Source organism: Cryptomeria japonica, chromosome 11, assembly GCF_030272615.1.
Source record: "Cryptomeria japonica chromosome 11, Sugi_1.0, whole genome shotgun sequence".
Lineage (NCBI taxonomy): Eukaryota > Viridiplantae > Streptophyta > Pinopsida > Cupressales > Cupressaceae > Cryptomeria > Cryptomeria japonica.
The window spans coordinates 33,163,556-33,307,734 of NC_081415.1; the positions used below are offsets into that span (position 1 = coordinate 33,163,556).

Sequence of the window (144,179 nt, forward strand, 5' to 3'; positions counted from 1 at the left end):
GCAGAGCAACATTTCTCATGAAGTAATTGCAGAAAGATATTAAGTGCTTATTGAGAAAATTTCTGAGTTACTGACTATAGAGTGAAATAATTTGCAGAAATGGAGGGGTCAAGCTCAAAAGGGAAGCGAAAAGTTGCCGAAGTATCGAGTACCGCAACAAAGAAATCGGGTAGAAAGCTGAATCGGGACATGATAGACCAAATGGGATCTCCAGGAGCTAGGTCACGCAGAGCTAAGACAAATTTGCCTATCCGCGAGCAGTTAGAGGACAGATACAGAGGGATTGGGGATATATTCACCACAGTGCGAGGGCACGAGTTGTTCCTTTTCCATTACTTCCGCAGGGATAACCCCACACCAATTTCGAACCCATGGAAAATGGGTCTCGGTAAACTTTTAGTACCCAATGTGTTTGTGAACATTGATTTGTTGAAGCTTTTAGTAAGAAGTTATAATGCAAAAAAGCGATGCATTATGTTGCCTAATGGGACTGCTCTAGTGCATTTTGCAAAGGCTATGATTCAGGTAGTTTTTGCAGTAGATCTGGAGGCGGAATTGCCTTTATCTTTTGTAGATTTGGAAGAAGAGTATAGGAAGATGGACACTACATACCAGGGCTGGAACCTCGCTGTCCATAAAGCAGAGAAGGGGAGGCTAACAGATGAAGAAGGTCCTCCATATGACATGACTATTTTTAAGAAGTATCTGCAATATACATATATGGCTTGTGGTCAGGTGGGAGGAGTTGAAGCTCCTGATGTGGCAAACATTGGACCACTTGTTCTAGCAGCAGAAGTGCAGAGCCATGAGCCTAGGGCATTTGACTTCGCTTCTTACCTGGTAGACAAATTGCATGAAGGTTTCTTAAACCTGGAAGACAATCCAGACAAATATTTCAAGCACTACTCACTGTTAATGCACATCATTTTATTTTATGGGAGACTTAGAGGGTTATGGCTGGAAGAATTGAATGTGAATACAATTGGGAAAGATGGAAAGGAGCAACCAGTGCAATTATGGGTTTCCCTTTGGGATTATAGGTTTGATAGTTCTCATTACCTCAAATTTGAGGAGTTCTTTGTCAAACCACTTTTCTTGGTCTTTGGTGAGCCTCGGCAAGGATCATTTTTGGAGGAGGTTAAGAAGTTTCTTAGGCCTCACAAGCACCAAAATCCAAAGGCCAATCACAACTAGGGTGATTGGTACTCGTGCCAAAACTTCACTTTTGTTCGATGCTATGGATTTGAGGGTTATCCATATGTTCTCCCTAAGCATGCACCAGACAGGATTGCCTTCTTGGAAATTGTAAGGCAGTTAAGTGTGTCTAATGCCAAACATTTCGGAGGAGCACACAAGCAAGCTTTCCTCCTTAGCACACTTCACTTTCAGGATTTTAAAATTGTATCAACTAGGGCATACGAGGCCATTGACAGGAAGCTGGTGGATGAATACAATTTGTTTCGACACGTATCTAGAGCACACTATGATCCTGAGGGTTACATCCATTCAAGTAGGAAAATACAGGATTTGGGAGACTACCTCCACGAGGAGGATGAATTTGAAGACATGTGCAGGAATAAGGAGGTGGAAGAGCTTGTAGGAGTTATGGAGACCTTGGAGAAGAAGCTAGAGGAAAGAAGGCAGAGACTAGAAAACATGGAGGGAGAACCAGCCCAAAGTGATTTAGGGAAAAATGAAGTAGTCTCCAAGCTCCGTGCCCCTGAGAGGGAGAAGGATTCAGAGGCAGAAGATAGGCTTATTGTTGCTCTAAATGCAGAGACAGATGAAAGAATGGCAGAACATGCTTCTTTTGTATCTGATGATCACTTCATAAAGTCTAAGGAATTCAAATCATTCCTGTACCACTTCAAGGGTAAGAAATTGAGGGAAGCAGTGCCAAATGTGACCCCTAATAATGAAGCAGAAATGATGATGAGGTTGAAGGAAGACATTGACAGAGAAGTTGAGACTATGACCCCGCAAAGGGGCAGGCAATTTCTAGTAGATGCAGGAATAATTGTGTTTCCAGGATGGGACCTGAGTGCTTCATTTATTTTTGATTCTTTATTACATTCAGATAATAAGGATACGAAGTTAAACATCCAAGGAGTGCAAGATATTTTTATTGGATCAAGATATGATCCAAAGGAGGAGGAAATGTTATTGTGGACCTTATATCCTCCTAATAAGAGGCCAAAAATCATTGATGTAGATAAAGCTTTTGGTCACATGATGACCTTGAAGGTTGGAGAAGTAGATCCTATAGTCACAACTGACATGGGTATCAATATTTCAAAGTTTAATAAGGCCCAAATGAAACATGAGATAGCAGAGAAGAATAAGTATAAGGCTTTGTATGAAGAGACCCTTAAGAGGAGTGGGCACCCTATTCCCCAAATTACAGATTCAGGAGGCGAATGGAAGAAAAAATTTGAAAAGCTATCTTATAAACATAACAAGTTGAAAAAATAGATGAAGAGCATTAGGGCCGATACCGCTTGCGTGTTGCTAATTAGGAGGTATGACAATATGGAGAAAGCATGGAACGAATTCTGGGGTGAATATCAGAGGAACATGGACAATATGATTTCACACACTAGAATTTGAGATAGACTCGACATGATGTTACAGGATGCAACAACGAAAGAGAAAGAAAAAAAGAAGCTGCAGGGTCTGATTGTTACACATGACGAAGTTACAGAGACATTGAATTCTGAATTTGATGAATGCCAGCAGATTGTTGAGCATGGGGCTCCCAGTCTGGTAGATGATGCAGGTGTGATCAAAGACAAAACCATATGGATCACTGAGTGCAAGTCTATGCTTAATGCAGCCCAAGCCATCGCTAGAGCAGATGTCCTTGACATGAATGACATGGTCGATCAATTGGAAAAATTTTATGTGATTGAGAATGCAGCCAAGGATGCCATCTTCAACACTACAACATATAAGGATCCGGCCTACTTGGGGCATATTAAAAAATGTGGACGATGGCTGGATCAAAAGTCCTAGTGTGGTGTTTGACTTTATGTAATGTAATTGATATCTTGGTTAGGTGTTTTAATTTATGTTCACTTAGTTGTTAAGATAATGAAAGGGTGTGTCCTTTCATTCCTGCCTTTCAACATTTGTATTTGTATTGAGTCATCTTGCGTAACAAAGGGAGTTTTTTTGGGGGGGGGTTTGGAACATCATTGCTGTAAGGACTGAAAGTCATATGTATTATGAAATTTTATAGGAAGCAGAAGTGTCATTTTGTGTAAGCAAATTGCAATGAAGTATCTCCAAGTGGGTAGCTTCTGTGTACTATCATTTCTCAGACATTAATATACAAGATTCACTGTTTCTACTTCAAATGTACTGATTACTTTCTTTGTTGATGATACATGATTTGTCCTCTTCATAAATCTGTTTAAGAATATGTTGTAATGTGAATCACATTCTGTTACATTAAATGTGAGATTGGGTTCTTATTGTTTATGTGAGACATACTGAACCATTATAGTGATTATTCATATTGTCTCTTGAGTTGATAATGTTATCTGTCCACAAAGTATCATTATATTATGAGATAGAGGCATTGCTCTGTTGTTAATTCTTTGAGATCCTGATTTAATATGCATTAGCTCCTTGACAGATAAGTATTATTTTGAAACCTGGGTTTAGTGGAGTCTAAAGTGCAGAGGGAATTGGTCTTCGACCATCCCTGTTCGTTGCCCAAGGTCGATCACACTACTTCATGGTTAGGAAACTATTTACCATTTTATATGCATTTTCCATATTTTGAGCTGATGATCCATATTTTGGATTGGGTGTTTGAATAATGGAATAATCAAAGCTCCACATGTGTGTTTGATAGTCATTTCAAGGATGATTGTCCCCTAGGTTGCTACTTTTGTCAAATCTGGCCTATGAGCCCTTGTCAGCCCAAAAAAGCATAAATTTGCATTATGATAAAAAACGACTTCTAAAGCCTCATTAGGCATTTAGGCATATCGGTTTAATGTTAGGAAGTCATGCTAGGAGGTTCAGTATAAGTGAAAATGCATAAAAGGCAAAAATGCACATTTGACCAAAAGTTGTCATTGTTGCTTGACAACTTTTTGCAACTTTTTGAGAAACTTTGCATTTTTTTAGCAAATCGGTGGTTGGGAAACCGATGAAGTATTGGTTATGACCAAAATGGCATATAAAATGCTCTAAGAATGACCAAAATGACCAGAATAGAAACTCAATTGTCCTACAAGAATTTAATTGTATTTGTAGTCATATATATTGAAATGCTTGACTTTGATGTTATACAACAATTTCATGAACATACAATAAAAAACATTTGTTTTTCCACCATATATAATAAAATGTTAACAACAATTTCAAAACAGAGAAGATAAGAGTACCAGTTGGTGTCAACAAAGTTTTTATTTGTCCGATAAAGCTATATTTTATATTAATTCTAAAAATGTTTACATTCTGCAAGATAAACCTCGACGGCTAGCCGACTAGACCATTGAAGTCAGTGGACGATATACATAATAGTCCATACATAACACATTTAGAAACGTTTAAAAAAAAAACACAGTCCTTGCTTCAAAAAGGGTTGTATGTGCCATCTCGCTACACCACATGAACAGTGACCGTGCCCTCTTCCACGTCCAGCACTTCCATGTTCCTAACTTGGTTAATTTTTGTCTCCCTGCTGGAGCCTTCACCGAACTGCAGCACACGACCCTTCTTAGTTGTTCTTCCACAAGGTCGACCCCGTTGTTTTGTGCGTGCAGGAACTGTTCGTTACACAAGTGCTCTATATTCCGACCAAGGTCCCCATTTTGCCATCTCCACACGTGCTTCCCAGACATCGACTGTGTCAAGGTATTGCACAATACCATACATCCCAACCTGTGCTACACTTCTTCTGGCCTCTTTATCGAATATCGCACTCCAGAGCAAGAACGGTCGCAAGGGAGGACTGAATTCACTCACGTGAATCCACGCTCTGCCCACACTTTCAAAGTCGTCCATGTCTTGTGCCAATCCTAATAAGGCTTCCATTCCGCCTAGCCATTCCTTCTTCACACACCTGTTCATGATTTCTCTGACTTTCAGAACAGGTTGGAGCTCGAGACACCATGCCATAAACAAAGACACTATATCCACATTCGTCCTATACTCCCATCCACCTTCTACGTACTCAGGCCCAAGGATCAACTTCACCGCGGACATGAATGAGGTGTCTTCATAAATAAATAGGTTCATCAATCTCTCATCGCTTATTCGTCCCCAAAATGCGACCTGTGTTTTGGTTGTTTCTAAAGAAAAGTTGGCCTCCATGTTCAAAATCAAGATACCTGTTATTCCAAAACGGACATGCAAATATGTCAGACTAACAACAACGTCTATAAATTATTTCAATTTTTATCAACCTATGCCTTAATTTTTTAGTGCTTTCTAATAACTAAGTTCATCCACCACATGTTCCATGTTATTCTACAATCTAAATTTCTGCACAATAGTCTGTGGACGTTTTTTTAGACTTACACATTTCCATATGATGCACACAGCTAATCAAAAGTTTCTTCGATTAACGGGCAATGATTGACTAACACTACGGATTGACTAACAGTCATGTTAGTCGTGCGTGTTACACAGTTGATTTTGTAATAAACTATTTGCGATTGACTAACCTGTCGCTAACACATTGTCCAAAAGGTCTATTTTGGAGCCAAAATAGCTTCAGCCATCTTGCCTCTGGAAGGGACGGCTATTCTAGCTCCAAAACAGAATTGTCGTACAACGTGTTAGTTAGAGGTTAGACAATCACAACCGTTAACTGCAAAATCAACGGTGTAAAATGTGAGACTAACATGCATGTCAGTCAATCCATACTATCTGTCTGAAGGTTTAGGGTTTTTGAAATTTACCATATCGGGATAGTGCAAAAATAGTTATATCGATCCCCGATGACATGGAGAATGGGGAAGGCGAAACCATTGGTATTACCTGTACCGATAAAACAAACTCCAAAGCATTAAGCATAAAAGTGCATCAGAGACTGATAGGGACTTCGAGAGGAATGGAAAAATGCTATTCCAACCCCCGATGAAGATAAAAGCACATGCGGGGATATCGGTGTAAACTATACCGATAAAGTAAACATGCATTACGACTCATTGGGAGATCGAAAGAAGCAGTTTTATGCTATGCCGAGTCCCGATAGGACTATTAAGGCGTGTTAGTAGTGCGTTTTACACCATCCATAATGCGACCGACATTCTGCGATTGTCTAACCTGTCGGTAACACACGGTTGAGATTGACTAACTTGTTGCTAAGACATTGTATGACATGGAGAATGGGGAAGGCGGAACCATCGATATTACCTATTCCGATAAAACAAACTCAGAAGCATTAAGCATAAAAGTGCATCAGAGACTGATCGAGACTTCGGGAGGAATAGAAAAATGCTATTCCGACCCCCGATGAAGATAAAAGCTCCTGCGGGAATATCGGTGTAAACTATACCGATAAAGTAAACATGCATTAGGACTCATTGGGAGATCGGAAGAAGCACTTTTATGCTATGTCGAGTCTCGATAGGACTATTAAGGCGTGTTAGTAGTGCATTTTACACCGTCCATAATGCGACCAACATTCTGTGATTGTCTAACCTGTCGGTAACGCGCGGTTGAGATTGACTAACCTGTCGCTAAGACACTATATGACATTGAGAATGGGGAAGGCGGAACCATTGGTATTACCTATACCGATAAAACAAACTCGGAAGCATTAAGCATAAAAGTGCATCGGAGATTGATCGGGACTTCGGGAGGAATGGAAAAATGCTATTCCGACCCCCGATGAAGATAAAAGCACATGCGGGGATATCGGTGTAAACTATACCAATAAAGTAAACATGCATTACGACTCATCGGGACACCGGAAGAAGCAGTTTTATGCTATGCTGAGTCTCGATAGGACTATTAAGGTGTGTTAGAAGTGCGTTTTACACTGTCCATAATGCGACCAACATTTTGCGATTGTCTAACCTGTCGGAACGCGCAGTTGAGATTGACTAACTTGTCGCTAAGACACTGTATGACATGGAGAATGGGGAAGGTGAAACCATCAGTATTACCTATACAGATAAAACAAACTCGGAAGCATTAAGCATAAAAGTGCATCGGAGACTGATCGAGACTTCGGGAGGAATAGAAAATGCTATTCCAACCCCCGATGAAGATAAAAGCTCTTGCGGGGATATCGGTGTAAACTATACCGATAAAGTAAACATGCATTAGGACTCATCGGGAGATCGGAAGAACCACTTTTATGCTATGCCGAGTCTCGATAGGACTATTAAGGCGTATTAGTAGTGCGTTTTACACCGTCCATAATGCGACCAACATTCTGCGATTGTCTAACCTATCAGTAACGCGCGATTGAGATTGATTAACCTGTCGCTAAGACACTGTATGACATGGAGAATGGGGAAGGCAGAACCATTGGTATTACCTATACTGATAAAACAAACTCGGAAGCATTAAGCATAAAAGTGCATCGGAGACTGATCGGGACTTCGAGAGGAATGGAAAAATGCTATTTCGACCCCCGATGAAGATAAAAGCTCCTGCGGGGATATCAGTGTAAACTATACCGATAAAGTAAACATGCATTAGGACTCATCGGGAGATCGGAAGAAGCACTTTTATGCTATGCCGAGTCCTGATAGGACTATTAAAGCGTGTTAGTAGTGCGTTTTACACCATCCATAATGCGACAACATTCTGCGATTGTCTATCCTGTCGGTAACGCGCAGTTGAGATTGACTAACCTATCGCTAAGACACTGTATGACATGGAGAATGGGGAAGGCGGAACCATCGGTATTACCTATACCGATAAAACAAACTCGGAAGCATTAAGCATAAAAGTGCATCAGAGACTGATCGGGAGGAATAGAAAAATGCTATTCCGATCCCTGATGAAGATAAAAGCTCCTGCGGGGATATCGGTGTAAACTATACCGATAAAGTAAACATGCATTAGGACTCAGGGAGATCGGAAGAAGCAATTTTATGCTATGTCGAGTCCCGATAGGATTATTAAGGCGTGTTAGTAGTCCATTTTACACCATCCATATTGCGACCAACATTCTGCGATCGTCTAACCTATCGGTAACGCGCGGTTGAGATTGACTAACCTGTCGCTAAGACACTGTATGACATGGAGAATGGGGAAGGCGGAACCATCGGTATTACCTATCCCGATAAAACAAACTCAGAAGCATTAACCATAAAAGTGCATCGGAGACTGATCGAGACTTCGGGAGGAATAGAAAAAGGCTATTCCGACCCCCGATGAAGATAAAAGCACCTGCGGGGATATCAGTGTAAACTATATCGATAAAGTAAACATGCATTATGACTCATCGGGACATCGAAAGAAGCAATTTTGTGCTATGCCGAGTCCTAATAGGACTATGTAGGCCGATGGAGAGTTGCTAGGAGTTCTTCGGGGTGATTTATGCCGATAACGCGAGGGACTTGCTCACAATGCGGACTCATCGGGGCATTGGAGGGACATAAATTGAATTATGCCGATACCCGATGGGACATATCGGTCTATGTTTTGACTATCGGGAGTGGTCTCGGTCTGCTATATCGATACCCGGTCAGTAATGAGTAACATGCACGTTAGTCACGCGTTTTACACTGTCGATTCTGCAGTTAGTGGTTGCGATTGACTAACCTGTCGCGAAGCAGCGAAAGGGAAGTGGGCCCAGCGTGAGGATGACGTGGAAAGTAAAGAAGGTGCATATTGAAAAGGATTCGACGGTCTGCGTTATTTCGTTGGGCGAAATAGCGTGGAGTTTATCTTTCGCGAAGCAGCGAAAGGATGGTGGGCCCGACATATCAGACTAGTCCTGTTTTTTTTTTTAAAAAGGGCCATATCAGAGAAAAAGACCATATCAGGATAGTGCAAAAATAGTTATATCGATCCCTGATGACATGGAGAATGGGGAAGGCGGAACCATCGGTATTACCTATACCGATAAAACAAACTCCGAAGCATTAAGCATAAAAGTGCATTGGAGACATATCGGGACTTCAAGAGGAATAGAAAAAGGCTATTCCGACCCCCGATGAAGTTAAAAGCACCTGCAAGGATATCGGTGTAAATTATACCGATAAAGTAAACATGCATTAGGACTCATCGGGACATCGGAAGAAGCAATTTTATGCTATGCCGAGTCCCGATAGGACTATTAAGGCGGATGGAGAGTTGCTAGGAGTTCTTCGGGGTGATTTATGCCGATAACGCGAGGGACTTCGTCACAATGCGGACTCATCGGGGCATTGGAGGGACATAAATTGAACTATGCCGATACTCGATGGGACATATCGGTCTATGTTTTAGCTATCGAGAGGGAAACAAGGACCAAAAATAGCGTGTTAGCGATAGGTTACGCGTTCGGCCACAGCTCCAAAACAGACATTTTTTTTGTTATTTTAGACTATTTTATGCAATAAATAGTAAATCATATCAAAAAAGCAGACAAAAATCCCTGTGTAAAATTAACTACAAATTTATATGGCTATTTCTACATATTCATTTGAATCATTTGAAGATAATTTCAATATTACTGTTAATTGTTAATCGCCCAAGGAGTAACACGCCTAATCGTGTGTTACTTAGTGCATACGGTGGAGTCAGCAAGGCCACAGCTATTGCGCGACTAACAATGCATGGAAATCCATCAGAGAAGTGGCAAAACCGATAACAACGCATGGAAATCCGGATCCAAGGTCGGACCTATCAGCATTACTCTTGCCGATTAAATTAATAAGGCAACGACGGTTACATCGGAGAACCGACAAAAACATAATATTGTCTTGTCGATAACCGAAAAGCGCAACAGAAATGATAGACCAAAACGACAGTACAGAGATACTAACAGACACCAAACACCCAACAAAACGGCAGTACAGAGATAGTAACACGCGTTTTACAACGACTTTTTGGAGCCAGCAAACATGCGTCGAGCCCTATATCTAACCCTAACGCGAATAATTTCAAGCTACAGAAAAACAAGAATAACCAAAACAAAACAAAACAATATAATTTTCGCACAACGTATACAAATCTGAAAGAGCGGCTACTCAAAAAAACAATAAAACATGCAAATTTTCCAACTGTATACAACCAGAAAAAATGGCTACTCAACATACCTGTTAACCTTCAGAAATGAACGCAGGTTGCCCTTGAAAACTAAGTCCTCGCTGCCTCCTTCAAACCCTTCTTTGCCTTCAAAAACAACATAACATTTGATTGAACAAATGAGGGCTTTGGACTTTATCTAATCGCGCATTAGTCCGTCCCTTTATGCTTGTCCCCTTTTTTCCACAACACGCAGAAGAAAATGGCGGGAGGTCTGCTCGTACGCTCCACCTAACACGCGGAGCCCTAACATGCGTGTTTTTCCACATGAGGCAAAAATGGTGGGACACATCTATTCTTGCTCCAAAAAGACAGTACGGATTGACTAACACGCGTGTTTGTCTCGCGTTTTACACCATCGCTTTTGCAGTTAACGGTTGCGATTGACTAACTTGTTAGTAACACGTTGTACGAAAGGTCTGTTTTGGAGATATGGCGTCGGTTTTCACTGAACGGCTGCGATTGACGGATTGCACGTACGAGAGAACCTGGAGGGAGGGAGGCACCGTGGTTTGGAAGCGCACGCCCTCTTTTTCCCGCCGTTTTGGTGTCCGAACGCGGTCATCAACACTTGCCGCCGGATGTTTGTTTTCTATGGATTTTAATGTGTGTGTTAGGCACCACACATCGGTGCGAGCTGCGGCCCAGGATCCGCCGTCCTCCGACATGTCCATGTAGTTTCGTGTGGGCCCCGACATTTGAAACAACCGACTCCAGCACAACTCCATGTCATTTTCGCTGGGTCCAGCACCTGCGCCAAATTGGCATGGTATGCATGGGCTATGCATGTCTCGAACATGTCCGTGGATGCATGTCGTTGGTACGACAGGTCACTTTTGGAGCCAGAATAGACGCGTCCCAATTGAGCTCTATGAATCTAGATGATGTCACTTTGATGTGAGTTAACAATGAATAAGGGTTTGTCCTTTTAAACTTTATTTTAGAGTACAATTTGAAATATTTTGCCTACAAGTTAATAAATAATGAGAGGAAGGAACATGAATAAATTTTGTATTGTGATTTCAATCTAATAAAAGGAATGATTTTTTTGATTTTTTTAAAAAAATGTAATGAATTCAAATTAGTCAAAGTTCATATAGTTTGTCAACTTTACACACAGATATACCAATAACGTACTAATCATTATAGAAAAACTAGCCACATTAAAGAACTTTTGATCTATGAGTGAAGTTGAATGGTTCAAAGGAAGTACACTAGGATTAGATTTGTTGAGTGCAAGGTTGACACCATAAGAGATAAAATAAAGAGTGTGCACTCAATGACTTTGGTGAAATTAATATCTTTTAATTCTTAACTCTTAATTAAAGAATTTCAACCTAAAACTTATATTAAATAACAATTTTTTATTTTTTATTTTTTTTATGTGAGAGGTATCTCCGCAACCTATTCGAACATCTGCAAACCATGTGCATCAAACGAATTTAAGTCTTGATGTCCAATCTGAGACCAATAGACTCAAACCAACTCCACTACTCATGCAAACTAACAAAAACAATCTTGTAAATTTAATTTAAAACCCCTCCCTCCCTGAGAAAGAAAAAAAACAAAAAAACACAACCTTAAAGTATTTAAATTAAGTAAATTTCTCCATTCCATGGTATGATAAAGCTTCCGTATATATATTCGTTTCAAATTTAAATTTTTTTATATGGATCCAAATATACATATAGTTGTCATTATTTTTACAGATCGTTTTGGTTGTTTCATTGTTGAAATAAATAAGTACCTTCAAATTTGCTTTCAGATTACAGGATCGTCCATGCAAAAATCACAGGTGCTTTCTTTCATTCTCTTGGGCAATTAACTATCTATTACTCAATCGGAGTGCAAATCGAGCATACTTTACCGTTGCAACAATTGGTGGCTCAATCGCCTGCAAAATTTATTGAAAAAACACACGCCTATTGGCGTGAGTTCATGTTTTATACAAATCCCAGCGATTCTCTGTTTTTTGGTGCTCATTTTTTTCACAAATTCCTGAGGTCCATTTTGTTGCGAAGAAACATTTTAATTCCCAATTTTCATTAAGAACACACTTTTTTAATGTGTCCAATTGATTACCGTTTTGTTTATCTGGAACCTGTGCTTTTGGTTAGTTGCTTTTCTGCGACAAACATTTAGGGTAACTTTTTTGAAAGAATTCTCCCACTTAATTCCATATTGCATGCAATGAATAGATATATTGTAGGTGCCCAGTCGGTAATCATTTTGTTTATTTGAGGTATATCTTTAGGTGTTTTTCATCTTTGTAGTATTAAACAATTTAGCGATATTTGCTTTCAGTAAGTCATGTTTTTGAATTCCAGATTTGATCAAAATTACTCGTTTTTGTCTTATTAGTAGTATTTTGCTGATGTTTTTGGGTAGACATATTTTTTTTCGGACAAAAGATCTGAGGGCCATTTTATCGCAACTTTTAATCCCATATTGCACGAAAAACAAACTTCGTAAGTGAGCAATTGATTATCATCTTGTTTACTTGCAGTGTGGTGGTCTCTGTTTTAACTTTTGTTTGGACAAACAATTTAGAGCTATTTTGTCTCAGAAATATTGTTTTTAATCCGATCTTGCATAAAATATACATCTTCTAGATATCCAATATTTTACCATTTTGGGGCAATTGTGTGCCAAAAAGAACTGTTTATTGGAAGAGGAATTGGGCTTAATTATATAGGTACCTTTAGCCTTTTTGAAATAGTTCTTTTTGTGTAAGCATTTTCTGAATTGACATTAGGGTTCAAGGGCCAATTATAGATTGGTTAAGTGGAACATAATTTGGTTGTGTGTGGAAAATTGATTGCTTTCATTATTTGTGAATGGCATTCATTTGAAGAAAGGGGCAAATGGAAGAGCAGGGTTTTTTGGGTGTCTTGGAAAGTAGCCAGCCTGTGGATCTTGATAAGCATCCTTCTGGATTAGTTCCAATTTTGCAGTAAGTCATACTTGGTCCTGTTCTTTTTTTTTTTGCTTTAATGGATTATGATATTTTTTGTTATCTGTGTTCCATTTGACTAAATGCTATCAATTCTTATCCATTTATAACTGGTTCTGTTGACTGTGATCAATCTATATACATTTATAATCTGTTCTCTTGTGTCTGACCAGTTCTTATCCATTTATAGTTGATTCCATTGAATTGGATCAATTGCCGTCTCCATACTCACATCTACCGAGGATTACATTTTATATACTTTGACCGTTCCCTTATTTATTTACATCCATTGCCTGATTTACAATGGCCCTACTTGAACTCAGTTGTCTTGAGGTGACGATGGTGATCAATTTCATCCATCTGTATATGCCCTTTGATAGGTTCCACCAACCAATTTGGTCGAAAGAACTTCAAAATTCATCATCATCAGCAATTTGTTCCATTCTATGTGATCAGTTTTCATTTATTTATAAGTGTTTCCTTCCAATGCAATTAGGTTTTTCAACCTTTTTATCCATTTATAATCGGTTCCATTTAATGGGATTGGTTCTTAATATTTTATTAATTTTTAATTGAATCAATCCGATGTGATTGAGTAGCATTTATAATCTATATATTTGTGTTTGCAACAAGAATTTGGCTTATAGTATATCATATTTTGGGAATGAAAAGCAGAAAAATATACTATTTGGAATTCAAATTTGAAATAAATTCTGCCATGTCCTCAAATCAGACTCTTGAATGCTTAATTCCCAGCTTATTGATCAATTGTTCTGGCATGACTCATCTATATGCAATCTTGCAATGCAATTTTGCAAGTTTTTGTGTAGCAGTCTGTGGACTTTTCTCTGCATATCAAGGCATGCATGCTAAATACATACCTTTCTCAACACTTAAAGGGTCAAAGCAAGGTCTTTAATATCTTCGTTAAATAATTTTTTCCAACATGGTCATAAGTCCTGCCTTCAAGGCCTTTCGTTGTGCTAACCTACAATGTTTTAATACTTATTGCTAGAATCAAGAAACTTAGTTCGTTTTCCACATATCAGTATACACAGGCAAATAAATGACCTAAACGCTTGTTGAAAAGTCCCTGTATATGTGAAGTTTGAAGAGTCAAAAACTAGTTTTGTATATCCTCTGTGAATCAGTTGCTAAAATATTTCCCTTGACTAATAGTTATTCTGAAACCTAGTTACATGATTTTGATTCTGTGTATGCTATTATTACGTTATATACTGAAACATTGCTTTCTGGGGATGATTTTCTTTGTATACCATCCATCAAGTTTCATGTTTCCTGATACTTATCCTTAACTTCAACTCTAGAGCTGCAAAGAACCAGTTTTATTTTATTATCTTTTGCATTATGTACACATTCCTTTAATGTAATTTTGTGGTTACCCAGCAATTTTATGTTTAAAAGTTCAAGGTTTTCTTTAGTAATGTAATAAAGTTTTTGTTGTTTCTTCCGTTAAGAATGTAGCTACTCTGCACATATTCTCTGAGAACTATTTGTTAATACTTTGATACACGGTTCTTGTTTCTATTGGTATTCAACTTGCTTATGAAAATGTTGTTGCAGGAATCTGGTTTCAACAGTTAATATGGGCTGTAAGCTGGATTTGAAAGAAATAGCTCTTCATGCCCGAAATGCAGAATATAACCCAAAGGTTTGTGATTTTCCAACAACCAGATACTAAAAGAACCTAACGGAATTGTTTGTAACACTTACATGACTGATTTTCCAACAACCAGATAATAAAAGAAATTAATGGAATTGTTGGTTCAACTTGGTAACACTTACACGACTGTTTACATGCATGGTAAATGTAATGTCCCCACTATGAAATAGAATTTAATGGTAAATAATAATAATAAAATTAAAATCCAAAACAATAAAAATAAAATAAAATAAAAATAAAAATATAAAAGAATATAATTAAAATTTAATTAAGTTAATTAATGAATGGTCAAAAGACATAAAATGAAAAGTTGTGACTCCCTCAAACATGGGATATAAAAGGGAGAAGAGAACCTCATTTGAGGGGGGATGATTGTGGAATCAAAAGTGCAGGTCAGATTTAATAAAAAGTGCAGATCTGATTGTGAAAGGTTGTGTCCCTTTCAAAGGACAGAAATAATGAAGAGTTGCACTCTTTCAAAGGGTTTAATTGTGAAAGGGTGTGTCTCTTGCCAAAGGGCATACATGATGAAGTGGTGTGACCTCTCCCTCACATTGAGAGATATAAAGGAAAGGAATTAAAAGCCTCCATTGATATCACCATCGATCAAATCAGATTAGAACTGTTATGAAGTTACAGGCCGTCTCCATACTCAAACGAAGGCATATGTAAGGCCGATGCATAGGATGATCTAAAAACAACAAGCACTATACAAAATGGCACATTTAATTATTGCAGAGCAGCGATACCAACCCAGGCAGAGATCTTATTATATGTCAATGCAGCATTAGAATGTTAGCTAATGGATTAAGGAAACGATAAGAATTGTGTTTACATTAACAAGTATTATCAATAATCCTTGATTAGGTGCGATACTCAGCAGCAGATTAATTAGTTAAGGCACAAGACATGATATGAGGAGTCACCGCCTTTGCAAGGATAGTGACCGTTTTGGAAAGACATAACTTTCCATGCAAATCGAGGGTTTGTATACAGCATAACAACCACCCAAAGAAAAAGCATCAAACAATCCTGGAAGAGGTGAACATCATAAAGAGATCGAATCTGCAACTATTGTTAAGATAAGGCGATATTCTGGTATGAGATTTTGTGGATCTTTATGATAATATTTTCTGCATACTATTATTGATGGCAGATCGTTGTTATGATTATTCACTGCATGTTATCTCCAATCTGGTCTTTCTGACTCATACTGTGTGATATATTATCATTAATATGATGTTTCATATATATATATATATATATATATATACACGTATTATGTCTGATTATTGTAATCAGCCGTGGTTATGAAGATTTACAATATTAGGGAGAACAGTTTAGACACCCTCTCTAGTATGAGGGAGAACAGTTGATAAAGACACCCTCACAACTCACAAGTATGGTTTGATGGAGGGAGAACGGTTTAGACACCCTCACAAGTTGGGCTTGACTAAGGGAGAACGGTTGATAAGACACCCTATCAAGTGTGGCTTGGCTAAGGGAGAACAGTTGTTAAGACACCCTATCAAGTGACCCATCCTAGCTTGCTATTGTTGGTGTTGAAAATAAGCCACACCCGGACCGACGATGGACTGGTCCAAGAGGGGCCAGTAGCTCAGTGGTAGAGCACTCCAGCAGTGTATGGAAGGTCCCAGGTTCGAGTCTTAACTGGTCCATGTCTCAACATGCTATTAGAGACAGGTCCAGGCTAGGAGCCCCAAGCACATGAGAGGTGTGGCTTAAGGGGGGGTGTTGGTGTTGAAAATAAGCCACACTCAGACCGACGATGGACTGGTCCAAGAGGGGCCAGTAGCTCAGTGGTAGAGCACTCCAGCAGCGTATGGAAGGTCCTAGGTTCGAGTCCTAGCTGGTCCATGTCTCAACAGCTATGATTGGGATTCCTTTAGTTGTGACCTATGATTCTGACCACTACATTTATAGTTGTTTGTAATTGCAATTGCTTTAAGTTTCATCATAGTTAGTGCTTCTTTACTTTATGGATCATAATCAGTCTTTCTTTGTTTTATAGATAGTATGTTTGTAATTATCAGTCACTTGTATGTTATAGATTATAGATTAATTTCCTAACTTGTTTGTAAGGTTTTTCCATTAAAGAGATAAAGGAATTACCTCTCTAACCCACCCTTAATAGCTAAGAGTTATAATCTAGGGCAAACTAGGGCATTTTACAAAAAGAAACATTACAGTAAATTATTTTGTTGATTTTTCCAGGCATGTTTTTTGTATGCTTATATCAATCTAGATACCAAACAATTTGTAATAAGAGCAGTATGTGTAATTTCCCTTGACAAATATATTTATTAGATATGAAACCTTCAGAAACTCCTGTAATTAAACTTGGCCAGATAATTGAAAATAAGCAAAATAGTTTTAACAAATGAACATTGAACACGCAAGAAAATACAGATTCATATCAGGAAAATACATGATAATTACTGTCATAAATTGCTGCAACAGCAATATTACATCTATTACAATTGCATACAAAAACAGAGAGCCAAACTGAAGCCAAATTACATTGCTCTCTGAACTATTATTCAAGAAACTTCTACAAACACCGCATGTGAGTTTTATCTAACTAATAACAGAAAAATACATATAAAATGCAGAAAACCCATGGCCTCAAGGCTACCATAGAGTTCTGCAACAAATGGGAAAACTCCAGAAACAAACAAACTTCAAAACTGAAGAATTCCCTTAACTATTCAACACAATGATAATCTCTGAATGAGATTATACTCTAGTAATTCTTGACTCCTGTCCTTAGATCACCTGGTAATCCTCTAACTCCTGTCCTTAGATCACCTTGGAAACCATGAACATCCTCTTCAAAAGTCTCCTTCTCTGCTAGTTTATGAGCCATTGAAGAAACAAGTAAAAGCTTAGCAAAAATTGACAATAAGAACGATGAAACTTGGAGCCAAAACCATGCATATATGAAACCACATTCAAAATCAAATTGGCCACCCAAATCCCACTACTTGACATGGAGTAAACTTGCATGAAATGGAACTAATTATTTTATGGGAACTGCCATAAAAATCCATGCAAATCCACTAGATGCCACAGAAAAAACCCACTACTAGCCAACTTGCCAAAGCCAACGAGATACTTCTAAAAATCCACACCCAAAAGAAGATACTAATTTAACATTGTTTGTTGTGAAAAAAAATTGAATTTGCAACAACAAACAAATCTTAAATTAATATTATTTCCCAAACAATCCATTGATTCTGAATTATGATTTTGGGACAATCGGGCTTATTATTTTTAGTTAATTTTTGAAAATGGGGATTGGATGAGTCTCCTACCCTTTAGTAATTGTTGTCACATGAAATTGCACCCTGCTGAAATTGGGTTTCAGCATTCTAATGACACAATGGAACTGACCTCAACATGTGGGACTTTGCAAATGAGGTTAGATATTTGGAGAAGGTCGACTTCCTCTCTAGTCTAGATGCAGAGGTGCTTATCCAACTCAGCACTAAACAACCCTACGCTAATCCTATTTTATCACTAGTAGGACCCACACAATTTTTTGCTATACTAGTTTTTAGAGTTGAAAATGAGGATGTTGTGGTTTGACAACACCAATAGGGAAGATTAAATCCACAATTAGCTCTTCACATTGAGTTAACAAAACACACAAACATAAGAAATGGTAAGCAATTATTCATACATAAAGGTAAGAAGATTTTACATAGAGTGCATAAACTAAAAAGAGGTGAAATGGCATTTTTTATTGATATAGAGGAATGGGCGTATTTACATTTGCTAAAAATGCAAAAAGATACATTTATCAACAAGAGAAACCAGGAAGAACCCTTACAATGAGCACAAATTTGCCTTTTATTCACCAAAGAACCCAACAAAGCAATCATGTTGTAGAGAAGAGGTAGAAACATTAGCTGCCGCCACCACCAATCATATGCAAACATTTATACCCCAGATCTTGAGCTGAAGGCGTGAGAAAACATTCCTGACACCATAGCTAATGCCCTAACATTGATGAATTTATGGATGAAGTGCAGAAACCCCTATGAAATTTGCTGCAGAAAAAACATTATAAGAATGGTCCTCTGATAAAAGGAGTCTAAGATTTAATAAATGAGCATGGGCATCCTTCCTTTCCTATGAATCTGCTCTACTCCTTGAAGCTATATGATGGTATAGATTCTCCTAGACTGATGTATACAATTCGCAGTGCAGTATTAATGCTGAGAGATGATCTATCTAGATCAATCTGATTTCAATATCAATTTATATGTCTTGAAGATGAGAGCACGCTGCTGCACAAGGAGTCGATCTATAGAAGAAGAACACGAACTGCTGAAGGATGATATCGAACTGCTGAAGAATGATAATAGGATCTGTTGAAATTATCTATTATCCAAATTGCCTTGGAAGTGAGAAGTGAACCGAACTTTATACCCATATTAAGTGTGCATCCAAACAACACGATCATTCCAATAGTTGGCTTCTTATAAACCATCACGTCTCTTTATCTTTATTAGAAATCGGTTACAATACAATCTCCCAAGGTGGCAGAACATATATTAGTTATCTTTTAGTTAACAAGCCGGTTCATTCTAAATATGAAAGTCGACAATGTATAAAAGTCGAACAATTAAATGTGCAAGGCTGAAAGGCCCTTCACACATTTGATGGCAAAGTTAGGTCTTGTAGGATCCGACCGAAGCTATCCATCAACACTCTCTCTTAGCTAGGGAGGAATCCTTCTTGACATCTAAGTCACATAGTGACATCCACCATGGCTACTTCCAGAGAGTGAATAAGCACAAGTGCTAAGTCATGGAGTTGCTCACATGACATCCACCATACCTACTCGCAGAGGGTGGAACCGCAAAATTCTCACAAAGAAGAATGCGCAACAAGGGCTGATACCTCAAACTTCTCTCACAGAGAAGAATGCATAACAAGGGCTTGCACCTCAAACTTCTCTCACAGAGAAGAATGCATTATAATACATATCAAGTAATTACTGATGCTGAGACTCCCTCTCAGCAAGGGCTTCATTCTCTACAACTCCAAGCTTGTCTCGAAAATGCACAAACTTCACCTTCGCAAGAGGCTTGGTGAGAATGCCAGCTGTCTGTTCCTCAGTACAAATTTATCTCAACTGAACAACATTCCTCTATACCATATCTCTAATATAGTGGTACTGAATCTCAACATGCTTGGTTCTATCATGGAATACTGGATTGACTGAAAGCTTCACACAGCTTTGGTTATCACAATGAATGGTAGTAGGCTCCAATGATTGTCCAAACAATCCTACAAGGAGCTTACGAAGCCACACTACTTCGTGAGTAGCCACACATGCTGCAATGTAGTCTGCCTCTGCGGTGCTCAGAGCTACAGAAGACTATTTCCTACTACACCAGGAAATCATAGCAGATCCCAAGCTGAAGCAACAACTAGAGGTGCTCTTCCAATTAGTAACACTCCCTGCCCAATCAAAATCAGAATATCCTTCAAGTATCAGGTCCATATTGGAAGAGTATTTCAAGCCATATCCAACTGTGCCACACAAGTATCTCAATATATGCTTGGCTGCAACTAGATGTATCTGTCTAGGTTCACTCATGAACTGGCTAAGTGCACTCACAACATAGCAAATATCTGATCTAGTGTTAACTAGATACATCAAGGACCCAATCAACTGCCTGTACATAGTAGGGTCCACAAGATCTGAACTAGCTGCAACTTCCCTCAATTTATTCAAGTTAGTTTCCATTGGTGTAGACATAGATTTACAATCTGAAATTCCAAATCTCTTCAAGATATCAATGGTGTATTTTCCTTGACTTAGGATAATCTCATTGGGCCTCTGCCAAACTTCCAACCCTAGAAAGAAGTGCATGAGTCCTAAGTCCTTCATCTCGAATTCTGAAGTCAACTCCTTCTTGCACCTATCAATGAGATGATCTTCTTCTATGACAAATAGGGCATCAACATAAAGTACCAAGATCAACATATCACCATTGTATACCTTGAAGTAAGGGTTCGGATCGGCTTTCTTCAATTTACACACATGAGATTATTTCCCATTGAGAAAAGCAGTTTTCAGGTAGACCTCTTCTTCAATCACACCATTGAGAAAAGCAGTCTTCACATCCATCTGATGCAACTTCCATCCCTTAGCTGCTGCAATGGCAATGATGGATCTAATGGAAGTATAGCGAGCAACAGGAGCAAATGTTTCTTCATAGTCTATTCCCTCTTTTTGAGAGAAGCCACGAGCCACAAATCTAGCCTTGTACTTTTCAATGCTACCATCAGCTGCATGCTTAATCTTGTACAACCACTTGGAAGATACAATAGACTTCCCTTTTGGTCTAGGCACAATATCCCACACATCATTCTTGAGAATGGATTGATATTCCTCATCCATTGCATCTTTCCAAACCTGTTGTTTTGAGGCTTCCTCTACGTTGGAAGGTTTAGATTCAATAAGATTACACATCAATGCAACATAATTAGAGAATCTATGTGGTCTTTTACTTTCTCTGAACGTGCCTCTAGGAGTGGCAAATAGTTTTGCTTCCCGCAAAGTGTTTCTTTCCCAAAGAGGTCTCTTTCGAGACACAACAATATCTCTGGGCCCATCAGTGGGATCCAAAGGTTCAACTGGATCATCATTCATATCAGGTTTTGTAGACTCCCTTTGAATCTCAGGAGCATGATCACCATCCATGTCTTGAGGAGTCTCATCATCTATCTCCATGCATGAACCCTTTGATTTCTTGAATGCAACATCTTCCTCAAATGTGATATCCCTGCTTACTTCTATTTGCTTCTGATTAGGGATGTTAATACGGTAGGCTTTGGAGGTTTCACTGTAGCCCACAAATATCCCTCTCTTGCCAGAAGGTTCCAACTTGGTCCTCTTGTCCTTGGGAATATGAACATACATAGGACAACCAAAGATTCTCAGGTGACTGATATCAGGCTTGATCCCTGAAAAGGCTTCTTCAAGAGTCATATTTTGTAATATCCGATGAGGACATCTGTTATGAACATACACTGTTGTTCTAGAGGCTTCTGCCCATAGGAAAGTCTGAAGGTCCTGATCATGAATCATAGCTTTTGCAACTTCAACAATAGATCTGTTCTTCTTGTAAGTAACGCAAAACTCCCTCTTGATCCCTGCCTCAATACAAAAATTACGAAAGCTACCCGAGGTGTACTCACCTCCATTGTCAGACCTTAAAGTTTTAATTTTCTTCCCAGATAAATTTTCTACAAGAGCTTTAAACTCTTTAAACCTGCCTAGGACTTCATCAGACTCTTTAGACCTTAAGAAATAAATCCAAGTCTTCCTAGAGTTGTCATCTATGAAAGTTACATAATACAAACATCCACTTAGGGATGAAATTGACATTGGACTACATAAATCTAAATGTACAAGATCTAGTATTTCTTTAGACCTACTTTCACTGCTATGAAAAGGACTCTTAATATTTTTACCCATAGCACAACCTTTACAAGTACCATCATGTACATGATTAAGTTTAGGAATACCTTTTACCATCTTTTCCAATGATGGAAGAGCCCTGAAGTGAAGATGTCCAAGTCTTCTGTGCCAAAGTTCGCTAGAACTGGAAGAATCATGAAGAAGAGCTTGTACTGGAGGACTGGAGAGTTTATACAAACTCTCATGTCGATTTTCGATTACACGAGCAGTCTTGATGCTGAAGTTCTTAGGCCAAGCAAGAACTCTTCCTTCAGAAAATGCAATTTGATATCCTTTATCCTCCAAGGCTGAAATAGACACAAGGTTTCTCTTGATCCCCAACAAGATCAACACATCACTTAGGTGTAGAGAAACTCCAGATTCAAGGTTTAGAGATGAAGCACCAAATCCTCTTACTGAATAGCGTGCATCATCTCCAATGATAACTTGAAGATTTGACTCCTTCTCCACTAAATCAGAAAGATGCTCCCGATAACTGGTGATATGTCGAGAGGCTCCACTATCAATTAACCAGGTATCACTGTCCGTAGGAACATTGCTTCATAATGCTGATATGAAAAGAAAACCATTGGAGTTATCTTCAACCTCCTTTTGAGATGAGACTTCATTGATGTTTGCTCCTTGATGATTTGGTCTTGTCAAACAATCCTTTGCAAAGTGACCAAACTTGTCACACCTAAAACATTGGATGCAAGAGAGTCTTTCTTCTTTTGCCTAGAATCAGGTGCAAAATCTGATTTCAAATCTCTATTCCTTTTGAAGTTGCCCTTCTTCCAATTCTTACGTTTCTTGGTAGATTGAGTGGCAAGAACATGTGTATCTTCATCTTGATTCTTCTTGAACACAATCTGCACGGAGTCAATCAAACTTAGGTAATTTGGATCTTCCACTTATGCTTTGAATAAATGGCTCCCATGAATGAGGAAGGCCATTCAAGGCTAGCATGACAAGGTCTTTATCAATCACTTGATCTCCAATTGCGGTTAGTTGATCTCTCAATTCTGAAATTTTCATGAAGTAGGAGATGACTGAATCTCCCTTTGCCATCTTGACTTGGTGGAGTTGCTGCCTCAAGGCAAGAGCCCTACTCACGTTGTTAATCTCATATAAATCTTCCAAGGTCTTGAACATATCTCTCGCAGTCGTCATCTTGGAGATGAGAGGCACCAAGTGATCCCTCATGGAGTCGATTAATATCTTCTTTGCTTTGATGGCATTTTTCTTGAATGAAAGCTTCTCCTGATGATCTTCATGTTCGGATAAATCCTTTTCCTCCACGAATTGAAGAAGATGATTTTCTTCAAGTGCAATGAGCACTCTAAACTTTCATGAGGTGAAGTTAGATGCGCCTTCAAGCCTATCTTCGACTTTAAGACCATTCACCATTTTTGAGACTTAGAGATATTACTCGAAGGAGAGAGAGAGAGGAGAGAATACTTAGAAGTTGTAGAGAATTTGATCACGGTCTTCTTTTACCGTTGCTCTGATACCATGTTAAGTTTTAGTGATCAGATTAAGTAGAGATAATTTAAACACAAATGCACAAAATTTACCCTGGGAAAACTTTCCTCTTGAAGGTGAAAAACCCAGCAAAGAAGTTCCTTTATATATATATATTTATAGACAAGATGTCTTTACAATGAATCTGCTCCACTCCTTGAAGCTATATGATGGTATAGATTCTCCTAGACTGCTGTATACAATTCGTATTGTAGTATTAATGCTAAGAGATGATCTATCTAGATTAATCTGATTTCAATATCAATTTATATGTCTTGAAGATGAGAGCACGCTGCTGCACAAGGAGTCGATCTATAGAAGAAGAACACGAACTGCTGAAGGATGATATTGAACTGCTGAAGAATGATAATACAATCTGTTGAAATTATCTATTATCCAAATTGCCTTGGAAGTGAGAAGTGAACTGAACTTTATACCCATATTAAGTGTGCATCCAAACAACATGATCATTCCAATAGTCGGCTTCTTATAAACCATCACGTCTCTTTATCTTTATTAGAAATCGGTTACAATACAATCGATACATCTCCCAAGGTGGTGGAACATATATTAGTTATCTTTTAGTTAACAAACCGATTCATTCTAAATATGAAAGTCAGCTATGTATAAAAGTCGAACAATTAAATGTGTAAGGCCAAAAGGCCCTTCACACATTTGATGGCAAAGTCGGGTCTTGTAGGATCCGAACAAAGCTATCCATCAACAATAGATAGTGCTCTAGTGGACAAACTCCAAATAAACCAAGCTTTGCTTCGTCAAGATTAACTACAACTCCGCAAGAATTGGTGCAATCTTCTGAGGATGTTAAAGGATTTTCACATTGAGAAAGTACATTTGAATACCCAACACGACGCAATCCAAACGACTTTTCACAATCAAACTTGGCATAAATTTGGGGGTTCAGGCTAACTTTGCATTGCATCTTATAATCAACAAGATGCAAAAAGTATGAACCATGGAAATTCATCAAACACCATTACATTCTTCATTGAAATCAAAGCACTTCATCTAACAATTGAGAATAAAATTCTACTCTAAGTGAGGAAGGTGAAACCATGCAAGTTTTGAAAAATAACCTAAGTGGACACCATCAGAGAACAATGTTTCACTATTATTATCTCAAAAACTTATTGCAACAATTTCATACAAGTCTCCCTCTCTTACAAATGAGGGGGGTCATCCCTTTATATAGGCTTCATGCCTTGAGGACACATGCAAACCCTAATTATGGTTTTCCCAAAAAGATTCTCCACAGATGATGCAACAAGGTGGTCATCAGCAATTAATGACCCATCATGCCCATATACAATTAATTTTACGTGCCCAAAATGGCATCCATTGTGCATTAAATGTACCATTTCTTTCAAATTTGCCCAATGTGTAATAAATGTTCCATTATCTCCTGAATATGATAGTTGCATGCAAAAGATGCTCTACCATTGCATTTAGTATGACGGCTGCCATGCAATGAATTAGTCGCCACCATGGTCAAATATTCCAGCAATGAATGCTCCACTATGCCTTCATGCGACGGCTGCATCTAAGAAGAAATTTGTTGTAAAGTCATAAACCTGGCGTCTACATGCAAAAGATGCTCCATAAATTCAACATGTGCCAAGCTGACTACCACTTGGCAAGAGACCCCTTGAGAGATAAAACTTCGAGAGAGAAATATTTGATCCATGAAGAATTTTCTTGAAGTTTTTCAAACTTTCCTTGCTCTGGAGGAGATTTTTAATGATTTTCCACCATCTCCTATTTTTTAGGAACTTTCCAAAAATAGGGTTCCAGGTTCCAGGAGACATGAATCCAAATCTGAAAGAATTTTGAAAGTTGGAAGTGATTTGATGACCAAAAATGGATTTTTCAAATTTTTTCCCAAGGGGAAATTTCTTGTTCAGTTCATCCTTGATTCCTTCCTTGCCTTGGAAAATTTATCTTCAATTCATCCTTGGGTGTGATTTCTTCCTTGCTTGGAATTCCCTCCTGAAGGAAGGAATTTCCAACACTTAGCCAAATTTTCACCTTTTCCAAGAATTCTGTCGTGAAGGAAGAAATTTCCATCACTTAGCCAAATTTTCACCTTTCCTGGAATTCTGTTATGAAAAAAGGAATTTCCATCACTTAGCCATTTTTGGAAACTTTGTTCTGACAGGACCATTCAGGCAAGGTGATGAAGATCAAGCATTCGCGACTACTTCTAATTCTGGAAAAGTCAAAAAGTAGACAGAGAGAGTCAAAATCGGCTAAGTATTGGAAGCCCAATCCTCATCTGGAAGAAGCTCAAAAATTCATCTAAGTCCATGAGGAGTCTAGGACAAGTGAAATTCCTTAACCCATGCCAAATCACGCCCATGGAGAATCCAAGGCGCCAAACTCAGGTGGAGATGGAAGGAGGATAAAATGATGAATTCCTTCCTCAGTGAAGAATTCCGCCCTAGGACATGGAAGGGTGCCATTATGAGGGAGGCAAGGAAGGATAGACCAAATGCTAAATTCCTCCTCCATGGTGAAAATCCGCCCAAAGCCAGAGAGGGGCTAGAATGGCATGCTCTTGGAAGGAAGGAAATTTGATGAATTCCTTCCTCGGTGAAGAATTCCGCCCTAGGACATGGAAGGGCGCGGCGCTAGAATGAAGGAGGCAAGGAAGGATAGACCAAATCATAGAATCCTCCATGGTAAAATTCCGCCCAAAGCCAAGGATAGGCGCCAAAATGAAGCATGCATGGAGAGATAGAAAATTGCAAGAATCAATGCCCAGGGTGAAATGGTGCCATGAAATGGAATTGGGCGCTAAAGTTAGGTTGCCTTGGAATTCACAAAAACATCAATATTCCTCCTCTAAGGTAAATTTCCGCCCAAACACTCATTAAGGTGCCAAAATTGAGGTGTCATGGAGGAAGGATAAAAATAATGAATTCCTCATCTATAGTGAAAATCCGCCCAAGTACTCATGGCGCCAAAGTCAGCAAGTCATGGAAAATTCAAAATACAATGAAATTCCCTCTCCAGTGCAAAAATTCCGCCATAGGAAGTCAAAGGGCGCCAAAACTACTCTGTCATGGAATTCATAAAAGGGGTCAAAATTCCTTCCTCCTAGCAAAATGCCGCCCTACTCCCTATGAAGGCGCCAAAGTCAAGAGGTCATGGAGGAATGCAAAATCTTTGAATTCCTTGGCCAGTGCAAAAATCCGCCCCAAGCTAAGGGAGGGCGCTAAAGTTGATATGCCTTGGAGAATGCCCAAACTCATGAATTCCTCCTCCATGGAGAATTTGCACCCAAGGGTTCATTAAGGCGCCAAAACACACAAGGTGTGGAAGATGGAGAAAATTCAAGATTCCAAGGAATGGAGGGATAAACACCTTGGTTAATGAAAGGGATATCAGAATGGTTAAGGCATGGAAATGATGAATTCCACCATGCAAAATGAATTCCATGCTCAGGATTGAAAACTGAAGAAATTTGTCTAAGGCATGAAAGTCCAAGGGTCAAGGAGGAATGAAAAGTAAAAATCCCCTCGGGAAAATTCAAAATTTTTTGACACCGAATCTTATCAGAATCGGGAATTTTTTATAGATTCGGAATTGTGAGGAATTTCTCCATCCAATGGACCTGGCTCCTATTTTAGGAGGATCCCTAAAAAATAGGGGATGTTGAAGAAGCATGGAAAATTCCCTCTGAAGTAGAAAAGGACAAGTTAGAATGGAAAATCAAGTAAATCTTGAAGAATCTTTCAATTTCCCTCCGAAATTCGAAAGAATGGAAAGCTAATGAGTTGGCGAAGGGGATCTTCCAAGTATGACGCAATAACTTCTAAATTCGAACTCACTTACAAGGGAAGTTTCTTTCGCATGGCGTAGTAATTTGGAAAGTATGACGCATAATAAATTCGGTTGCCAAATTAATGCCTCCTAACTTAGCAGTATGATTTGAAGAATTCTATATAGGCATGGAGAGGCATTTCATTTCTCACATGCAGGATTTGAGAAAGAAGAATTGGAGGAGTGAAGAGAGGTCATACCTAGTCTTTTTTTTTCATTATTTCCAGGGCGTTTTTCATCATTTCCAGGGTGTTTGTCAGGATGTTGGAATCAAGCAAGATAGCTACCCTCACCAGGCAAGCATTGATCAAGGCGGAGATGAAAGGTTTCCTTCCTCGTTCCCAAATGAATTCCAGATGGAAGGAAATTTGCGATACAAAATTGGGCACATTCAATTTGGTTGCGTTCAAGATCAGAATGTTCGAGACAGCAGGGCATAGTCCGTCACCAACAGCTATCAAGTTTGTCAAGAGCGGAATTGTTGCGGCAACTGGTTTTCCTCCTGCTATTTAGTATCCAGATTTGATTCTGGAGTGTGCAAAGCATTATAATCCGGAGCGGAAGACAATTTCAACGTCAGATGGCAAGTTGCTGGTGACATTGACTCTGGAGTCAATTGGTGAAGCTTTCGGAATTCCTTCACACCATTCCATGACGTACAGGACTAGTAGCGGAGTTGAAGCAGTATATGAAGCAGGTCCTGCCAGGTGTGCTGGCTTGATCAATAAACAGTGGTTGCTGAAGCCTAGGCTACATGCCTCCAAAATGCCAAAGACTCACTATCTTTGAGTTCAAGCAAGAATATGTGGACCTGATAAAGATGCTGAGCAAAGTAATGGGATGTTCACATTCTATGAACTTTGAAACATGGATGTTCTTCTACATAGGCAAGATCATGAATGCAAATGGGCTAGTTGACTGAGCCAGATTGATTAGTCATTACTTGCACAAACAGCTGAAGAACTTAAAAGAAAGAAAATCTCAGTCCTTCTTCATGAGCTCCTACCTAATCTATATGCTTGCACGAAGGGGAGGATTTGATGGTTTGCCAGCAAGTGGAATCATGGGTTGCGGACCAACACAACTGAAAGTGCATGAGTGTTATCCCTAGCTGCATCTTCACAATCTTAGTTCTTACAGGCTGGCGAATGACACCTTCACTATGTACTTGACACGACTTATGAGGCAGTTAACAACTTATGATCAACAACAAAAGAAGAAGAAGAAGAAGCAGTCTATTGAATTCCCAGTTGTCTTAGGTGACTTCGTGGAAATGTGCTTAGGTTTGGAAGTAGCTGAGAGTGTAGCAGAGGAGTTGGCATTCTATCACCTGCCATTTTATACATCTAGGGCCCAGTATGATCCTTACCGCCAAATCAGGAAGGTTGCTGGCGTGAAATTCATACACAAATTTCACTTGGAAGATTATTGGGTAGGTGTTGAGGATGACCTTGAAGTCTGGAAGAAAATGTATTCCAGATTGCCCCTTGACACCATCAGGATAAGTGAAATTTACCAGGTGCCTGATCATGTGAAAGAGGATTCAGATTTAATGCAACCTGAATTGAGAAAGTGAAAAATTAGCCCATTCAGTTGCCAGACTGGTCGGAGCTTGAAATTGATGATTTGAATGTCCTGGCTAGACCAGTTTTGAAATTCACTAAGCATTGGGTTGATTGGCAGATAAGGAAATTGGCGGAAGGAAATGTTCATTTGACATATCATCTAATGGGAAGTCTAGATTCCCATAGTGAAGCAACCGAAGGATCTTCACAAGCACAGACAGAAAGGGAAGTCCGAATTGATAAAGGGAAAAGTGCCCCAAGGACGACAAAGGACGACAAAGAAGAAAGATATCCAGCAGGAAGTTCAACAAGAGGTGCAACAGGAAGAGCCTTCGCAAAAGAGAGCAAGGGTAGAAAGGGTGCAGTCTCCGACAAGTTTTTCCAGTGTACATGAGGTAGAGATGTCTGCACATCGAGCAGGTCCACCTCCAAAAAATACTCCAGCACCAGATATACTCAGCATTAACACTTCACATGGACCCAATCAGCCAAGAGGTCAAAGACAAGAAAGTTCTCCACACCAGGAAGAGACTCGTCAGGATAGCTTCGTGGAAGTCATCCTTGGCGAAATGGAAGAAGAATCACAAGAGCAGGAGCATGTGGAAGTGCATAGTCACTCCATTCCCGCTCCAGATTGGTTGTTAGGAAGGCTGAGGAAGGAACCAAAAAAAGAAATTGATTTAGCTCGAGAATTAGAAGAATTGTTGAAAAAGATGGATCAGCCAACAGAAAGGAAGGCTCCTCGGAAATTTTCTAAGGTTGTGAGAGATGAGTTTGGATCCCGGACCCTGCACATTGTTGAGCCTGCAATGGATAAAGACAGGAGCGAAATTAAGCGGGAGGATTATGTTATTAGACATGTTGATCTTGGTCCTGCTTCCACAGGACAAGTAATTGGAGACTTCGAAGAATCTTCCTTGGCCATGAAGGAAAAGATGCTGAAATCAAAGGCGAAGTGTAAGAGGTTGAGGGAAGAAAATAGAGCTCTATGCGAGTACATCAGAAGTTTTAAAAGGCCATTTTGGGAGGCAGGTCCTTCATTCATTCCTCCTTCCCTTCCTAAGGAAGTTGTTGATGATGCTGAAGTAATTAGAGCAATGGCATAGAATTCCAGGGAATGGATAGAAGATGTTTACACTGAAGCAGGAAAATTCATCGAAGACCTGGCTCAGCTTCATTCAAAGTTCGTAGCCCTCTTGAGCAGATTGGAGACAGCAGAAGGATTGTGGGAAGATGTGCATGTATACTAGGACTTAACCATTCTGCGGCTCAAGGATCTAACAAAGATTCTAAGGCAAATTCTAATGGATGGGAAAGTAATTCAGGAGAACGAGGTTTATAACTTTCCTTGGTGGTTCTGCACTGTTTGCTCAGGAAAGAACACCTTCGATAAATTCAGTGTGGAGTCCTTAACTTTGAAGGACTCGATCAGAGGGGTGCATGAGGAAATCATCAATGCAATTGAGGCACTGTTCGCAAGGAAACTCAATGATAGTGGAATAACAGTGAACTCCCTGAAATCTTAGTTGCACGAGTTCTTCGTAGGTTCATTCCCTAAGGAACATTTTGCAAATGTTTCTTCATTTTCCAGTATAATGAAGGCACAAGAAATCATGATGGAATGGGAAAGCCTCTTTTCCAAGAACGAGGAAGAAATTGCCTTGATGGAATTCGATATCGAAAATGTGCCAAGTGCCTCCATTGGAGAGCTAGAAGCCATCGTCAGCGAATTCGTTGCATATGCCATAGATGAACGTGATAATGGTCGTCCATTCTTGGACGAGAATCTTTTGGCTGAATAGCGGCGACATACTCACTGCTGGAATTTTTTTGACTTTGTGGTGGTCCAGTCAATGCATGTTGAATGCATGAGGAATCTTCTTGCATGCAGCCACCTTATTAATGATTCTATGACGGATTATCCGTGCATGTCACCGTCGCATGAGGAATGATTGGCATTTATTTCTTGCATGGGAATGTTTATTGTATTTTGGGCATGTTTGATGTAATGGGGTGCATTTAATGCACTAATGGGTGCCATTTTTGGGCTTTTTAGAATAATTGTATATGGGCTTTGTGGGGTATTTATTACTGATTCCCACCTTGTTGCATCTTGAGTGGGGAATCTTCTGGGGTGAAACCCTAATTATGGTTTTGCATGTAGTCAATGCCAGGAGCCTATATAAAGGGATGCCCCCCCTCATTCAAAGGGAGGAGAGATTATCATCTGAGATTGTTGCTAAGGATTGTTGAAGTAGCCAACTTAATACATTGTTCAATTTTGATGGTGTATTCTTGTTCTATTTTAGCAATCTGCATGGTCTTACTCTCTTCATAGATTAGATTTGCTTTCATGTTGTTAGAAGAACTGGATTTGATAGGATTACTTGTTGCAAAGTCCGAGCTCATACATTTGGTGTGCAGTTGATTGTTGCATACTATGCAAAGTTAGCCTGAGCCCTTTGTTATGTGTGTATGCTTGACTTCAATTATCAGTGGAGATTGTTTGATTTGATGGTCCACATTGGTGATCTGAAAAACCTCGACACACCCTTTGAAGATTGCACCACCTTCGTGTAGTTGTGCTCTGTTGGCGAAGCGAAGTGTGGTTTGATTTTGCATGAGTGATCCCGTCTCTTGTTCTTAGGATTAGATTAGACTCAACATAGTTCTCTCTACCCTATTCTCTTTTACTTTCAACATATTTCGAAAATCCAAAAATCCAAAAAATAGGGCTTTCATTGCAAATCATTCACATAGAAATCCTTGAACTTGCATGAGTTTGTTATCCTCTTCAAGTGAATACGTAAGGCCCCTTGGGTTAACAACAAACCCATCAATCAACTGAGTCACGTCCACGCACTGAAGGAACCTTGGAGTTAGCCGTTTGAACTTTTTGTGCAATCTTAGCATAGGGACTAATTTTGATCAAGAGAGAGTAAGGTGACTGTTGGTAACTTTATTCTGTGTTCGACGCTGTCATAAAAAACACGTCAACGGGATAGAAGATCTTCCTTCTCATACTTGCACTTCTTCGAGCAATTGTTAATTCTTGGGAGGGGAAGTTGCTTCATTATTATCTCCTTGTTTCTCATCATCACAAATCTGGATACGAAGGGCTGGATTTGATGATTCTTGTGGCATTTTTCCTTGATCTTGCCTATCATTCTTGTCATTTTGTATTGTAGACTCCATTGATTCATCTACTTCGTGGACCATGCCTTCATCTATCCTTTGATCTTTGCCTTGATTTTCCTTCTCATGTCTAGAAGAGGCACTAGGAGGCTGATCAAAATTTGTCTTTTGCTTCTTCTTGGAAGTCTCCTTTCCTTGTTCATTCTTTCTCTTTGAACCTTTGGAGTGAGAAGTGTTTTCACTGACACTTGCCCTTTCTTCTTCTTTTGTCCTTGTCTCTAAATTGAGTGTTATTGTCATGTCTTGCTCCAATTTTTGATGTTGAATATCTACCCATCTTCTTGTGCAAGTTAAAACTTGATTCATTAATTCCCTCAAATCTGTGACTTCCTTTTTGTTACAATCGATCTTTATTTCTTTATCTTCCTTCTCATAGGTAGATTGAATATATCGGCCACTATCATGTGCTTGATCGGCCACTCTATAGAATTTGCATTTCCTGATGAGATCAAGGGGCAGCCGGGAGTGCATCTTCTTCTTTATCTCGAAGTCATCTTGTGCATTCATCCAAGATTCTTCTGCTTGAAACACATGCCTATGCTTCCTTCCAGCCATTTCTTCTACATTACCATAGGGATCAAAGTTATCTCTAGAAGCAAATGGTGTAAGCAAATAGAGAGATAACTTTGGCTTGACACTTTCAGCTATTTGAAGGGAAGGGCAAACTTCAATTGAATTCCCAAGTGAAATGGAATTAGTGATGACAGCTCCATGTTTGTACCTCAAGGATTTGGTACATGCTAACAACTGTCTTGCCACTTCGAGGAGTACCATCCTGTCTGTGGGATAACATGGCAACATATAAGGAGGACATCCTTGAATCCTTATATATGTGAATTTGGGAAATTGAATAAACCATGCACCATATTGTTTGACAAGTTCTTGTGCTTCTGGAGACAATCTTTGATGTATCCAACCTTGTAGAGTCCTAGTGATGTGCATTGTAAAAGTATCATTGACCAATCTATAGTGTTGTTTAGGTGGGTGGTGTAATATTTCGTAAGAATCACACACCCTTATCTCTCTAGGTCTACTTCCAACTCGACCTCTATGTGGTAGCCCCGCATATTCATAGCTCCTTGCTAGAGAATATATGATATGTGAGCTCATGTGGAATGACTTGGTAGGAATCAATCTTCTCAATTGTACATCTAGGCAATTACTAATGATTCTTGCCCAATTAATCATCCCTTCGTCTTGAATAATTATTTGAATGAAAAAGAACATCCATTTGTCAAAACAAAAGGCTTGAGGAGCACCTACAACTCGGCCAAGCAAGGTGATTAAATCCCTAAACTCTTCTTGGAAGTCAATTCGATGTGGCCCATTAGGTATCTTGTTTAGGAAAGGTCTACTCTTTTGCAACCAATCCCTATTGATGATTGATAGGCATGCATCAGGATCATCTTCATAAATTGATTTGGCTCCTTCTAGGCTTCTATAGATCATGTCTCTCTGTTCTGGTAGATGGAAGGCTTCACTTATGGCTCTTTCTGATAGGTAGGCAAGAACGGTTCCATCCTTTGCCACAATTGTCCTTGAGTGTGAATCATAGTGCTTGGCGCACTCAATCATCAATTCATGACATCTAACTACAAGGGGGAAGCCGGCTGCCTTGATGATGCCGCTCTCTATTATCCTCTTGGCTATGGGTGATGGTTTGCCAATGTATGGTGCCTCATGAAACTTCTTCACATTGAAGTTCCCAAGGTTTGTATCTCCAATGTTGCTCCACCGGGACATAATCTTCGTCTCCAAGTCATCACTCTTGTGATCTTTGATGAGGGCCTGCCTTGAGGATGATCCACTTGTCTTAGGTGCTGCCATTGTTTACCTATGAGAGATGCTTAAGTTAGACTCGTGGTGAAAGGTAGGTGAAATTAAAATTCAAATCAATCTTTTAAATGAAAATGAGCTTAATGACTGAACAAGATTGATTTTGTGGTTAATGTAGATCCGATTTAATGAAATTCAATCAAAATTAACTATAATCAGACCTAAGATGACTTTTCTATCAAGCAAAATGCTATACTTCACCTCAGATTTTACTGATTTCACCTTGCGTGAAGACTAATGATGATAAAAATCTGCAAGAGCTGGGGAAGATGAACAAATTCGCCCTCCAAAAGATGAACTTGCTGATCTTTTGGGTGAGTTTGCTGTGGGTATTTTCTCTCTCAAATAAAATTCGCTGATTATTACACTTGAACCTGCAACTTGAATGGTTGAATTCGCTTTGATAATGATTGAATTCTCCTTCCTTGAATTTGAAACTCGCTGACTGCTGGAGAAGTTCGCTCAACCTGCTAGCAAAATTCGCCAAAGGAGAAAGATAATGTTTTGGTTTGATGTTAGAAATGATATTATGAGCTCCCTTATATATGCGACCTAGGGTAGAGATATGTCTCTTTGAATACAAGGCTGACTTGATCTAGTGAAAACAAAATATAAATCATCCTTCTTTGATGCTGGCTGACTTGGTAAATCATACTCTCCCTTCCATCAATTCGAATTTTTGAATTACTTTAGGCACCAAAATGTTTGCCTTGTAGATTTTGCTATATGTCTCATGCAAGGTACGTGTAATTCACTTGATGTAGTGACTTCGCTCTATGTCCTTGCTAGGGATAGGATCTATATCACAAATTCGCTCTCTGTCCTTTCTAAGGACAGCACCTATATCAAAATTTCACTCATCGTCCTTTGAGAGTACAAGTCCTATATCAAAATTTTGCACTTTGTCCTTTGTAAGGACAAGACATAAATGAAATTTTTCGCTCTCTGTCCTTCCCAAGGACAGGACCTGAAATGAAGTTAGCTCATCCTCCTTTGAGAGGACAAGTCCTATATGAAGTTTGCTCTTTGTCCTTGCTAGGGACAGGACCTATATCAAAATTTGCCTGCTGACCTTTGCAAGGTACGCTCTAATCAATTCATTTTGTGTCGTTTGGGCGGTCAAGGTCAAGACAAGTAGTTCGCTCCATGTCCTTTCCAAGGACAGGCCCTATAATGATCAAGTTTGCTCTGTGTCCTTGACAAGGACAAGACTTAAAGTGCAGTCTGCTCTGTGTCCTTGGCAGGGATAGGACTTATATTCAAGTTTCGCTCTCTAACCCTTCTAAGGACAAGCTTCAAATGATGAACTAGCTCTATGACCTTGGTAAGGACAAGGCATTATTGTAAACAAAGTTCGCTCAACCATCAGCAAGGAGAAGGCATGCAAATTGCTCTAGACCATCAGCAAGGACACGACAAATAGATGATTTCACTCAATATCCTTTGGAAGGACAGGACCTATAATGCATTTTTTGCTCTAAGACCTCCCTAAGGACAAGCTTCAAAAGATGAATTCACTCTATGACCTTGGTAAGGACGAGCTTCAAAACATAATTTGCTCTATGTCCTTGATGAGGACAAACTTCAAAACATAATTCGCTCTGTCCTTGATGAGGATTTTGCTCTAAAACAGATTGCTCCAAGACTTCCCTAAGGACAAGGTCTAAAAGATTTATTCGTTCCAAGTTGATGCAAGATTCATGATTAAGTGAAGAAGCTTGCTCAATGTCCTTGATGAAGATTTCGCTCTATGTCCTAAGTAAGGACAAGACTTAAAGTGCAGTTCGCTCACTGTCCTTTCCAAGGACAAGGTCAAGATAGGTAAAATTCGCTCATTGTCCTTTCAAAGGACAAGGTAAAGATAGGTAGAATTTTCTCTATGACCCTTCCAAGGATAGGACCTAAATGACAAGATTTGGCAGCTCGCCTAATGACTTTTACAAGGACATGAAACTCACCACTTCCTTTTACCTCATCTTAAGTTTTTCAACCCTTCATATGAAAGCATCATCAATTCAGCCCCCTAAGAATACCTATATAGGAAATTTGCTATGTGACCTTCGGAAGGACGGGACCTAAAACAAAATATCACTTTAGGACCATCAAGGTACGGGTCTAGGCACTTAAGCGAATGGCGGTTTTGATAAAAGCTTGGTTCTCAAATTGGGGCAATGTAGGCGGCCTCATGACTAACTCTTGACTGGACTCTTTCACCTAACTTTGCTTGACTTGCTCAATCTTTGAATCTTGATGCTTGATAATCTACTCTACTCCACTCACTAGAAAAGAGCATAGAGAGAGACTGCTCCTAGAGAAAGAAAGACCTAAAAACAAGAGTGGGTCCCCGTCTTGATGGGGCGATGTGTGATGTGGTCACAACAAGTTCCCTCGAGACCAAAGGAAGAAAGTGGGGAACGAGGAATAGGGAAGGAATTTGGACTTTTGCTCTTTGGCCAAATATTCCTATGGGACTTGAAGTTTTGGTAGGACCAAAAGGAAGAAAGTGGGGAACATGAAACAAGGAGGGAACTTGGACATTTAGACTTTGTCCAAATATCCTTGAGTGACCCAAAGTTCTGTTGATATCAAAAGGAAGGAAGTGGGGAACGAGGAATAGGGAAGGAACTTAGACGTTTGGAATTTGTCCAAATATCCTTGGAGGACTTGAATTTCCATCAAGACCGAAAGGAAGAAAGTGGGGAATGGCGAACAAAGAAGAAACTTGGAGTTTTGGATTTTATCTAAATGTCCTCGTGGGACTTGAAGTTCCTCCGGACCAAAAGGAAGAAATTTGCCCTAGTTTTGGCCGTTTCTGGGATTTTTTCAAATGGATTTGCTGAATTGTGGGAAAGAGAAACCGTAACAACCAAAAGCATTTTTGAGCGTAATACACCCATTAAGATTTCTCGATATGATTATAACAAATGGTAAACAAGGAGGCACAAAGTGGCAACAGTAGTCAAGAAAATTTACAAAAGTTAACATATAACACCAAATCCATGCAAAGTAGTTATGGATCCAAAATAGACATGCCTAGATATTATCACCCAGAAATATTTCTAAAACTGCCAAAATAACTACAAACTCACATAAACATATTCAACCATAGGACTTCTAGGTTCAATTTCAAACAAAATATCTAAAACCAATCAAGTATATGTTTGGAGAGAACCATGATCAGAAACAAGACAAATCCAAAACTATAGCATAGCAAAATACTTAGCAACTAGGCACGTCTTGATCCATTCCTACAACTTCTATCTGAAGCGTGAGATTCAAAAGCTCTTCTTGGAGCAAGGCCTCTTGAGTCTTGTTGAGTTCAGCTTCTTGAGTTGAATGATGCTCTTGTTTCCACTTTGGAAGGGCCTAGAGAACTTGAAAATGTTGCTACAACACAGAGCCAAGGACAAATTCTAAGTTGGCAAAAGATGAATTGCCTTTCTGGGTGAAATGAACACCATGAGATCCTGAGTAAACTTCATTTGCTCCCCTGCAGCAATTGTTCAACATTCCAGTGTGTGTTTCTATGCTTTCAATAGACAATTGGAGTTTATGTGCACTGCCAACCCTATTAGAATATTTAATTATATTTTAGTCACCTATATTTAGTTCCTTGTTTAATGGTCATTTAGCTTTTTAGTTAATTAGCTTTTAAGCTTTATTTAGCATTTAGCTTTTTCTTTTTAGTTAATTAGCTTTTAAGCTTAATTCAGCTTTTAGCTCTTTAATCTTTTACTTTAACGTTATGTTCTAATTATAGAACATCGTCTTGTAACCTCTATATATACGTTTGTATATCGTTCAATGTAATCAATTTATTTTTCATGGTATCAGAGCATGGAAATTAAAAATTTCGAAATTTTTTGTTATTAAAATTTTTGAAGTTTTTATTGAAGAGATTTTTTTAGAACTGTTTTTTTTAAAAAAAGAGCAGATTTTTTTTGCAGGTTGAAAATTTCCTAGGTTTCTGCAATTTTCGACTAGGGTTTTGATTATTCAGTTCAAGTCGAAATTTTATTTTGGTTGCAGATTCTTGGTGGGTTTTTTGAGACCTCAACTGGGACATCGTCAGATTTCTTGGGTGCATCATTTTCCGTGCCTCTTTTTTTGAGCCGTCAGATCTGCATTCTGTTTTCAGATTCTTGATGGGTTTTTTGAGAGCTTTTCTGGATTGGTCTCAGATTTTTTTGGGTGCCTCGTTTTCCGCACCTCGAATTTTGTGCCAACAAATTTGCCTTGGAATTTAAAAACAGTTCACAATTTCTGCTATTTCTGTGGATGTGATTTTTGCTATTTTTTTGGGCACCATTTATGCTGTTTTAAGTGTGTAGAAAATTTTAATTTTTGGGTTTCTTCCAAACTTCGAAATTCGTGCCAGAATTCTCCTATAGGGTTTCAGTTTTTTCAGCAGCTGCTTCTATTCTGATTTTTTTTAAAATCAGATTCTTCTGTCTCTTGCTTTCACTCAGTTAACCTTGATCAACCTTGATTTTCGTGATGGCATCATTAACCAACATCATGTTGGAACATGTTGACGTGTATTTTGTACACTATCAAACACAGAATAAAATACCTAAGGGTACCTTATCCTCTCTTGAATAAAGCCTCTGATTGTTGAAGATATCGCAAAAAAGGATCAATCAGGATGACTCCAAGGTTCTTCGTTGTAGGATCTCTACGTGTGGATAAGCTCTCTGTGGTATGATGTGATTTGTTGGAATCACAAGGGGACTTACACTTGATGACTGAACTTCTGATTTGCTTTGAATATTTGCTGGAACACAGGATTTTACAGCCTTAGATTTGAAAAAAAAAGAAAAAAAACGAGGGCGAGGAAAGGATCTAATCCTAACCTAAGAATGTGAGAGCAATGAATGATCTTTGATGGAATTCTAACTAAGTCTTGTTTTGACATCACAGGACCATCTCCACAAGGCTAGTGCGATCTTCGAAGAAAAGCTTTATGATGTTCAAATCATCACTGCAGGCATAGACACCATCAGGTTGATGCATATCAATGAAGAAGCGACAATTGAAGTTAAGCTTAAGCTGAATGATTCCAGTTGACTACACAAGGCAAGTCTGCAATCAACAAACTGCTAGTAGTATGGATATACGAATTTCACCATCAATCAAGCACATTTCTTCCACTCATCTAATAATATGAAATCAAATATGAGAAGTATAAAGACCATGCAAATTGTCGAATCGACCCATAAATTTCACCATTTCTTCAATGAAGTTACAAGTCTTTTACAACAACATCTTGGCAACAATCTTTGCCTTCTCTCTCTACTCTAATTGCTATTCTATCAACTAGCTAATCACCTTCTAACTACTCTCTATTCACTAACTCTATTCTATTCTCCTTTCTAACTCCCTTTACAAAATGAAGAGTCGGGGCTTATATAGTGCCCACAATACAATTCGATGGCTAAGATCAATTCGAGATCAACGGCCAAGATTTTACAATGAAAACCCTAATTAGGGTTTGTTACAACCATTACATAACATTTAATGCTTGACCAATGATAAAATTGTATTGCTTGGACACATGTCCTCTCTGGAAAATTCCACCAATGAATAGCCGGGGTAGGTACATTGAATCTGGACATGCTGAGGTGGATCAATCCGACAGGAGGAGTGATGACTGGGATGCCACCTTGTCTGACACTTGTAACTTGGTAGATATTCAACTTGATGTTGTTGAGAAGCTAGCTTTAATTAATTCATCTGGAACTATCTGCTTCTTCAACGAACCCTTTGCTCTGACTTCTTTTGTCTCTGATGTGCAGGATGATGATGTACCTCGCCTTGGAATGCTGGATTGGAAGAGGTCGAACTTGATGATGTTAGTCCGAAGAAGGCCGTCCTTGTCGATGCTAGATTGGAGGAGGTCGCCCTTGTCCTTGCTTGATCGTCCTTGGAGGAGACCGTCCTTGATCTGGCTTGATTTTCCAACTCCGGGATCTCCATTTGATGCCTACACAAAATATTAAAGTTAGTCTTTTGAGCATCAAACCTCAAAGCATGAAATTTAAGACCTTTCAAAGGTAAAACTTAAGATATTAATTTGAAAAAAAGTCATGATAAATCAAGAATTACACATTTTCAAATTAATAATGAATAGAAATTGGATTTTCAAGACTTAGATTTTACAGAATTGCAATGGGATCACAATAAGTCTTGAATGAGATCTTCAAAAAAAGTAATTCTTCATACCTCCTCCTTTGAGCGTTTAACTACAAAACCTTGAAAAAAAAGATGAGAGAAGACCGGATTTTGATGGACAAGCTTGGATGAAATTCGCCTCCAATCTAGCAAGAAATTCACCTCTCCAATAGCCTTCAAGATGAATTTCGCCCTCCTTAGTCTTCACACTTAGTAGAAATTCGCTCCACTCCAGCTAGATTTCGCACCTTCTTCTTGCTCTCCAAACTCGCACTTGAAAGGATGATTGAATGATTTGAATTGTGAAAAAACACCTCCAATATATAGAGCGCTCACCTTCCACTTACCCATGAGGCCGACTTAGCAAATAAAAGGTGAAATAATAAATAAAACCTCAAAAGGAGTAGGCCGACTTGTCAAATAAAGGCAAAATAATGCCTTGTGCGCTCAACTTTTAATTTTTAATTTCACAAAAATTAATTTTAAATGCCTTTATAATAGAAATTCGATTTTTTTGAGGCCCAAAATTAATTTATTAAATGCCAATTTAATTAATTTTTCAAATATTCCAAAGTTAGCAATTTGGCATCTAATGCGATTTGGAGGATATTAACGCCCAAATATGGTAAAAATAATGAATGCCATTAACTTCGCTCTGGTCCCTTGGAGAGGGACAGGAGCACTTTTTCATTTTTAGGCTAGGATTCTCAATTTTTTGAAGTCAAACCTTTGTTCACCATGCTTTAGAAGATCTTTCCCATCTCACACAACTTTGCCTTAGCATAATCTCGGAGGGAATTTGTTGTTTCATAAAAAGCGCCCTGGTCCTTCAGTGAGGGACAGGAGCACTTTTGAGTCCATTGCACAAATTCTTGATCACATCAACTTCAAATTACCCTCAAGGCATAGAACATCATTCCCCACTCCTTCTTGAGTCCTGGAAACAAAAATAGCATTTCAAAATGTAAGGTAAATGGGCATATTTGGAGATTTCGCCCTGGTCCCTTGGCGAGGGACAGGAGCACTTTTGCCAGTTGTCGTCAAAATTTGCAACTCTCGCATCTCAATTCCACTTCAAGGCATTTTAAACATTTTTTCAAACTTGCGCCATGGCCTCAATTTGTCCAAAATTGGTGAGAAAGGCTAGATAACATGTTAAGCGCTCTGGTCCTTCAGTGAGGGACAAGAGCACTTTTTCAACTTCAAGCTTATCCGTCCTTTGCTAGCTTCCCAAATTATCTTCAATGGGCTAATCATGTCCTCTTCTATTCATTTCAATCACAAACTTGCCTTGTCTTTGCAAGAAATTTACACTTTCTTGGAAAATCGCTCTGGACCCTTGGAGAGGGACGGGAGCACTTTTTGGAAAATCGCTCTGGTCCCTTGGTGAGGGACGGGAGCACTTTTTACATCTTGGCATACTTCTTTGTTCTTTAAACCTCTCAATTGCGTCTAAGGCATAAAACATCATTCGTCCTTCCCATCCAAGTCAAGTTTTGCCATAAAATATCAAACAAAGAGGAGAAACTTGAAAAAGTGCCATGGTCCTTCAGTGAGGGACAGGAGCACTTTTGTCACTTGGGTTGATTTACTCCTTTGTAGACCACTTAAATTATATTCAATGGACAAAACATGCTTCCCTTGACCTCTTCAAATCGTAAAATCACTTTGACCTTGCAAAGATAGTGCAAATTTGAAATTCAAGCTCTGGTCCTTCAGTGAAGGACAGGAGCACTTTTGACCCTCTAAGCCAAATTGTCTCACTTTTCATCTCGAAATTCCTTTGCTAAGGAAGATTTCATCTTACTTCACGCTATGAATAAAAGTTAATGCCCAAAAAAGGTCTAAAATTGTGCATATAAAGAAAAGCGCTCTGGTCCTTCAGTGAGGGACAGGAGCACTTTTGACCTTCTAGGCAAAAACTTCATCATTTCATCGTTTTTGATCAAGTCTAGATGCTTTATCATGTTCATTTCGTCCTTCACTATGCCTTTGATGTTTCAATTTGACCAAACAAGGCCAGGAATGGCTCAAATAAGTCTTTTCGCCCTGGTCCCTTGGAGAGGGAGAGGAGCGCTTCGCCTTGGTCCCTTGGAGAGGGACAGGAGCGAAATGCGCTCTGGATCCTCAGTGAAGGACAGGAGTGCTTTTTGACTTTTTGAACTCTCTATCAGGAGAATTTTTATGGAATATAACATTTAAGTATAAGAAATTCCTTCTATCTTTCTTCTTTCTTATACTTCAAGTTATATTCCATATATACTTTCAGGATGTTTGAGAGTGGTTTCAGACCTCCAGGAGTTATATTGCAAAATCTGGTTTTTGGAGGTTTTTCAGTTTCTAGACTTAGTCAAATTTCAGGATCAGGACTTTCAGACTTAGCCAAAATTTCAGGATCAGGACTTTCAGACATAGCCAAAATTTCAGGATCAGGACATCACTCAAGCAGGACCTGCTATCCTATTGATCTCCCCGACAGCACTCAAAAATGCAAAGGCCAACTGACAAAAACCCTAAAAGACCTAAAAACAAACCCTAAAAAGCAAAAAAAAAGGGGGTCCCCATTTGCAATGGGGCGATGTGTGAAAACGTCACAACAGAATACAGTTAGAAGTTCAACGGCCGCAACTACAACACCTGGAAACAACGTATGTTTACCATCTTTGAGTATTGTTGCCTTGATCAGCTTGTTTTGGGCAAGGAATCTCGTCCTACAACAGCAGGTGATGATCAAGACAAACATGATGTGAAGAATTGAGAGGCTGTCATGCTTATCAAACTCTCCGTCACAGATGATCAACTCCCACAGGTGCCTTCAGGTAAAACAACAAAAGAGATCTGGGATCTTTTGAAGGATCTTCATGAAACGTCAGACAAGAGTCGAGCTTTATTTCTGAAGAATATGTTGCTTTCTATCATGATGGATGAGAAGTCATCTATCCAGGCACATCTTATGAAAATCAAGGACATCCGTGATCAGTTAGAAGCTATAGGCCGAACCATGGTGGAAGAGGATATGGTAGTGATCATGCTGAAAAGCCTTCCTAGATCCTATGAGCATTTCATTGATATGCTCAATGTCTCCTCTACTAGTGTTGATTTGAAGTTTCCTGATCTTTGCAACAAGCTGCTACAACAGGATCGATGGAAGCAGCAGTTTGGAAGCAGCGCTAGTTCATCCACTGAACAGGCTTTCACAGCCTCAGCTTCACATAAGTACAAGGGTAAAGCTCCGTCCTTCCAGCAGAAAGGACAAGGTCAAGGTCAACCTCAGCAGTCTTCCAAAAAGAAGAGCTTACAGTGTTCCTACTGTCATATATATGGCCATTTGGTGAAAGATTGCCGGAAATTGATAGCATCCCAGCGATCCAAACAGGGAGGGTCCAAGCAGAAAGCCAATTCTGCCATGCATCCTGATCAGAAGGAATCTGCCTTCTATGCGTTCATGGCCCAAACCTCCTCTGATGATGTTCAATCATCAACCTGGTACATTGACTCTGGAGCCTCTCGACATTTCACACATCGTCGGGATTGGTTTACAAAGTACATGCCTTTCACTGATTCAGTGATCTTTGGTGGAGGCGAAGAGTATACTGTTGTCGGCAAGGGCAACGTTCAGATTTCATCTGGTGGGAGGGATTTAATATTCCTCAATGTATACTTTGTACCTAGTATGAAGCTCAATCTACTATCAGTCAGTCAGATTATGCAGCATTCACCATTGCTGGATGTCGTCTTCGGGTTGCACAAGTGCAACATTGTTGACAGGGAGACTCGTACTACAATTGCAGTTGGTATTGAGAATCATGGTCTTTATAGACTTGTTGATTCTATTGGTTCTCAGGAGCTCGCCATGGCAGCTAGGAGTACTTCCATCAGCACTCTTTGGCATCAATGATATGGGCATCTCAATGTCCACTATCTCTCTCAGTTGGTTCGAGAGGATCTAGTCGTAGGATTACATGAGATTCAAACTCAGAATCATGGAGTTTGCAGAGTGTGTCAAGCTGGAAAGCAACATAGGACTCCGTTTTCAGATGGAGACGCTTGGAGAGCATCCAAGGTCTTGCAACTCGTTCATGCAGACATCTGTGGTCCCATGAACACTCCATCAGTCACTGGATGCAGGTATTTTCTATTATTTGTTGATGATTTCAGTAGACGCATGTGGGTTTATTTTCTTAAGCAGAAATCAGAGGTGTTCACCATGTTTCAAACGTTTAAGGCCTTAGTGGAAAAAGAGTAGCTGTCAGATAGTCACTCTTCGGTGCGACAATGGAGGGGAATTTTGTTCTATAGAGTTCACCAACTTTTGTGCATCACATGGCATTAAGCATCAGCTTACCACACCTTACACCCCACAGTAGAACAATGTTGTTGAGCGCAAGAACCGTACAGTCATTGAGATGGCTCGGTCTATGTTGGAGCATAGAAATGTTCCAAAACACTTTTGGGCGGAAGCGGTCTTCACTGCAGTCTACCTTCTGAACCGGTCTCCCACAAAGGCCATTAAGAAGATGACTCCAGAGGAAGCTTGGTCTGGCAGGAAGCCCAAAATCAGTCATTTGAAAGTTTTTGGTTCTACAACTTATGTTTGGATTCCAGATGCCACGCATACCAAACTGGATCCAAAGAGTCAGAAATTGATGTTCATCGGCTACAGTGACAACCACAAGGCATATCGGCTGGTTGATATAGACACTAATCTCCTCATATTCAGTCGAGATGTAGTATTTGATGAAGAAAGAGGGCCTTTTCAGCCTTCCTCTCCCGATTTGAGCACTGAGGATCACCCTCCAAAGGCTGTAAGTATGGGTGTCATCTTCCCTTAGCTCCACCTGATGGGAGGGATTTAGTTGACTCTGAAGTTGTGGGGTCTCCCAGGCATGACATTGCACCCCCTGACTTTCCTCAGGATCCACATCCAAAGGAGCTTGCTCCAGATATTCCAGGCACTCTTCATCCTGCAGCAGATGTTGGTACTTCTACTCTCCGGCCTAAGTGGTGGGCCAAGACCATTGGTGATCTTCATGATGATGAGCTCATTGAGGGTAGATCAGTTAGAGGTAAGAGCAAGCAACACACAGTTAATTTTGCTCTTATGACCAACATTCACAGTATTTATGAGCCTCAAACATATATAGAGGCTAAAGGTGTACCTGAATGGGAAAAGGCTATGGCAGCAGAGCAACATAGTCTTTTGAAAAACAACACTTGGGTATTGTCCGATTTTCCTCCAGGAAAGAAGCCCATTGGCTGCAAATGGGTGTTTAAAGTCAAGTATAAAGCTGATGGGAGCCTTGATAAGTATAAGGTTGGTTGGTGGCAAAAGGGTTTTCATAGAAGGAGGGCATCGACTATGAGGAGACATTTGCTCCCACAACCAAGATGAGTACCATTAGGCTTGTCCTTGCTCTCTCAGCTCAATTTGGATGGAAAGTCCATCAAATGGACGTCAAGAGTGCCTTTCTCAATGGTGATTTGTAGGAAGAAGTCTACATGACGCAACCTCTAGGTTTCAAGGTTGCCGGTAAGGAACATCAGGTATGTAGACTAGTCAAAGCACTCTATGGCCTCAAACGGGCTCCTCGTGCATGGTACATCAAAATTGATAAGTACTTGATTGATCAAGGCTTTCAGAGGAGTCCTTCAGATCCCAATTTGTATGTCAAACATACTAGTGATGATATTCTATTTCTAGTAGTCTATGTTGATGATCTCATCATTATTGGCAATGTAGCACATTTGATCATGCAGGTCAAACAGAATTTGTGTCAGCATTTTGATATGACAAATTTGGGACTTCTCCATTATTGTTTCGGTGTAGAAGTTTGGCAGACTGATAGCCACATATTCATTTCTCAGTCAAAGTATGCCAAGAGCCTACTAGATATTTTTCGAATGTAAGATTGTAAACTTGCATCTACACCTATGGAGATAGGGCTCAAATTATCAGCCAAATCAGATTCACCTGTAGTGGATGAGTCTTCATTCAGGCAACTAGTGGGCAGCCTCATCTATCTCACCGCCACTAGACCTGACATCAGTTATGCTGTGAGCTATATTTCTTGCTTCATGTCAACCCCAAAAGTTGAACATTGGGTTGCAGCGAAGTGTGTGCTTAGATATGTGAAGGGCACTCTTGATTTTGGCATTTTGTACAACAGAAGCAAAGATCCTAGGCTGGTTGGTTTTGTAGACTCAGATTGGTGTTGACGTGTATTTTGTACACAATCATACACAGAATAAAATACCCAAGGGTACCTTATCCTCTCTTGAATAAAGTCTCTGATTGCTGAAGATGTCGCAAAAAAGGATCAATCAGGATGACTCCAATGTTCTTTTATGTAGGGTCTCTACGTGTAGATAAGCACCAGTGGTCGTTGTGATTGCTGTTTCATCAAGGGGACTTACGTATCCGAAATGCAGGAACAAGATTTCCTAATACTAATGAATTCCAAAAAAGATCAAAAGGGTAGGGTTTGCAAGAGATAAACTCTAATCTAATCCTAAGAACAACTCAATGTAGGCTAGACTTGGCAAGATTCTACCAACTTCAATATTGCCATGAAATAACAACTCAACTGAAATTGATGCGATCTTCTAAGGTAACAAATGATCTTTCAATTCACCAAGGATCATGGACACTACCACGAAGGCACATATCCAAAGCTCAATGACGATTGAAGGTTTAAGTAATTCAAGTCTCTCCAGTTGACCACACAAGGCGTTCCTACAATCAGCAAGAAGCTAGTGGTTTGGAATATGAATCTCACCAAAGATCAAGCCCAACACTTAGTCCTTCAAACTTAAATACTACTTTGACTGAGAATGATTCAAGAAAGTAAACAACCATGAAGATAACCACAAGAATTGCAATAAAACACCATAACTTCAATATTTTATTGATCTCAAAGCCATCATAAACAACAATTGTTTGATATTCCTTCCTCAAAGCTCAATCTTGCTACAAAATAACTTGCTTCTCAAAAAACTCTAATTATTTCTTATTGCTCTCTCTTAATTCTATATCTCTATATCTATATATCAAAATGAAAATGAATGAGGGTATAAATAGCATCCTCAATTACAATGAACTGTCCAGATCAAAAGAAGATCAATGGCCAAGATTATGACACCTAAACCCTAATTAGGGTTTATTACAAATAGCCCCCCTTTTATTGAACAATATTAAATGCATAGCCAAATATTAAATTTGGCACAAAAACCTAGGAGACATAGACCAATGACAATTAAGGTGCCACATCATCTATAACAACCTTTCTTCTAGAATCTTATTCCCTTTCCAATGCTCCTTTTTAGCATATGCAATGAATCTAGACACGATTCCTTCGATCTCAGCAATTGGAATCTCGGGAAGGTTCTTCATTCGTTCCTCCAAGTGGATGACCTGATCAAAAGCCTTGAGTAGAGCAGTGTCCCATCCAGGTTCAAGTTCTTTGATTTTCTCAATCAAGAGCATGGTAGCAAACATCTGATCCCATTGCTCATCTGTAATAACATTCTCATCTTTGCAAAAGATGACCTTGACTCTATCTTCTAATTCTTGCAAATCCACATCTGTCTCAACTGCAATCCTCCTGCCAAGAATAGTACATAATACTTCAAACACTTTGTCCTGGATCGGATGGATAATCTCTTCAACTTGATTGCATTTGTTACTGATGTCCTCAAAAAGAACTTCCTTCATCTGGAGTAAAGTTGACCATTGGAGTAGACTATGAGGTACTCCATCCATTATCTTTTCTTGTGCTAGGACCTTCCTTGATGTTTGTCTGATTACTTGCAGGACAGGAATGATAACATCTTTAGTATGAGCAAAAGCAGCTACAGTTATCATTAGGTTGTGGATGATCTCAAGAACCTGAATAGCCCGATGAATAGTCTGCATCATTCTTGTTGCAAATTCAATAGCAACTGTATGGGATTTGTCAATCCAAGAGCTCATAAGCCCGGACCAAACTCCTGACTCTCTCTGCCTCGCCAACTGATTCAAGGGGAAGTGCCTGTGCAGGAGATACTGCTGGATCGTGATGTCTCAAAGGCTGATTGAGATGGCTAAAGTAGCCTCTCCAAGCACCGACCTCTCGCTCAAGCTTCCTACTCTTTTCCATTTCTTCTCTAAGCTTGTCCTTAAGTGCCTCAAATGAATCAGTGGCATCATCCAACGTCTGCTCGGCTGTGAGTGGACCAAGCTCAAATGTCTACATCATATTCCTCTGCGAGGATCTCACCTTCATACTTGTCCACTGCTGGTCTAGCTATCTGCAACATCCTGGATCCTGTCTCATCTCTGATCATCTTGGACATCTTGGTGGCTTTCCTCTTTTCTGTCACTTCTTGAGAATTTCCAACAAGGCTTTCTAAATCAATCACATTATCTTCGTCCTCGATCACAATCACCCTTGTTAGTCTCTCTTTTAACCAATCTGGAATGGCAGATCTTGTTTCTCTAACCTGTATCTCATTAGGCAATGTTTCTTCTTCTCTGAGAGGAGATGTCACTTCGTCATCGTTCTTGCCTTCATGTAGCTCATTGACTTGGAGAGATCGGCTTGATGAACGTTGAGATGCCTGTCCTTCTTCATGTTTATCGTTCTCTACCATTGATTCCATAGATTCCTCCATTTCAAGTGTCCTCTTCTCTTGTCGAGAAGATATGCCGGATGAACGATCTCGGTTGGCCTCTGGCTTCTTCTTGGAGGATTCCCTTTTCTCAGGTCTCTCTTTTCTCTTTGAGCCTCTAGGATGAGGATTACCCTCACTTACGCTTCGAAGGTTGCCTTCGCTTGTGCTTCTGGGATTAGGATTACCTTCACTTACACTTGCTCCTCCCTCACCTGGCCTTTCCTTCAAAGTAAAAGTCATAGATATGCCCTGCTCTCTCAACTTTTGATGTTACACATCAACCCATCTGCGAGTACAAGACAAAACTGGAGCCATCAAGGCATCTAGATCCAAAATTTCAGGTTCGTTCCAATCTAGCCTTACTGCTTTGCTTTCTCGGTCATAAGATGATTGGAGATGTCTGCCACTATCTTGAGCTTGGTCGGCCACTCTGTAAATTTTGCATTTCCTGATAAAGTCTAAAGGCAATCTGGAATGCATCTTTCTTTTCACTTCAAGATCATCTGAGAGATTCATCACAAAGTCCTCTACCTGAGGTTCATGTCTGTATTTCCTTCCGACTGTCTCTTCTATATACCCATAAGGATCAAAACTCTCTCTCATGGCAAAGAATGAAAATGAATATAAAGCTAACTCCTTTTCCGCATCATCCATGGCTAGGGCATTAGGACATACCTCTACTGAATTTCCTAGTATGATAGGAACAGGAACTCCATTTCCATGCCTGTGTCTGAATGCCTTTGCATACGCTGCCAACTGTCTAGTTACCTCAAGTAACACTATTCTGTCTGTCGGATATCTTGGCAACATGTAGGGAGGTGAAGGACATCCATGAACTCTAATATATGTAAACTTCTGAAATTGGATGAACCAAACACCGTACCTCTTTACAAGCTCTTGTGCATCCTGAGATAGCCGATTGTGAATCCCGCCTTGCAATGTCCTGGTGATGTTCATCGTGAAGGTATCATTGACCAACTTGTAGTCACTTCCTGGAGGATGATGCAAATGAACATAGGAATCACAAACTCTGACTTCCCCTGGCCCTCTTCCGATCACTCCTCTGTGAGGTAGTCCTGCATATTCAAAACTCCTTATCAAGGCATATATGATGTATGAACTCATGTGGAAAGACTTGGTAGCCTTCAGTCTTCTTAATTGCACGTCCAAGCAATGGCTAATCATTCTAGCCCAGTGAATTGTTCCTTTTCCTTGAACTATCACTTGGATGAAGTAGAACATCCACTTCTCAAAATAGAAGGCTTGAGGAGCCCCTGTAACTCGGTTGAGTAATGTTATCAAATCTCTGTACTCCTCCTGGAAGTCGATCCTATGTGGTGTGTTGGGAATCTTGCTCAGGCGAGGACGACTCTTGAGTAACCAATTCTTGTTGATGATGCTCAAGCAAGTGTCTGGATCATCTTCGTACATGGACCTGGCTCCTTCTAAGCTTTTATAAATCATATCTTTATGTTCTGGCAGGTGAAAAGCTTCACTGATAGCCTCCTCTGAAAGATAAGCCAAAGTGTTCCCTTCCTTGGACACGATTGATCTGGACTGTGGATCATAATGGTGAGCACACTCGATCATCAACTCATGGCACTGGATTGCTGGAGGGAAGCCGGCCGCCTTGATAATGCCACTTTCAATTATTCTCCTTGCGACAGGTGATGGCTTGCCAATGTAAGGGACCTCTCGAAACTTCTTCACACTGAAGTTTCCCAAGTTGGTATCTCCAATGTTGCTCCACTTAGACACGATCTTGGTCTCCAATTCTTCGTTCTTTTGATCTTCCTTCATGAGGGCTGGACGATTGGTAGATGCTCCTGTCTTCGGGGTCGCCATCGTGACACCTACACAACATTTCATAATGAGTAATGGATTTTGCAATATAGAAATATAGATTAGATTAAAGATTGAATTTTAGGAAACTTCATGATAAATCCTTGAATTATCATTTCCTAAATATAACGATGCAATTTTGGAATTCAAGATTCAAAATTCAAAATTCAAAATTGAGGCTAGGACGATTCAAAATTCAAAATTTGGACAAGGGAGATCTTGCCATACCTTTCTTGAGAACTAACTCTAAAAAGATGCAAAATTAGGAAATTCGCCTAGGCAAAATGAAAATTGGAGTATCCAACGAGAGCTTCTCCCAGCAAATGCGCCTCCTCTATCAACTTCACCACCCTTGGGGTCTTCAACGCCTTAAGGGAAAATTCGCTCCAACTCTAACCACAAACAAAGTTCGCACTCCTCCTTGGATGGAAATTTCGCTCCTCTCCTTGGATCAAAATTCGCTCCCTGTATTGCTCTTCCAAATTCGCATGCAACAATGATTGAATGATGATTTAAAATGCTTGAAAGTACCCCTCTTATATAGGTGCTCACCTCCTTAATTGCACATAGGCCGACTTTTGGAAATAAGGCGAATAATAAACAAAATTTAAATAAAATGGAGGCCGACTTTTATAAAAAATATGGAAATATAACCCCAAGCGCTCTCCCTTTTATTTAATTTAATAATTAATTAATTTAAATGCCTTTGTAATTAGTAATTTCGATTTTTTAAAAGGCCCAATCAATTATTAAATGCCTTATGCGCTATTTTAAATGCCAATTTAATTAAATAATTCAAAGTTTTTATCGAATTTTAGCATTTAATGTACTTCAAAATTTATTGGCGCCAAAACATGAGAGATATAAGGGATACTAACCACATCGCTCTGGACCCTGGGAGAGGGACAGGAGCGCCTTAGCCAACTTGGATTGATTTTCACGTTCAAAGTCACTTCCTTTACGTCCAAACTGGGATCTTCATTCGTAACTTGGAGTTTGATCTATTCAATTTTTGAAATGAATGCCTCTTAGACCCTTTTCGCTCTGGTCCCTTGGTGAGGGACAGGAGCGATTTTTGCTTTTACTCCTTGGTCCTTGTCTTTTGAATCGCCAAATCAACTTGCGAGGTAGGCAATGATCATCTTTGTTTGTTCCACGCATGCCAATCTTGTCCTTTGCAAAGCAAACTTGATTTTTGGAGATTTTCGCCCTGGTCCCTGACTGAGGGACAGGAGCGAACTTTACATTTTAGTCAAAATTTGCCGAGCCTTGGGGTCAATTCCTTGTTTATCATCTTCGAAAGGCACTCCCTACTTTGCACAATTCTTGCCTTGGCGTGATTCTGGAGGGAGATGTTTGATTTCATAGAAATCGCTCTGGTCCTTGACTGAAGGACAGGAGCGCCATTTTGTTCTTTGTGTGAACCCTTGATCATATCAACTTCAAATTGTCTTCAAAGCGAAAAACGTTGTTTCTTATTCCTTCTTAAGTCTTGCAAACGATAGTAGTACTCCAAAATTAGGCATACTTGAAGAGTTCGCTCTGGTCCCTTGGAGAGGGACAGGAGCGCCTTAGGCAATTTGAGCAAGTTTTGTGGTCCTTTGCAACTTCGTTCCTCTTAGAGACATCCCAAACATCATTTTGACTCTGTATCTTGGCTTGGACTCGACCAAATTCGGAAGGAAATGCTAGATAATGCATATTTTGCCCTGGTCCCTTGGAGAGGGACAAGAGCGAACTTTCATTTGTAGGCTCATTTGTGTTTTCCCAACCTTCAAGATTATCTTCAACGGATTGGTTGGGTCGCCTTTCCTTCATCTCAAACTTGAAATTCGCTTTTCCTTGGTCCAAAACTTGTCCTTTGAGAAAATCGCTTTGGTCCCTTGGAGAGGGACAGGAGCTATCTTTAAAATTTGCCTTGGTCCCTGACTGAGGGACAGGAGCGAACTTGACTTCTTGGGTAGATTTTTTCTTTCGGGGTCCATTCAAGTTATATTCAATAGGCAAAACGTACCTTCCTTGATCTCTTCCAAATCGTGAAAATCATTTAATCCTGCAAAAATAAGGCAAACTTGGTGTTCAAGCTCCGGTCCTTCAGTGAGGGACAGGAGCGATTTTGTCATTTTAGCATATTTCCTTGTTTGCAAATTACTTCAAATTATATTCAATGGATGAAACATGTCCTCCTTGATCTCCTCGAATCAAAAAATTGTCTTGGCCCTGCAAGGACAGTGCAATTTTGAGAAACAAGCTCTGGTCCTTCAGTGAGGGACAAGAGGGATTTTTTGTCCTTGAGGTCAAAACTCAACTTTTCATTGCAAACGACTAAGTGTAGATACTCCATCATGTTGATTTCACCCCCTATTGCGTCCTTGACGCTTCAATTTGATCAAAATGAGGCCAAAAATGCCCTAAGTAAGCTATTTCGCCCTGGTCCCTGGGAGAGGGACAGGAGCGATTTGGCCTTAAACCTTAAAAAATTTGCCATTTTGAGTCTCAAAAAATCTTCAAAACCTTCAATTCATGCTCGATTGCATCTCTTGGCGACCCTGCACAAGACAAATGAAACAAGTCAATAACCAAGATGCATAAAATACCAATTTCGCCCTGGTCCTTGACTGAAGGACAGGAGCGATTTTGCCTCTATAGGCCAAAATATCAAGAATTTAGGCTTTCAGTCACTTCACAAGGCATAATTAGGTCATCTCCAAGGCCAGGGGTCACTTATCGAACTTTCCAAAATTTGGTCAAAATTCACCCGGACAAAATTGCACAATTCCATCATCAACACTTAGGTAAAATTTGAACCTGCTTTCAAAATTCCTACTGGACCTAGTCAGACACACCTGACATCCTGACAGACTCATCCTATTTCAAAATTGCAATTCACGCGAGGATGCTCAATAACCTTCAAAATTTGACTGGACTTCGGCTTGAAAATATCAAAAAAGGAAACCCTAAGGCTTAACCCTAGTCCAGACGACTCACTCACTTACTCAAAACCCTAAAAGCAGAGAGAAGAACAGGCGAACCAAGCAAAAAAGAGGGGGTCCCCATTTCAATGGGGCGATGTGTGAAATGGTCACAACAATTGGGCAGGTTGTGTTGATGACAGAAAGTCAACTTCTGAGTATGTTTTCAGCTTGGGTACAGGTGCAATCACATGGACCAGCAAGAAGCAACACGCAATAGCTCTTTCCTCGACTGAAGCAGAGTATCGGGGAACTGTTAAGGCAGCATGTGAGGCAATTTGGCTACGTAGGATGCTTGCAGACATGCAAATGTCTCAACCAGGACCTACTCCCTTGTTTTGTGATAATCAAGGGGTTCTAAAATTAGCCAAAAATCCAGTCTTCCATGAGCGGACAAAGCATGTGGAGCTTCATTGTCATTTCATCCGCCAGCATGTTGAAGATGGATTAGTGATACTGCAGTACATTCCTACAGAAGATCAGACTGCAAATATCCTTACCAAGTCCTTGAGCTCGACAAAGTTTCTCAAATTTAGAGGGTAGCTTGGTGTGATAGATAGCATGACCATTAAGGGAGGGTATTAGAATATTTAATTATATTTTAGTCACCTATATTTAGTTCCTTGTTTAATGGTCATTTAGCTTTTTAGTTAATTAGCTTTTTAGCTTTATTTAGCATTTAGCTTTTTCTTTTTAGTTAATTAGCTTTTAAGCTTAATTTAGCTTTTAACTCTTTAATCTTTTACTTTAACGTTATGTTCTAATTACAGAACATCGTCTTGTAACCTCTATATATACGTGTGTATATCGTTCAATACAATCAATTTATTTTTCATGGTATCAGAGCCTGGTCCTGGTCTGAGCTTGGTTCGACCTGGGTCCCACCCGGGTCTTGCCTAGGCGGCTGGGTTCCACTACGTGTGTATATCGTTCAATATAATCAATTTATTTTTCATGGTATCAGAGCCTGGTCCTGGTCCGAGCTTGGTTCGACCTGGGTCCCACCCGGGTCTTGCCTAGGCGGCTGGGTTCCACACAGGACCCACAGGGAACCCAGCTGCCTGGGCAAGACCCGGGTGGGACCCAGGTCGAACCATGGAGGACCCAGGTGAACCCAAGCCCATGGGTTCCCAAAAACAGGGCCCATGGGTTAGAAAACAAAGAAAAACAATTAAAAAACAAATTTTTTAATCTTATTTTAACATTTTGAAACTTGAAACTTGAATATTATCTTTTTTGCAAATTATGAATATGATATTACATTTATGATTTACGATATATCAATATCAGAATATTTATTGGCATTGGCAATTATGGATTTATGATTTATGATTTATCTGTTATCATTTATGTATCATTGTATGGGAAAGTTACATTGTATGTTTCATATTTGTAACTGTGAACATATATAATTTTGATGTTTGAAGTTTGAATATATATATGTAAAAAAAAATTAATATATATATATATATATGTACGGACAAACCCATACCCAATTTTTTTTTTTTTTTGCCGAATCCGCGAATCTGTACCCGAATCCGAACTTGAATCCGAACCGGAACCGGTAACTTAGATAAGAGGATATATATAAATTAAATTCGTGCAAATCTGCAAATTAGTGGGGCAGACATTTAAATTGTGTAAGGTAAATATAATCCGTATGAAGGGAGAGATTAATAGTCTGCAAGTTGTCCAGATCAGATCAGAACTGTTATTAATTGTCAGACAGTAACATCTTGGGTCTTGGCAGTATGCATGGGGATGTGCCTAATATATACAATCTGATAATATTTTTTATGCAGGTTTTAATAGTGATATTTGATAGTAATACTAATATAGACTATAATTCGTAAGACATTCATACTTAATTTCACTGTCATATACAGTGGCAGACCAGATAGTTGGAAGACTGTGATTTTGGCAAGGGGGCTTCTAAAAATCATGGAATAACTACTAAAGGTGGCGCCTAGTCTTCCTTGACACTTTAGTGTTGTATTGAATAAACAGTAAGCTGCTGTCATAAATTTGCTTGCACGAACAGCAAGGGTTTGATGAATTTCCAATCGAAAAATCATTAATTTACCTATGAAATTATTCTATTAGCATTCCATGGAATATTAGTGTTGTTTGAATGTTATAAGAGACCTCAGGTTGAAATTAATAAATTTCTAGATTATATCACTGTTGCTTTTTCCTTCATATCTTGTCAAAACTTGTTTTATCTGTCAAAAAAAATTGCTTTTGCAACACAAATGCACCAGGTTCAACTAAACGGACAGAGACAATAAACACAGCCTGTGAAAGGTTCTTACATTGGTATCAGAGCTAAATCCTGCCATTCTAAGGGTTTAGAAATTTCATGCAATCACAGGAAGCGGGTTCACACAGATATTACACACGTAGTAGAGCCCTCCTTGAGGGAGAACAGGGTTTTAACAGATAGTCAGACACTATGGGTGATAGGCATTCAGGCAGCCCACCCAGAGGGCATAGAGCTGAGGATGAGGAGATAAGAGAGTTTTTTAGGACTATGGCTACGGGGCAGCAGCAAGTTGCTCAGGCTTTACAGGCACTCACCACCACTCACCACCATGATGGAGCGCATGAATCTTCCAAACAGATCCAATCAAGAACACGAGGATAATAGGAGTGTAGCCAGTATTCCTAGACCTCACAGGGCAGCTACATGCACAGTTGATAGGCCTTCAAGGCCTAATTTCTTGGCAGAGGAACCTAAGGATGTTGCTAGAGCTGAGGTAGAGCCTGTCTTCGTTGATAATGTCATGACTGTACATGATGAGTGGAGTCTTCTTCCACCTGATGTTAGGCAGAATCTGAATTTTGATCAGTTCATGAGGCAAAAACGGGAGATAGAGAGAAATAGGCATGAGAGGAGGCCTCGTTTCCAACATAGAGACCTTGAGTTTGCCACAAGCAAGCTCACTCTACCTTATTATGATGGCAGTGGTGCAGTTACAGCTAGGTCCTGGATCCATAAACTGGATACATACTTCACACTGAGACCCATGACTGAAAGGGATGCAATTAAGTTTGCAACCTTACATTTGGACGGTACTGCACATGAGTGGTGGCATAATGGACTCATCACACTCCAACATGATGAGATTACCACTTATCAAGAGTTTGCTGATTTGTTGGTGGAGAGGTTTGATAAGAGAGACCCAGAGTCTTATTTCCGTGAGTTGGCACAAGTGAAACAAATAGGGAACTTGGAAGTGTATGTTTCAAAATTCTTGAAGTTATCATGCATGGTGAATAACATGTCAAATCAGCGGTTAGTAGTCTTGTTTATAGAGGGACTCATGGAGCCTTTGAGAGGTTGGGTCAAAGAATTTGATCCTCCAACACTTCTACTTGCTATCAAAAAGGCACGAAGTATGGATATGACAGCCACATAGAATAAATTTGGGTCTAAAGGATCGACGTCCTTCCGAGATAATAAAAATTACAGCAAGGGGAAAGAAAAATCAGACTTTAGAAATGATTTCAAAGGAAGTCAGCCGCTGCCCCCTTAGATCGTGAGACACTTAACGATTTAAGGAAGAAGAAATTATGTTTTTATTGCAAAGGTCCATATGATGCAAACCATGACTGTCCTTTGAGGCCTAAGGGCAAGGCAAACTGAGTAATGTGGGCATATTATGAGGATTCAGAATCTGATCAAGAAGATCAGCTTGTTGTTTATGATGATTTAGAGGCTGAAAATGACACACAGGGTCTATAGAGACTTGATAAGATGGATGCAGAAGGTGATGAACACCTTAAGGAGGCACTTCTCACGAGTATTCATTAAGAGGGGTCATTCAAAATGAGAGGAGTACTTGCTGGTCAGAAAGTGATTACCTTGCTAGATACTAGAGCCACGCATAATTCCATTGATGCCAGATTAGTTGAGAAGAGAGGAATCCAAACAGAAGAGTTTGAGGGCATCCGAGTGAGGGTGGTAGATGGTTACACTTTAAAGTGTAACGGGATGATTACACAACTCCCATTGCATGTAAATAATTATGAGTTCAAAACTGATTTCTATGTGGTTCAGATGGGAGATACAGATTTGGTCCTTGGTATGAGGTGGTTGCATGAGTTAGGCAAGTTTACACTTGACTTGTAGGAGATGGAGATGTCTTTCATTGTTGATGGAAAGACACATGTGTTGAAGGCTATTAAGGACAACAACTTTAGGATGATCACACTCAGGCGGATGAGTGGGCAGCAGAGTGTATGATTATGCCTATGCAGCAGGATGCTTAGAAAGTTGAATCACCCTGACATTTAGATACTAAGAACCAAATATAACAAGGTTTTCAGTGACATACCTCCAGGGAGGCCACCGGATAGGGGTTTTGAGCACATCATTGAGCTAGAGGAGGGTGCGAAGCCAGTAATGATTACTCCATACAGACATCTGAAGTGCCTGAAAGACTATTCAGGAGCTTTTGGCTATGGGACATATTCGGCCTAGTAAGTCCCCCTTTGCTTCTTCAGTTGTTTTGGTGAAGAAGAAGGATGGCACTTTGCGGATGTGTATTGATTACAGGTTCCTTAATAAGAGGACGATCAAAAACAGATATCCCATTCCGCGTATTGATGAGCTCATAGATGAGTTACATGGCGCCTGTTATTTCTCAAAGATTGATTTGAGATCAGGCTATCACCAAATTAGTGTCCATGAGCAGGATATTGAGAAGACTGCTTTTCGTTGTCATTATGGACATTTTGAGTTTGTGGTTATGCCATTTGGGCTAACCAATGCACCTGCTACTTTCCAGTCCACAATGAACAAAGCCTTCTAACATCAGTTGAGGAAATTAGTATTGGCATTCTTTGATGATATACTGGTTTACAGTTGCACTTGGGAGGAGCATCTCAGTCACTTAGATACAGTTTTGAGCATTCTGGATAGGGAGTCCTTGTATGCCAAGGAATCCAATTGTGACCTTGGGATGACTGAGTTATTGTACTTAGGCCATATTATCAATGCAGAGGGAGTGCGGATGGATCCGGAGAAGATCCGTGCTATTGTAGAATGGCCTACTCTTGTGAACCTTACTCAGTTGCGTGGTTTCTTGGGCCTATGTGGTTTTTATCGCCGTTTTGTTAACGGTTATTCACATCATGCAGCACCTTTGACAGATTTGATGAAGAAGGGTGCCTTCTGGTGGACTCCTGAGGCCCAGGAGTGTTTTGATAGGTTCAAGGAGCTCATGACTTCATGTCTAGTACTTGCTACACCTGACTTTTCGAAATCATTTGAGTTACAGTGTGATGCCTCTGGTGAGGGCATTGGTGCGGTGCCTATGCAGGACTACCACTCTATTGCATATGAGATCAGGAAACTCCATGGACCTGAGAGGAGTTACAACATTTATGATAAGGAAATATTGGCCATAATGCATGCATTGGCCAAGTTTAGACAATACCTAGTGGGCAGCAAGTTTTGCATCAAGACTGACCACAATAGTTTGAGGCATTTCCTTGGGCAGCGTGACTTGAATGATGGGCAACAGAAGTGGGTCAGCAAACTTCAGGCCTATAACTTTGATATTACTTATATCAAAGGCACACAGAATGTTGTTGCAGATGCCTTGTCACGACATCCTCACCTGAGTTCTATGGTCTAGATAGCAGAGGATTGGCAACATATTATACTAGCAGAGTATGCCAAAGATAGTTGGGCTGTAGGTTTGATAGAGGGATTAGTAGTGGACTACAGCTATACAGATGTAAATGACTTGATGATTTACAAGGGCAAAGTGTACTTGATTCTAGGATCAGAGATGAGGAGTAGGGTATTGCGGTTCTTTCATGATGAACCAATGGTAGGACATCCCGGGTTTTTCAAAACCTACAGACAGGTTCGTGAGCGCTTTACTTGGAAAGGGCTCAAGGCGGATGTTCTACAGTATGTTAGAGAGTGCCATGTTTGTCAGCAGAATAAATAGGAGCATACATACCCTACTGGTTTACTTCAGCCACTTCCAATACCTGACAGGAAGTGGGAATGTTTATCTATGGATTTCTTCACAGGATTGTCGAGGGCATAGGGACCTGATTGCATATTTGTGGTTGTAGATCATTTGACGAAGTATGCACACTTCTATTTGATCACCACCACTTATTCAGCTATACAGGTAGCAGAGTTGTTCTTTAGGGAGGTATTCAAATTACATGGCTTGCCTCGGACCATTGTCAGTGACAGGGATACCCGGTTCATGAGCCATTTTTGGCAGGAGCTTTTCAAACTTTGTGGGACCAAACTTACACCGAGCACCAGTTATCACCCTCAGACTGATGGTCAGACCGAGATAGTTAACAAATGGGTGGAGGGATACCTCAGGAACTACATTTCAGGGCAGCAAAAGGTGTGGGTGAAGTGCATTTACCTCTGTGAGTATTTGTTGACGTGTATTTTATACACCATCATACACAGAATAAAATACCAATAGGCATCTTATCCTCTCTTGAGAAAATAGTCTCTAACTGCTGAAGATTCGCATAAAGGATCAGTTAGGAAGACTCCAAGGTTCTGTTAGTAGGGTCTCTACGTGTGGATAAGCTCCAGTGGTATGATGTGATTTGCTGGAATCACAAGGGGACTTACATGTGATGATTGAACTTCCGATCTGCTTTGCTGGACACAGGCTCTTACTAACTTAGATTTGAAAAAAAATGAAAAAAGGATAAAGGCGAAGAGAGGATCTAATCCTAATACTAAGAATGTAGGAGCAATGACTTGATTTTTGATGAAACTTTAACTAGATCTTGTTTTTGACATCAATGGAACATCTACACAAGGCTAGTGCGATCTTCTAAGGGAAGCTTTATGATGTTCAAATCATCACCGCAGGCATAGATACCATCCAAGTTGATGCATATCAATGAAGAGGCGACAAATTGAAATTGAGCTTAAGCTGAACGATTCCAGTTGACTACACAAGGCAAGTCTGCAATCAACAAACTGCTAGTAGTATGGATATACGAATTCCACCATCAATCAATCACATTTCCTCCATTCATCTAATCATCTACCATCTAGGATTGAAGACTCAACAAGAAACCATGCAAATTGCAAGAAACGACACACTTCACCATTACTTCAATGAAAAAGGAGTTTGTTTACAATCAATGGCAACAATTTCTTGCCTTGTCCTCCTATTCTACTCTAATTACTATTCTATCAACTATATTCTAACTCCTCCAACTATTTACATACTATCTCTAACTTATTGCTAATTAGCCTTTACAAATGAAATGCCTGGGCTTATATAGTGCCCACAATACAATTTGATGGCTTAGATCAATTCAAGATCAATGGCCAAGATTTTACAATGAAAACCCTAATTAGGGTTTGTTACAACCATTACATAACATTTAATGCTTGACCAATGATAAAATTGTACTGCTTGGACACATGTCCCTTCTAGAAAAATCGACCAATGGATAGCCGGGGTAGGTACATCGGAGTTTGTGCCACCTTCCATGAGTTAAGTACATTGAATCTGGACATGCTGAGATGGACCTCACTGATTGGAGACGTGATGACTAGGATGCCACCTCATCTGACACTTGTAACTTTGGTAAATATTCAACTTGATGTTGTTGAAAAGCTTGCTTTAATTAATTCATCTGGAATTATTTGCTTCTTCAACGAGCCCTTGTTCTAACTCCTTGTGTCCTTGATGTGCAGGATGATGATGTACCTCGCCTTGGAACGTTGGATTGAAAGAGGTTGCCCATGTCCTTACTTGATCGTCCTGGCGAAGACCGTCCTGGATCCGGCTTGATTTTCCTTGAAGAGATCTCCATTTGATGCCTCATCGCCCTGGTCCCTTAGAGAGGGACAGGAGCGATCCATCAACTTCATCATGATTCTTGCAATTTCGACGTCCAAAATCCTCATTTCCACGTTCAAATCGACATTTTAGCTGGGTCCTTCGAGTTTGATTGACTTGTTTGTGCGAAAGAATGCCCTTGGATGTAATATCGCCCTGGTCCCTTGGAGAGGGACAGGAGCGATCCTAATGTTTTCACTTGAAATTCTCCATTTGGATATCAACTTTTCCTCGTATGGTGAATAATAACCTTGCTTGTTCATTCCATGCTTGTTCCACTTGATTTTCACAAGGCATTTTGATGTTTAAAGGATCATCGCCCTTGTCCCTTGGAGAGGGACAGGAGCGATCCTTGTCTTTTCTCCATTTTAAGATCAAACTGGTAATATTTAACGTCTATCTCCCTTTGTATCGCCTTCCAAATGATGTTTAAAACCTTGTGCAACCTTATTTCAACGTGATCTTTAAAGGGTATCATGTGTTTTGGCAAATGTCGCCTTGGTCCCTTGGAGAGGGACAGGAGCGATCTCCATGTCCTGGCTCAAATTTGCAAACATTTGATCTTTGTTCTTCGTGCATTGCCTTCCAAAGGACGTCCTTTACTTCGCCAATCCTTGCATTGTCTTGATTTTGAAGGAGCATAAGTGTTTTTGTAAAAATCGCCTTGGTCCTTGTCCAAAGGACAGGAGCGATATGAGTTCCTTGCACAAATTGGTAACACTTTGACGTTCAAAACTCTTGCATATCATCTTCAAATGACACCTTATACCTTGTGTGACCCCGAAAAACCCTGACTTGGCATGAACTTGAAGGAAAATGAAGGATCCCATACAAATCGCCCTGGTCCGTTGGAGAGGGACAGGAGCGATATAGCTTCTGTGTTCAATTTAAGGATCTTTTAACGTTTGAAGTCTTTGTATATCACCTTCTAATCATGCCTTGGACCTCATACGACCTTGCAAAACCTTGACCTTACGTGATTTTTGAGGGATTTGGCTAATATAATCAATATCGCTCTGGTCCCTTCCTGAGGGACAGGAGCGAACTTCAAGTTTTTGAGCTTGTTCTTGCGTTCTTCAACTTGCCATTGCTTTCGATGCGTAAAATGAAGTCCCTTGATTCTCCTTAATCACTTAACACTTGATAAACTTTCAAAATCTTGGCCTTTATAGGAATTTCGCTCTGGTCCCTGCCTGAGGGACAGGAGCGAATTAGATGTCTTGGTGCAAATCCTTCATCTTTGGCAATTTTTGATGCTTTGTGCTTGATTGAGACGCTTCGAAATGTCCTTGCCACCTCTCTCCTTGACTTGGAGTGGCTTGAATTTGAGGAAAAGGCAACATAACTAAGATATCGCCTTGGTCCCTTGGAGAGGGACAGGAGCGAATTTGTACTTGTAGTCTCCATCACACTTCGCCAGCTTCCAAATTTATCTTCAACGGTCCCGCCATACTTCATTTCATTCATTCATGCCTTGGAATTCATTGTAACTTGGCAAGAAATTTGTCCAAGACAAAAATCGCTCTGGTCCCTTCCTGAGGGACAGGAGCGAACTTGGGCATTTGGGTCCCTTGTTGACGTTTGATAATCTTCAATTTGTCTTCAATGGGTTCAATTCATCTCCTTTCTTGCCGTCAAACATAAACTTGACTTGATCTTTGCCCAGATCGTACCTTATGAAGAATTTCGCTCTGGTCCTTCAGTGAGGGACAGGAGCGAATTTGACCCTCTAGGCAAAAACTTCATCATTTCGTTGTTTTTGATCAAGTCTGGATGCTCTATCATGCTCATTTCGTCCTTCACCATGCCTTTGATGTCTCGATTCGTCCAAACAAGGTCAGGAATGGCTCAACCAAGCATTTTCGCTCTGGTCCCCTGGAGAGGGACACGAGCGATTCGCCTTGGTCCCTTGGAGAGGGACAGGAGCGCTTTTCGCTGTGGACCCTTGGAGAAGGACACGAGCGAAATTTGACTTTTCGCACTCTCTATCAGGATAATTTTTATGGAATATAACATTTAAGTATAAGTTATACTTTAAGTTATATTCCATATATACTTTCAGGATGTTTGAGAGTGGTTTCAGACCTCCAGGAGTTATATTGCAAAATCTAGTTTTTGGAGGTTTTTTAAGTTTCCAGACTTAGTCAAATTTCAGGATCAGGACATTCCAAACTTAGCCAAATTTCAGGATCAGGACCTCACTCAAGCCGGACTTGCTTATCCATGTGATCCCCTGGGCGACGTTCAAAATGCAAAGGCTAGCTAACAAAACCCTAAAAAAACCTAAAGAACAAACCCTAAAAAGCAAAAAAAACATGGGTCCCCATTTGCAATGGGGCGATGTGTGAAAACGTCACAACAGTATTGTTACAATACCACTCACCACATGTCCATTCAGATGACACCATTTACAACATTGTAGGGGTATGAGCCTCCTAGTTTCATTGACTTATTGTTGAGTGACAGTAGGGTGCCTAGTGCGGGAGACAAGCTACAGGAGAGCCAGGACATTGTAAAGGCTCTTAAGGAGAATATAGCCAAGGCACAGAATCAACAAAAGCAATATGCTGATTAGAAGAGGACAAAGAGGTCATTTGAGGTAGGAGACATGGTATATTTGATGTTGCAGCCATATCGGCAGTCTACTCTCAAGAAGAGTAGAACAGAGAAGCTCGAGCCACGATATTATGGTCCTTTCAGAGTGACCAGGCGTATAGGTGAGGTGGCTTATGAGTTGGATTTACCGGCAGATAGCAGAGTATACAATGTGTTTCACATGTCACGTCTCAAAAAGGCGTTAGGACACCGTATTGTTCCTTCTACAGTTTTACCACCCCTGGATGATGAGGGGAAGTTGATACTTGTACCTGAGGCTATCATTGAGTTCAGGGAGAGGAATTTCAGGAGACGTACTATCATAGAGTACTTGGTGAAATGGAAGGATTTGTCGGTAGAGGATGCTACTTGGGAGAGTGAGGAGATTTTACAGCATCCGGAGTTGAGATTGTTTGAGGACAAGCAATTTTAGGAGGGGCGGACTGTGATGTCCCCTTCTAGTTGACATCTATCAGCTAGGTAGATTAGCCTATCACTGACCCTTGTAGGCTGATGAGGTTGGTTAGAGGGTCTTCTGGAGATTAATTCTTCATCTTCAGAGTGAGCATCACAGGACTGGCTTTCATTTGAGGTCTCCAGGACTCCGTTTGAGATACTTTCTATTTTTAGTAGTCCTGCTATTTTTAGCCAATTGGGTTGGGCAGTGGCAGAGTATGGTTTGGCAGTCTCCAGTTCTGACGGCAGGCAATTCTGATGGATACTTAGGGAGATATCAATATTTAACTACTTTAATTAAATATTAAGTGGCAAACTTTAATGTTTTAATATTATTAAGTCACTTTAAGTTATAACTTAAGTGAGGGTCTATTTCTCATCAGATGGGGCCACTTTTTATATTAGACTGGAGATGATTTATTTTTGACGCCTCAATAGTCAAAAAGAAATATTAAAAGTTTAAACATCTTTTAAATGATAAAATCGTGCAACTTGGGAAGCTGCTTTAATTAGGGCTGTAGCCCTAATTCATCCTTTGGAAAGTTTATAAGGTTGCCTTGGGTTTTAAAAAGGGGAGGTGATTGAAGATATTTTGTTTTTTGCTCTGAGAATAGACTTGGCCAAGGGTTTTCAGCAGAAGATTATTCTGCAGGTGATTGGAAGTATCGGTGCAAGGAAACGTTGGATTCTTGTGCAACAACATTAGAGTTTGTGAAATATTAGATGATTTTGTTACTGTTAGTTTCATTTAGAGACCAAGTTTGAGCAGATTGGATAAAGTGGCATTGTTCTTTGAAGAGGGTTTGATAACTACAGCCAGAGAAGAAATTAAAAAATCCTGAAGTGATTGGTTGCTGATTTGACCTGCTTTGGAAGTCGTACCCTAGATAGCTGGAAGACTGCGATTTTGGCAAGGGGGTTTCTAAAAATCATGGAATAACTACTAAAGGTGGCGCCTAGTCTTCCTTGACACTTTGAGCTATTGCATGGGCGATTCCGGTTAGTATTGAATAAACAGTAAGCTGCTGTCATAAATTTGCTTGCATGAACAGCAAGGGTTTGATGAATTTCCAATCGAAAAATCAGTAATTTACCTATGAAATTATTCTATTAGCATTCCATGGAATATTAGTGTTGTTTGAATGTTATAAGAGACCTCAGGCTGAAATTAATAAATTTCCAGATTATAGCACTATTGCTTTTTCCTTCATATCTTGTCAAAACTTGTTTTATCTGTCAAAAACAATTGCTATTGCAACACAAACGCACTAGGGTCAACTAAACGGACAGAGAGAATAAACACGGCCTGTGAAAGGTTCTTACATATATATATATATATATATATATATATATATATATAGAGAGAGAGAGAGAGAGAGAGAGAGAGAGAGAGAGAGAGAGAGAGAGAGAGAGAGAGAGAGAGAGAGAGAGAGAGAGAGAGTGTTATCAATTCAGTATTGGGAAAAAGATTGATTTGATTCATGTTAAGATAGATTTGTCATCTAATCAACTTAGTTTAAGTCATAAGTATATTGAATTAGCTTAATTTTGGTTAAAACAAGCCTAGACCTAGTAGGGGACATTACATGATCCGTTTCTTCTTGGAAATTGTGAATCCCTATTTGGAATAGCCAAGATAGGACATGATCTCATTACCTCCTTGAGCTTGTCAAAAGCTCTTTGTGCCAAAACGTTCCATGAGAAGGCTCCCTTCTTTGTCAAATTTGTCAATGGAACTGCAAATTGTGAAAGCCCCTTCACAAACCTCGTACAATAATTGTAAAGTCCCACAAATCCTCTCAAATGTGACAATGTCTTAGGCCTAGGCCAGTCCATTGCTTCAATTAATCCTCCCATGTGTTACTGTAGATCAAAGATGTCATCAAAGAAAACTAGCACAAATTTCCTCAATTGCAAGATAAATACCTAACTCATGCAAGATTGAAACGTGGCAGGTGCATTGGTTAGCTCAAATGGCATGACCAAGCAGTGATAATGCCCATAATGACATGTAAAAGCTGTTTTGTGCACATTTCTCATCTCTAACCTTGATTTGATGAAACTCTGACCATAGATCAATCTTGAAGAAGTACTGCACTATGAAGCTCATTGACCTTGGGTATAGGGTAGTGATTCTTGATTCCCTTCATGTTGAGGGCTCTATAATCAATACACATCCTCATAGTCCCATCTTTTTTCTCCACCAGCACCAAGGATGGAGTAAATGGGTTGTAGCTAGGTTGTATAATCCTCGTGTCCAATAACTTCTTAATTGCCTTCTCAATCTCCTCCTCGTATCTCATGCTACAAACTCTTATCTAGTGGTAATCCAAGAGGAATTTCATTGAAAACCTTGCCATGATTATCCAAGATGGATTGTATCTGTAATCACACACTCCATTGTCCAAGCTACTTGGTCTCTATGAAAAAGCTCTTTGCATCCTCTTGGCTGAAACCAACACGTGTCCCTCATTGGAAAGGCCACAAACTACCTCCTTTCCATCAAATTTAAACTTCAACACCAAGGTCTAATAGTTCTGTGTGCTCTTGCTATGCGAGCGAAACATTGCATTCCCATTACCAGCGCTGTCTCACCAATACCAATCACATAGAAGCCATGTCACATCTTTTCTCCTCTTAGAGTCAATTCCAACTGCTGAATCCTTCGGTTGCATGGAATAGTATAGTCGTCTGCCATTATAACATTAAATTGTTCAAATCTTCTATCCTCAAAATTATCTTAGCCACCAACCCTTCATCAATGAAGTTGTGGGTGGCCCCACTAGCGATCAAAATTGTCATCCTTTGTCCTTGTAAGACTCCTCTAATATTAAAATAGTGATAATTAGGGTTGCAAGTGCATCACTTGAGGCACCTACCGCTTCCTTCTCCTCATGCTCCAACTCTACTACAATCTCAGGCTTAAACTCTTCAACTACAAAATCTTCATTTGGCTAGTGTACTTGTCTTTCTGCCAAGCATCTATGGCTTGGTTGCCATAGCTCTATACATGTGAAACACAACTTCTTCCTTCAAAGATCATTCTTAGACACTTTTGTTTTGCTTGGCTTAGGAGGTGGTGCCCTTGGATGCAAGACATCCTTGTGAAATGGTTTCCCATGTGATCTCAACAGTGCATTTCTAGGATAGGGCTTGCTCTTGGTTGTAGTATATTCCAAGCTCAAGGCCCTTCAGATAACTTCCTTTATACATTTAAGCTCAAAAGCCCTAAACAAGTCTTGGAGTGACTGAGATAGTCCCTCAATGAATTGGAACATAATGATAAACCTCTTATTCGTAATATTTGGCACCATGACAGGAACTTATTGGAATTCTATTATGTATTCCTCCATTGAAACATGTTGTCTCCGTTGAACATTGTGATTTTTTGTATCGTCATTGATCTCAAAGGTGTGTATACTGGGAGCAGTCAGATTAGCATTATGTTACCCTTGATTTCAAGTGTCCGGAAAGTTGTTGTTACTGTCATGTCATGTTAGAGCATCAGTGATCTGAATAAACAAATTCAAGCTATGTTGGATATCTTTTCTGCAGTATGTCTCTAGTATCATCATGATCATGTTTTAGTTGTTGGTAGAGATTTGGAAGTGTTTGTGGTATATTTCCAAGGTCTGGTGCTCAAAAACTGTATATACATTGGCACAGTGTTTTGTATCGCATTCTACCACAATGATGTTTTAAGGCTTGCGGTTTGGAATTTAAGTGAGCCTACACATGAAGACAAATCTGTTGAAGTTTCAGAGGTGGAGTTCAAGAAGAAGGAAAGTTATGGTTGACAGGATGCTTACAATAATTAGATCATAGTCTATACTGATGTCCCGAATGAATGCATTAGAGTATTTAATTGTGTGCCAGCTGGATGAAGAGTGTGGAGGCTGTTTGGGACTAGTTGAGCCTGTTTTGGGTAACACATAGCATGATCCCACTCTTGGTGCAGTGTCTTGGCTTTTGGACCGGACCTATTACACATTTGTTTTAAGGCTAACTCATGTGGCCAACTTGTGGATATTGTAAATATGTTCTAGGCTGACTTGTGATTGTAACTAGTGTTGGGATGCATATATATAATTGTAATTGGATTCATTCCAAGGTATGATGGTTGAGAGCAGAATTGGTAACCGTGGGAAAAGTTGTACAAGTTATCCTCTCAACTTTTGTTTAAGTGTGCGACTTAAAATGAAGATCTTATGCACACTATAGGAATGTTTTGAAGTTAATCAAATCAAGGAGATGCTGAAGGTTCAGCCTTGAAGGTCTGCATGTCATATCTTTCATATACTTGTTGTAATTGAGATTGGTGCCTCATCATCCGAGTTGGTGCTCAGTTATTGGATTAGGGGATTGGTGTCTCCATCATAGGTTGCAATTCTTGTGGGTTGGTGCCTACAAAATATTGTAAGTTCATTATTTATTTTGTGAGACTGGATTTGGACAGTAGATCCAAGCAACTATTCTTACTGTAGTTTTTGTCTTCTAGGTTTCCTCATAAATCTGGTGTTCGATTGTGTTGATTTGTTCTTATCCATTGTTCAGTAGCATCTATGGTGATTGGAGAAGTTATTAATGGTAATTAATGTTGATTTAAATTGGAATTGGCATATTTTGATTCAATCCTCCCTTAGTATATTAGTGTGTCTTACAGTCTCAAGCATGTCAACTCTTTGAACTGAACCTTAGGATCCTTCGTATCAAACCTTTTTATGAGCCTGTATGTGAAATCAATATGTGTCACAACACTGTGGCAGCTTGTTTAATTAGACCATGATGCCACCACTCATGTTGTACAATCCAAGTGAAGGATAGAAAAATTGACAACTTCATCTTCTGTCATAGGGCTAAGTGAAAGATATGTTTCTAGCTTTTGAACCTGAGCCCGTGCAGTGACCTTCTTTGAGCCATCAAAAGTTGGGAGAGTTAACTTACTCAGCCTACAATGGAGATGTTAATTAAATAAATTGCTATATAGTTTGTCTTCCTCTTGATCCACTTCTTGCATTATGGAATTGCATAAATCGAATTTGATGCCTCAACTCAGAATCAAGTCTTGAATAGGCCTCTATGCTTGCGTTGAAATCATTTCCTAAAGGATTCAGCTCTTCCTCGTCATGTGTCGGCTCAATTCTAGGCAAGAATGAAAGCTTTGTGTGTCTGGGAACCCATTCTAATTTGAATTCTGCCCTCTATGCCATTGTTTTGTGTAGATCTGATAGAATTGTTTGTGTTGATCATATTCTGCAACATTAAAAGGAGTATTTGTGTTGTTGTCTTCTGCTATTTTTCCATTTTCTCTTTGCATTTATGCAATTTGCTGCTGGGTTTGTATGAAGGCATCCCAGTTCTCATCCTGATCTGATATCTTTTTACTCGTCTTTACTTCTAGACCCTGATGGTTGTGCTTCAACTTCTATTTCTTTGTCTGTCTCTCCAAAGCACGTTGATCCCTTTGGATTAGCTGCATACCCAAGGTCTTCCCAGTAGGCTGGCAGGATTGCCTATTCGAATACCAATGTAATGTGCCTGAACAACTCTAATGCTAATTTAGTTTGAGTTATATATAACCACAGTGCAAAATTTTATGTATGAATAGTAATTTCAGAATTAAAACATTTGGGAACACTTCTGTTGCTGATGATAACATATTTATTTAAGCAAATAGTTTGATTCAAAAAATATGAGTATGTGAATGCTATTCCCAGCTTACAACCACAGTTCCAGATACAAGATGATACAGTAACAATTCACAACTTTGTTTGATCAAAATCTGGTAGTTGCTAATGGTTATTAGGCCTTGCTCAGAAGGTGCACTTGGATTGTAGTAATGCAAGTCTCTTAATTTTCAGACTGATTTCTCCTCTTTGCTAATAAAATTGCAGAAACCCATTGATTTATGGTGTCTGGTTTAGGTTGTTGATGATGTTATGCTCCACAGCTTCAGTGTAACAATGGTTTGAGGGTGTTTCAGACACCTTAACATTACCAGAAGATGTAAGATATTGCACCCCCTCTTACTGGGGTTTTGCAGTTGGTGCAATCTTGAATGCTCCCAAAATATGGTTCAATGGCATAGTTGTGCTGCAAGTGAAATATCTCCTTGTTATGCTCACTCTCAAATGAAGAGCGATTACCTTAGAACAACAGACCAAGTAAGGGCTTTGTCTCACCTGGGTGAACTCAATGGGGTTTTTGTCCCAATTAGTTTGGTAGTTTGCAAAAAGCAACTTCTTGTTTTAAAAAAATGTGATATCCCCGTCTCCTTGCGTTGCACAAGTTACATTTATACCTGATTGCGCCCAAGCAAAAACAAGGTCACCCTCCAACAAAAGAGTGGAAGTTGGTGCCAACAAGAATAAAAAATTAGGTTGGCCCAAAAATGACTTGTTATTATATTTTGTTAAAATAATTAATATTATTATAACAGTGTTTAAAAACACTTTTATTATAAAAAATAAACAATATCATGGTGCTGGAGTGCACGGGACATGACAGACTTTACTGATTTGTAGTTAAAATAAAAACATGACTTTGCATCTTAGCCATCATGCATTTGTATATTCTTTAGGCACACATCATTGTAGGAGTACAGGGAATTTATGGATATCCCTTGGGTCCTCCAGAATTTTTACTACATACTGTCTTGACATTCATGCTAATAAGTACCCTTTGCGACAAGTTGTAATATCATGTAATCTATTATGCACCGAATTTATGCAAATAAGTATAGTTGTAATAATTTTACATTGCTTCTCTGTTTTCTTAAGTACTTTTTTTTAATGTTCTGTCATCAATTTTGATCACTGTTTAGTTTTACGTCTAGCGTTGTACTACAACTGTTATGATTTTCTTCAGCTTATGTTACATTTAAATACCAGCAAAGTGTTGTCCCCCGGATAATCCTGTGGGTTTAAATCATTTATAGTAGCGTGTTTTCCTACATTTCAGTATAAGGAATTGACATACTTAAAATATATGTTCTGAATTTTTTATTCAGCACACACCTAAAGTAATGTACACTAACTATTTTCCTTTTTGTGTGGTTAATAGCGTTTTGCTGCTGTGATAATGAGGATAAGGGAACCTAAGACAACTGCTTTGATATTTGCATCTGGAAAAATGGTATTTTCTCTGGAAATAAATCCCTGGTTAGCCAAGTGGCAAGAAAATTACTTTGTTTGGTTTGTCTCTTTTGCAAATATATGTAATTTTTTTTTAGCATTTAGGACAATATAAAATGTACTCTGTTTACCAGAAGGGAAACATGGAAACAGTTGTTTTGTTCTTTTTTGGTTTCTTTTGTATGCACAGTCTCTACTGTTCCTGTTAAAACCAATGTCACTATCATTAACTTCTATATCATTTAGTATTGTTTGATTCAAGTTAGGTTTCTTACAGTAATTTTATGATGTCCATGCTATTGCAGCTTGAACATTGATAGCACGATCATGTCAAACTTAAAGAATGATGTATAGTACATAGATTTCTTAATATCTACCAAATTGGAGTGATTGATCCTGCATGACAAGTTTTTATTCCCTTTAAGGTCTCCCAGTAAACTCATATAGGTAAGGGTCCTAATTAGCTCTAGTTTATGAAAAAAAAGCTTTGTTTGGTTTCACTTTTTATATATCCAAGCTTCTTGTTTGTTGATTATTCAGAGGAAAGGGAGATGTAGTTTACCTTCTGACACTTAAATGTATTATTTTTTCCGTTTATATTTCTAGTGCGTTAGATTTTTTGAGACAGCTTATTAGCAAATATTACAGAAGGTATTTATCCTTCGGAGATCAAGGTGCAACTGACTCTACCATAACAATCGGATTTGTCCAATAATACCTAGGCTGAGTAAAATTATTGCCATATGTTAGAACAGCCCAAAGCATTTGGTTGCCTAATAATAACGCCTAGGCTAAATAACGTTGCCACCCTATGAAACATAAATAAATAGATATATTGGATTCTGTTAAATATAATTCTTATCATGGTCAGCTTTGGGTGAAGTAATATTTAGAAAATTTCTGGTCCTTGAAAGTGATGCATATAGACTCTTCGTATGTGGTAAAAATGTGTACTCTTATTATTCCAATTACCTGGCCATGCTTGTCTTCTGCATAGACTATCTAGAAGACTAGTAGCTTGCTGAGAAAATCTTTTTTATGAAATAAATATAATTCTTATTTATTTCCCTAAGTGGCGTGCTATATTCTGTAAATGGAATGACTATCAGTTTTGTTCCTTGTTTTATTAGGGGAATTGAGTTAGGTCACTTTCACGGTCATGTCCGTGAGTTGTCTCTATGGCAAAGGTTGAAAACCTGTTTTACTATAAATGTGACAATGCTTTTCTGCAAATAAGGTTTTTCTAAGAGAACAACATGGGCCATTAGGATCAAGCCCCTTGAGAGGTTCGAACTCATTGATTTAAAGCTATCGTTCTGATAAATACGACATGTACACAACTTTGTGTTTGACAACCTCATTGTCAAATTCACATAAATGTATAGCTTAGGTTGAGCTTCTTTCCCATGGGACAGCAAGAGAAACATTCAATCATTTATCTTCTAGAGAGGCTGAATACAAGGCAGCTCTTGAGGCAATTGTTGAAACAATTTGGATAAGGATTATCCTGTTATGAGATGGTATTGCAAAGAATGCCCAATTTTGCCCATGTGTAACATTTCTTGGATTAGAATAACCAACACTTGTCAGATTCTATATCTTCGAAGTTATAAAATGTATAACATATCTCAAGAGTTATGACAATATTTAGCTAGGAAATAATGTACCTGACTGGAGAAAAGCTAATATTTTAGAGGTACAATCTATGAGACAGATGGTTTGTATGATCATAGGAACGTAGATTATCTATAAACTCTGAATGGTACATCTTATTGTAGTACATGATCGTAAGTTAAAAATTTCATTTTGAAGATTGTAGCTACACTGGCTGAAGTGTTGAGTATGGGTTAAGTACATTATGGTATCTGGTTTAAATTTTAGAAAGCAACATGTGATACTTTTATATGATGCGTACAAGATTTTAGTTAATATAATCAGGGTTATGAATATGGCACTGATATTTAAATTTGGTAAATATTTTCTGAGTTGATTCACTTGTGAATGTGATAATAACCTAAATTATTCAGTACTTGCCTTACGGATTTATTTAAATTCTTAATTAATCTTTACTCAATTCTTGAACCAATTTTTTGCAGGTGTGCACTGGAGCTAAGTGTGAGCAGAATTCCAAACTTGCCGCAAGAAAGGTATTATGTGTAATATTTTTTTGGGTTATACAGGGAAACTTAAGCATTAGTTTATTTTAGAAGCCTGAATGATTCTAATGTTATCACTGTTATGGAAAGTCCAGTATGCACGAATAATCCAGAAGCTTGGCTTTCCTGCTCAGTTCAAGGTAAAGTCTGAGTCTTGTGGTTTGTAATGTCTACATGGTAAGTTATGAATCAAGGCAGGACAAATAAAATTGTGGACAGATTGTTGAAATCTATTATCTATTTCTTATTCATTGTAGGAATTCAAAATTCAAAATGTGGTGGCCTCTTGTGATGTTAAGTTCCCAATAAGGCTTGAAGGGCTTGCTTTTTCCCATGGGCACTTTTCCAGTGTAAGTGTCTTTTCAATTTATTTGCAACGATTTATGTTTTATTTTATATTTGTGTGTAAGTGTTTGTCCTTTTCACTTTCCAATGTTTTATGCTTTACTTTATAGTATTATATATATCCAATGCAAGTGTTTTATCTCTTTATCTATAGATAGATAGATCCATCCAATGAAAGTGTTTTTTCATTTTATTTGCAAGGGTATCACTATTATCATATAAATTTGAACCTGAATTGCCTTATCTATGTAGTATGAACCTGAGCTATTTCCCGGTCTGATTTATCGGATGAAACAGCCAAAGATTGTTTTGCTGGTCTTTGTCTCTGGAAAGATTGTTTTAACTGGTGCAAAGGTATGAATGCAGTCAATCGTGGTCAAGGAGTGCTCACTTTTCCTTGATGGGATTTTGACTATAATTTTTAATTTCTCAAACTTTATCTTGTCATCAGGTTAGGGATCAGATATATGAAGCATTTGAAAATATTTATCCTGTCCTAACAGAATTCAGGAAGATACAACAATGACAAATTGTGGTGTGTCATTTATATTCTGCATTTAAGGAATATTTCTGATGCATGTTACTAGAAATGCACTGGTTGTTTTATTAATATTGTTGCTAATTTCACTAAAATGGTGAAGTAGCATTTTGTTTGAGAAGAGCAGCTACATGTAATCTGAACGAACTAGAACCATTCAATCCGTGCGTAGTTTTCACTTTTGATTTGCAACTCATGATTTGGCGGACAATTTTGTTTGTCTAGTGCAATATCATTAAGTATATTCTGTAATTATTACAAAGAATGCTTTTATATAAAGATTATGCGTTGAATTGCACAGTTTAAGATATATTAATACTATGGTTGACTTTTCATTTTCACTGACAGCACTTCTTATGCACAAGCAAAAACTTAAACATCTTAAAGTGTGTTGTAATTGAGTTGATTATAATATCTTAAGAGCAACAATTAGGACGTATAAATTACATTGACAGCACGACAAGGTACCAGTTTCCCAAATCAGAAGTCATCAAAATTTGTGAACTTTCACACTTTATTGAGTTTAGAAATCACTTTGAAGTTAACGAAAGCATTGAAGCCAAAAGAAACAATATTTGAAGACATGAATATTACAATTTTATTGGCACCTTCCTTTTCTTAAAGAATTCTAGCATAGATGTTCTATGCACATAAGGAATCAAAAGACTACCAGCATTTTTTCGGTGGAGCCATTTCAGTTTGATATTTGTTAACTTGATAAAAATATTAAGGACCAAACTTGGAAGATTTTACTGGCTTTGTGAAATGTGATAGAGAAAACGTACAAGGAATATGTATGAAGGATTGGACTAAAGGGTAACAGGATCACCCAACGTAAAATGAAGAAATAGAAGGCAGGCTGAAGATCTAAGGATAACAGGCTAAACATAGGATAAAGCAGAAAAAATAGTAACAACCTAGGTTAAAACAGAAAGATAGATAGATCTAGTAGACCCTTGATGTGTTCGTTGTTTGTGTGTGGAAGGAACATAAGTAGAATGCAGCTACTAAATGTGATTGTTGTGAGTGGCCCAACAATGCTGTTGGCGTATCCATGAAGTAGTTTCAATCTACATGGGTGCACCAATCAAAAGCAAAAACAACTCTCTGAGTAGTGGATTGCACAAGTGATGTGCATAAATGATTCTATTTAGAGTCCCTGCGATTCATCTTTAAATCAGAGGAAATGGGAATTCCCAATTTTGTGACCTTTTAGAAACATGACATCTGCAATGTCTCTCAGTTGGATAGATTATTCCACACAAAAAAGTTCTATTCAAATACCAAGATGAAAATTCAAAAGAGAATTTTTCTTATAAAGTTGGCCATATGAAATATCATTGTTTTTGGGCTACATATCTGAAGAAAGTACAGACACCATACTTAAGGACTGAAACCTGATTATGCTTTTCTTGTAGTTCCATATCCAAGGTTTACTGCTTTATTATCACCACTTTTCTTTCTTTATCGCCACGGTTGATTAATTCATATCTGTGTTTGATGACGTTTCAGGGACAGGGACAAGGGACACATTTCAAGGATGGCAGTCTGAGGTACATTTTTCGGGGATGGTGGGGGATGACGATATGTGAATTTTTCAAAATATATTATATAGAGAGAGAAAGAGACAGATATGCCAAGAATTGATAACACTATCAATATGTAAATAAATGATGACAGCAGTATAAACTTCAATAAAGTAGTACAATAATAGTATAACAGTAGTATAACGGAAACATAAACAACAACAAAATTAAACACATAGAGAGAGAAATAGAGAGATATGACAAGAATTGATAACAATATCAACATTTGAGTGAATGATGACAGCATTTTAAACTTCAATAAAGTAGTATAACTAAAGTATAAACACAATAAAATTAATCAGGAGATTCATGGTAGCAATATTGAAGGATTGGAATGAGCGTAATAGGAGGATTTTTGATAATAAAGCTAGGAAGTTAGAATCAGTCCTAAATTCCATAGAAACCTCAATTGTGGAGAACATAAATTGCAAGCTAGTTCTCAATTCCAATACCAACAAAGATTTCACAGACTGGGATGGTAGAATGAGATTTAGATGGAAAGGCATTAAGGTTCCTCCATACATGGGGAAGAAGGATAGTGCAATGAATCTTGCAGTTTGGTCTCCACCTAAGATTGGATGGTTAAAATTAAACTTCAATGGAGCCCCTTCAGGAGTTGGATGCAAAATCAGGGATCACAATGGAATTGTTAAAGGCAAACTGGCTATTCCCGTCTCTCCTGACACTAACAATGTTGTTGAATTCAATGCCATTTTAAAAGGTCTTATTGAATGTTCAAAGAGAGGCATTAAATGCATTGAAGTCGAAGGGGATTCTGCTATTGTTATCAATGCAATCAGAATTGCAAGAACTCCTAATTGGAGGTTGCAAGCTTTGTTGGATAAGATTTTATGAACTTTGGACTTATTTGAAAATTTCTCATGCAGACACATTTACAAAGAGGCAAACTCTGAGGCACATTCGCTCTCCAAATTAGCAGCAGAAGGGTTGGACCTTTCTTGGTGGGTGGATGAACTCATAATTCACAAGAACTAATGCTTTTCTTCTCCCCAAGAGAACAACATAACTTAACCTCAGTTTTAGAAGGTTTATTTCCATGCACTGCTTTTCCGCCTAAGCTAAACTAATGGCAGAGGTTTCCCGCCATCTCAAATTTGAATTCAAATCTCCAAACGGTCTCACAGGTTGCTTGGTCAAGAAATGCATAAGATTAATCTGATTTTGAATTTGGATTTGAATTTAGGATCCGTTGCATGGATCCTAATGGTTGCCTACAAAGAAACCTACTCTCATTGCTAGCACATCATGCTTCAAGTTATGGCCCCATGGATTCAGGGGTTGGTAGTTAAGATAACTTCGCACTTGGTCTTATCAAACAAGGAAAGCTTTATTCTTGCTAATGCTTGTATTATGTCAGAAATTAAAGCTGTTCTGACATCGTGTCATTTTGAAAGTTAAAGTTGATTAAGCCCAACAAAATGGAAGATCAAATTGGTGGGGCCTTCACCATTTACGAAGGATTTGTGTATCACTAAAGTTATTCTCTACTGGTAGTTTTGAAGGCAAGTACGGGTGGCAATAAATGAGCCCGTCATATCTCCAACGTTTCAAGCAAGTGCCTTTTGAATCGCGGAGTTTTTATTCTGCATTTATTAAGAATGCTTTTTCCTTGGTCATTTGGCAACCAAATCAAATCCAACCTTTAAGGCCAAAAACTTTCTTCAAGGAAAAACGCATTCAATGTGGCAGACAGATATCCAGGATGTTGGTTTTCTCTTAATTCTAGCAATCACATCATTCTGGCAATTCAATTTGGCCACTTTTCTTGCTTCTTCCTCTCTGTCTTGGCCAAATTCTCAATTTCAGAGGTTCAATTTCGAGTTGAGAAAGCCAAATATCTCTTGTTCTGGATAACCAACAATGGCTAGCTCACCTTAATTCATCTTCAGGGCTTTTTCGGACCCTATTTCTTGCTTTGGTTTCGACACTCCGATTTCCTTAGTGAGCCCGAACAGGCAAGCAAACTTCAAGGAAATTTTGGATAAGAGATTGAAGAGGATTCTTCACACCACATATGTGTTGGTCATTTTAGTGGTCAAAATGATTCTGGGAAGAGGTCATCTCGAAAGAGATGAGTATTATAGGGACAATTCTCAGATTTCTTCAAGATTTGTGGCTTCTCTTCTCGATATTCAAGTGCCTAAGCTTGAGGTGAAAGAGTTGGCCAACCACCTCTTTGGTCTGAGGTTGTCGGTGGGCTTAGGCAAAGTTTTAGGGTATGTTGTTCTCGGGAATGGCCTTCCTCGGTCTGGTGATTTAGCTGCAGTTTCAAATTCTGAAGAAACACTCAGCTTCTATCCTTTTCTCCTAGAGGGTCATGCATTGATGAAACCTAGAGCATTTGTTGTTGTGGCTCATGTTTTTCTTAAATGGAAGTGTTCAACAGATTATGCTGAAGACAAAGAGGAGGAAGAATTCAAAGATTTTTCTATTCTAAATGGCCTTCTCATCCCCAAAGAGGAAGAAGAGACCCCCTCTCATATTGGCAACATCTCAATTCATTTGCAGGGTGGCCAAGGAATCAACAATCGACAAAGTTGCAATTCAAACGGTCATGGTTCTGGTCATGGTAGGGGTCGGGGCAAAGTACGTGGTCGTGGAAGATGAGGGTGTGGTGGTAGTGGCGCATCTCAATCCGGCTCTCACCTTGGGTTAACATCCTAGGAGTGGCCTAAAGCAAGAAAAAGATATGAAATTGCTTGCATTTTTTTAATTTTGTTCAATTTTTTGATGAAAAATTGCATCAATCTGTAATATGGCAAAATCTGTAGACTTCCGATGTAGACAAGGTTTTTAAGTTTATGTTGAACTTTCTGATTATCTTTGGATTAAGGTCAATTACATTTAAGATTTGCAGGCCCAAAAGGGCTATAAGACTATTATTTTTTTGTGTCTCTAAACTTTTCATTTAATATCACTCTTTGGCTTGGCCGTTTAGTGATAAAAAAAAATATTGAACTATTAAAGCATTTTGTTGTTTAAATTTTAAAATTAAAGTTAAAAGTAGCTTGGTCTCAAATTATAAAATACAACAATCTATGCTCATTTAGGCTATCAATATCAAAAGATCTAGATTTGTGTCACTATAATGTTCCCTCCAATGGAGTAGCTAGAATAACTGGTTTAGCCTATTTAATTCTCATAGGCTAATTTGGGGTATTATTTAGGTTTCAAGTTTGGAGTGATTGTTTGAAGGCTATAAATTGTGAAGTCTTGTAGGGAAGACAATTTATGTGAATATTTGCTTGGAGTTATCGGTAATGGATGCCATATTGGGTATTGTTTTTTATTAGGATAAACAGGTTTTGAGGGGACTAGAAACCTCGTACAACAGATTTTGAAGGGACCCAAAACCCTTGGATTTTTCATGGATTCGGAACCAACAAAGGGACATTGCAAACATACACAACAAAGACAAACAACAACACAACCATATACAAGCAAGACGGATCAAACATTACAAAACATGTGGCACAAGAAGTTGCAAAAAACAAAGCAACCTCAGCGAAACCAATGCCAACCAGTCCACAAAATTAATCCAAAACAAACCAAGTTGGCCCAACTAGCAGATCTAATACAACTTGTAGATCTGAAAAATAGAGATCGAGGGTTTGACAGGCACCCTCAGCCAAACAACGGGGATTTCCCAGGCTCCCTTAACTTGTAACAAAGTCTTCAGGTCACCAAAAGCAAGACCTCCGCCTAACCAAAAACAAGATCTGGCCAAACTGGGCCCTTGAAAACTTCCAGCATCGAGCTTGTCATTGATAGTGGCAAAATACCTAGGGTTTTTCTAGGCTCCCTCAACCTTGAGAGTGGGTTTTAAGAGGCTCCCACAACCTAATAGGGTTTTAGCAAGGCACCCAGAACCAATAGCATTAACACCCATATTGGGTATTGTTGCTGAGTAATGTCATGTTTATTTATGACAAATATATTTCATTGTGTTTGTTGGGCAATATCATTAGCTTAGTGTTATGTCCCTTTTTCTAAAAATAACACATTTGCTAAGTCCTCGTTGGCCAAAAATAGTAAGTCAACTATGATGGGATACATTTGGAAAGATTATTAATTTAATATTCATAATGTCCCCTTTCCAAAATCAACACTTTCTATTATTAGTGAGCTCGGCTTTCCAAAAATAGTAAATTAGGACTTTTGGATAAGATTGGGAAATAATATCTTTTTGGGTGATTTAATCAAATCAACAATAGTGGTTTATCATCAAAGATATTATTTTGAATTTTCTACTTGAGTGATGGTGTGGGTTCTTGTAAAGTCTTATTTTCGCAACATTTTGAATTCCATTTGCCCATGACATTTGTTGGCAAAAGACAAGTTTCCTTGGGAGTTGTAGGAGTTTGGAGACACTTGGAAAGAGGAAAGTTTCCTTTCTTTGGGAGTTAGATTTTGGCGCTCATTTTGGTTGGAATTTGAATTTGAAAGTGATTTCATATATGCATGGAGTTGGCTCCATTTGGATTCATTCTATTTTATGATTTTAATAGAGTTTTGTTGTTCTTCTTCAGAGGCTGAGAAACCATTGAAGGAGTGATCTTCTAGGCTGATAAACTAGGGGGATAGAGGCTTGCAAGTGTAGACGTATAATTCTGACCACTTTCCTAAATAAATATTAAATATTTATTTTAACCCCATTCCTCCTATTAATTAAATTCTATTTAATTAATTTATTCACATTCATCTATTTGATTAAATGAATTACTCAATCTATTTAATAAAATTCACCTAAACCTTTTCTAGCCTTTAATTAAATAAATCACTTTATTTAATTAATTCCCCTTTCTCCCTTTTTAATTAAATTTATATTTAATTAAATTGATCCTTGCAAATAAATAAATTTAATTTATTTATTAGAATCCCTAACTTGTATTTATGCAAGTTGCATCTATTTTGGTTGAAATAAAGTAATTTTATTTTAATTAAAATCTTTTTCCCTCATCCACTTGCATTTTCTTACATCTCCCACTTGCCTCCTAAACCCCTTCTAGATTCTTCTAATCATTTCCAATTTAGCTCAATTCATCTCCTAATTATTGTCACATTCCTAAGCAAAGGGAAGTCATTTCTCAAAGCCTCCAAAGTCTTCAATAACCATTAAAGGCTTTATGTCTTCAACAAGTTAACCCTCAAAGTCTTCCTAACCATTAATGATTAATCCAACCTCAACTCATCTTTGAACTTTGGTTAGAGACTTTCCTCTAACTTAACCATCCTTTTGACTCAAGGGTCTCATCAAGCATTCATGGCTTTAACCTTGGTTATCCTATTAATTGCACAAGAATTTACCCCTTAGGTAAAAGCTTTGTCCATTGGATAACCCTAATCTAGCCTTAACCCTTACCACCTAGGGTAACCTTCATGTCTTCTCAGGCATTTAATGCCTCTTACATCTCCTCTCAAGCAACCTTTTGTTGACAATTGTCACCATTTCATTGGTGAGAATTGTAAACATGGATTCCTAGCCCTTGTTAAGATTATTCAATCTTGACCATCCATTGCCCTATTTTTTTCTATAAATAGAGCTCGCATTCCTCATTTTAAAGAATCCAAGCTTTCATGCATCTACATAATAGCCTAAATTACTAAGCATTTTAGTCTCTCTTTGTTAAAAGCAACATCATAGCATTTAGAAGAATTTTCATATCATAGAATATTCATGCTAGGATAGTATATCATATTAGGATAACTTGTTAATCTTTTATCATATCATTATCTTCATCTTAAACTTAATCATCGTAGTTTTAAACACATCATATAGATCTTAGAATGCATTTCTGCATATAGATCAAATATCATTCGTTCTTGGAGTTGTCATTCGTAAGTTATTTGCTTAATGATCTGAGAGCAAAACATTGACTTTAGGGATCCTGTGAGGTAGAGAACAATGGGATACCCCTTGGGAAGTTGAACTAATTGAATTAGTTCACATACTTGCACCAAGAGTCTCATTGGTGTGTGGGTCTTTTGGATTCGATTTATTCATTTTCGTCACCGCATTTTCCTGCATACAACAGGTAATGTGTTTACAAGTCTCCAATGGCAATCACATCGAGGGGTTGCAGTTGTGCTTCAAAGAGACTTTATGTGTGTTGTGGTTGCTTAGTTTATTTTCAGATTTGTATTGCTAGTAATAACAACATATATTGTTGTTCTTGACCGTATTAGACATTTATTTCACGCATCTTTCTATTGTGGGAAGTGTGAGAAGTTTGGAGAGTATTTTGGAATTTGTAGTGGATTTGTGAAGCTTTGAGCTCCATTTCTGGAGTCTATTTTGTAATGCTTCATGGCAGATTTGTAGTCTGTCACAAACATACATTTGCATGTTGTTGTAATGCCAAAATTTTTGTAGAATCTTCTGCTTATGTTTTATAAGGGTTTTAAGTGTTTATAAGTTCATTGGTGCACTTTTCCGCGTACCTAATTTCACCGTTTGGTTGCAAATCGTAAATCTGAGTTGGGTTATTAGAATTTTGTAAATCTGATATAAAATTGCAACAAGGGTTATTATACTTAGTAAGAATAGTTGGGCCAAACAATGGCATAGTGAGGCGTTGGAATTTTTTCCCTATATTTGGGTGATTTGTGAAGTCTTTCCTAGCTTCCATTGTCATACCAAGCTAGGCGATAGAATTGACCTGAGTTTGGGGTGATTGATGTAACCTATTAGGTATCATTACAAAACTCATCCAAGGAGGAAAAGTGTTTAGGATAATATGTCGGTCAACGTATATCTAAAGTTGCATACGAAACTCATCCAAGGTTGGTCATGAGCTTAGCATACAAAACTCATCCAAGCAAGAAAGATGTGTTTAGTGTAATATGTTGGCCAATGTAGCTAGATTTGCTAGGATGTGGGAATTACAAATTTGAAGGACTTTTAGTTGGGTGTGGAAGTTGGCATAGGGGCGAAGACCATTTATATTGGTAGAGTGACAAGCATTTATATTTCTTTGGCGTGAGGATTTGGACACTTATATCTTAAGTGTAGCCAATACTTAGTTTGCTACTCATTAAATGGAGATATTTTTTATAAGTGTGACCTTTGTTCTTTCAAAGAGTACAAAGTTATTGATTTGCAAGGTGAGGTTTCCATATACATTTGTAATTATAATATGTTCATATGCAACTATTTTATGAATAAAAATGATGTTTACCAACTAGTGTAATCATCTTTTATCTTGTAATGTATGTCACAATGGTTATATAGATTACATATTAGAAAAAATACATGGTAGAATGAACATAAACATTTGACAAAATGTTCTTTGGGAAAGGTGCAAATTTTTGGTGAAGAATTACTAAGGGTCTTTTTAGTGGTATTAGAGCAAGTGATCTTGCTAGCTTGGTGGGTTTTGAGACAAACTTGATGATTGAAATTATTTGATGAATTTGGAAGATACAAAATTCATCACAGGAGGAGATAGAAGGGTGTTCTTAGTTTAGACTCAGACATAGAAGTATGGGTGATGGACATGAACAAAATAATCCCAATACTATGGAGATATTAAATGATCTAGCTAGAGGGCAACAACAATTGGTTTAGTAAATGACCTATATGATGGAAACCATGAATACAAACAATAGGAATCAGGGCAATCATGGGAACAATGGTAACAATGATAATAATGGATATCATGGGGAGGGAAGTAACACTAATGTTCCAATAAATAAATCCAAGACAACCAACAAAACTACTCCTAGACCCTTATTGCCTAAGTTCTTGGAGGCTCCACCAAGAGATAAAGTAGCACAATAGGAACGTGGTGAAGGATGAACATATTATTTGAGGGAGTGTCAAACCTTGGGGGATTAATCTCATGCAACTATGTTCTTAGTTGTTTTTTGCTAGGTTAAATACAAAAGTTGACCAAGAGAAGGGGGACATAGTTCTAATCATGATTTGTAGTGAAAGGTGGAAAAATTAACTATTCCTAGCGATGACAGTTCTAGAAGATGCACTGCGTGTTCATGGGTGCAAAAGTTAGATACTTATTTTTTGCTAATCATTGTTTTACATACATAGGCTATCAATTATGCCTCTCTTCATCTAGATGGAGAAGCTCATGAGTGGTGGTACCATGGGTTAGTCATCTTGGGACATGCTAGCGTTATATCATTATATGTTGATTTTACATAGAGGCTAATTGATAGTTTTGATAAAAAGGACCTTGAGTTGCATTTCAAATTCATCTAGATGGAGAAGCTTATGAGCGGTGGTACCATGGGTTGGTCACCTTGGGACATGCTAGCGTTATATCATATGTTAATTTTGCATAGAGGCTAATTGATAGATTTGATAAAAAGGACCTTGAGTTGCATTTCAAAGAGTTATCTCAGTTGAGATAGGTGGGGTTAGTTGATTCCGCATTGGTTGATTGTTTTTTTTTAGTTATCGTGAATGAAAAATCTAAGCATTGGTTGATTGTTTTTTTTATAGAGGGATTAATATAATCCCTTCAAGGTTGGGTCAAAGCATTTGGTCCAAACACTTTACAAGATGCCATCAAAAGGGCTCATAGCATGAAGAGTTTATCTCCTAAACACAAAGTTCAATCCAAACCATTTCAAAAGGAGTAGCCAAAAGGGAACAACTTGGATGATGAGGCTAGAAATGAGTTACGTAGGAAAATCTTTTTTTTTTTTGCAAGGAGCATTGGGAACAAAGTTATAGATATAAGTGAGATAGATGACTTAAATGGGGAGCCAATGGGTATAGAGGAGCACACACGTCAAAGGAAGTAAAAGGCGGAGCTATATCTACTCTTTCAAGCACAACAAGATATAATTCCTTTAGATTACATGGAGTTTTATAGGCAGGGTCAGCGTGTTACTGTCTTGATAGTGGAGCAAACCACAATTTTATAGATTATGCATTGGTTTTTAGGAGAGGACTGTGTTCAATGTGGTAGTGGTAGATGCTTTTTCAATGACTTGTACCAAAGGGTCCCACAACTAAATATTGTCATAGGCAATTATACTATCACAAATGATTTCTATGTAGTTGATCTTGGATATGCTAATGCTATTCTTTGTATCTAGTGGATGCACTCCTTACGAATTACTCTCAGAACATCCATACCAAGGAGTTGAAATTTAGATTTGATGGGAGAAAAGTGGTCTTAAGGGGTATGTCAATTGGTGCACCTAGGATTGTGATTGCTAAGAGGATGGAGAGTATCTTTAGACATGGTGATGTTGCTTGAGCAAGCTAATGTTTTATTTCGTCTAAAGCCCGTTTCAAATGGTGATGGATATTATCAATCCAATCCATGTTTGAACAAATGCAATGTAGTTTTTAGTGACATTCCCCTAGGGAGACCACTAGATAGGGGTTTTGAGCATGTGATCAAGTAGAGGAGGGCTCTATGCTTGTGATTACCACTCCTTATGTACATACTAAGAGTTTCAAAGAGGAGATTGAAAAATGCAATTAAAGAGTTACTAGATATGGGAGAAATTAGACCTAGCTTGAGTCCCCTTGCATCTCTAGTTGCCTTAGTAAAGGAGGATGGGATTGTTTGGATGTGCGTTGACTATCGTTCATTTAATACAAATCCAATTAAAAAAAGGTATCATATGACCAAGATGGATGAGCTTTTGTATGAGCTACATGATAAAATATATTTTTTTAATATTGATCTTCATTTAGGATACCATTGGATGAGAGAGAGGGAGCTTAATGTGTGTAAGCCAACATCCTAAGCGTCACTATGGACATTATGAGTTCATGTTTATGCCTATGCAGTCATAATAGAGGTTTGTTAAGGGAGCTTTCAAGTGTACCAAAGAGGCTCGTTGCACACTTGATAGAAAATTCTTGTGTAGAACAAGCATCCCATTGCATATAAGAGCAAGAAGCTTTGTGATATTGAAATTATATTCCATTTATAATAAGAAGATGCTTCTCATCATGCATGCAATGACAAAGTTCACACAATATTTGGTATGTGGCAAATTTGTTGTCAAAACTAGTCACAATAGTTTGAAATAATTCTTGGAGCAATACGATTTGAATGAACAACAACAGAAGTGGGTCAATAAAATTTAGGCATATGATTTTGATATAGTGTATGTAAAGGGGAAGAAGGATATTATTGTGAATGCATTTTCTAAGAAACCCACTATTTGCTCCTTGAGAAAAATCTTAGATGGTTGGAAGGCTCTTCTTTTAGTTGAGTACTCTAAGAATATTTTTGTGTTGATGGATGGCAATGTTCAATATGACAAGTACAAAGGGGTGGATGATGTCATCTACTACAAGAACTTGATTTATTTGGGGTCAAAATTGAAGCTGAAGGAGAAATGTTGAGAGCCATTTGTGATACACCACTTGTAGGACATCATGGTTACTTTAAAACCTATAGACAAGTCAAAGAGAGACTCTCCTAGAATGATCTCAAGGATGATGTCTTGTGACATGTTCGTGAGTGCATGACTTTCCATTAGAACAAGTCAAAGCACACTTTCTCAACAAGTTTATTGCAACCATTACCTATTACTGAGTAGAAGTGGGAATACATATCCATGGATTTTATTATAGGTCTTCCTAGAGTGTAGGGTAGAGATTGCATCTATATGGTAGTTGATAGGTTGACCGAATATGCACATTTTTTGCCATATCATCCAAGTACAAGGCACCTCGATTTACAAAGTTGTTCTTCAGGGAGGAGTGCAGACTCCTTAGGTTACATAAGAATATTGTTAATGATTGGGATAACACGTTCCTTAGTGTTTTCCAGTAGAAGCTATTAAGGTTTGCTGGCACAAAGTTGAAGTTGAGCGCTAGTTACCACTCCCAGATAGATGGTCAATCAAAGATAGTCAACAAATAGGAGGAAGGATATCTATGCATTTATGTTTTGGAGCAACAGAAGGTTTGGATCAAATGGTTAGTTTTGGGTGAACATTATTACAATACCACATGTCATATGTTGATTGGGAGGACTCCTTTTCGATCATTGTATGGATATGATGCTATGTCTTTCATAGACTTGGCATTTGGGGATAACAAAGCTCCTAAGTTAAAGGATTAGATTTATGAGAATCATGGTATCCTTAAGTCACTTACAATAATCTTTAGAGCTCCTAGAATCAATAGGAAGATTTATGTGAATAGGCGTAGAGTTGAGAGAAGTTTTGAGATGGGAGATTCGGTTTTCTTTTAGTCATAGTCTTACATTCAGTCATCTTTCTGTAGTGTCTCTCCATGCTTTTCTTTAGACACTTGACTTGTAGGACTATGTCTGACTCATTATTTGTGGTTCATTTCATTGCTTTGTGTGTATAGATACATTCATGTGATTCATGTTATGAGTTTATTTTATGACACTCATGTGTTTCAAGACATGATTTCTATTATATTTCATTTGAGATGAATATATTGATGTTCGTGATGCTTTACCGATCACTTGGATTATCAATTGCTGATTTATTATGATGTTTTATGTGGTGCTAACCCATGATCATATGCTATTATTTGATCATTGCCTATTTTTTAAATGATTTATCATTTATCATTTTATTATTTTATGAATTATTATTTTATGGAGATTTCATTTTGGGAATTAATTTAATATTCTTTATTTAGTTAATAATTTTAGGTTTAGGGTTCCGTTTTTTTTTTGTGTGCTTTATTTAGGTAATTGAGTTTTATTTATGGGAGTGAAAGGTGTTGTGATTATGACTATTATTTTCCTTTCGAAGTTTTAGAGAGAGGAAAATTGTATTGCAACTTTGTGAAGAAAGCTTAGAGAGTGAATTTGAGGTGTTTCAATTATTTTCAAGTTGCTTCAAGGTGTGATCTAAATTTGCTCAAGCTTGTTCGGTTGCTATCTCAAAGGCTTTTTGTGTTCAGAATTTGTCATCAAAATTCTCTCTCTCTTTCTTTTCATAGGTTTTCAAGTAGGTATCTATTTCCCTTGTTGATTTCGGTTAATCTTTACAATTTTGAAATTACAAATGATTATTAGAGGGTTTTGGGATGTTGTTTGAATTGTATTTATTATAGATTAAGTTTTTTATTCATGATTTTCAAATATTGTGTTTTGCTTGAAATTGGGTGTGGGAATTGAGCGTTTCTATGAATCAGTTTTTCTGCATGCTTGATTGAAATCCCCATATGAGTCCTTGTAATTTATTTTTCCGTTTTTTTGGGATTATGACTTAATTCCTTTATGTTCCCATTTTTTGGGATTATGTATAAGTCCTATTTGCAGTGTGAGCTATCTATGCATATGTATGGATCCTTTATGTTCCCATTTGGTTATATTATGCTTCATGATGTTTGTGTTGAGCCATATAGTGTAGGATATGTAGGTACATTAAGGGAGAGTGGCTCATTATGGGGGTTGAGGCCCAAAGTGGCTGCCAAGATAACCCATAGGTGAGTGGTGTATTTAAGTGATAACATTAATAAAAAACTTTGGGATGGGATTTATTTGGGTTTACACATAATAATAAGATAATGTTGTGCCCCACTTATGGTCTTGTGTGCTCGTAAAGGCGGAGGGTGAGATTGGGAAGGCCTAGCCACCTGTTGAGGTGTTGAGTTGGCATGATTGTGCAATACCTTGTCTTCACGAAAGGATTGCACAGTTATGCATGAGTTGTCCATGGGGGTTGGGGTCGAGAGGATTCAAACTGCTAGGATAACCTATGAGAGGCTATGCGATGACACTCTCACCTTATGTATCTTAGTATCTGATTGAGTCGTTTGTTTGTGTAAGCTCTGGGAGTTCTTTTGGAGATTTTGGTTGATATTTTTATTTTGGAAGTCTTTTGTGAGTTCTTTTGAAGATTTTGTTTGTTTTCTATCTCTGTAGTTATGCATTCATGTTTTGGTAATCCTTGGTTGTTATCTTTATCTTCTTGTCTTGTGAAGTGGTGTTTGTGTGTCTTGGTTGTGAGTTTAATGATTTTTGATACCCCTAGCCTTCTTGATTGATTGATTAGGGCCTTGTATCTATCTCCTAGCATGGGGGGTGGGCCTACGGGTTCCACATGGCTGGGTGGCGTTGCTTTTTCACCCATTGGGAATATATTTGGTGGACTTGTTCATATGCGGTTGGATGGATCTTTGCCATGCACTTTCAATATTTTCGTTATTTTAGTTGCGAGATGATTTATCTTTATGATGTTATTTATAATGTATCTTCCAGAATTATGAAAAATATTATGTTGCTATTTATTAATATTAGTAACTATAAAAGATATTTGAGATTATTCGAAGTGGAAAAAATTGCAGTAGATGTAATTAAATCAATGAATGTTTTGCAAGTGAAAGTGATTATGTGAATTACATGTGTTCTTATTCTTAATGAAGGTTATCATAGTAATCTTTCTTTTGGTGTTTTAAAATGAACTTAGTATAGATATTTATGTGATGAGTTATGTGGTTGACATATGATAGAGATTGTTGCTAGTAGCGACATTAGGGAACCCTTAGAGTTCTATTATGTGATGTGATTGTCTTCCGCTAAATAATGTAACTAAGATTCTTCTATATTGTGTAATGTGTTATATTGGGTTAAAAGGTGAATGATGTATTATGTTTCCCTTTAAAAAAAAAAAAATTGCTATTTATTTGAGTTATTAATTGTCATATCTCTTTATCACCAAAGTTGCCATTGCCAGATAAGGAGGGTAGATTGGTTTTGATTCCGGATGCTACCTTGGATGTTAGATAATGGACGTTGAGGAGCAATGTTCTTATGAAGTATCTCATTAGATGGAAGGACTTGTTCGAGGAGAATGCTTTGTGGGAAGTTGAGCATATTTTGCAATATCTTAATCTTTGATTGCTTGAGAACAAACAATATTAGGAAGGGAGGACTATTATATCCCTTTCAATGGAGTAGCAGGAATAACGCATTTACCCTCTTTAATTCTTGTAGGCTAATTTCAAGACATTAGGGAATAAATTAAATTAATTGATTAAAGTTGTCCAATAAAGTACATTTGTACAAATAACTTTATTTTAATTAATTTGATAAAGTGACATACATGAAAATTAAGTCATTTTATTAATATACTTCAATGAAATATTTTAAGTGGGAATTCAAAAAGTCCCTCAAGAATATACTAAGAGAAAATATAAAAAAGAGCTTGAGAGCTCATTTGCATATTCTTGGTTTATTCTCTATTGTAGATTTTGGAGCTTCTTGTGGGAACCAAACTTTAGGACGAAAACCCTAAGGCAAATAAGTTTTGGTGTTGGAAGATTTACCCTAGCTAGTTGCAAGTGGAATTATTTGGGTTTCAAGCTTGGAGTGATCATTTGAAGGTTATAAATTGGGAAGATAATTTATGTGAAGATTTGCTTGGAATGATTAGTAATAGATGATATGTTGAGTATTGTTGTTGAGTAATGACATGTTTATTTCTAGTTGATATATTTCCTTGTGATAGTCAAGTGATATCATTGCCTTAGCAAGGATAGTTGTTGGGCAGAACAATGGCACAATGAGGCACAAAAATTTATGTTTGTATTTGGCCGATTTGTGAAGTCTTTCCTAGTTGCCATCATCATACTAAGTTAGGCAATAGAATTGACCTAAGTTTGAGGAGATTGATGTAATATGTTGGGTGCCATTGCAAGGCATAAGACACCAAGGTTGTTTGAGGGCTTTAGCAAACAAAAATTATCCAAGCAGGAAATGTGTTTAGGTTAATATGTTGGTCGATGACTTTAATCTGCTGGGACGTGGGAATTACATATTTGAAGGGCTTTTATCTAGGCATTGAAGTTGGCATAGGGGCGTGAGTCCATGGTAAGTTGTCTTTGCAGAGTGACAACCATTTATATTTCTTTGGTATGAGCATTTGGACAGTTATATATCAAGTGTAGCACATATTTAGTTTTCTATTCATTAAATAAACAAATATTTGATGATAAGTGTGATCTTTGTTCTTCCAAAGAGTACAAAGTTGTTGATTTGCAAGGTGAAGTTTCCATATACATTTGTAATTGTAATATGTTCATATACTATTGTTTGATGAATGGAAATGATGTTGTTTACCAGCTATTGTAATCATCTTTTATCTTGTAATGGATACCAAATTGGTTTCTATGTATAAGTGAAAGCATTGCATTAAAAATTCAACAAACTCAAGTGTTATACATATTACATTTAAGAGAAATTACACAATAGCATGAACATAACTATTTGACAAAATATTCATTGGGGAAGGTGCCAAAATTTGGTTAAAAATTATAAAAAAGAGGAAATGGCATACCTTAACACTATTGTATATTCTAATTGTCAGGCTTGAACCTTGTTTTCAAATTTGCAATTTTTATTTAGGCTTAAATATTTGCAAGATGTAATTCAGAGGAGTTCTCAATCTCACCCCTCAATCCTTGCAACAATGATCTTGATCCACCAAAATAATGGCGCTAATAGCTAAGAACGATAGCCTCACAAGAGTATCAGCTGCAAATAAAATATGTTTTTTGTTTGCAAATTTAGAGTGTATAAGGGGTGTGGGACCCCCACACCCTTTTTAACAACCCAATAAAAATTTAAAAAGATTAATGATTTTTATTAAAATGAATTGCTTGCCTTTAGACCTCGTGTTGGACGCGATATCATCCATGGGATGGTTGAGGGGCATCTAGGACATCCTTGGTTGTCTTGGGGATGACTAGGCATGCCCTTTTCTTTTTCAGCCATACTTAGAAGTGGGGATATGTTTCTTGTTGTTTCAAAAAAAATTCAGATGGGAGGGAACATACACTAATGCCTCGTTGTCCCTAAAATACCACAAGGGACAGGGATATGGGTTTTAGGGGTGGGGACATGTTCTCATGTAACATATATACATCTTTGGCCAAATGGTGCAAAATATATCACCTCTTCCTATCATTTAACTTAGAACAACAATTGAGAGAAGATTATTGTGTCTGCTTTCATTGAAACTTAGGGGAAAATATGAAATGGACACATAAATAGCATTTATTAGCCAATAATGAAAATTTCTCAATCCAAATCTTTCACTTACACATATACACACATTTGATTAATGATAAAACACTTATATTTGATTGATGATAAATGAGGGTTTTTGAAAAAGCTAAAACATTTTACATGATTCTATAACATACTGTTGTCACAAATTATATGTTACAAACTTCAACTTTATCTATCTATATTCTTGTGGTATCCTCTAGGACTATTTGACTACAATAGTTTTTTTTTGAAGTTGAATTTTATTTATCTGTATTTGTGTTGCATCCTTTAGGACCATATGATTGCAATCCACGAACAAATCAAGTGTTATTAAGAAAGATGACAAAATATCTACATATGTTTTGAGATATCAGTTTTTGCTAGCATGCAAGTTATTTATATATTTTGAGATATCAGTTTTTGCTAGCATGCAAGTTATTTATATATTAATGCAATTCTAATATTAAGATATCTAATGTTCTAGCTTATAATTTATTTTATATATTATAAACAAAATATAAATGCATTCTAATTGGTTGCATTTCTTTTTTCAAATAAATTGTGTTATTATATACTTAATTTTTTACAATTATTTATTTTTCACATAAAATAGATTCATGGACTTTTAAAGTACCTTCATAAATAACATTAAAGTGAGAATTTCAATAATTTGTCATTATTTCATATGGCCCACCACCATACTGTTAATGATCATTTAAATATGTCTTATCACATTCAAATCTATTATAATGTCTTTTAGATACATGATCTAACTCTCACTTGATGAATTTCTTTTTACCTTAATCAAAAACTGCTACACAAATATCAAATCATTTTGCAATATTATCTATAGTGGCACATCTTCCAAGATGTATGGATTAAAATAATAAAAATATTTTATCCACATTAAATCTTTAAGAGCTCATTCAACTGTTTTTCATTCATGAAGTGGCTAAATATTATATTGAGAATGGTGCAATTATAAAAAAATTAAAGATTACAAAATTGAATCTACAAAGGTAGTTGAAGAACAAAGTTGAATCACCAGCAGTCTAGCTCCAAGGGCACCAAAACAATGACAATGATTACATAAGATGCATGGCATATTTACAAGGACTAAGATTACACTCATAATGATTACCAAAACTTCATAATCTGTTCTTTAATCTATTGTATCTGTTGCTTAATCTTGGCATTCTTCTTGCAAAATGTTTGGATCTACAAAAAAAGGAAAGCCACCTGAAGAAATATATCCAAGCAAAGCCTTAGAGTACCAGTTACATGACGATAATTGTTAGAAAAAACAATAATATATCTATTTCTCCATATATTTTTTAAACCACTTGCCGAATAGAATCAACAATAACATAATTTTGCATTCCAAGACCAATAATAGCTTCTTTCCAATTCAAATCATGGTTAAAAATAGCAAAAATGTCTTTAAACACAATGAACCATTGCTCTTCAACATACAAGCAATCCCAAAATATACCTTTTAAACTTTATATACCATTACAAAAAGGACAATCAGTTGGTTCAACCATAATACGTTTCAATCTATCTCCCACAAGTAGCTTGTAATGTAGTATTTTCCATGCCAACACTTGAGTATCGAAGTCAACTTTAGATTTATATATTTAAACACTCATTTTGATCCAAATTTTGGAGCTAAATCTGCATTTCCAATTACTATTCAAACGAGTAGTGGGATGCCAACTCGGAAGTAACTGGATATAAATTTTCTTAAGAGGAAAGTGATTGAATTGACTATAAGATAACCATTTCTAATCTTTAAAGAAGTAACAATCACTAAGTACATAGCTTCATAGTCAACTCAAGAGGAACTAATGATTGAAAAATAAATAAATAAATCTTACTTATTGTTTAGCCCATGATAGTTTTTGATATTGTTCCATGAAGCCCAATCAAAAGAATCAAAATCCCAAATTTCTTTAAATTATCTTATCCCTTTCTTTGATAAGTAATATGCATATCTTAGAAAGCTCATAGCCAATTATTGGTTATGGTAATTAATAAGCCTATTCCACCAAATTGAAGTTGAAGAAAAATTGAAACCATGTTGTAAAGAGGACTCATTCCATTTAAAAAATTTACAAATGGTTTATCCAAGCAGTCCATATGGATTGAAGACGAAATGAAGCCCCAAATTTAAAGAAAATGACCATAAGCATTTTATCTAACCAATTGACATCTTGCCACTTTTCCTTTATTGCAACTTCTATGATTCATTGATTGGCTAGGATTTTCCATGATTCCTCTCCACTAGTAGCTCTAATAATCCATTTAGTAGCGAGATAAGTCCCTTGTGTTTTGGGATCTATAAGCCCCATACCACCTTTATGTCTTGGTTGAATGCAATGAAGAAGCAATGCAACCAACATTTCCATGCAAATTGGACCACAAAAATTTACAAATTATTCTATTCAGCTCTTCATAACCTTGCTTGGATGACATCCAATAGGATGAGTAACACACGTGGGTTGCAATAAGAATCTTATTGGCAACTTGAATTCTACCAACTAAGGAAAATAATTTATTACCAAAGTTAAATATCTTATTTTTAAGTCTATTTAGAAACCAAGCCCACATTTAAGAAAGGGAAACATCCAATTTGAAGGGAATGTCGAGATATCTAGTTATTTCTCCATGTTTGATTTTCCTCCATTCATTTGGAGTCCAATGTGGGATAGGACCAGATTGAGTCATCAAGTATTTAGTTTTGTTGCGGGCTAAACGTAAACCAGAAATTGCACAATAGAAGTTTAAAATGTTTAAAGTATTGTTCAGTTCCTCTTCAGAGTTATGCAAGAACAACATACTATCATCGACAAAGTGGGAATTAATTACCACCTTATTCTGAGGAATATCAATTCCTTTGATCAAATTCATGTGGTTAGCTTTTTGGAGAAGATAACCCAAGGCATCAGTTGTAAGAACATGTAAAAAGGGGATAAGGGACATCCCTACTTTATAGAATGTTGTAGTTCAAAGGAATTTGACATAGACTTATTGGTAATAAGATGCACATTAGCATCTTTGAACAACATTTGAACATGTTTTTTGAATTTTAGGTCCAAACCCCAACCATTGCAACATTTTAAGAATGAAGCTCCAAAGGATTCTATCGTATGCCTTTACAAAAAAAAAGTTGACAACCAAGGTATTTTGGCTTGATTGTTGATCCCATTCCATGGTTTTCCAAGCCACATAAGATTGTCAAGTATATATCTTCCTTTTAGAAAACCTATTTGCTCAACTCTCATAGCCACTTGGACAATGGGTTTGATTTTTATAGCTACGACCTTTGCAATGACTTTATATGATGTATTTAATAAAGTAATTGGTTGCCAGCCAACAATAGTATTCTCTTTCTTCCCTTTAGGAATAAGTTTAATTATGCTTTTATTATTGATATTAGGACCCAATGACCCATTCCGAAGGGCTTCTAAATAAAACGCATAGAAATCATCCTTAATATGATTCCACATAACTTGATTAAATTCAGTTGGAAGATCGTCACAACTAGGGATTTTATGTGGTTTCATAGAAAAAAGAACACTCAATTTCTTCCAAGGAGAGAATATGGTCCAAAAATTTGCTATAGCCTGGATCAATCATGTTAAGGGTGAAATCCTGGATACTTTCTTCCAAGGCCTACTAAATATCAGTCCAATTGTTTTCCTCTTTAAATAGCTAGTCATAAAAATTATAGAACAAACTAGTAATTTCAATATTATTAGTGTGGTATCCACTTTCATCCCTTAAAGCATCAATCCTCTCTTTATTGTGTTTATAATGAGCTATTTTATGCAGCTAGGCTTCAATAGAAGAAGTTTGATTTTGTAATATTTCATTATTTGGATCACATGTAACAAATTGTCTGTCGAAAAATTAATTTTTTTTATATACAAAAAAATCATTGAAAAAATCTTAGTTGTCTAAACATATTACTCTAGATTTTGTCCAAATGAATAAGTCATTGCACTATGTAACAATACTTATACAACTTGAAAATTATTTCTCGTAGAATTGCATTTGCGCATATGTAACTCTCACACTGTTAATTGAGAAATTGACATTTTGTGATGATTTAAAAATATTGTTAAAAATTATAGTGTATATAAAAATGGAAAGGTGCAAGCAAATCATTTTTTATTTTTTTGGCAAGGTGGCAATGCCACTTGATATATTTTATTAATAATATATAATTTGTACAATATATTTAAAAACTGGTTCAAACTGAGCTCCCAGAGAAAAGAACCAGCAAGAAAAACTTTGGTCGTTGCTCATCAACATGACTATAGAAGAGAAGTAGTGAACAATCCTCTAGCCGGAGCTAGTTACAAAATAGAGATCAGCAAAGGAGCATGCATGCTCATTTACAAATAGGAGCATGCAAGCTTATTTACAAAATAAGGACATGAAAAAGAAATAAGATAGGTTGCCCAGTGAATGAAGAAGAGAGCTCCAAAAAGCAAGAGGACTAAATCAGCATTGAAGGACAGATCCATCTTCATGGGATATCTTGAAGGCCCTGCAACAAAGAACTCCTGCAACCAAAATTGACATGCCCCTGCACCAAAAAACACCTGCAACCAAAATATATATATATACTATAGAACACAGAGAATTTACAAGAAACACAAGGGTCCAAAACATGACTGACACCAACGACATGAGATCTACGGTCTGCCATTATAGACAAATGCCAAAGGAGAAGAGGTGAATGCGGAAATGCTAGAGAGAAATGAAGCCCAAAAATTTTATATCGTAAATGAAAAGAGAGAGGAGATATATCATAAAAAATCTGACAAACCAAAAGAAGCGGCGTATAGAGATAATCATGAAAACAACGCCACACCAAACTTTAAATGGCATATGAAGGACAGATTCCCAATGTGAAAATAAATATCTCCATATTTCGCACCAGAAGAGAGTACCAAACACACGAACAACATCAATAACAACCAAATCATCATTAATGAATGCCAAGTGATGATCAAGTAAATCAAAGTACCTCAAATCAAAATCAAATGGAATTATGAAAAGGAATACCTCACCAAGAGAAGAGAATATCAACTCGTATAAACGAACAATCATATAATAAGAAAGATTAAATACTCGACTCTCTACAGGCTATACTTAATAGGTTTGGGAAGCTCATCAAATCACACCCTAACCGAAAGGAATCAATAAGTTTTGTCACAACCCATATTAGTGAGGCAATCAGCCAATGCATTACCTTCATGATAAACATGTGAAATGATGAGGTGCTCAAACGTATCAAGAAGAGTCCATATTTGTTCAAGAATATACCGGAAATGCCAATTATCGGCTTTTCTTGCCTTGCAAACATTAATGACAATAGTCGAATCACCTTCAATATGAAGGTATTTGAAATTCAAATCCTTAGCCATAGCAAGACCTTCTAAAAGAGCACAAGAATCACCTTCAATATGAAGGTATTTGAAATTCAAATCCTTAGCCATAGCAAGACCTTCTAAAAGAGCACAAGCCTCGGCCATATTATTTGTGCCAGAAGAAATTGGCATAGCTTTTAATGCTAATAAAGAACCCAAATGATCACGAAAAACTATCCCTATTCTTGAATCACCAGGATTTCCACGGGAGGATCCATCAAAATTCAATTTACAAAAAGGGGCACTAGGAGGATGCCATTTTATGGAATTTATGTCTACAGGGGTTTTCCGAATCCTTGAAAAGGTGGGTGATACAGGTATAATGATACTTTTCTAAGAAGAAATCATTAAATTGTCCCAGGAAGAGAACTCTGAATTCATATTAAAATATTTCTGAACATGAGCATTAACTTGCTCAATAATACTTCTTTCTAAAATCCCAAGAACAACAGATAAATCCGATGAGTCACATCTAAAAATGTGCTTGTTTCTTTCTGACCAAATGGCCCATATGAATGAAGAGGGAATTATAAACCACAAACAAGCAAATAGAGAAGATGAATACAAAACTGGCCAAGAATGAAACATGTCCCATAAAGATAAAGGCAAAGGGAATGAAAGAGATAACTTTTGGAGGACAAAATGCCAACAACTACTCGCAAACTCGCAATGAAGAAAAAGATGATTGACATCTTCAAGAGCTTTACCACATAAGACACAAGAAAATGAGGTTGCAATATTAGATTTGACTAAACGATCACTAGTGAAAATTCTATTTTGCAGCGCGAGCCAAGAAAAAACACCAGCTTTAGGTAATATTGAATTATTCCAACATAACAAAAAGGCACGATGAGGAGCATTTTGATTGGCCATTTGTTGAACAAAATAAAATATCCTTCTTTAACAGAGTAGTTTCCCGATTTAGAAGGGCACCAAATAAGTTGATCTTTGATGCTAGAAAGGAAAGCCACTCGGTATTGCAAAACAGATTTAAAATTTTGAATTTCCTGCAAGGACAATGGAAGAGTAGAGGGATCCTTCCATGAGACCTTGTGAGAAAACAGATCAACACTATCTACATAATCAACCAATCTAACTCCCCTTGATTGAGAAAGAACAATTGAAACAGAAGCAAGAGAATCATGTTGCGAAAGAGGGGGAAAGCCATTCCAGGAGTCTTTCCAAAAAAAAATATCCTCCCCCGAATGGACCTACCAGGAGAGAAAATTAGAGACCACTTCCCTACATGAGATCATAAAGTTCCAAATAGCAGACCCTTGTGGAGGATTAGAAATTGTGAAGATCCTAACAGGATTCTGGGAATCCAAATACTTAGCCTGCATAATTTGGCACCACAAAGATTGGGGCTTAGTATACATAGACCAAACTAGTTTGCCCCCAAAAGCCCTATTTCTTTTAGATAAGTCCTGAATCCCAGCACCACCAACTTGCTTGAAAAGAGACATCTTGGTCAAAGAAATCAATGGAATCTTTTTATCTTCTATCATGTTATTTTTCCAAAGAAAAGATCGAATAATCTTTTCAATTTGAGAGATGATTGATCTGGGAGCTTGAAGAACTGAGATATAGTAATTAGGAATGGCAGATAGGACCGTTTTAATGAGAAGTATCCTACCTGAAAGAGATGACGACCTAGCCTTCCAAACAGAAATACGAGATTTAAGTCTCTCAATAACCGAATTCCAAAAAGAAGACAACATATCCCATAAAGAAAGGAATCCCCAAATAGGTAGAAGGAAGAGAGTCTACTAGGAAACCTAAGATATTCACAAGTCTATCAACCACCAACTGGGGAGTATTAAAAATGAAGATCTTGGATTTATAGGAGCTAATCTGTTGGCTAGATCCAGTAGTATAAGTATCCAGAATAAATTTAATATGAGTAGGCTCTTGAATAGAAGAAGACACAAATAAAAGTGTATCATCAGCAAAAAGGTTATGAGTGACTGAAATATCAGAATTAGGAATTAACACCCCTTGCCAAAAGCCCAGATCCCTTTGCTTAATAACCAATCGACTAAAAGCTTCTGCCATAATGATAAATAAGAAAGGAGATAAAGGATCTCCTTGTCTAACACCCTGGGTTGAAGAAAAGTATCCAGAGGGAGCTCCATTAATGATGACAGAAAATGAAGCAGTAGAAACCAAATTTTCTCAAAACATTGAGCAAAAAAGCCCAACAAACTTTATCATAAGCCTTCATCACATCAAGTTTGACCACAAAAGTTGGGATATTGGACGAATTTATGAAATGTAAAGTTTCATGAGCAACAATTTCTCCCTCATGAGTTTCCCAACCCGGAACAAAACCTCCTTGTTGAGGAGAGATGATACGAGGAAGGAGAATTTTAAGTCTTAAATAAATAGCCTTGGTGAAGATTTTGTAAATAGAGTTGCACAAAGAAATGGGTCTAAATTCAGCAAAAGTTTGGGGATTCTTAGATTTTGGGATAAGGGCAATATAAGTGATGTTAAATTTTTTAAGGATGTACCCACCCCTCCTAGACTCTTCCAAAGCCATTAATAAGTCAAAACCAATGGGACATTTCTGAAAGAACAAGATAGTAAACCCATTAGGACCCGAAGCTTTGTGAGGGGCCATGGAAAAAACAACAGAATGAAGCTCATATAAAGAAAAAGGCCTCATAAGAAAGTCATTATCCTCATGAGAAACAAGGGAGGGGATAGAATCTAAAAGCAAATCCACATGATGATCCATAGAGGAAGAAGAAAAATAAGGAGATAACAATTCCTTAAAAAAAGACACCCCCTCCTCTCTAATCTGCTGATCTGAATTAAGGACATAACCAGACTTAGAATCCTTAATACTAAAAATTGTAGAAGCAACTTGTTTAAGCTTGGCTACAGCTTGAAAGAAGGCAATATTCTTGTCACCTTCTTTAAGCCAAACCTCACGAGACTTTTGCTGCCAATAGATTTCAACCCGGGAGCAAAGGATCTCCCAGTAAGCTTGCAATTTCTTTTGAGCATCATTAGTAAAGGAATTAGTGCCATGTCTAATAATCTCCTCATTAACAACCTTCAAATAATTGGCAACTTCCTCTTTTTCATGAAAAATATTCTTAAAGACCAATTTATTCCAAGCCATAATTTGAGATTTCGCAAATTTCAATTTAGAATAAAATTGAAACATCTTAGTACCTTTGCAAAACGGAGCACTTATCCACCATTGCTTTAATAAAGAAAAAAAATGAGGATGAGTGATCCACATTTTCTCAAACTTAAAAGAAGGTCTAATAGAGGAAACATGATCCAATTTATCAAAATTGAGCAAGATTGGGAAATGGTCAGAATCTGAGGAGGTAAGAATCTTAAATGAAAAGGAAAAGTTTCTTAAACGTAGGTTTAGGGAAATAAGAAATATGTCAAGGCGAGAGGCAATCTGACATTTAGATCTCCTATTAGTCCAAGTGAAAGAACCATTAGAAGGGAAAATATCGAATAACGCATTGTCTTGTACAAAGGAAGAAAAATCATCAATAACCTTCTGAGTTGTAGGATTACTCATTCTTTTTTCATTCGGGGAAAGGAGAGCATTAAAATCACCCCCAAGCACAATAAAAAAAATCATCACATCATAAAAACAATTCAGATAAGGAATCCCATAAGTCGGTTTTATCTGAAGGAGAAGTCGGACCATAAATATTAAACAGAACAAAAGAGACTTCAAACCAGTCAACCTTTAACAATTGCCAATGAGAAGCAAAAGATAACATCTCAACTTTGACTGATTTAGAATTCCATAAAGTTATAAGACCACCAGAAGCACCCAAAGAAGGAACATGAACGGCTTTCCAAAGGGACCATTTGGAAATTATGTTATCAAAAGAATCCTGAGAAAGTTTAGACTCTTGCAATAAGATGATATCCACTTTTGAAGAATCAAGAAATTTCTTGATCCTTCCCCTTTTGTCAGGGGCATTTAAGCCCCTGACATTCCAAGATAAAATCCTCATTTATCACAAGGAGAGCAACATGCCCTCCTTGTTTTGACTTGGGAAGAAAATTTCTCTACAATAGTGGATTGAATACCAGCCGCAATCTCCTCCTTGATTTTAGCCAATTTTGGTTTCTGACCCCTCTTCTTAGGATTTTTAACAATAGGGGGGGAAACAAAAGGAGATTGCTCCAAGGATAACTTCTGAGAGAAATCAAATCCATACAAATTAGAAACAGTTGAAGAATGACTATCAGTAAGATCCACATCCACACCTTCAACTGAATTTGGCTGAGAAGAGGAAACATGATGACCATCATGGACACGCCCTGAAGAGGCAGATGCAGAAGAAAAAGAAAATTCAGGAAATTCCTTTGCAACAATCTCATCAAATAGATCAGAAGAAACTGAAAATAAAATATCTGAAGCAATAAGTTGAATGTTCTCTTCAGAAACGGAAAGAGAAGAAGGAGACCTTGGAATGGGCAAAAAAGAATCACTATCAAAAATCAAACTATGAACAATTTTGGTATCATCCGCCAGACCCACAAAAGAAGAACGAGGAGAAGAATTAACAGAGCAATGATCTGTGCAACCATTCAAAGATGACAACAATTTTGGAAATGAAACCGAAGGACGAGAAATTTGAAAAAAACTCGCAGAGGAGAACAAAAAAGGTTCAAAATGAAATTTAGAAGACCAATAATCCTTGAAAGGACTAGGAAGAAACTTAACCGAGTTTGAAGAAACAAAACAAAATCGACGAATGGCAAATAGAACAAAGAAGAACACGGCCAGAGAGCAGAGAAAAGTAAAATCCATCAGAGGCACATCACATACGGTATATCTAGAAAAAGGAACGAGAGATGTAACAGAAAGAGGTAAAGGAGCAGAATCCTTAACATTATGATCCTTCAAAGACTGATGATCCTTACTTTTAAAAAAGGAACATTGGCGAAAATCAGATGAAAAATCTGAACAAACTTGTAAAGGTGCATCAGAATCACCACAACATTGAGAGGTGAAATGGCCAAGTAACGGAGCACAAGAATGAATAGTGATCGAATCTTGAATTACCACAGGCTGAATCCACGCACCATATTTGGAGGAAATAGTAATCTTAGAGGGAATGGGTTTAGATAGATTTAATAACAAACAAACCCTAACCGAAAGATGAGGTCGTTCGAAAGGAACTAAATCATGCTTAATAAAGATGCCCAATTTGTTTGTCAAGATTTCAACCATATACACATCACGATACTCCAAAGGAAGACCCTAGAAAGTTACCCAGAAGGGCATAAACTATGGCTTCGGCGATTGAATATCAAAATGAGAAGACCAAGCATAGGTAAAAATTCCTATCCCAAAACAAAACCATCCTTTAAATCTATGCACACAATCCCTATACTTTTCAGAATCGAAAATCACAGTGAAATATAGAGAATCTTTATCAAACAGAAATAAATCCTTCATACCATCCCAATTAGACTTTGCCCATGTTAACAATTTACCAAAAGAAACCAGAGAAAGAAGCTTACCAATGAGGGCAGTAGAACGCAATAACTTCAGAAAGTCCTGAATCATGTAATCGAGGAATATAACCTTATACTGCACAAAAGAATGCGGATTACCCCTTATTGAATTGGAAAATGCAGAGGGAGAGTTATGGGGAAGTGGATTTGGATGGAAGGGAGCTCGTTTAGCAACAAGAATGTCATTCGGGGAAGAAAGGAAGTGAGGGTTAGAAACCAAAGTGTTATTTGGCCACGTGACATAAGATGAGAGGGAAGGATTACAATCCTGGGAGGGAGATCCAAAAGGAGGTAATGGGGAAAAACCATCAGAACGCGGGGAGCCATCACAAATGTTGAATGGCAGTTGAGGCGAAACAGTTCTATGCTTCCTAGGTTTTTTAGAACAAAAAAAGGAATGAAAACGCTTAAAAGGAGTCTTTGGGTGATCAACAGGGGGAGGACCTAGAATGCCCTGAAATATTAATGCCTTGAGAACAAAAGGTTTATAATAAAATTGTGAAGGTTTTGGAACAAAATTACCTATAAATTTGCGAAAATATAACGAAGCCGACAGGATTTTGTCATAAGCCAAGTCATGTCAGTGACCATCCCTGACAACCCATTGAGGAGAATGATTAGAAGTTTGTAACTGAGCCAAATCATGGTCATCAACAGCACATCTGCCCATCGCATCTGCCTGTGAGGAAGGACCGGTGCTGTCGTTTCCCGAAAATCACCAATCCTAGCGTCATGCACTTGCTCGGGATGCGGACATTAGCGATGCTGAGAAGGGGCAGAAGTGGAGAGAAAAACGTTGATGCGCTGAAGAAATGTAAGATGGGGTGGCCTGTCATTTCATCTGACATACCCCCTGCTCTCTTCCTCCGAATAACAGCTCAGGCACTTCTCCACGCCAGTCTTTTTTCACAGTTGCGCGTACCCGTCCCCTACAAAATAAGCCTCTGCATCCACCTCCACCTCATTATTTTCACCATCAATGCAGAAGATTTGAATGGGGCACCTGGAATAGTGGCCTTTAGAGGTGCCCTCCAGATGATCAAATTGCTCGAGGGCGTGGCGATCGAGGGTGTAAAGCTCTTCCCAGACATGGCGTCCCCGCCCTGGAAAATGGAGGAGGAAGGGCACCTCATACGGCCCGCACACCAACGGATACGCCTCTCTGCTTCGCGCTAAGCCCACCAACTCCGCGTGCCCCTGTGCAATCATCTGCTCCGTCAGCCACTCATTCCTGAATCCCTTCTTCAGAATTCCGTACACAAATACGCTGTAAATCTTTTCATCCTCTGATCCCCCCTATTGTCTGCCATTGACCTAAGCTTGTGGTAAAAACTAGCTTCTAACAAATCTTCTATATTATATTTTTTATTAAAACGTTTATTTTTCTTATCAAAGTTTTGAATTGATTTCTTAATAGAAAATTGTAAAGGATGTGAAATTTTCAATTAAATAAAATCTACCATGTTAAATAATGATTATGTTGGAATAGTCTATTGTGATGGCGACAATTATGTGTTCTTGTGCATTTTCTTTTATGCTTTAATATAGAAATTCTATTATGCACTAATAAGTCAATAGGCTTAATATATGAGCATTCATGCTTAGAATTAAGTATTTCTCATTTTGAATTATTTAATTTGACTAAAATTTGTTGGAGTGTGGACTTTTAAAGCACCTCAAATATTCTAGCTCTATTTTTGGCTTTCAAAGTTTACAAAATATTGACCCACTTCCCATCTTTAGTTTGTGGATGATACACGTTAGATGGGTAATTTCACTCTTGAGGAAGCTATTGCTCTTAGGTAAGCCCTTGTCATGTATTTCACTGTTTCTAGTCAACTCTTGAATCAAGTCTCAATTTTTCTTCTTCCATATATACCCTCATCTTCAAGCACACATTGCTAATATTCTTTAATTCCAAGTTACTTCTTTACATTTCAAATAATTTGGGTATCCTTGTGAAGAAAGATTAAAATGTTATGTTGGATTTTATTCAACAACATATCAATCACTAGACACATAGATACATTTACTAGGTTGGTTGTATAGTACTTGTTAAAATGAAGATTCAAATTATGCTAGTTCATAGATTTATGCATTTTGTGGCTCCAAAAGGCAGCTATTATGATTTGGAATTTCTTTGGGAAGGAAGTTCATTAAAAAAAGAAATGAGATTTGATCAATTGGGATAAGATTTGACACCCTTTAAGTATGAGATATTCACTCCTTAATAATAATTCTCTTGTTGCCAAACTATATTGGAGATGGTATGTAGAGGAACAATTTTTAGTATCATGTTGTGTTATTTCACCTAATTATATGATGTTCAACACCAATCATGAATTTGGTTATGGAGGGATGGTCACTTTTCTTTAACTATGATGGAAATCTTGTGTGGTGGACCATGGATCTTATCTAAGTCATCACCTGATCTAGATTTTGATGAATGTCTACAATCATTTTTTAGGGATCATTGATTTTTATGATTCCAGTAATGACCTCTCTCTTTTATGTGGTAGTGGATTGTGGTTTGAATTCCCTTAGCCACTTGGGTTTTGTGTAGTTATTTTGATATGGTGGAAATGAAAAACAAAAAGGATGGGAATTTTCCTTTTTGATGGACACTTGGTGAATGGGAGTTATAGTTTTACATGAAACCAAGTTGACCTTTATGACCTTAACTTGGGTTGTTATCACACTTTGCCTATCTATCATACAAGGAGTAATTTCTAGTTTGGTTCTAATATAGTATTTAAAAGACTTGACCATGTGATGTTCAATGCATAATCTTTTTTCTCTTTTTCCCCTTTCTCTTCCCTTTTGGTTATGCCACTGCTAGATGCCAGATTATCAAACCATTTTCCCATCAAGTTCAATATTGAATGGTAAGTGTGGTTGAGTGTCTTTGTGAGTCTCAATTCTTTTTGAATACCTCGTTGATGAGTGATTAACCTCCGCTAGCTCATATGAAGAGGGTTTGGAATCTTGAATGTCATCCTACTCAACCAACTAGGTGGGTTGCATGGTGGAGTAGAGTCATTTAGCATATGTCCCACTTTTTCACATTTATGGTCATCAACTGGCCATCTTTAGAAGGCATTCATACAAGGCTACCACCTTGGATCTTCGCCATGCCATGAAAGTGTTCACCGCCAACCTTTTCTCCCCTACTTTTTAGGATGGAATTGTGGAGCTCAGAGATTGGAAGCATATAGATTTTAATCATTTTGTGAGGGGCACTTAGATTAAATCCATAATTTTGGCTCAAAATTGGTGATAGATATTTAAACGAGTTTTTACAAGCTCTTAGAGCTCACCACAATTCTCGGTGTATCAAAAAATCAAAGATGGTCATTTGTTACTCATTGAGCTGCCAGATTTATTTGAGCCTTCTTCAATCATTATAAAAAGGTTTTCACAACTCAAGAGAACTCTCTCAAACAAGAGCATTCCCTTCAATAATGTCTTCAAGCGGATCCCCGTCAGCTTTCAAAAGCTTTTTTTTGTGAATAATCGCTATCCTTAGCAGATCTCAAGGTGGCATTTAACATTATGACAGATGACCAAGTCACCAATGTGATGGATTTCCTTACGTATTTTATAAGCCACTTTGGGATTTTGTAGGGTTTGACCTCCACAAGGTCTATCTTGAAGCTTTTAATTCCAAAACTTTAGGCAAGCTTATAAACAAAGGCAATATAAAATTCATAACTAAAGTCAATGATCTTGAAGATATTTGCAATTGGTCATTGATCACGTTACTCAATGTTTCATATAAGATTATTGCCAAAGATATGGGCCTAAAAACTCAACATCCTCTTCCTCGGGTCATTTGTCTTGAGCAAATAGGCTTCATAAAAATCTAGATATATTTTGGATAACATCATTGTCAATGGGAGGGAATGGAATGTGCTTGACATTCTTAGTAGAAGGCCCATTTTCTAAAAAATTATTTTGCTAAATCTTATGACCGCATTGAATGGCCTTTCATTCTTGTCATGCTTCAAGCATTGGGGTTTGGAACTTTCTTCATTCAATCTATCACGATTTTTGTGGATGCTTATGCTTGCATCACCATCAATAGCATGCCAATATCATGCCTTCAGCCTTTTTGCTCCATTAGACATGGGTGTCATGTTTCCCCCTCTCTCTATGCTCTTGTTGTTGAAGGGTTTGAGAATCTCTCAGTTCATTTTTTTTCTCGAGTGCTTGTTCATTGTATTGCCCTATCTAAGTAATCGAACGAAGGTCAGGGCCAATGACCACTTTGTTGATGACTCTTCTCCCTCTAATTGAAGAGGAGAAAAATATCAAAGAACTGTAATGTTTAGATACATTATATTAGGTGTTTGGTTCAGCCATTTAGTGGTACAAGACCCAATGTTATCACCAGTCTATTCTCTTGATGCTTCAATGGCTTCATGACTCTGGCTAGAAATGGATTGATCAAGGTAAAATTTTGAAAAGTGTGGACACTCCCTTTGCCTTTCAAGCTTTTTTGATGGCCTTGTGGAACATGGTTCTCACTAAAATTGAGAAGAAGCTTTCCTATTGGATTACTAAGCCTCTTTTTTTGGCAAGAAATTTTCAAGTGTGTTCTAAAATTCTCGCAACCGCCCATGTTTATTACTCCTCATGTTTGCCTCCTCCTAATGCTTCGTACCTAAAGTTATAGAAGCTTCTTTGGTATTTATTGCGGGCCTCCTTCAAAGACCACAATGGTTTTTATCATGTTGCATAGGAATTATGTTGCCTCCGTCATGAATGTGGAGGGTTAGGGTTGTTGTCCACTCAATGTGAAGGATTGGCTCTATACTTCAAATAAATTAATTTTTCTCTTATTGTCAATGAAGCATGTAAGATTATTATTTTATATTGCTTCTCTTTAGGATACCATGTTAATAGGCCTTCCTAAAAGGGGATTGATTTTTAGACCATTTCCCTAATGAAGGATGTTCATATTGAGGATGTTTTGGTTGCCAAAAGTATCTGGCGTCCTTAGGAAGTTGTCAAACCTTGGCCTTGATGAGATGGGTATAGTTTAAGGGTTACCTCTCCCTTAGCTTAATCTTTGATGGTTTCATTTATTACAAAATCAAGGTCTCTCACTAGCATGACTACAATGGATTAAGGCCTTATGGTTTAACAATAAATTATTCTCAAGAACTTCTATGAGTCTCATGACCTTGAGGAGCTCATGGATGAATTTTATCTCCCTCATCTAGACCAATAGATGCTTGGTGTTGTTATTGGGATCAACCTTGTTGACATGATTCACAAAGTTGGTGTTCATTCTTTCACACCTAGGTAGAAATATTGGAAGTGAAGTCCAAACATAGCTTTCTATAACTACAACCCATGTATTTGTTATCATTGGCTTTCTTTGCACCTTCTTATGACGCCCAATTTAAACATGAGATGCCATCTTCAATCGTCAATCTCATTTTGGCAATATAAGCTTCTCAATATTTTGTCAATTTATTGTTGGCCCACTTTTCCTAGTGTATTCTTTTCCAAGGCTTGCCTGTGGGGTCAAGGTTTCTTCGTATGGGTATTTTTACCCTCATTTCCCTTTATATGGACAATTGAAATCTATCAAACACCTCTTTTGGTTTTGTCCTCATGCTGAACAACTTTGGAATTGGATTCATGACTTCATTTGATTCTTTAGGCTAGAACCTTTTTCTTGGCACGTGGCTCTTTAGGAGGATTGGCCTCACATTCCTCACAAGTATACCTACATTTGGAATGATTTCAAGGTGAAAATTCTCTTCACATTTAAAAGTATACAAATTTTACTATTTTTATTCATTGTATTGTTGATCAAAATATTTCGCTTTATTCTAAATTTATCATTTGTTCTAAATACTATTAAAAATCCAAGTGTAAACCAACAAGGTTTGTTAGAGTAATTGGGTCTTTACTTGATTAATTAAACATTATTTGTTTAATTCTTTAAGTTCCCAATTATCTTTTTACACTTAAGCTAACATTAGGTGCATATAATTAATTATTTTAATTAATTATTATGTGCAAGCCTAGGGTTTTCCCTTTTTAGGGTTTCTTGACCTATTAGAGGTTATTTTTTCTTTTCATTGTATTATCTTTTTACAATACATTTTTGGTGAATTGGAGCTCTCATATTTTGAGAATATTTTTCCTGTGTTTTGTATGTTCTTCAGATTTTGCTTCATTGCTTCTCCTTGTAACAGGTTATTCGGCTTGCAGAAGATCTTCAGGCTACTATGGGGTTGTATTTCTTAACTTCTATATGGTATCAGAGCTCAGATCTGCGGCTACCTGTTCCTGTTTTTTGAGAATTTTGCATTTGAAGCAGATCTAGGGTTTCAGGCATTTTTTGTGTGCTTAGGGTTAAGGTTTTTTTTTCTGAGCACTTTGGGCCTAAACGGACCTCACCATCGTGCTCAGAGGGCCCAAAAACCCCTATAGTCATATAAAATTTGTCCATTTTTGACCCCTGAGCATCTAGGTGATTTTTTTTTCTCCCAACCAGGTCGTACGACCCTGGCACGCAAATCGAGAAAAAAATTGACAATTTTTTTTTGGCCTTTTTACAGCATGCAGGCCGGATTGTTTTTGATTTTTTTTAAAAAAAATCAAAAACACCCCAAAAGGGAGGCAAGAAAAAAAAAATTGTTTTAAATTTGTGGGCACCGGACCTGTCTGTCCGGCGTCGTACGACGCCTGCAGGTCGGCCCCACCGCCCCCGTTGGCTGCAGACTCTGGCCACTCCAACAGACAGCGATGGCTACAGCTCCTCCGGCAGCCTCCCGTCAGCTCTGGTAGCCCCTCTCCGGTAGCCGCCGCTCCGGCAGCCCCCACTCCGGCAGCCCCCTCGCCGGCAATCCACTGAGCTCCGCTCCGCCCGGGCCGTGCCACCTCCGCCCGGACCCTGCCACCCCAACTCCGCTTCGCTCGGCCAGCGCTCCGCTCAGCCTGGGCCGCATCACCTCCGCCCGGCCCGAGCCCCACCTCCACCCGAAACACCACCAGCTCCACCTCTCTAGTCTTTTTGAGAGGGGGTTGGTTTTTTGGGTCTAGATTGTGCATCCGAAGTCGGATTTTGACGAATGAATAGGCGTCGGAAAGGTGATTCCGAGCCGGACCTCGTGGTGGTGGATTTTTTTTTCATGAATATGTTGTTTGACTGTATTTTTTACCAGTCAAAGTCGGACTTCTTTTTTGCACTTCCGAGGCCGTAGAATGGGCAAACGAACTCTGTTTTTCAAAAACGAATAGGTGTTGGAAAGCTCTTGGCATGCTCCATTTAGATTTGTGATCTTTTTTCTCAAATTTTTCACCAGGTACATGAGATATCAGTTTGAAGTTTTTTTGCTTATGCACTACTTCCTTCTCATTACTATGTACTAGGGTTTGGGTTTCTCTATTGTGGGGGGTTTTTTTTTTCTCGCTTTCTGTCATTTATATTAGAAATCAAGAACACCTAAACTCTCAAAAAAAAAAAACCCTTTTGCATCTTCTGTTTATTCTGAAAGATCACATAATAAAAACAACCAACAAGCAAGTGCAGGTGCAGAGTTTTCTTTGTTCTCATGGTAGATCCTTCAGTTGAGTTGTTGACTTCACACAACTATCACACATGGAAGCCCTGTACCACGAGGCTTCTCAGGTCACGAGGGTTGTGGGCTTCTTTGGATGAGGTTCAGCCAGACCTACAGCGTCCTTATGAGATTCTTATGTACCGGAACAAGTTGGATGAGGCCATGGGTTTGATCTCTTTGCATGTCTCTGACAGTCTTCTATTTCACCTTGATGAGTTGCTTACTCCTTGGGATATGTGGTTGAAGTTTGATTCTCTCTTCGGGAGGGTCAATGAGATTCGGGCATTACAGATTGAGGCAGAGTTGACTTCTTTGTTACCTGATTCCTTTCCCACTATTGAGGATTTTTTGAACAAATTCAAGACTACTAGATCTGTTCTTCAGGGATGTGGAAAGAACAAGACTGATACAAAGTGCATTCATTTGATTCTTTCGAAGCTTCGGGGTCACTTTCAGTTTTTTGCCTCTGCTTTCTACTCCATCATGGATGGCTTGGGTACTAGTTTCGCCATGCCTACCTTTGATGTCTTTTGTGAGCGATTGTCTCGTGAGCAGTCTCATCTTTCTCAGCTAGATACGCTCTCAAGCTCCAAGAACAAAGCATTGGTTGCTCAGTCCTCTAAGGAGAAGGAGAAACCAAAGCAGAAACCGAAGCCGAAGAAGCCTTTTGCAGGCAGTGAGAATTCCTCCAAGCCTACTCCTAAGTCTGATTCAAAACCATTTCCTCCCAAACAAGGGAAATCTTCACAGTCTGGTGAGTCTTCCTCCAAGACTAAGAAAAAATCATCCGACACTTGCAGTTTTTGTGGCAAGGAAGGACATCCAGTTTCCAGGTGTTGGAAATGATTAGAGGCTTTAGAGGAAGCCATGTAGCAGCATCACATTTCCTCACCTCAGGCGTCTTCTCCTTCCACAGGGAAAGGTCATGCTCTCACTGCTAGAGCTTCGACCTATGGGTCCACATGGATTCTAGATCCTGGTGCTTCTCACCATATGACACACACTCCACAGTTGGTTACTTCTCTTGCCTCTTGTGGTATTTCACAGATTGCAGTGGGTGACTCAGTTCAGCTTTCAGTCTTGGGTTCAGATTCTGTCACTTTGGATGGGGGTACTCTACAGGATGTTCTGGTTGTCCCTGACATCTCGACAAACCTCTTGTCCATTTATTAGATTTGTCACTCTGGCTCTGGTAAGACAATTGAGTTCTCACCATATGATGTGGTTATTCGGGACCTCCATGACCCTGATTTGGTTATGGCTTCTGGTAGTGTGGATTTTGCATCTCGTATCTACATATTTGATGAATTTGAGCCCTCTTCGGGTACAAGTTCATCTCTCATAGCACATGCAGATTCAGTGAGTAAGCTTTGGCATGAGCGATTGGGCCATGTCAATTACAGATATCTTCAGCAGATGAGTACACAAGCACTTGATCTTGGGCTCCCACATATTTCCTGCACTGATGGTGTTTGTCATGGTTGTGTGCTTGGCAAGCATCACAGAGATCCCTTTCCGAAGGGGAGAGCCTCTTGTGCTTTGGCACCCTTGGAGTTGATTCACAGTGACCTTATGTCATTTCCCACTCCTTCTTTTTCAGGGGCCAAGTATGTACTCACTTTTATTGATGACTTCTCCAGACGCACATGGGTGTACTTTCTTAAGTACAAGTCTGATGTCTTTGATTCCTTTAGAATCTTCAAGACATATGTGGAGAAGCAGTCTGGCTGTTCTATTCGGCGGATACGTACAGATAATGGGGGGGAGTATGTGAATTAGGCTTTCAGAGATTTTTGCACTGAGCATGGTTTGCAGCATCAGTTTACTGTTCACTACACCCCTCAGCAGAATGGTGTCGGTGAACGCAAGAACAAAACTTTATGGGAGATGGTGAATTGTATGATTCAGTCCAGGTCCATGGATTCGTCTTTTTGGGTTGAGGCAATCAATTGTGCCAACTATATTCAGAATCGGATGCCTCACAAGGCTATTCGACATATGACTCCTGAGGAGGCTTGGTCTCATGACAAGCCTGATGTTTCCTTTTTTCAAGTATTTGGCAGTGAGGCATGGGCTTTTATTCCTGATGCTCAGAGGAAAGCCATGGAGCGGAAGAGCCGACCACTCATTTTTGTTGGCTACTGTGAGGATGTTAAGGCGTACAGGTTGTTTGATCCTGATTCCAGAGAGGTCCTGTTTAGACGGGATGTTCAGTTTGATGAGCGTCTTCCCACAGTGGATACCCCGACTCCAGTGTCTACTCCTCTGCCTACTCCGGCCACTACACCCCTTCAGGATCTTTTTAAGGATGATTTTGATGATGGTGCTGATGATTCACCATCCCCACCTCCACCTGCTCCACCTCAGATGCCCAAGTGGGCTCGGCTTACTGTTGCAGCGGCAGGTCCTATGGTTGGTGATCCTTCAGATACTCGTCACACTCGTTCTCATACTGTGGGTTCGAGTCTTTTGAGTCATGCTATTTCAAATGATCCTCTGAAGTTTTCAGAGGCGACAAGTCACCCTGAGTGGGATTGTGCTATGGAGAAGGAGTATTCTTCTTTGATGAGGAATCATACTTGGGATCTATGTCCTCTTCCTAAGGGCAGAAAGATGGTTAGGTGTCACTGGTTGTATCGCACTAAATATGCAGCTGATGGTTCCATTGATAAGTACAAAGCACGTCTTGTTGCGAAGGGTTTTTCACAGGTTGAGGGTATTGATTACTCTGAGACATTTGCCCCTGTTGCCAAGATGAATTCCATTCACTTTGTACTATCTCTTGCAGCTTCTCGGCGTTGGCCTGTTTTTTAGATGGATTTGAAGAGTGCCTTCTTGCATGGGGATCTACAGGAGGAAATCTACATGGAACAACCTCAGGGATTTGTGCAGGATAGTTCTTTGGTTTGCAGACTTTGGCATTCATTGTATGGTCTCAAACAGGCCCCTCGGGCTTGGTATGAGAAGATGGACTCTTTCTTGCTCTCCATTGGGTTCTCCCGCAGTCATTATGATCACATCGTCTACATTCAGCTTCTTAAGGGTGACATCTTGATTCTTGTGCTATATGTTGATGATCTGCTCATCACGGGTAGCTCATCATCTATGATTTAGCATATTCAGCGTGTCTTGATGGATCGGTTTGAGATGACAGATCTCGGTCTGTTGCACTATTTCCTTGGTCTTCAGGTGATTCAGTCTTCTGATGGGATCTCTTTCTACCAGCAGAAGTATGCTCTTGACATGCTTCAGTGCTTCGGCATGCTTGATTGCAAGCCTTCTCCCACTCCATTTCAGTCAGGGGTTGTTTTGATTACAGCTTGTCCCACTCCTTCAGTTGATTGTACACTTTACAGGCAGTTGGTTGGCAGTTTGTTGTAGCTGACTCACACCCATCCTGATATTTCCTTTGCGGTTGGTCTTGTCTCTCGATTCTCCCATGATCCTCATGAGAGTCATTGGCAAGCTGCCAAACGTATTTTGAGGTACATTCAGGGCACCAGTTCTCATGGCATTCATTACACATCAGGGGAACCTCACATTGTTGGCTACACTGACTCAGATTGGGCTAGTGATGTCACTGATCGGAAGTCTACTTTTGGCTTTGTTTTCTGTCTTGGCTCTGGTCCTATCACATGGTCTTGCAAGAAGCAGACTGCTCATGCATTATCATCTATAGAGGCTGAGTACTGAGTTGTTGTGCTCGCTAGTCAGGAGATCTTATGGCTTCGACAGTTGATGACTGAGTTTGGTTTTCCTCCTGATAGTCCCACTGTTCTTTGGTGTGACAATCAAAGTGCTATTCATATTTCCCGCAACCCGGTAGAGCATCAGCGGATGAAGCACATTGAGCTTCACATGCATTTCATCTGTCAGTTGATTCAGGATGGTGTTCTCATTCTAGAGTACATTCCCACTTCTGAGCAGGTTGCAGACATCTTCACGAAACCTTTTGCATCGTCACGCTATCTTCAGTTGCGCTCTATGCTTGGGGTGAAGGAAGTTGTCCTTGGGGGGTCTTTATGAGGCCTTCCTTCCTTCTTCTTCTTTCAACATGTTCTTTTATCTCTTTTTGGAGAGGAGTTTTTTCCCACTGGGTTTTCTCCTTTGTCTCCATTTCATAGAGATTTCATTGTATTTGGGTACCTGATCAGGCCTTGTTGTCGGGACCCATCTTTCATGCTTTCAGTAGTTGTTCTAGGTTTTAGCTTCTCCCTAAGTCTAGCTTAAGGGGGGGTGTTAGAGTAATTGGGTCTTTACTTGATTAATTAAACATTATTTGTTTAATTCTTTAAGTTCCCAATTATCTTTTTACACTTAAGCTAACATTAGGTGCATATTATTAATTATTTTAATTAATTATTATGTGCAAGCCTAGGGTTTTCTCTTTTTAGGGTTTCTTGACCTATTAGAGGTTATTTTTTCTTTTCATTGTATTATCTTTTTACAATACATTTTTGGTGAATTGGAGCTCTCATATTTTGAGAATATTTTTCCTGTGTTTTGTATGTTCTTCAGATTTTGCTTCATTGCTTCTCCTTGTAACAGGTTATTCGGCTTGCAGAAGATCTTCAGGCTACTGTGGGGTTGTATTTCTCAACTCCTATAAGGTTTTTGTTGTAGTGGTTCACCTTTAGGAACTTCTTTCAGCCCCTTTCATAATTGTATATTTTCTTCATCTCCATCATCCTCATAGCCTTTTTGTTTTTCATGCTTGGCTAAGGGCTAGAAGTCTTTAAGCTTGTAGCACCAAGAATCCTTGGTGTTAGGCTTCTCCTCATCATGATGGTGGCCACAAAAATGCATCGCAACATGTCTTGTGGCATTTTGTTTTGCCTCCCCCTACAAGTGCTACTTTTAGGGGAATTGGGTCTTTGATTGGTGGTTTCCATGGGTGGCCAACTACTGATTTTTCTAAATGGTACCCTTGTTTGGCTTTAGAAATCTCCTTGAATTGCATTTAAGATAAAGACAAAGATAAAGAAACTAATCAGGAGTTGTATACCCTTGATGTCACTTTGGACCTTGTTGATGTGGGATAAGTTGGGTGACTAGGACTTGCAATCTCCTACTAGTTTGAGTAGAATGGTGACTCCTCAACACCCTTGGAATCCATGCAAGACCAAAAACACTTCCACAAGAGATAATGAAAATAATATATTGCTTCAAGAATGCGAGATTGATTATATACACAATATACAATGAGATAATCTTTCTTATAAAGGCAAGGTGAGAGGAATTATTAGACAAGATGTTGATATATGTCTCAATCCTATACAACAAGATGAATATTAGGTAACTAGAATTTACTATAAGTCATCAAGATAAGATATGATGTGTCTTATCTAGACAACTCTCATCTTCTAGAAATAACACCTAGGATCTAAGTAAAACTTATGTTGTGTGAATAAGTCCCCTACTAGGAACTAGTTAAAACATTAGGTACAAGACCTTATTAGCACCAACATCCCCTTAAGCATAACTTATGGAGAATATTATTTTTCAAAGATTAAAGATTATTGTGGTGATGGGTTTCATCTACTAATATCATGCTAGGTACCCATTTATAATGCAAATGCAATCTCTTACAATTAGAGAAAAGGAGAAAATCAAGTGGGACAAAACTCCTCTCCAAAAGAGGGAAAAATACAAATGATGGTGCATGGAGGGCTCAATGATATCCCCAAGGACTACATACATAATGGAATTACAATCAATGATCCTCCCATAGGATGGAAAGAGAGATAATATATATGCTCGTGAATGCTTGAAGACAAAACATAGTGCAAAGCCTACAAACAACATTTCTCTCATTGGGGAGAAGATAGACCAAGTACAAATGTAGAATAGGAATGGTAGGTAGAAGAATACACATGTATGAATATTTCTATAAAATTTTCTCATGTGTTGCCAGGTCCTTGGAAGAAGAAGATGATGATGTCATAATCCAACTAGGTACATGCCCAATCATAATATAAGGTGAAAAACAAGGAACAAATGAAAACTAATCTGGAACATTCTTCAAAGAAAAAGATGAAGTGATGATAATTGTGCCACGATTGTCATAAAATAAGAGAGAGAACTCCTTAAATTAGTCCTCCAAATTTTAAATGTGAGACTCCACAAATAATGAAGCAATGTCTGATAGATAAGAATCCCAACTAGGAAGATGATAACATGTGATGCACTGCAAAAAGGATGTTAGGAACACAAGACAAATCATTCATTAGTGTTAGTAGTATCAATCATAAATGAAATACAAAGGAAACTACAATCCTAAGCATGCATATCAAGAGAGATATCAAACATATTATGGAAAGCATAGAAAAATGGATAAAAGACACAAAACAATCCCAAATGCTTGCCAACATGCTCATAGTTGCTCCTCCCTTGTTCCTCTCCTCTCCAAGTTCCACATGAGTGTAGCCCTCAGCTTTTTGCACTACTATGGAAGTCTTATGGAGATTCAAGATTTATGAAAAATGATTAAAATATGCAAATACAAGATAAATATGAGAAAGCCTAATTAAGCTATATTGATTTTAACCAAAATAACAATATAGATATGATTTTCTCCTAAAATGCTCTCTTAATTTTAGTATAAGTTAGATGCATACAAGATTTTTGGACCTGAATTATGAAGGAATGGACTCTATTTATAGGAAAAATAGAGAAATGGATGGTTGAGATTGAGTAATCTCAACAAGAGCCAGGATTGAGGGGTTTATGATCCATGTGAGGGGTTTTTAACCCAATTCTAGGATGACAAATGTCAACATGAGATGGCTTGAGAGGAGAGGGAAGAAGCATTAAATGCTTGACATGACTTGAAGGTTACCTTGGGAGGTAAGGTTAGTGTTGAGTTGAATGAATACAACCTTTATCCAATTAATAATGCATTTATCCAATGGATAAACTCTTGTGCAAGAGTTAGTGGGGATAACCATGGTCAAAGAAATAAATGTTTGAATAGAGCCATGAGTCAAATGAGGTTTGAATTAGAGGGAAAGTCTCTAACCATGTGGGTGAGTTGAGTTAACCATTAATGGTTATGTAAGAGCTATAAATGGTCATGTAAGAGTTATTAATGGTTTGGAAGACTTTAAGGGTTAACTTGTTGGAGACATAAAGCATTTAATGTTTTTCAAAGACTTTGAGGCTTTGAGAAGTGACTTCAAGTTGCTTAGGAATGTGACAATAATTAGGGGATGGGATTAGGATTAATTTAGAATGGATTAGAATAATCTAGAATAGGTTAGAAGAGTCTAGATGGGGATTTAGGATGCAAGTTGGTTTGGTGGGTGAGGGAAAATAGGATTTTAATTAAAATAAAATTACTTTATTTCAACAAAATAGGTGCAACTTGCATTTGTAGGAGAATGCAAGTGGGGGAGGGTAGTTTAGGGATTAAATATTATTTATTTAAAAAAGGAAAAAGGGTTAAATGTTGTATTCATTTAATTGATTTAGAGTGTGGCTTAGTGAATTAATTTAAATAAATTGAATAATTTATTTAATTAATAGGAGAAGAGTTTGAGGATGAATTAATTAAATATTAATTTAATTAACTAATTATTGATGGTTAAATAATCAAATAAATATTAAATATTCATTTAATTAAGTGGATAGATTTATGTGACTACATTTGCCCCTCTTTGAGACGGTGCGGTTTATCACGTCGTTTCAAAGAAAGAAAAATAGGTGTGAAGAAATATGCCCCATAAATGTTAATGGTGAAAGAATGGGAGAAAACGAGGGTAAAACGGAGAAATGAGAGGCATTGGAAGCTCACAAGGACCATGACAGTGAGCGGGGTGAATTAGGGTTAGGGCTGGAGGGTATATATGGGGGGTAAAACCAGGCTCATTTGCACCTATCTCCCTGGCAGTTTGGAGCTCTGATAGTGACTTTTGGCGAAGGAGTGAGCAACGATCATCATGCCTATGCCTATAGCAAATCATCGGCTAAAGCGGATCTGTCAATTCCAGTGGTCAGATGACTACGGACCAGTGGTACACAAATTTTGAATTTTGTGTTTTGTGCATTTTTGTCATGTTTTTTCAAGCGTCAAAGTCCAAGCAAGACAATAGCGTTAAAATTGTGTTTTAGCGCTTTTGTCGCCTAAAATAGCGCTATTGCATAGTAGTTGTAGCGCTTTTGTTAGGTTTAGCGCGTATGTTTCATATTAATAGCATTATTGTAGTATTAGCACTTTTGTGTGTTTTTTGTAGCGTTGTTGTGTAGTTGTTTTAGCGTGTTTGATTGTTTAGCGCTTTTGCGCACAAATTGTAGTGCTATTGTTAGCAGAATAGCGCTATTGTGATAAAAATGCCCGTGTTTAGAGAGCATAGCCTGATGCCTCTATTGATTGTTTGATTGGTTGTTTTGGTGAATTATAGAAGCCTCGTTGAGACTTAGTGATGCAGGGCATCATGAAAATCCAACCAAGAACCTCAAATCATTCGTGAAATTCAATCATCAACACAAATCTTCCAACATGTTAGAGGCATTGTCATATATTTCCCAACAAAATCATCAAACAAATAACCATTATCAAATCTTCTCCATAGATATAAATCCATCATGATTGTAGATCCAAATATTCTGCATTAAATATGAATCATTTAAACCCTTCATCTATTCATTTCTTGCAAATGAATATCAAGAATTTTCTCAAACTATGAAATTGACTCTATTCTGGTCATGAAATTACGGTCATGAACAGTCATTAATATCTTTTAAACTATTTATTACCTAGACAATCCCTCTAGTCAGATTCTATAAAATCTAGTTATAAAAATTTTCTCCAAATTATAAAAAGATCCAACGGTGAAATCTAAAGTTATGATGATTTTTCCAAAACTGGTCACCGTGAATCAGGATTTTGGGTAGTTCCAAACGGTTTTCACCAAAACATTCATAACTTTCTCAAAACTCAATGAAATAAACTCAAACCAAAAGCAATGGAAACATTATTCAATATAATAAACTATCATTATGGAAATACACTTGTTTCCAGGCTGTACATGGCTGTACTAGGCCTGGAAACAAGAGGAAAAACTTCCAAGATCACAAAACAAGAGATTGAAAACAATGAAAATATGATACCAAAATGTTTTCAATGCTTTCCAATTCCTTCTCCAACTTTTACATACCCTTATGAACGACCATTACATAGGTTCTATAGCCTTTTCATCTTCACATGGAAGTTACAACCACCCAACTTCCTCTTATAACCATACAACTTCCCATTTTGGTCTTTTTACAACTTTTGAAAAGTTGCATTTTACAACTTTTACAACTTTTGACTCAAATGACTTTAAACCTTCAAAACATATTAGGATGGAATAATAATGTATTTTTTCCACCATTTTATCCCTCCAAGGATATTTTATACAGATTTTACCAAATGACTAATTCAAGACCTTATTAGGACAACTTGGACAACTCATTGCAATGGGCTCTTTTAGCCTTACATATTGATTCATATTGACTCAAAATGATATTACAAATGAAAATGTAATTGAATATACTTATGAATTGATCTTTATCCTCTTATAGAATCCTTTTGTGCCTTTGTGTTAGGTGCTCCTGCACCACTTAGGTCATTACGATAAATGTTGTCGTAGTCTAGGATTGCCATAATCGATTGCTTGTTGAGACCCGAATATACTTGATCAAAGTATCTGTTGATAGTATAGGCTGAAAACTTAAGAAAGTTTGTAGCAAAACAACTGATGTTTGTCGATATGTGCAGGAGGACCTGCCCATTCTATAGATGTGGGAGCGACATCCTACCACACAACAGCTGCGAGAGCAGTTGACGGAGACAGAGATAGATTGTGTTGTTGCGACTGGGTTGTACGATATGATGTATCTTCCCATGATTCGGACGAATCGCGGATTGCTGACAGCACTGGCCAAGCGGTGGCATAGCAAGACATGTACCTTCCACCTGGCGATGGGAGAGATGACGGTGACGCTAGAGGATGTGTGGAGGATACTGCATATCTCGATTAGAGGGGAGTTGGTGACCTATGCTAGAGAACTAGAGACAGCGATGGTGTAGAGGATATTTGTTGATGATGTTTACATGGACTGGTCGTTGGTTGGGGCCAGGTGATTGAGCAGATGATGACGAAAGGGACCCGCTATGCCTGCGAACCATGTGTGATAGCACATATTTATAGGGAGCTACACGAGGCGGTGTACCGAGAGATGAGATCACTAGGAGTAGGGATCACATTGCTACACATCTGGGCTTGGGATCACTTGCCAATCACACGGCCAATCTGCTTGAGATTTAGGGTGATAGATCAGCCCTATGTTTATATGTATGGAGGGATGATGTGCCAGTCCCATTTGGGGAAGTTGGAGTTTTGGTGACGAGCTTTAGATGACCTAGATACAGTGATATGAAGGTTGTATATTGAGTGTGAGCCCTAGGAGGATGATGCAAAGGCCCTACCATTTGTATTTATGACACATTTTTTGATTGGTCGTACATCCTACCTTGTAGAGAGACAGGTGTCAGGGAGAGTGATGAGATAGTTTGGATGGAGGCAGGGATTGCCGAGGGGGTCAGGGGAGTATGCACGGGCAGTACGGGAGAGATTTTAGTGGGGGTCAGTGTTACCGTATGATTAGGCCTTGGCAGAGTTCTGGACGTTACAAGCGAGACCATGGCATATGAGGCCTGAGATTGTGGATGTAGGGGTGACAGAGGAGTACACATAGTATCATATCGTGCATCCGATTCCACGGATTTCAGATCCGGCCGAGCCCATACCACCTTTTGAGGATGAGAGGCGATGGGGGAGGAGAGGATGTCGAGGAGTAGGAGGAGGAGATGGAGGTGGTAGAGGAGGAGGAGATGGAAGTGGTAGGGGAGGAGCAGATGGAGGTGGTGGAGGTGGAGGAGGTGGGGGAGGTGGAGGAAGATTTGGAGGTGGAGGTGATGGAGGTGGTGGAGGAGGACGATTACATAGGAGAGGTAGAGGTGGTCAGCCATTGCAACTATCACAGGGTCCACTGATACAGGGGGCAGCCAAAGCAAGAGGTAGGGATATTGGTGGGGGTGTAGCGCCTATGGAGATGGGAGAGGGAGCCACAGGTGGAGTGGTTCCTATGGAGATGGGAGGGGGAGCGACAGGTGGAGGAGAGGGAGATTTGCAGGAGTATATGATATTACACTTGCAGACTCGACTGACAGCAGCCAAGGCATAGTTGGAGGATAGGGAGGTGGAGATTGCAGCCAAGGATGTCCAGTTGTTTGCACAGGAGGCTAAGCTGGCTGTAGTGATGCAAGAGAGAGATGATTTGGTGGACAGGTTGATGGAGTTGCAGGATAGAGGACAAGTTGTAGCGAGAGCACAAGGTCCGACTGGGGAGGTGTCGAGGGAGATGTGGCAGACTCAGGAGGAGATAGATTACTGGCGAGGATTATATGAGCATATGGTACCGAGTAGTCAACAAGCACTAAGCTATTCTCATATGCAGTGAGTGAGAGCAGAGCAGTCTCAGAGGGTTCAGAGAAGTGGTGGTGTTATGGGTCCTCCTTGACGAGATGGTGAGGGTGGTGTAGGAGGTAGTGGTGGAGCAGGGGGTGATGGTGGTGCAGCATCTGGACACAGTGCTATTTGAGAGTTTCTATGCACTTGTTACATTGTTATTTTGGACTATGACTTGGATGGCCCTTGGTAGTCGATATATTTTGACATCATTGTACTCTGATACATGTATGATTTTGTGAGGTGATATATGATGTGATATATGAGGAGATCCCATGTTTTGTGATGATATGATATGCATATGTATGATGACGTGTATGTTTTTATGTAGGATGATGATTATGAGTTTATGCTTAGATGCATGCTATGGATGATTTTCTTTCTATATGTATATTGTTGATGATATGATTTCTATATGCATGTTATGGATGATTTGGCTAATCATATCGATGCAGGTGAATAGATGTATGATTCTTTTTGCAATGATGTGAATATGATGCAATGAGGATGATGTATGCAAAATGATGAGTTGAAAATGATATTTGTGATAGATAATACTTGCTTATTTTTTATGATATGATATGAGTAAATGATGCATGTTTTAAGATGAATCTAAGTGAATCAAATGTGTATGCAAATGTTATGTATGAATGTATTTTAAAGGGATGAACAAATGTGTATACAAATGTTTATGTATGAATGTACTTGAATGGATGAACTAAATGTGTATACAAATGTTTATGTATGAATGTACTAAAATGGATGAACTAAATGATGTGATGATGTAAGATGTATGTTAAAGGAATCTAAAATGACAAAAATAGTTCCAAACATAACTAAGTGATAAATGAGATTGAAATGATAATGCTAATAAATACAACTAAGGGATGATGAATATCTGCACCTTAATGTAATAAAAGGATAATGAATAGTTGCATCTTAATGCAATTTAAAGGATAATGAATGCATCTTATGAATCTAGATGAAACTAAAGGGGTAAAAATGCACCTACGAAATGAATTCTAAATGAACTTTGAATGATAATGAAAGAAATGCATAATTAATGTTTTAAAATGAATGCACTATATGAATGAATGAATGTTCTTGATAACAAATGTACTTAAATGAAATGCAAGTAAATGATAATAAATGCACATGATGTGTTAAATTCCCTAATGTGATGAATAAATCAATGCACTTAAATGAATATCTATAAGAATCGAAGTGCAACTAAACGATAATGAACTGAATACAGTTGATGTAACTAACATGATAAAGCCATGCCTTCATGATATATGAATGCAAGGTGTTGAGAATTTGCAGATGTGGAATGCAGATGTGAGATGATGTATCAGAGGACTCTGTCATGATGTTGTACCCAAGACAAATTATATTAGGTGCTTTCTTATATAAGCCCGCATTACTTGCATGTAAATAATAGATATGAATAATGAATGAGCAAATGGATGGGTGATATGCAACGGAATGCAATATAAATAGATGAGATGGAATGAAGATCCATAGAGTATTCATAGTGTTTTATTTTTCTCATCGAGCATGGTAGTATCGGTCTTGGCTGAGGTAGTAGGAACCAAGTTTTGAGCATTTCACCTGTAAGCAAGCATTTAAGACAAGGAAAAGTTACCCTCCATTCTGGTTCATGCGCAAATGGTCGAGGTATATGTTGTAGTCAGTAAGCCATAGTGATCCATGACTAGATTTTGCAAAGGATCATGTAGCTTAGTGAACTTCCCATGTAGACACCATTAGTACATTCCCCAGAGCTTCATTGGAACAATCTACATACAACAAACAAAACGATATTTAGGAACCATCCCGGCTACTCTAATCACTTGTGGATATCTTTAGTAGCGTAGGAACTTTTTATGAATAAATAAATAACAAACCGACCAAGTACTTAGTAGCTTAAACAAAATTTTCTTGTCAAAGAAAGAGTTACCATGTCTTGTATGTGAGGAAGGATGCATCCTTGTGAAGACAATTATGTGTAGATGTTTGGATTGGTTGGTTGATTTGATAAGTGATCATCGTTTGGGTAGCTCAAAATGTTTGTTTGGTGTATGTTGTGATGCATATGTATAAGGAATAATATATGTTTTTGCAATGTTTTTGATTGATTTTTGATGTTTTATCATGTTTTTGGATTTTGTGAGTGTTTTTTAATGGGTTTGATATTTTTGAGTTTGTTACGAATGTTTTTGGTATTATTTTCAGCCAATTTTGAATGAAGAACTCAATGAATCACAAGTAATGTAGAATCCACTTCCATCAATAGGCTAAGACAATTGCCCCTAGTTTAGACGTCACTATGAAAAGCAAGATGCAGGACACATGAAGTACTAACCCTGATTGCAGATCAATAACAAGCCATGGTTTGAATGATGGATGAATGGATGTGATCGCAACAAGTCTGAAAGATAATGGAACCATAGCCTTTACAAGTGGTGCCTATTTGCCAGGTTTTCACCATCATATTCACCCAAGGTGCCACCGTAGTGGTTTTCACCATTTGGATGCATGATTTTTCTTTACTATTTTCTTAATCTTTTATATTTTCTGCAAGACATTTTTTCTGAATGTTTTTGGTATTTGCTTGTATATTGAAGGATCGTGATTCTCTACATAACTTATGTGTGAAACCATTTGAGGTGCATGTTGTTGATTGGATCTACCAGTGGTTCCCCTTCAAAAGTTGCCAACTGATATGCCCCAGACCCGAATACAGTAGTGATGACATACAGACCCAGCCAATTTGATTCAAACTTCCCTTGATGTTCTGTGTTTGGTTGGTTACGAGGATTCTCTCTAAGAACAAGATCACCTACCTCAATTGTACGAGGTTTAACTTGATGATTATAGCTTTTGCTCATGTGTTGTTGATAGGCTTTTAGGTGGTTGTATGCAGCTTGTCGCCTTTCATCAAGCAGTTCCAAGTCTTGAAGACGGGAGACCCAGTATGCTTCATCATCTATTAGATTATGCAAAGAGACCCATAAAGATGGTATTTCAACCTCAATAGGTAGGATAGCTTCTGCTCCATATACCAGTGAGTAGCGAGTTGCGCCTGTAGGGGTTCATATGCTGGTTCGATACGCCCATAGTGCTGGGTTTAGTCGAATGTGCCAATCACGGCCAGCATCATTGACTGTCTTTTTTATTATCATCAATATGTTTTTGTTTGATGCTTCGGCTTGACCATTGCCTTGTGGCTAATAGGGGGTGGAAAAGCGGTGTTGGATGTGAAACTTCTCACAGAGCTCACGGACATCCTGATTTTTGAAAGGAAGCTCGTTATCTGTGATGATGGACATGGGTACACCATACTAGCAAATGATGTAATTAAGGATGAATGAAGTGATCTTCTTGTCGGTGACTTGGGTAAGTGGAATGGATTAGATCCACTTTATGAAGTATTCGGTAGCGGTAATGATAAATTTATGGTCGTTGGATGAAGATGGATGAATTTTACCCAAAAGGTCAAGTCCCCATTGATAAAAGGGCCATGGTGTTATGATTGGTTGCAATTCATGTGCTAGTGCATTTATCAGGTCTCTGTGAACTTGTCACTTCTTACATTTTCTGACAAAATAGTAGGAGTCTTTTTCCATGGATGGCCAATAGTATCCAGCACGCATGATTTTCTTTGCCAACAAAGGACCGCTTGAGTGAGCCCCACAAATTCCTTCATATACCTCTTCCAAGGCCTTTGTTATCTCATCTCGTTCCAGACATCGAAGGAGAGTACCATCAAGACTTCACTTGTATAGGGTGTCGACAATGATGGTGTATCGAGCGGTTTGGTGGATGAAGGTTTTGCATTGGTTATTGGATTGGTTGGGAGGAAGTGTGTGATTGCGGAGGTAAGTGAAGAATTCACCGTAACATGGGGATTCGGAACCGACAAGGCGACATATAATTTCCATTCTGGGGATATCATAAGCGGGGATCCAAAGTTGTTCTACCAAGAACTCGTAGCATGTTGAATTTTGCGGAAGATCTAGGAGAGATGCATTTGTAGCCATTGTGTCAGCAGCTCGATTATGATTTCTAGGTACTTGCTCAAAGGTGATAGTTGTAAATGATTCTTTGTAACTATCCACCATCCTTTTATACGGCATGAGTTTATCATCCTTTGTCTGGTATTCATCGGTGACTTGTCGGATGACTAGCTAAGAATCTCCATATACCTGTAGCTCTTTTAGATGCCATTGTATAGCCAATGTGAGTCTTGTGATTAAGGCCTCATATTCTACTATATTATTGGTGCATGGGAAAGTGAGACTGTATGACTTGGGGATGTTGTCACCTTGAGGTGTGATAAAAATAATACCTACCCCCGAGCCATGTCTAGTGTATGAGCCATCAAAACATAGCTTCCAAGGTTGTGTAGTTGTGATCATGAAGATCTCTTCATATGGAAAATTGGAAACAAGAGGATGGTCACCTGCGAGTGGTGCATCAGCCAACTAATCTGCAATAAGCTGCCCCTTGATAGCCTTGCAGTCCACATACTCTATATCAAATTCACTCAAGATCATAACCCATTTGGCCAAGTGGCCTGTCAATGCTACCTTGATGAGTAGGTACTTGAGTGGATCTATTTTGGCAATGAGTTGTACCTTGTGTGTGATAACTCAATGATGAACGGATAGTACCAAACCGGTACTGAGAGGGGAGGGGGGGGGTGAATCAGTACAGACAAAAACACAATCTTAAACCAGTTTTTCAGCAAACACTGTGCCTTGACAGACAAACAGTAACACCGGTCTTAAACGGAGTACAACCGGCAAAACCCAGAATAACTGAGACAAGCATAAACCGGTTGACACTTATCCTCTCATACAATCTAATACTTCATTTCCATTTCATCCCAGTGCATAGACAGGTAATCTATCATCAAAAGATATATAAACAGCTAGATCAACATGTTTTACCTGCAGACATACATTACTCAAACCATCACAAGAATATCACCACACATGACACACAAATTTTTCACATAGAAACCCAACTGGGAAAAACCACGGTGGGGATGAATACCCACAAGCTTGTTTTTGAACTCTTTAGAAGTCCGCTTTGTTAAGAGCTTTGTCTGGTTAAAGACTGATACAATAGGTTCTATTAAGAACCGATCCTATTAGGGATCACTCGGTTAAGGGATGGCTAGAATACCCGGTTAAGGGTTAAACCCTGTTAAAGGTTACCTTGTTAGAGGATTTCAAGAACTCAATGGTTTTGAGTCACCCTGTTAAAGGATTTACAGCAAGCCGGTTAAAGCTACCCTGTTAAGGGATTTTCCAATTGTTGAGGTGGTTAGAGATCAACAGGTATTACAATGATCTGGTAAATATCACTCAATGCCAATGTAGATCCGCTTAAGCTCCTCTTCACCTTCTGCACTTACATTTTGCAGGTCTCACTTCTTTCCTCTGGTCTGGCAAGGATCACGTATCTCTTCTCTTGGATACACACACACAACTTTTACCAACAACCTCAGAAAGAAACACAACATCGACCTTATAGGAAACGGATAGGTCAGTAGCATAAACCCTAAACCCTAAACCTGTTAGGTTAAGGAATTCAAATGGTCCAATCCTGACCATTGAGCATACTGCATTAAATGCAACAGTCTTGATCCAATCTCAAGATGTTCTCCATCGTTCGTTTTCCACCGATTTCATGGCGGCTGATAACCCATCACACATTATCACCTTTTACAGACTTCGCACATTCTCGAGGTAGATAGGAACAATCTCTTCATGCAAGATCCTTCACACGCACAAGGCTTACATGGCAACATGATCTGTTCTTCGTTACCATGCTAACTCATCACACAAAGTCACCGATTGATCCACACAGGCTTGAAGCACTTCAACCGGAAACCTTGAAGTTGAGACTACCAACTGGTAGTCATACAAGGCTTCCATGTGTCAGTTCCCATAACCATATGTTGGTTCACCTTGAACAAACACACCGCTTCACTTTGGCACAAATGTCGGTTCACAGTGTTACATCGGTTCTCTTCTCTTCATCATATTGACATCAATGACAACACACAATGTCATTATATCCTCAAACTGGTTCACATAATGCCAACGATGTGTTAACATATAGTGCCTCAATTTGGTGGCTGCCAAGATAACTGCTAGGCAAGTTCGCTCAATAGGTGTGTAATTGAGTTCATAGCCTACCAATTTGCAAGAGATATAGTATACAACACATTATTTTCCTTTTGCATTGTGTTGTGCTAGCAGTACTCCTAATGACGTATTTGTAGCTAAAATATAGAGTAATAGAGGTCTACCTGGATCTGGTGGGATTAGCAAGGGTGTATGCATTAGGTAATATTTAAGCATTTGGAATGCTTGATGTTACTTTGTATCCCATTCAAAGCGGATATTCTTGTGTAATAGATGCGTGAAGGGATGACACTTATCAGCCAATTGTGCAATGAATCTCTGAATTGATTGTAGTTGCCCTTATAGTGTCCTTAACTGATTGATGTTCTTGGGAGGTGGCATGTCCATGATTTCTTTGACTTTCACCGGATCTACTTCAATGCCTTTTCTTGAGACAATGTATCCTAGGAGCTTCCCTGAGGTTACTCCAAAGACACATTTCTTTCGATTAAGACGGACATGATATTGCTCTAATCTATCAAAGATTTGACCCAGTATTGCCAAATGACCTTCTCTTGTTAATGATTTAGCTAGTAAATCATCGACATAATCTTCCATTATGGTGTGCTTCATATCGTGAAAGATGGTAGTCATATCTCTTTGATAGGTTTCCCCTGCATTTTTTAGATCAAATGGCATCACATTCCAACAGTAGGTTCCCCATGGGAATGTGAAAGCGGTTTTATGTTGATCCTCTGGAGCAATCTTGATCTGGTTGTACCCTGAAAACCATCCATAAGAGAAAGCATTGCATGACCCGTTGTTAGATCGACAATCATGTCGATATTTGGTAAGGGGAAGTCATCTTTAGGACATGCCTTGTTCAAATCTTTGAATTTGGTACAGATACATATGCCCCCATAAGGTTTGCCGACAGGTACAATGTTGGAGATCCAATCTGCATAATCGATTGGTCGGATGAAACCAACATCTAGGAGCTTTTTGAGTTCAGCCTTGACAAGAACAACTATTTGTGGGTGCATCTTTCTGAGCTTTTGTTTTACAAGTTTAGCTCCTTCTACCACAGTTAGGTGATGCATGACCAAATCAGGATCTAAGCCAGGCATGTCTGCATAACACCATGTGAAGGTTATTTGATGCTTCTAGAAGAATTCCACAAATTTTGGTTGTTCCTCTGGAGTTAGTAGAGATGCCAAATGTATTTGGTGAGGAGTCTCAGGGGTCCCCACATTGAATTCTTTTGTTTCTTCAATTAGGATCGCTGATCTTTCCTGATTTGTACTAGAGGGGAGGATGTCAAACTTTTCATCCTCAGGTGCCTTGGAGAGGTTTTCACCTTTGGATACGCTCTTTGTTTTTATTTTTTGGGGATCAAATAGTGCCACAGTGTGGTTTTCACTAGAAGATCCATGTTTTATTGTAATATTTTTGCAGCTGAAAGGTTTGGCATCTGCCCCAAAGTACACTGCACTATTAAGTTCAATGGCAAATCCAGCTTTACGATCCCCGCTTGGTATGTGATCTCGTATTTCTAAAAATTCTATGAGCACCTCATCGTTTTGGAAGTGATCAAGACATGGGGGATTTGGTTGGTTCTAGTTGATGAGTTTGGGGTGGATGATGGGCATGACCTCATCGATTAAGTTGAGTTCAGAGGAGGCGTCAGTGAGGGTTAATATAGATGAGTGAAGTTCATCGATGGTACTCTCCTTGTCAGATTCTGGTGTAGGATGTGACGTAGGGTCTGTGGAAGTTGCTTCTTGCTCACGAACCCAAAAGGTTTTAATCCATGCCTCTCCATAAACTGGGATATCTTTATGAGGCGGTGGCAGTGATGTGTCTTCCTCATCTGAAGTATTTAGATTCACTGAATCAAATTCCCACTCATGCGAGTCAGTCTCTGAATCACTCTCTAGCATCTGATTACCGTACCATGTTGGGATGTATTTTGTATTGAAAAGTGTATTTATCATAGGTTTATGCACTTTTATAGGTGGGATTGTTGGTGTTGTTGGCAGGATTATTGGTGTGGTTGATATTGCAGCTGGCATTATCGATGTTGTTGGTGCAGTCGGTGCTACTATTGTTAATGATGGGATTATCAATGTTGTTGATATAGTTGGTGTTGTTGTCGATATAATTGGTGCTACTGTTGTTACTGATGGGATTATCAGTGTTGTTGATGCTGCTGCTGGGATTATTGGTGGTGTTGATGTTGCGGCTGGGATTATCGATGTTGTTGATGTTGTTGATGTTACTGATGGGATTATTAGTGATGTTGAAGCAGCTGATGGATTTGATGCTACTGATGGTATTATCAGTTTTGTTGGTGCCAAAGATATAATCAAGGATGGCCTCCTTGGAGTAACTGTCTGATACACGAGTTTGCAAGGTTTACCTTTGAATCTGAGCTTTGAAAGAGATTCCTTTTGAAATCCTACTCTAGTTTTGTCTTTGGGTTTCAACTCAGGTTGCAAGGGCTCATGTCGTCCTTGTGTGCAATGTCCCAAAGCACTCTAGCCATCATAGCCCATTATTTGCATGATAGTGAGGCCTTTGCCATATTTATCAGTAGGAAACTTAGCCTTTGTGATTTCTGTGTTGACAGGGTCTTTGTAGATCCATTCTGCTAGGTCCTCATCTTTGGTTTCCTCTTCCCGACTTTTACCAGGGATGACTTGGGCCAAAGTGCATGCTTTCTTGGCCAGTGGTAGTTGAAGCAACTTTTGAGGTTTTTCATGAGTTATATGGTAAGTGAGTAATTTCCCAACACAAAAGAGTTGGCTTAGATTATATTCCCCAGGACCTTCCTCAACCATTTTCATTTTCAACTTCTCTTTCTTTTGTATAGGGGTAATTGAGATAGAAAGAAAGGCTGGACTAACATGTGATGTGGAAGGTATAACTTCTCTGTTGTTAGGTACGGTGATCTATGGTTGATGGTTAATATTGTTATAATATGCAAATGGATTTGCATCACCAAGGATTGTGATTTCTACACCGTTATGGGGAAACTTGATACACTTATGATAGGTAGATGGAATGACTTGCATGGCATGTATCCAAGGTCTTCCTAACAAAAGATTATATGGTAAAGGAAGGTCCAAAACTTGGCAGATGATATGCTTCACTACTAGCCCTACTCTGATAGGTAATACAACAACTCCTTTGGAAGAATGCTCTGCATCATCATAGGCCTTAATGGTTATCTTTTTGATGGGATCTACTAATTTTACAGCATATCCCAATGTTGTGACCAACTAAAAGGTGCATATATTCAGGCTGGCTCCATTGTCAATCAAAACTCACTTGATTCTGTGTTGGTTTACAAATCCTTCAATGTGAAGGGACGCATTATGTGGTTGTTGGAATGAAGCATTGTCACTTTCAGAAAAAGTGAGGCATGGTGATGACCTAAGACTGCCAACCATGGCTTGAAATTGATTTGTGTTGAGGTTGGCGGGGACTGACGCTTCTTGGAGAGCTTGATCCAAGATTGTTTTGTGTGAGGGGGATAAGCACAAAAGCTCTAATATGGATATGAGTGCAGGTATTTTATCCAATTGTTCCACAAGATTATATTGCTTGGGCAGGGGTGTTGTTCCTTGTGGTGCTGCTCGAATGGTAATTTTGCTATGACACGTAACAACATTGCATGCAGGATTTGGATCTTTGATGGTGAGAGTTGCAACTTATTCATTAGCGTCATAGAGGTGATTCACAGTATAATTATAGGTAGCTTGTCTATAATTAGTTGTAGTATCTGTGTTTTGCCTTGAGGTGGAAGGACCCCTTTGATCATGTGATGGAAGTAGATTCTTGAACATTAGATGATCGTCATTTGATGTTTTAGGGTCATTTCCTTCTATTTCAATCTCTCCTCTATCAATAAGATCTTGAACAAGATCTTTTAGTCGATGGTAATTGCTCGTCTTATGCCCTTTTCCCTGGTGGAATTCACAATGTTCATCATCTCTCCACCATGGAGGTTTGACCTGAGGTTCATAGTTAGATATTTTCGGTAAGGTCACTATTAGGAATCCCACAAATACTGAGAGGGGGGGGGTGAATCAGTATCTAACCGGTATCTAGAATCTCTTAACTTAAAACATGCAGAACATATTATAACAGAGTACCGACATGCAAGAAATAATGCAATAAACAGAATCAAGAACATCCACATGAAAAGCACACCATAACACAAGGATTTAACGAGGAAACCTGATGTGGGAAAAACCTCGGTGGAATTTGTGACCCACAATATTCACTCACTGGCCAATAAGAGAATATTACTTACAATAGGGTCCTGCACATTCAGGAAGGCCAACTGCCTAGAGCTCACTGCTCAATGGGAAGTCTCACTGACTTACAATGTGGATTATAAAAATTCAATGTCTTATACTGCTTTACAATAGCATCTATAATGCCAGATCTAGTACCGGTTGCTGCTCTGCTTCTTACATAAACCTTTTAGCCTATATTTCGCATAATAGGTATGTCTTATATTTTTTTCTTTTTCTTCGCTTCCCTTACTTACAAAATGTCTACAATGATCTCTCTTATATATAAGAGTCATCTTACAACTTGCCAAGTCGGCTTACAAAGTTTTTACAATAATAAACAAAATATAAGATAACAAAATCCTATCGGCCTCTGTGCCGGTATACTTCCTTTCTTTGTGCTAGTGTCGGTGTCCTGAGTGCCAGTGTAGAGTGTGATCTGTTGATGCCGGTGCACTATCTTGTCGGTGTAATGCCTTGCCGGTGCCATAAGATTGCAAGGTTGCCATCAATGACAAAACCTTCAATCACCTACAATGTCTCATTGGAGTGTGCATATCCCAACAATCTCCCCCTTTGGCATTGATGGCAACACTCACGAGAAATTTCAAAAAGTGTATCCAAAAATTATCCAAAAAATGTGAAGTCCAAAAATGTTACCAAAAATGTGTGTGCTCCCCCTAAGCATGTGATTCATGTGATGTTGAATTTTCTCATCCCACTACTCCTCCTTTGGCATCAATGACAAAGGTTGTCAAGATGTCAGTAGAGTTTGTGGTTTCAACCGTGTAACTGGGTAGTTACAATTTGAAATAGATCCGCCAAAATCAAGTTTATACTCTCCATAAACTTTTTACTATCTCTTATTGCTATCTCTATTCTCTTAACTGTACCGGTGAGATGCTGCAAGTGCTCTACCGGTGTTTTCTATCCCTGAATTAGTGCCTCAGATACTTCCTTCCGTAGTGATGCTAGATAGTCCAATCTTGGACTCAGTTTTAATCTTAGATGCTTTGCCTTATTCACTATTCTTTCTTTCTCTCTTTCCAATTTTAAGTAAATCTTCTTCAAAATTTGTTATCTTCTCCTCAAAAATTGATAGTGTATCAGGTGAGTTAACAAAATTATCTGCAAGTTTATTGATCTCATCCTGTACCTTGCTCATCTTCTTGTCTATATCTACAGTCAAAAGATTTGTCTTACAGGTGTCTTTGTACAGAGTTTTGTACTCCTTTAATAAATTACACCATTCCAGTAGAAGTGTGTCAAAATCTCTGTTACACTTCTTTATTTGCTCATCAAAGAATTTTTGCTTTTCAATTTCTACTTTATCTTTCAATGTCTCTTCCTTTATTTTCTCAATGTTTTCTGTGATATATTTATACAAGGTATCAAGTTGCCCTAAAGAATCTTTATTGTCTATATTACAATTAGGAGCAATTACCTTCAAAATTGGTATGTGTCATCAATTGCCTTATAAGCTTGTGAGCTGCAATCTGTTATCTTTTTAATTGAGTCTAATAGTACCTCAGTCACATTAGTTGATTTGTAGCCTGATGATGAACCAACATTCTGAATACCGTCAGTGGAAGTAACCAAGCTTGTATTGACCTCTGGTAGGTCTATTTGTGTCTTCATTTCCTTAAGCAATGGTTTTTCTACTTCTCCAGTTGTCGGTGGCACTGTTTCCTTATGAACCTGTTCCTGTTTCTGTTCCTGTTGCTGTTCCGGAGCCTTTTGCTCTATTTGTTTCTCTGTTTGTTGCATTGTCTCAGTCTGGGTCTGAGTCTCTACCTTTTTCTCTTTGTCTTCTGTCAGTCTTTCCTGTGTGTTATCAATTAGCTCAGCTACCAGAGGCTCACTAGCCATGTCAGTCTTATCAGTTGTATCTTTGTCTACCATAATGTTGATCTTTTGAGTATCAACATCCACAGTATATAAGACTTCAGGATTAGGATTACCATCCTCTACATCCATACTTTCAGTTGTCGGTTGATCTTCTGTAGCTATTGTTTTTACTGGTGGAGTAATCAAAGGAGGTGGGGGTAAGTCATCTTTAACCTTGATGCTAGGTGGTCCACCAACTTTACCTTTACCCTTGTCTCTTTCTTTCTGCTAAACTTTTATAGGTTTGGGGTTCCTATATTCTTCTTGTTTTTCTTTTTCCACAAGGAAAATGTCCCATGCATTTTATGTCTCCTCAGTTACCTCATTAACTCTTCCAACCATTAAAGCAATGTGTCAGTGTGCAGTAGAAAATATTGACCGGTTGGCTTGAGCAATTAAGTCATCAATTTCTTTGGGTGAATTCACCGGATATACAACAAGTAGCTTTTCAATCTTTATTTTCTTGTCTAGTTCTATTACTGCTTGTCTTCTTGCTTCCAGTCTCTTAAATAGTTCATCTGGAATTTCATTTACTACTTCCATCAAAAATTTCTTATACATATCCATATGCAATATAACACTATTTTCAACTTGTTCTTTTTCATCAGCTGTTAGAGTGTCATATATTTTCTCTATATTTTTCAGTTTCTCTTCCTCTGTTATTTCATTCAACAGTATGTCAAGAGGGGCCAAGTCCTTATTTATCCTCTTCTTCTTTTTGGGTGTCAGTTTCTTCTTCTTTGGTGTAGCCTTTCTTATCGGAGATCTCACTGCTTGTTGTTTTTGTCTTGTCCTCCTGGGTGAGGGTGTGGTTGCCGGTGAGGGATCTCTTTTCCTTACAACTCTCTTGAAAGTTGCAGGCATGTCACTTTCCAAAGAAGTACCTACCGGTGATAGGTGAGTTTCAGGTTGTGCAGCTGCTAACTCATCCTCTGTCATACCGATTTGCTTTAACACATCATCTTTAATGGCCTTTGCTTGTCTTGAACCTTTTCTTACAACTGCCTCAACCTTTTTCACTATTTTCTTTGATTGCATTTGGCTTTCAATAGTTTCTGCACTACCAAATATTTCTTCCTTAGGTTCTCTAGGGGCTTCCAAAAGTGCTTTAGCATAAGTTTCAATTATATGATCATTTGTTTCGTAGCCCATCTTTGTTAACCAAATAGTCTTGGGGATGACTGCTTCCATCCAGATCTCATCTTTCTTGATTACAAAGCATATTTCATCCTTATATTTGTCAACAATCTTTTGTGATAACCTGATTCTTTTCTTCATTTTGACTTTTAGTGCTTGAAAGAAATCATGAATATTGTTTTCCTTATCTTCTCCCATATTATTGAATAGTTCGGTTAACTGTTTGCCTACCGGTATATCATATCCAAGTTCTTTGTAGCCTATACTGGGAACCTGCTTGGTTATATGTGGCATCAGACATACTAGCAGATTTCCAAACCTGAAAGTTCATTTCTTGTCCTTCTTAATCTTTCCAAGGTTGTCAATTAATTCATCCTTTAACCACTCACATACATCAATCTTTGCATTATCAGTGATCATATCATAAGCACTCTTAATGCATAAACTTGAAATTGAATTAAGTCTATTTGCATGAGTAGCTTTATACCCTAATATCATGCTGATAAATCTCACATTAATGTCTGTTACATCATTTACTCTTAGGGACCTTTTATCAAATGTGGCACCAGTTAGGTTTGTAACTAGGTCATTGGATACCTTCTTAGTTTTGTCTGGTCTTTTACCGGTGGTCGGTAACCCTATGACAGCTTTCACAGCTTCCTTAGTGATTTTGTGGATTGCATCTAGCCAGAAAAATTCACCATGTACCCTGCTTAAGGCTATCCTAATCACATCCTTGGGGAATTCAGGAATGCTAAGGATCTCTATAAATCCTAGGGTCTCAATGATCTTGTGTTCATCTTTTACATTGTCGGATTCATCACATATCACAGTTTTAAACATGGTTTTAATCTCGTCATCTCCTAATTCCTCAATGTTGTAGTGGATGTAAATTCTGGGGTCTTCAGTATAAACAACTCCCTTAGGAATTTGGGAAAAAGCGCCTAAGGTATCATCTTTCTTTTCTACCTTGGGAACTAATTGAAATACGGGCCTCGGTCTTTTTATCACTTCGACAATAGTAGGGTTTGCTATATATTCAATTGCAGAGGTGGATGCCATGATAAAATACCTTTTACTGCCTTTAGGATGGATGATTGCTTGAAGTGTTCTTGCCTCTTGCTCAAAAATGCCTTAGCTCGGAATCTTCGCGCTCTTCATAGGTTTGAAATCTCGGTGAAATGAAATGGAGCCAAAACCTCAAATTTATAGTATCTTTTTCCATCTACCACATTAAATGCATGTCGGTTAAGTATTCACTTAACATTGTCTGTCGGTAACAAGTAATTTCCAACATCTTATCTCTAACCAAGGGAATAATAACACGTGTCATTAGACTGCCAAACCCTCAAGGAACTTTCTTCAATTTGATGAAGAACTTCCTATCGGTGGAGGATTGCTCTATCCTGCTAGTGAAGCATCACTCTATCCTGTCGATGAAGCATTGATTGGTTCTACCGGTGGAGTAGTATTCCCAATATTTAGATAAGCTTTTCTAATCCATTGTTTTGAGAATTCTTGCTTAACCTCTTCAACTTTTTCTTTGCCTTTCAAGCTAGAACTTTTGTTGTCTACCGGTGATCCTTTACTTATACAGAATTTTGCAATATGCCCAATCTTGTTACATGCATAACAAGTTATATTATTCTTCTGAATAGCTTTCCCATAACCTATGTCGGTTTGTGTTCTACACTGATTAGATAAATGTCCAAATCTTCCACAAACATAACATCTCACATTCATTCTGCAATTTTCAGAGTTGTGACCAACTTTGTTGCATTTTGAACATTGACCAGTGGGTGTGTTGATATTCTGATAATATCTAGATCTACAGTCATTTTCTCTATGACCATACTTATTGTATATGGTGAAAATGGATAACAACAATGTTGAAAGGCTAAATGAATTCAAACACAAAACCCTAGCCTAACAACAACAAAGATCCACCATAACATATGAAGATTACCTAAGACAATGCAAATCAAATGAAATCACAAAGATTATACCGTCACATGTCCAATAGGGTTTTAATCTCCATTCTTCTTATCTCCATTGATCTTGCTTGATATATTTGCTCTCAGATTTTATGTGCACAAGAGCTCAACAAAAAACGGAATGTGGTTGTAAGTAGGATCTCATATGAAAAGCGTAGTGAAGTCAAATGCATAATTGAATTAGCTAGGGTTTGATAATGAAGGAAGGATCTCCTTATATAGAAGACACTATAAGAAATAGAGGGATAAGATTGAGAGGTGTAAAAGAGGTCGGCTATGATTAGAGGGTAGGTAGAGAAAACAATAAAATAATGAAAGGGTAGGTAGTGTATGAATTAAGAGATGAATGACATGTGTCATGGGTAGAAAAGGTTAATGAATTAATTAAATAAATAAAGATTTATTTAATTAATAGAAGAAGTGGGATCAATTAAATAAATAAGATATTTATTTAATTTAGGAAAAGGGATAATTTAAATAAATAAATGTATTTATTTAAATGAGAAATAAGGCTAGAAGAGGATAAATGAATTAATTAAATAAATAAAGATTTATTTAATTAATAGATGAATTAGGCTAAAATAATTAAATAAATAAAATATTTATTTAATTAGACTGGACAATTTTAGGTGTCTACACTTATTACAGTTAAAACATTTTCCATTGAATTTATAAGCATTAGGTTGTCTTACCGGTTTGCCGTGATCCTAAGTATTTGCAGTAGCGGAGCTTTCACCAACTTCAAAGCCAATTCCAGAAGTGTCACCTTTAGGTTTTTGATTCTTCAGCAAGGTGCCAAGTTCCTCTGAGTTTTTCTTGAATTTTTCTTTATGTTGATTTGCAGTTTCTAGTTCTCTTTTTAAGACCTCTTTTTGTCTCATTAGTTCATTTGAGTCATTCTGAGTATGCATCAGATCTGTCTTCAACATGTCATTTTCATAGCTAAGTCTTGTGTTCTCATTTGCTGCATCACTTAGTCTTCTAGTCAATTCTTCTTCATTCTTCTTCCTATCCTCAATCTCTTTACAAAATCTCATAGTCATATCCTGCATCTCATTCTTTGTTGTCATGTTCTCTTGTTTCAACTTGCTTATCTGATCATTAAGTGATTCCTTTTCATCATTCTCATTTTGCAATTTTTCACAAAGTTCTTCTCTTATTTCTTGCAACAGTAAGATTCTCTTGAAGTGCCTAAATGATATCCTGAGCTGCCCTTAAATCATCTTCTAGTTTGATATTTTTCAATTTCTCTGCATCATAGTCTGAAAGAGCTCCTTCCAGTTTCTTCATCAGATTTTCCATCTTTACCAGTGTCAAGATCTTCCTCAAGTTGTTAGGCTTCTGAAAATAGAGGACCAAGCTCTGATACCAATTGTTAGGAACCCCACAGATACTGAGAGGGGGGGGTGAATTAGTATCTAACCGGTATCTAGAATGTCTTAACTTAAAACATGCAAAACATATTATAACAGAGTACCGATATGCGAGAAATAATGCAATAAACAGAATCAAGAACATCCACATGAAAAGCACACCATAACACAAGGATTTAACGAGGAAACCCGGTGTGGGAAAAACCTCAGTGGGATTTGTGACCCACAATATTCACTCACTGGCCAATAAGAGAATATTACTTACAATAGAGGCCTGCACATGCAGGAAGGCCAACTGCCTAGAGCTCACTGCTCAATGGGAAGTCTCACTAACTTACAATGTGGATTATACAAATCCAATATCTTGTACTACTTTACAATAGCATCTATAATGCCAGATCCAGTACCAGTTGTTGCTCTGCTTCTTACATAAACCTTTTAGCCTATATTTCGCATAATAGGTCTACCTTATATTTTTTTCTTTTTCTTCACTTCCCTTACTTACAAAATGTCTACATTGATCTCTCTTATATATAAGAGTCATCTTACAACTTGCCAAGTCGGCTTACAAAGTTTTTACAATAATAAACAAAATATAATATAACAAAATCTTGTCGGCCTTTGTGTCGGTATACTTCCTTTCTTTGTGTCGGTGCCGGTGTCCTAAGTGCCGGTGTAGAGTGTGATCTGTTGATGTCAGTGCACTATCTTGTCGGTATAATGCCTTGCCGGTGCCATAGGATTGCAAGGTTGTCGTCAATGACAAAACCTTCAATCACCTACAATGTCTCATTGGAGTGTGCATATGCCAACAGTCACAAGATTGGAAGAGACCAATTGACGCAATATTGTTTCGATGGGTTCCCCTAAGGGTGTGTACGTGTGTTTTGGTTTGTAGTTATCTTGTCGTTGTCTTGGTTCCTCTTGTGGCGCATTGTGAGTTTGATTTTGTGGATGAGTGATGGTGTTGTTTTTAGGAGGGGGATTTTGTCCCACAAATCTGACCACAGGCTGTGCAAATTTTATTGTTCGTGCATCCACTATCCCGTCATTGACAATGTTCTTGTTCTTGTTCTAGAAATTGGGTTTATCACTATAATAACGTGGACGAGGACCATCTTTGGGTTCATTGTTGATTTTGATAAGTCCCTTTTTGATAAGGACTCGTTCACATTTTAATCCTTGAGTGATCATTTCTTCAAAGGATTCTGTACCCTTCATGTCTAAATGGAATTCCATCTCATCATTCAAGTTGGAAATGAATATTTCTACTAGTTCTTGTTCAGGCAAATGAAGAGAACGTCTGCTAGACAGTTGCCTTCACAATTGTAGGAAAGCTTAAAACAACTCCCCTAGTTTTTGTTTGGTGTTGCATAATTCTACCATGGTAACATCTCGTTCTATGTTATGTGAATAATGAGCGATGAATTTTTGAACTAGTTCCTTGAATGTTCTAATGCCACCTGGTAATCGAGAAAACCATTGTGTGGTTGTGCCTCCCAAACTCTAAGGAAAAAGGCGCATTAGATAGGCGTCCTCATGGACCACCTCTAAACAAGCTGAGTGAAATTCTCGTACATGATCTTTAGGGTCTACTTTGCCCCTATAATTTTCAAACTTAGGTGTGTCAAACCCTCACGGTAAAGGTGGCATATGCATGTTCCTATTAAAGGGATAGGGACAAATATCGTTAAGTGAAAACCGGGTAGTCTTCACACCACTATTGAGTTGTTGAGCGAGATTTTCTACTTGTTGTCTCAACATGTCTATTTTTGTAGGAGGAGGAGGTGAGGGATTCCCTTGATGATTAAGGTCATATCAGAAGTAATTCCTACCTCTTCCACCATTGTTATGGCTATGTTGTTCAGATGTTTGTCATATCTGTGCGGTATCAAAGTTAGAGGATAGTTTAACACCCTCTTGAGCAAGTCTCAGAAAATGAGCATCTGCATTGTTTCTAAGGATTTCGTCAAAGAGTCTATTGAACTTGGGATTGTGTTGTGCTCTTTCGATATCTTCGGGAGTTGGAGTGTTAGGATCTTCATCATTTGTGCCTCCTCAAATGGCTTTTTGGAAATCATTGAGGTTTTCTTCCTCCTCGTCTTCGATCTCTGGTTGTCAGTTTGTCATTGATCTTGTTTGAGCCATGTTGTTGAAATTTTTGAGGTTGGTGAAGGTGATTATGAGTTGGTGATGAAATGTTTGATGGAACATAAGTGTTTGTGAAATTTTTAGAAGATGGATCTCTAACACTGAAGGTTGGATGTTACCAAAGTTCTTTGTGAATTGATCTTGTGTTTCAATAATTTTGTTGTGATAAGGTATAGCAAGGTTTGAGATGTGTTACAAACCAAGCTACCTAGTAATGAGAGGATGCACTCATAAACTAGTTTTAACCTGTGTAGAAATTTCTCTTAGGCTGATTGATCCTAGATGTAGAGATACTCTAAAAAGTGATTTGTTGGTTTGATTTAAGCAATATTTAAAAGAACTTAGGACAAGACCTTTTTGTGTCTTGAGAGTTGAATGGTTTTGTGATGTGTAAAGGTGAAAGTGGATAGAATATGAACCTCAATAAAAACTTTATGTCACAAAGGGGGTTTCTACTTCTTCCTCTCTCTTAAGGGTTGGTGGTTCCCCTCGAGCTACGTTGTAGGTGATACAGATTTTTGGAAAGAAAGCAGGATGATCTTGCCCCCTTTGTTTTTGTGATAATTCAAGGCTCTATACTGAGTAAACGCTCTATTTTTGAAAGGCTCTTTGTCGAATTCGTTGGATTTTCCTTGAAGATACAAGTGCATATGGCACAAAAAGGCTCTGTGTGAGAGAAAAATTTATCTATTGATATAGAAAAACTTCCTTCTTTTGATAAGAGCTTTTGAACTCAATTGTCTCCTTCTCAATGTGGTCTTTTGATGAAGACTCCTTTTTCTCAAAATGTGAGTAATGGTCATATAAATTGATATCTTGTTTTCACTTTGTTGATGTTTGTTTTTGTTGGTCAATGTTGATGTAAAATTGTGTTGGATGAATACTTGGTTTAAATTTGTTTTGAATTTCTTTGACAAGAAAACAGAGCAAGCACACAAGCACAATAATCTTGCCTCAAAAGGCAAAATAGGTGTGGGTCTAAATCAATCCAATCATGAAATTTTCTTACCCTTTTCAAATGTTTTGTATGTTTTTCCAAAAGCCTGAAGTCAGCTCAAATTGTTACTGGTCTGACACAAGACGAAGACAATTCAAACACACTTTATCCCTAAGTTCAATGGCCAATTGCAATATTTTCAGCCCACATCTTGATATTTCTTCGACTTTGGTACTACATACCTTATAAATCCCGTCGTGGCAGGTAAGGATGTGTTATACTAAGTCTTGCGTGAGCATAACAAATAGATGATCCCTATGATGGGGGAGTCACCACTTTTATCAAGCTACAAGTAGCCTTTCAAAAAGCCCTATTTCTACTCAAGGAAATATGTACAGCGAGTATCTTGGGAGAAAAATCATCTATGCTCTTGCACTGAACTTTTCACAAATATCCTCAATCAATAGAACGGGTGGGCTTCTATAATAAAAGGTGTCCAGTAATGTTCAATGGTTCTGGACATAAGTTCATTCTACAGTGACTCACTTAAGAGCCTTGTAACTTGTGGTGGGGCCCATATGCCCTTTCGACAAGTTACACTGTAGGAACAACTATACCCAAGGCTACAACTTTCGCTCTCACCTGATTTCTATAGCGTCTCGAAGGATTTATCGTGCAAGGTCGTTCCCAAGAGTGGTGTGTCTCTTGGCAGACCTCTCTTAAAAAATAAAAATTTTGAGCATTACTAACACTTTTCTCTTGCACCTAGGACCACGAGAGCCAAGAGAGAGGATAGTGTGTGTTAGAAGTAGGACCACTCTATAGATTTTTGCACAAGTGTGCCAAACACTGAAAACACTTGTTCTTTTTAACTGATTTATTGCAATGTAATTTAGATGTTATTTGTAGATGTTGCTCCAACAAACATGGTGTTCTTTTTAATCCCTCAAAGCAATATGTTGTCTAACTAGGAAAGTGAAAATCCTGGTCAACCAAATTGAAGTACGTTTTTGCTTGAAGTAAAATCGTTTTTGTAACAAAAAGGGACAAGTTGTTTGTTCTTTTTAACTTGCAAAATAAAATGTTGATTGTGAGTTTTAGCCTGTGCGAGAAAATGAAAGTTGTTTTGTTTGTTTTAAGCCCAAAATGAAAATTTGTTCCTAACTTGCAATAAAACAAAGTTCTTTGTTTGATTTTGTGGTTCTTTTTAACTTTGCAAAATGAAGTTCTTTTTAAGCCCCAAACTGAAAAATTGTGTTGATTTTATAACCCAAAATGAAAAGTGAAGTTTGTTTTTAGTCCAAAAGGGAAAGTGAATTCTTTTTAATCCAACTTTAAAACAAAGTTAGAAAGCAAAAGAAAATAAAAATCCCTAATTTTTAACTCTTTGAATCCTGCAAAACAAGAAGTTAGCAAAAACCTGCACAAAAAGAGAACAAGTTAGTGGAAATGAAAGTTTTTGGTGGGCTTCTACAAGCCTAAAATTTTGATTTTTCGGTTACATATTTTTTTTTTTTCAACTCTCTGTTACAATGGCGCTACTCTGTGTAAACACAGAAGTGCCACTTTAATGCAAATGTGCTAAAATAATAACAAAGGCGCTAAAAGAACGCCAA

The 144,179-nt window shown here is 38.2% G+C and overlaps 1 protein-coding gene across 6 annotated transcripts; it reads left to right on the forward strand.

Moving 5' to 3' along the window:
• The first annotated feature begins 11,870 nt into the window (after nucleotides 1-11,870).
• LOC131031365 (TATA-binding protein 2) lies at nucleotides 11,871-75,330 on the forward strand. 6 transcript variants are annotated; one of them, XM_057962465.2, is made up of 9 exons: nucleotides 11,871-12,007; nucleotides 13,067-13,165; nucleotides 14,750-14,837; nucleotides 71,911-71,982; nucleotides 74,078-74,128; nucleotides 74,233-74,277; nucleotides 74,395-74,487; nucleotides 74,735-74,836; nucleotides 74,934-75,330. In XM_057962465.2, the coding sequence occupies exons 2-9, from the start codon at nucleotides 13,077-13,079 to the stop codon at nucleotides 75,006-75,008; spliced, it is 615 nt and encodes a 204-aa protein (XP_057818448.2). In that variant the 5' UTR covers nucleotides 11,871-12,007; nucleotides 13,067-13,076; the 3' UTR covers nucleotides 75,009-75,330. The 6 variants fall into 6 exon arrangements, with proteins under 6 accessions (XP_057818448.2, XP_059070086.1, XP_059070087.1 ...); XM_059214103.1 differs by having other exon boundaries at nucleotides 74,780-74,836; XM_057962468.2 differs by lacking the exon at nucleotides 11,871-12,007 and adding an exon at nucleotides 12,014-12,142.
• Nucleotides 75,331-144,179: the final 68,849 nt, after the last annotated feature.

What these genes read in the sequence shown, in the direction of transcription:
- LOC131031365 (XM_057962465.2), top strand. Translation starts at nt 13,077, where the DNA reads ATGGAAGAGCAGGGTTTTTTGGGTGTCTTGGAAAGTAGCCAGCCTGTG. An exon ending in GGATTAGTTCCAATTTTGCA is followed by an intron (nt 13,166 to 14,749) that starts GTAAGTCATACT and finishes ATGTTGTTGCAG; the next exon opens with GAATCTGGTTTCAACAGTTA. An exon ending in CCCATGGGCACTTTTCCAGT is followed by an intron (nt 74,488 to 74,734) that starts GTAAGTGTCTTT and finishes TTATCTATGTAG; the next exon opens with TATGAACCTGAGCTATTTCC.